Source organism: Grus americana, chromosome 9, assembly GCF_028858705.1.
Source record: "Grus americana isolate bGruAme1 chromosome 9, bGruAme1.mat, whole genome shotgun sequence".
NCBI classification, from domain to species: Eukaryota; Metazoa; Chordata; class Aves; order Gruiformes; family Gruidae; genus Grus; species Grus americana.
The window spans coordinates 12,158,754-12,262,944 of NC_072860.1; the positions used below are offsets into that span (position 1 = coordinate 12,158,754).

The 104,191-nt window shown below is 40.7% G+C and overlaps 3 protein-coding genes across 8 annotated transcripts; 2 read left to right on the plus strand and 1 right to left on the minus strand.

The window, feature by feature from the left end:
• Positions 1-412: 412 nt before the first annotated feature.
• Positions 413-8,147, minus strand: PAQR9 (progestin and adipoQ receptor family member 9). The gene has a single exon (XM_054836072.1). It carries the CDS (start codon positions 8,004-8,006, stop codon positions 6,765-6,767), a length of 1,242 nt encoding a protein of 413 aa, XP_054692047.1. The 5' UTR covers positions 8,007-8,147; the 3' UTR covers positions 413-6,764.
• A 9,562-nt stretch (positions 8,148-17,709) lies between these two features.
• U2SURP (U2 snRNP associated SURP domain containing) lies at positions 17,710-71,164 on the plus strand. 6 transcript variants are annotated; one of them, XM_054834798.1, is made up of 28 exons: positions 17,710-17,824; positions 25,420-25,464; positions 28,828-28,926; positions 30,038-30,152; positions 30,566-30,699; positions 31,827-31,868; positions 32,646-32,713; positions 34,675-34,769; positions 34,851-34,886; positions 34,990-35,072; positions 35,552-35,717; positions 36,800-37,011; positions 37,953-37,996; positions 41,262-41,366; positions 42,591-42,661; positions 42,749-42,908; positions 43,961-44,123; positions 44,627-44,706; positions 45,775-45,862; positions 47,100-47,222; positions 48,612-48,768; positions 49,140-49,235; positions 49,977-50,043; positions 51,030-51,192; positions 60,720-60,830; positions 63,335-63,453; positions 64,280-64,456; positions 65,727-71,164. In XM_054834798.1, exons 1-28 carry the CDS (start codon positions 17,780-17,782, stop codon positions 65,863-65,865), a joined length of 3,003 nt encoding a protein of 1,000 aa, XP_054690773.1. In that variant the 5' UTR covers positions 17,710-17,779; the 3' UTR covers positions 65,866-71,164. The 6 variants fall into 6 exon arrangements, with proteins under 6 accessions (XP_054690773.1, XP_054690774.1, XP_054690777.1 ...); XM_054834799.1 differs by having other exon boundaries at positions 17,720-17,824; positions 34,851-34,883; XM_054834802.1 differs by lacking the exon at positions 60,720-60,830 and having other exon boundaries at positions 17,720-17,824.
• Positions 71,165-79,988: 8,824 nt separating this feature from the next.
• CHST2 (carbohydrate sulfotransferase 2) lies at positions 79,989-83,649 on the plus strand. Its single transcript, XM_054835902.1, has one exon. It carries the CDS (start codon positions 80,443-80,445, stop codon positions 81,736-81,738), a length of 1,296 nt encoding a protein of 431 aa, XP_054691877.1. The 5' UTR covers positions 79,989-80,442; the 3' UTR covers positions 81,739-83,649.
• The last annotated feature ends 20,542 nt before the right edge of the window (positions 83,650-104,191 follow it).

Sequence of the window (104,191 nt, forward strand, 5' to 3'; positions counted from 1 at the left end):
ATATTTTGCTGTGATTCTTGACATAGCTGTTGCTACCAATTTCATGATTTTTCAGTGAGTACTTTAGGCGGAACACTGATCTCCTTATACATATTAAAAAATTTTAATATAACAGGGATCCTATCATTAATTAGTTAGCATAGATATTGGAGAACTAAAAAAGGCAATGATGCCATTTTATTGCTTTAAAATATGAAAGGCAATAAAATAGCAACAATACTTTTGCTGTGGTATAGTGTTTTCAGAAATACCAACACCACTGTACAAGAATTGGAAGTCTTTATGTGCTTATACTAACCACATCTGTGTTTGGAGATAACTACATTCAACACATTTCTTATCCTACAGGTCTCACAGTAATTTATATTAAGACATGAAAAAACTTTATAAATGCATTTCTGCAAAAATGTACCCAGAATCAACTTTATTTATAGCTCACACCTTTTTTTGCTAAAAATGCATAGTCATTACATATACAGTAGTCAGCATCCAAAAGTGTACAAAGAGTAAATTTTCAAACCCTCCCAACAGAACCAAACAATATTCACACTTTTTGTTCATTGCATGCACAGACCCTTAAATGTGATACCTCTTACTAAAGCGTGCTTGAATCTCTAGCAGACAGAATTGATTTGCTATAAACTGTTTCTCCATACTATTAACTCTCAGCTACAAACACAAATCCTAAGGAGTTCACATGAAATAGCAAAGCCCTACTTCAGAATCCTCCATGTTCTGAGTATGGCCCAGGAAGCAACTGCCCTGCAAGCAGAAGTCTGCTGGTGGTGTTTCCTTACAGGGAACTTTGAGCAAAAGCCTGCTTCCTTCATCTTGGTCATTAATTTATTACTGAAGTCAGTGGAATGAAGCAGCATCCATCTTAACAAGATGTGAAAATAATTTAACTTCATTCCACACCCAGCTACAAGACACTAAATGTCTTGAATGGAGGTCTGTGTCTTTCAGTGCATGTGACGTCTCCTCAGCATCTTGTATCTCATCTGAGGAGAAGAGGGTAAAGTCTCAGCTGTAACTTAGGTGTTGGTTGTGTTGCCCCGACTTACAGGTGTCTAACAGAAGCTAGGAATATACTTGGATAGGGCGAATTTCTAATGGTAGAGGCTTTGACTTAATGAACCACTCAAACCCTTTGATGCCTCTGTTGCCTTTTTTTTTTTTTTTTTGTCTCCACTGCTGCTGCCAGTTAGAAAAGCCCTTAAAAACATTGTCCTCTACTCAGTGGTGCTGTTTGTATCAGTCCTTCAGGAGAGGGGCAGAGTGGGTTAGCAGGATGATTGGTCCAGGGCTCCACAGCAAAGGAAGAGTACACGCATGTGATAAGAAGATCCAAGTTTGGTTTTTGCTCAAGAATAGGATCGGCTCCATGTTGTTGGTTTTGGGGAATGGGAGGGGAAAAGAGAAGGTTGTTTGTCCGATCAATATAATTTTATGTTCCCAAATGATTACACATGTTTATTTAAAAGCTTCATTTATTTAAGTTCTTTTTACTCTGATAAGAAGTAGCTTGAAGGAGGTTGAAATTCCCAGTGGCAATTGAGAGATAGTCTTACAGACACTGATGGGAAATCTTGCTCCATTGTTTCACAGTAACTGGACTACAATCCATGGCTAAATGAACAGCGAGGCCTCATGTCAGCATTACAATGCCCCTTGGTACAAGTCACCAGTGAGAATTTCTGAAGAAAATACTTAACTCATGTATGTTTTCTCCTTACTCCTGACCCTTGAAGCATTTAGGCAGCCTGTTTACTACTGCTTAGGTCTTGATTGCCCCTCACCTGAAGCCAGTGGAAATTTTGCCATCAGCTCCAAAGGACACAGGATGTGAACCTCCTAGGAGTGTGGCAATGACGAGGGTTTGTCCCAAGAGTCCATGCTCTAGAAATGTTCATGTTTCTCTCCCTGCGAGATGAAGAGCTATGGAAAAATATAACATTCTCTCTGCCGGAGTTCAGTATATTTCTTCTTAGCACCTAGGAGGGTCTTTGCATTTTTAAGCGCTTTACAAACATTAGCTAGTCTTCAGAGCAACCCTGCGAGGTAGGTAAGGTATTTTGTCCCCATCTTACAGATGTGGAAACTGAGACACAGAGGGTCAAATTCAACCCTGGTACAATTCCAGTGTTTTACATGAATTCATTCAAAGTGAACACAGTTTAAACAATTTGCCCTAGATTACAGAACAGATAGTGGCAAAGCAGGGACAAAAACCCAGGAGTGCCTGACTCCTCAGCTCGTTACTGGCCACTTGGTCTTTTTTTACTCTCATAGGCAATGAAAACCAGTATAATCTGGGCAATTACTACAGGTATGATTTGCTTCTGTAAGGCATGTGGATGGTAATCAACTGAGTTAAGTGCACTAATACTTTATGAATGTGCTGCCTCAGAGAGTTTACTTAAACATGAAGTAAAACTTTCATACTGTCATTTTCTGCAGGGGCACTGTTGACAAAAGCCAACATAGTAGCTGGATTCAGCAAATAAATAATAAGCACAACACTTGAACAACTAAGCAAAACTATCATTTTAGCAAAAAACAATGTGTTTCTACTTTTAACTGCTAAATTTCTACAAGTGCAGCATGCAGATGAAACCTTTCCCTTTGTTTCCAGACTGCAGACTCCAGTCTTGCTAACAAAGCAGCTCAGAGCTGCACAGATATCCTGGATAGGGACATTCAAATGAATGCACTGCAGAAGAAGATGTAGTGTATCGACGCAGAATACGGGACAATTTCTACAGACCAGGTATATCAGTCTCACACGAAGATGAGCTCGAAGCTTACAGGTTACTGGAAGTGCTCAGAAGCTAGGCTTATTGAATAAGTGCCAATGTGTAGACTGCAGTTCTAGGCACATGCTGATTGCAAGGGGGAGCCCAAGCCACCAACACTCTGGGAACTGGTCCCGTCAACAGTCAGTTCACATTGGCACAGGTACGTCAGCCTGAAACTCAGTCTTGGCCAAAGACGGAAAGACTCGTAGGTATTTTCAGGCCATCCCCTTGTGCTCCAGCCCTCACCCTGTCCCCCATCCCCACACAGATTCTACTACAAAAGGCCTGAAAAGCCTTTGTGGTTTTAAAGATGAGCTGTGGAGTCCACAGTGTAGACCTTATGGCAGGTACACAGGCAATAAAAACATTATGAAAAGTACTTATGCAAAAAAGTTTGTTTTCTAGGATGTCCTTATGCATCTAGTCTGCAGGTTAGACCTCCTGTCTAAGCTCTGGACAAGCTTATGGATGTTCAGCCATGTGTGCTTTCACACCAAAAAGAGATTCCACTCCCTTACAAGCCACACAAATGCTGACATTCACTTCTACATGAGCAAATTCAAGCACTTGTTCCACTTTTAACCTCTTTAACTCAGTTTTGTTCTGTCCATATTTACAGAGACTGGCTATCGGACATGGCAAACGGAGCAATTATCTACGTACATGTCCTTCACTGAAGAACCACAGTCAGGTAGCATTTCCCTAGATAGTCTCCACACTTATTGTAACTTTTTAATTTGTAGCCACATTTTAAACAAATAGACAAACAAATATAAATTAATTAGAACTCTCAAAATCTAATCACATCTCCCTGTACCCATTCACTCACGATTCATACAGCGTTCTTAGAGTGTCTCAGAGAGCAGTACTTGCAACCAGCATTTACAAATAATTCCACGAAGTGCTCTGGCCCCTACATGTGCCTCAACATTTTGCCAACAGAAACTTTTAAATGAAGTGATATTCTTAATATCAGAGCCAGGTTCAAGATCTGCAGTGTGATTTGGGCTCACATGCAACTCTCATAACTGCAGTAAGATTCCAGTAAAATTGCAGTTGGTTGCAATCCAACCTTTATACTGTTATCTGTCGTTGAGATATATATAGACGACCCTGTGTGGCCTAACTGCAAATATCAAATGTATTTTTACAAGTTAGCAACAGCCTTTTTTGACATTGCCTCTTGCGATGTCCTCTACATTGTGACTGACAAGCACAAATATAATTCATTATACAGTATGCTTTAAAAGCCTTTTTTTTACATTTGGCTTTTACCGTTGCTTGTTTCTGAGCTGTCTTCTAGTGCTGAGATTTGCTGTCCCTGGCTTTTTTGATTTCTTTCTTAGTTCTTAATTGCTGGTTGGACATGCTAGTGGCATCTCCCAGGCAAATCCTTTCTACATAATTAGTTTTGAAACTTGGATGAGTCATTGGGCTCTAACTACTATGCCTCTATTATTTTAAGTTGAATACTGCACATCTCAAAGATTTTGGCCTCTTTTTACAGTTGTGGAAATTCATAGGATGACACGGTTGCAGGTCTTGATCCATTTGCTTTCTATGGTGAGTTTCCAGTGTTTTTTTCACAATACAAACCACATTTTAAAGCATGAAAGTGTTGTGAACCAGCCTCTCCTCTCAGTGGAGCAGATAATTTTCTGCTTTATTGGCAGCCAAATATACCAAAGCTGTATTTATGACAAAAGTTAATGAAAATATGTAAAATTAAAAATACTTCATGTAGTTTTCATTTTCTTTTAATGCAGGTTGGCAAATGAAAACAGAACACAGCCAGCCACACAGGGCCATGCTCTTTTTTATGGCCCATGAGCGATAACTCAAGAGGCCACAGTTTGCGAATTGCTGTTTCAGAAAATTCTAGCCAATCTCTTTAAGAGACCACATGTGACCCTGCCACAAATTATATATTAGCAGAATTGTGGCTGGCAAAGAATACATATTTTTGCTAGGCCATTCTCATCATTCACTGAGAATCTAAAAGATCCAAAAATTATAGTTAAAATGGGTTGAGATAAAGATAAAATGAAGTGGGCGTAATTTTCTTTTAGCTTATATACTTTCATAGTGAAATTTTCACAAAGCTGACATTGGTGCAGGACATATCAATTATTGGCTTCTGTGATATTTCTGACCCATATTAAGGATTTGACTTCATAATCCCTAGCTATAGTCCTTCCTGTATTCCCCATTTTAAACAAAGGGGGCTTTGTCTTACAGAAGGCTATGGGACTTGACTCAAAACATCTTCTTGAGGTTTGGATGCCATGTCTGTGACAATGGGAAAGGTCCAAGCAGAAATGTATTTCCACAATAGGGGCAAAGAGGCTGAGTTAAAGAGCTACTACGCTATTGTGCGGTATGACACCAGCGTTTCCTAAGGAAGTACCACTCTTCTTTTTGAAAATGGGGCATACAAGCAGTTTCTCACCTGAACTTCGAGTTGTAATCCCCTTGTGTAATATTATTGCATATTTGTTACTTGTTCTGTTAGTCAAAATCAAAATGCATCTGTTTAAAATCTGCACATAGTTTACAAAAATGTCTCTTTATATAGGAAGTGAGTCCAATCTCTAATTAGCTATTTGTTGTGTGAGAAGCATAGTACCTGGGTTGCTGTGAAAAGATACTGCTTTGGAAAATATCTCATAATTCTTGTCTTTGAACCCCCCCTCAAAGCTTCTGAAAGAGGACTTCATAACACCCAGCTGCAGCCACAACTAATCAAAATAGGAAAAGGTGGGGAATGATGAGAAAGTGCCAATATCCATTACTTGTAGAGCCAGATTTTAGGTCCTGAACTCAGATTCAGCAGTACCTTATTCTGCAACTAATTTTAGGATGGTAAATCTGACAGAGTGCTCTAATTAAAGAGCAAAAGAAACCAGTTCCATGTAATTCTTTAAAAGATCCAGAATGAGATCTCATGCATCAGTTACTCTCTTTACATCCACAGAACTCCCACCAAGCTTGGCAAGGGCTTATAGAAAGTCTGGCATCTGACTTTGACTCTACAGAGCTGATTTGGGGGTGATTTACCAGGGAAGAAAAAGGGGCCCCTTAGCAACCCCTGTAAAGCGACAGATGTTCCTGATGCGCTGGGGGAAGAGCCATACCATTATGCAGTGCCCTTCTTCTCCCCCTGCCCCCACTCCAAATGAGTTTGACCCCTTTCTGGTTCAGTTATTTTACATATCCCTCTATTTTATTTTAGTATCTGAGTGGCTACACCAACCACTCACTGCCTGTCTAATTAAAGCCTCTCCATCAACTGATAATTCTGTAATAATTCACAGCTGTTTTTCCTCTTTCTGGTAAATCTATTGTTCCCTGGCTGAAAAGGCTGCAAGACCTTAAAAACTATAGATAGCTATCGATTTGTTTGCATTTAAAATCCCGTATGTGGCTGCAAAGGCCTGTTACAGTATCACAGAGGATGATAAATGTCAGTGCATAATCTGCTAGGAAATTTCACACAAGAGTTGATTAAAAGTCTATGAGTAATCATTGCACAAGTGTCTTCAGGTGTATACATATATATACACATATATATGTAGCTAATAAATATATAGCTAGATATATAAATATATATACATGTATATACAGAGCTAGTTTAAACCTAATTGTTATGAAATTAGTAAGTGGCATTCACAGTTCATGCATTCTTCCTAGCAGCAGAGCTAAATTATTTCAGCTTTATACTCTAAGCAGCAACATACCAGTAAGCGTTTGCTTGCTTCCCCTGGTAACCTAGTAGTTTAAAGAGCACGAGCAGTTCCGCCATGGTCATTTTCTCTGGCAACCCTCTGCAAAAGGGATCTGGCTCTTCCACAGGTGCATTTTCCCCAGGTTTCACAGCATCTTCAGGACACGGTGGGGCCAATGTGAGGGTTGCCAGTCTGAAGGTCATCGGCCTGAGGGTCACTGGTATGGTGGTCACTGTCCCGGCTAGTCCTGCTTGCAGAGGTCTGCGACATTGAGGAACCTCCTGACGACCATGGCCAGGCAGAGCATCAGGAGCAGCATATACCCCACGGTGCCCAGGTAGGTGGGGGCAGCCAGGGGTGCCTTAAGGAATTCGGCCAGCCCATCCTCCACGTAGTGCACCTGGTCGTAGATGCTGAGGAAGGTGAAGATGTGGAAAAGCTGGTGGCTGTGCCCCACGATGTCGAAGAGCCCTGGCTGGATTCGCTCGGGGATTTTGCTGACGTTGAAGAAAGCGGCCACCAGCAGCCAGCAGTAGCGCCGGTAGAAGTAGACAAAGAGCGTGGGGTTGCGGGTGCGGAGGTCAAAGAGGAGGCTCTCCAGCATGATGGGGCAGGCCATGCTCAGCGGCATGGCAAAGACGAAGGTGCGCACAGCAAAGGGGTAGGCGCAGCAGGCGGCGCGGCTGCGGCAGCAGGCGGCTGTGCAGCCCACGGCCAGCGCCAGGGCCACAGGCAGCACCAGGGCACGGTAGGCCGCGATGGGCAGACTGCAGTCCAGCTGCCAGCCCAGCCGCTGCTGCACGTAGTGGCTCATGGCGCCAGCATCCAGCAGACTCAGCCCTGGCAGCAGGTAGTAGGAGTAGGCCACGGTGCTGGCAAAGCCGTAGTAGCTGATGGAAGCATAGTCCAGGTAGAAGAAGGCGGCGCGGAGGCGCGGGGAGAGGCAGCTGAAGAGGTGGGCCGTGCAGCTCATGGCGAAGGTGAGCAGCACCCCGGAGGCGTAGCACCAGAGGGGCAGCAGGGCCGGGTGATGGAAGGGCACGTCCCCAGCACCCCGCAGCAGCAGCAGCTGCCCGAAGCGGCTGAGGAAGAGCAGCAGTGGGATGAAGTGGGTCCAGAAGTTGAGGGTCTCGTTGGTGGGCTGCAGCACCGAGGCCAGGCACTCCTGCGCCGAGCAGTGCAGCCGCCGGTAGCCCGAGAGGATGAAGCACTCCACGAAGTCCTCGGGCACCTCGTCCCACCGCAGCAGGGCGGCGGAGCGAGGAGGCGACGTCGCCTCCTCCTTGTCCCCCTCACCCGCCGGCATGCTGCTGTCCCCGCCGGCCCCGGGCCCCCCGGCCGCCCCCGGCCCGCCGCCCGCCGCCGCGCCCCGCCGCCGCCCGGGCGAGGTAGAGCCGCTGCTCCCGCGGCCGCCGGCGGAGGAGCCGCGGTGGCTCTGCGCTTCGCCGCCGCCGCCGCCGCCGCCCCCGGCAGCATCACTCATTGCAGCAGGGGCAGTGGCGGCACCGCCGCGGCTCCTCCCGCCCCGCCGCCCGGCATCGCGGTAACTGGAAACCGGCGGCGCATCCAGCGCGGCCAGTGCTCCCGGGGAGCGGGGAGAGACGCCCCCGCCGCCCCGGGTAGGGTTTCCCGGGGAGGGAGGCGCTGGATACCCGAGCCGCCGTTAATGATTGATGCGGCCGCAGCGGGGGAGGGGGGCCGGGCCCGGGAGAGCTCCGCGGCCGCCCTGGCCGAGCCTCGGTCGTAGCGAGGTGTGGGGCTGGGTCCGGGTAGCGCAGACCCCTCAGGGCCCCGCTCCCTCGGCAGTTCTCCCCGAGTCCCGGGCGTAGAGACCGCTGGTACGGGGACAGGCGAGCAGACCCGCCCGCTTTGTACGGGGCCCTTCCCACGGGGGCGTTTTGGTAGAAAAAGCACAAAGGGGGCATCGGCACCGGCTGTCCGCGGGGCTGCTCCCAGCCCTGCGCCGCGGCTGCGCCAGCGCGGGTGGCGAAAGCCGGGCCGAAGCCCCGAGGAAGGGGAGGGTGACCTCGCGGGGTCGGGAGATCCCCAGCAGGCGGGACAGAGCTGGGAAATACCCCCAGACAGGGGACATCTGGCAGCTGGGTGGATTCCTGCCGTGTGTGCTTCAGCGAGGCCGCCTGAGACCCGGTTTCTTTGGTGACATTATCTCATGCAATGAATGCAAACGTTATTTTAGACTAAACGTTCCCGGCCAGGCTGGAAAGGGCGTACGTCGCACTGACACATATGGCACCCACCTTATCTCTGCGCTCCAAGCGGGGCGGCTGGGAGGGAGACTCGGTAACGGGCTGACAGTAGCTGCTCTGTGTTGATCCTTTGACAAATCCTACATTTACCGGCGGTGCAGTTATGCAAGCAGCACGGTTATATAATCGGAATATAAAAATACAGAGAAAAGCGCTGTATGCGTGTTACTGCACCTTAACGCATCTGAAGTAAATACAAGGCGGTGCGGAAAGGTAAGTAACTGTTGCAGGCGCAGGTAGGAGCCAGAGTAAGGAATTGTTCTCTGCTGTTTCCACGTGTTTCCTTTTTGTCTGTTTTCAGATGGTCTTAAACATCTGATAGCTCTAGGTTTTCAAATGTCCATATTACATGGTGATATTCAGGTGTATATGTATGGTCATACAGTATAAACCGAGGTCCAGTGGAATTAGGACATTCTGCCCAAAGATTTTTATAAACATGTTCTGTTCAGTAGTGAATCATGACAACATGCAAAATCTTCTGAACAAAGATGTAATCAGAAATATGGTTTTAAAAATTGGCACAAAAAAAGTAGTAGAAATGTGTTGCTGAAAGTGATGGTTAATGCATTTTTCATTGCAGTAAAAATATTGATTTTATGCAACTGTCAAAAGTAGGACAGACTGGTGACTCTGCTTGTAATCTTCATAAAAATTACACAGGGGTCCTGCTAGGAAAACAAACACAACTGAACAGTTCGGAAAAGTCATGGGGATGAGTAAAATATTAAACTAAGAGACTTATTTTTTAGATAACGGGCCTAATGTGCTCTGATGTCCATGTGTTTTAGAGGGGGTGCCTGGCACGTGCAGGGACATAACCCCCGGACACGGACACTCCTCGAGGAGTGACTGAGAGGGCTCTGCGTAACCTGCCTGTGCTGAGCCTCAGCTGCACCAGAAGCCCACAGGGCCCCACTTGCCGTGAGCTCTGCCGTTTGTGATTTAGGAAGAGGAAAGGCTCTTTGGGACTAGATGAAAACTGCTCAGCCTCTGGTAGAGGTCAGGCTTCTCATGGAGCTGCTCTGCACTAGAGAAGAGGCAGGCCAGATGCTGGACCATTTGCCGCATCACTGCAGATGCACCTGGTGGTGAGGGGGCTGTTAGCTAGAAGACCCCTCCTCCCCTGCCCTGCTCGCACCATGCCTCACATGCAGGTGCTCCCAGTAGGGCTCTGGTGATCGTTTCTCCCAGTCCCTAAGTGATACTTTCATTTATGGTGGTGAGCACCACTGCAGGCCCTAGAGGAGAGGACGGAAGTGACCGTCATCTTCAGCCTCCCTTGTCAAGGTTAGATAAGGAGAGGTGGTTGACTGGGAGCAATCTGGTTTTAGACCTGTGCCAAAGAGCCTGTTGGAAAGCAACCAGCAGCTGTTGCAACAGATGGTGTCTAGAGAACAACAGCGTCCGCCGCTGATTGGGAACTGCTGGCCTTGCCGCGGCAGCAGGGCTCGTTTGACACGTTCTGACTTTCCTGCAACCTCCAGACTTGCAGGGAGGATGTGGGAGGCGTTCAGCCCTCTCGCCTCAGGGAGTACTGGGGTATCGCCTGGCTTCCTGGGGGGAACACCCGCTGGGTTCGTGTTGTTATGGGGGCAGCCCAGGATGGGAGGAGCAGGTGGGGTTTGCTTGTGGATCAAGACTGACTCAATGCCAGCGGCCACTGGACCGTCGGGGTATTGGTGGAGACACGCACTAATGCCGCAGAGAAGAGAAATGTCTGGAAATTTCTCCCCGCTATTGAGGTCTTCTGTAGTATTTTAAAATGTCTTAAAATAATATTTAGGGGCATGGGGGCTTTCTGTTTTGCAGAGCCAAGAACTGCTTGGGAGACTTGCACATACTGGCTCCTGTGGAGGAAGTACAGGCCCATGGTAGCTGTCTGGTTTTGTTTGCTTTGTTCCTGGTGGGTTTACCTGTTAACACTGTGCTACAAATAAATACAAGCAGTGTAAAATGAATATAAACTTTCTTTTCTCTGCCTCCATGCAGGGATCCAGCTTTGGCCTGTCCCAAGTGCTCTGCTGATGTCGCACACACATAACCTGGGTCTCCTTGTCTGGCCAGAAAGCACCATGGAGATCTCAGAGCTTCTAAAGAGCACAGTTCACATCATTGCCGAGTGACAGCAATGTAGCTTTAGCAGCCACAGTAATGAAACTCATTACTAACGATCTGGTTCTTTTGCTTTTTTTCCAAGGCTGCCTCCTCACAGGGGGACACGTTCTCTGAGGACAGATTGGGCTTTCATAGAGACAACTGCATACATCTTACATTAATTATTCTGTTCCCAAGCCAGCTGTGGAGTGGTGTACTGGGAACCTTACAATTTAAAGCACTTACAACCTCAAAATAGCCTCTTATTCATATGTAGTCCATCAAGGTTAGTATTACATGACTATTATGTGGTAGGCCAGGGAAAATCAGGGCATTTAGAGGTCACAGAGAGGAGTCCACGTAATGTAGTGCATGAAGAGGCCTCTGCAGTTCTCTAACCAGAGTTTATATTTAGAAGGGCATGGTCAGCATATACCAGGGTTTCTTCTCGCATGTGTAGAATTTTCGGCAGGCTTTCTCTCCAAATAACCTTTGAGAAGACTCTCAAAACACTGATGAAGGCACTGCCTAATGAGGTACGTAATGGAAGATAATGTTAATTAGTGCTGGCTGAAGACTCTAAGAAAAAGATGTGCTAAAATACCAAATGTGACTTTGTTTCTATATTATACTTTGTTTTATACATTGTTGAAGTCCTTTCACAAGGTATCATTTTGTCTGAAATTTCAAAAGCCCTAGAAGTTATTCTGAATTCAACCCTCCCCAATCAAATTATGCCTTTTGGTTAGGAAAAAAAACCAAACTAATTTCATCTTTTGCACTCTAACATACTCAGCACACTAGAGAAGAGGTCGTACTTAGCCTTCCTATTATCCATTGCCTTTCTGAGTGAGCAAAGAAATTAACTTAAATCTACCACTAGAAAGTCCTTCCAAACACCACCATTGCTTGTTTACAAGAGATTTAAGATGCTTTTGAAGCTATACTTTCAGCCTCACCCGATTCAACCCACTCACACTGGCAAATACCAGTCTTAAGAGCTCTTGCTTGACATAATCCTTTACCATACAACGCTGCCTCTCTAATTTGTTTTTCTTTCTCTATTTTCACCTTCAAGACAGATTTTACAGATTTCTTTCTTAAAAATAAGTTTTATCTGAGTAAAGACATCTAACCTCTTCATTTGCTCTGGATTTTTATCCTTCTTCACTAAAATCTCTTTAGTAAATTTGATTCTGTTCTGACATCTTCCATCAGAAGATGTCTACCCCACTGACCATGAGGGTAGAATTTAGCAATATGTATTTAAAAAGAGTAGGTGTTAAAGAAAGAGAGGCTTTACGCTCATCTAACTTTGTCTAATGTAGCTCACGCTTGCAGTTTCTCTGGGAGAACATCTTAAGAGATACACAGACATACAAACATGGTGCTTTTGTTCTATGTGATTTTTTTTTAATCCTTTCTCAAGTGCGTATCAATCTCATGAAAATAATGCCTTGATGGGTAACTTTCTACTGCAGCAATTATGATCTTTTGTAAGAATTGAGTAGGCACAGTGCTTTGATTTAATATTGAAGAGATTAACTTGTCTTTAGAGATTCTCCCCCACTATCTTTTTCAGACTGGATAAACAGGAATCCTTGCATCATTTTCTCCTTCTTGAGTAACTAATTAGAGACAATTATACTTTATAAACATAATTCCTTAATAGATAAACAAAAGTGAAAGTGATACTTGTATTTTAAAGCCTCACTTAGAGATGAGAAAAGCTAGATATGGTAAAGAGAATGACAATAACTGACACCATCATGGTTGCATAGCAATGTTCATTTTAATCTCTCTTTCACCAGGAGCTTCTAATTTTCTGCCCTCTTTACCTTCAAGTTGAGTATTTTCACATTTGTGCTCTTTATGTTTTAAAACCCAGCAATAATACCAATCTAAAATAAGCTGAAAAAAACTATACACAGCAAACTGGGAAAACACTTCACATTTTAAGAAAATTTCTCTGAATGTTTGGTGGTTGTCTTTTTTAAGTTCTTGTTTTTGATAGATTAGGGGTAGAATGTGTGTTTTTCTGGAAGCAGGAAATCTGAATGCAAGTATTGCAGTGAAATTAGTTTCACCATGATGAAGAATAACATATTGGGTGTATACATATTCCATATATGTTTTCCATGGTCAGAATCCACCACTGTCCCATCTACCAGGAGCTCACAGCAAGAGCAAAGTACAACTTGTCCTTTGCAAGGATTGCAGGACTGAACCTTCACCTACAAAGTGCATGGCTAAGAAATTGTTTTGTTTGTATGTGCTGAGTGAAAGTGTTTTCCAGAGCACAAAATTTCTACTCACTGTTAGTAAACTGAAAGGAAGGACTCTTGGTATGGACAAAAGAAAGATTGGTGTTGCACTCATCTTGAACTTCCATGCTTTTAAACAGCTGAATAAATTTGTACATCTGGATTCCAGCCACGTAGGATAATTCTCTTTGACACGAAGCTGCAGGAGAACTTTTGGAATTAAGCCTTCATTTGATACTCACACTAATGCCTGGAAAATACACCACAAATTGCTGACGTTTCTCAGCCAGACAGTGCAAGTCAGATGTTGCACCTGTGACTGGTTTGCGCAATGGGCCTCACTGCTTGAGGAGTCCCAGGGGGAGAAAGGACCCAGGTTCCCCAATAAGACACGTGTCCCAGGAGAGCAGCAGGGTCCTGGAAGGGAAAGCTGCTGCTGAATGGTGGGACTAGCACAGGACTGGCATCTGAGAGAAGGTAGGGCACCAGCACCAAGCGATGGAGCAACACAGATGGCTCCAGCCAGATGCCAGAGAGCAGACAGAGCAGTAGCAACAAGTCCAGGCTGCTGGGAACCTCGGAGCCCTCTCCAGCTCTTTTTTGTTATGCTGGGGGTCCCTGCTAAAGCATCTCAGTTCACCTCAGGCTATCTGTGCCCCAAGCTGTGTGTGCTGCCTGCTTCTCATGCTGGAAGACTTCTGCATAAGCAATGGGGAAACAGCGCACACAGCCTGTGACTTCAGGGATCCCCGAGCCACTACCGAGAGCGTGAAATGACTCTCATAGTTACAAACCTGTACACCCAGCAGCTCAACTTCTGCCGTACTCCTGATCTGCCCACCTCCTGCCCTCAAATGCGCTTCCTTTGCTACAGGGTAGGGAACTTCCACAGCACTCTAAATCCTTCCTGTCCCCTTCCCTCACACTCACCTTTGCAAAAGGATTGCAGCAGTTCAGTGGTGCTCTGGCCTGGGTTGAGAGCAAGGGAGAGATCTCCTCTGAAAATGGGAAAAAAACAGCCAGAAAGACAAGGGTAATGCACCACAGCATGTGGTTTACTTAATGTAGCTTAGTGTTAATTATTTATGATAATTCATGATTTTCCCTAGTATATTGCCTAATGATATCTGTGATTGTAACAACAGTTAATAAACAACTCCCAGGTCTGCATGCAACCAGACCTACTGTATTATAATGAAAAATGTCTAATAGTTCCTTTTTAATATTATTATTATTAGCCTACCTTTCCAGCACTAATTCTCCATAGATTTCTGCATCTCACTGCTTCCTTTCCTTCTCTGTCCTCCCTCCCCTTCCTCTCCATTAAGCCCAAGACACTGACGTGTTGTCATTCACTATCTGCACACGAGTGCTACTGTACTATTGCAATGTGTTATAAATAGCACAGATTCAGGAGTACAGTTCATTCTGAAAAATTATCTTTAGAGATGACCTTTGAAACTCTAACTATATCTTTCCTGTTTCTCACAGCATGCTCTGGATCATGATGCTCTTAATTTGGTGCAGTTTATTAATTACAACAGAGTGTAGAGGCTGAGCAGTAAGCAGAGGATTTAAACAATGAGGTGGATAATTAAAAAGGATTAATGAGGTGGATTAAATAAAGGGATTGAGGCCAAATGGAGCACAATTTTTCTACACAATAGTGACCCCAAAACTCTAGCATCCAAGGGCATGTTCATCTTTCCAATTAGATATTTGCTTTTTATCCAGAGGCGTCAGTCTTTCTTTCATACCAGGTTTATTAACGCAGTCCCAGGAGAGCTGAGCAGCATCTTGCGTCTCCTCCTGTAGCCCTAAGTGCCCCTTCTGTCCAGTACAATTTCCCCAGCTGGTTTGATTCCGACTCATTGCTGCACCTGTTTCCACTACCATGTTACAAAAATCCAAAAGCAGGTCATGGATGACTCTAATCCTGTGCTTCTGCAAGCTGGTGAAGTGGTTCTAAAAAAAACAGTGAAAAAGATGGGGGAAGAGGGCTTGACTTGGATTCTGAAGCAATAAGACCCTGCCTAATCCATCTCTAAAGCTCTTTGGCCAACACCGTTTCTCCCTGTGGAAGGGCTCCTGTATAGGCAAGTTTGGAGCTCAACAAATCTAAAAAGACTGATGGAATTATCCTCAAATCCTGCTGTCAAGGGGTGGGTTTCATTCCTCACTCTTTCCCTCCAAGCCAGCAGTGATTCCACTTCAAATCTGTGCAGCGCCTTGGGGTGCCCACAGAAAGCTGCACAGGTGGTTGCAGAAATGGAGGGACTTCCTCCAGAGTGGAAGGTGAGATCCTAGGTGGTAAGGTACTGTGTCAGCTGTAGGTATAGCAAATGCTTGTTGTTGTAATTGCTTATTGCTGAAGGGAGCTCAATAAACATCTGATACTTCTTGATCCTTAGCTGCCAATCCATTACCAGAACATTTTTTGCACGGTTATTTTGCAAACAGTGGAAGGAGGCTTGAAAGGCCTGGAGAAAGGCATATTTCTGCCACGTGACCCTTCTCTACCTCACCTTTTTCTTAGTTGCAGCAGTACTGCCTGGTCAACCACTTATTTGATTGCAGCGTAAAGCAATTTGCATCTACAGAATGATGATGATGATTATTTATTATTTTGCTATATTTTTTGTGTGACTTAGGAAGTAGCAGTCATAGCAATGTAATAAATTTCCCCTCCGGCGTGCCAGGGGTGCAGCTGGGGAGCAGCCGGCCGAGCGGGCGGTGCCCGGTGCCCGGTGCCCGGTGCGGGCCGGCCCTGCCCTCTGCCGGAGCGCGCACACATGGCGGTGGAGGGCGGCTTTTCCCCGGCTCCCCGCTGTCCCTGTAACGCTGCTCTTCACAGGAGGAACAAGAAACAGTCCTGGTTTTTACTTCAGTCCGCGCTGCCGGTCTTGCGTATTGATCCACGTTTTCGGGCTTTGAGGGAGGCTTTTCTCCTTTTCCCCAGCTCCCGAGTGAGCGTTCGTTTTCACAACGCTGTAGTGTCACTTCCAGTAACCAGCCTACCCGGTCCCGTTACAATCTACGTGACAGCCAGCATCAGGACCTGTACTATGACGGTAGTCACAAAAAGATTTGCAGCTAAACCCTCGCCCTAAAGACAGCTAGTGGCAGAGCAACACGCTCTTGTCAGACCATCTCCCCGCGCAGCTGGATGCATGCCTGCAGCAGGCAAGGTTTCCTTGGGGTTTTGCCTTCCTCTCTAAACTTCCAGTCCTCTGCAGTTGCCCCTGCCCTCCTCATCCTCTCCTTTTGCTTTCTTTTTGCCTCTTCTGGAAGCTCCCACCTGACCCTCTGCTGACAAACGTGGTTACTAGCGTAGGCCCTGCTCCCTCCTGTCGCTCACGGGGCAGTAGGTGTCAGGAGTTGGTGGATTTAAAGCTTTCAGTTATTTCTGTGTATCTACTGTCTTTTCCTTAATATTATCTCAAGCCCAGCATCTTTCACATTATGCTGAAAATCCATAAAAGCATGGGAATGCAAGACTCATGATAAATGTAATGTGACCTCTGGTCATAACCTCTAGTTAAGAAATATTCAATAAAGAAAGTTGCTGTGGTCATATGCTATCAAACCCTGTAACGGAGGATTTGCTATGCTATCCTTTTCAGTTTTTATTCCTGGACTTCTCTCAATTTGATCTAGCATTTTACTGATGTTCTAAACAGTTCTCTGTATTTCACTTTGCTAGATGTGTAAGGGCAAGCCCTGCCTCCAGACTGCATGACCACGCACCGCTCGGTCTCCGTGGACACGGACCAGCGGGCGAGGAGAGCTGCGCAGAACGGCCGAAGCACGGGGCTCTGCAGCTGCACGCCACGCCGTCCGTCCTGCCCAGCCTGACCCTGGCTGAGGCCCTCCCATCTAAAACACATTTTGGGCCCTCCCTGTGCACCAAGCGCAGGCCGGGCATCCCACCGTGTGTGCCCCGCAGGACACGCACACCACCCACCCTGCGGGCCATCCTGCTACTGCTCTACTCATCCACCCGCGCTGTTCCCAGCTGTCGCCTGCTAAAGCCTCGCAGGAGGACACCTGGTGATCAGAAAGGCTCTGTGCGATCTGCACGGCCCTTCCCCTCCGAGGGGCTCGGGGTTTCTGTCTGAATGCCGACCCCTCGCGTTAGGGTTTCTCCCGCGGGACCGTGCGTCCTTCACACGGCTGGAAGTGCTGGTGCCTCCGCGCAGCGCAGCGCCCGGCAGCACGGCCCGTGCCTGCGCTGTGTCCCCGGCCGATCGCCGAGGGACTGGGGGCGTCGGGCGGGCGCGGGCTCCCGCCGCGGGCTGCCTGTCACTGCCTGCCTTACCGCAGCTGGTTGCTAGGCAGATTTGGGTCGCCTAGCGACTTCATTTGGGTTTTCTTCTCCTAACGTGAGAGCAAGAGGCTCTGGAGGACACGGACACCGCCTGAGGGAGTGGACCGCGGGGTGCCGCTGCACGGCCGGGACCGCCCCCGCTTCTCGGTGAGCGGGGTAAAGCGGCGACAGGCCCCGCCCCGCCCGGGCGGAGGTCGCCCCATCGGTGGCTCGGCCATCGACTTCCCGTCCTCCGCTCGCGGGCTCGGTGGGATCGGTGCTCGCTTCTTCGCCGCCAGGGCTGAGCGAGGGGAGAGGCAAGATGGCGGATAAGGCGCCCAGCGGCTCGCAGAAAGCCAGTGGGAAGGTGAGGCCGTTCCGTGGGGTGGCCCGCAGCCCGCCGGCCCGCTCCGCCGCCGGGGGGCACGGCCGCCGCCTACCGGCGTGGCGGCGGGGCTCGGGAGTGGCGGGGCGCCGAGGTGCGGGCGGCGCGGCCTGCTTCGTCCCTGCTCTCTGCCCGGGGTGACTGCGGGCCTCGGGAGGGGGTGGGGAGGCGGGAAGGGGGCGGTGCGGCGGGGCCGGGGGGGGCCCGGGCCTCTCGCGGGGCATCCCCGCTCCCCGCGACCGCCCTGGGCACGTTTCTACCCCGGGCTGGCGGCAGTGGCCTTCTCGCGTCCCTGTGCCCCCGGCGGAGGGATGCGTGGGCGGGCGGGCAGGGGGAGCGGGGTCCCGGCGGAGCGCGCTGTAACTGCAGGCGCGGGCCGGCCTGTTCGAACCGGCGCATCCCCGGGTTCGGATGGGGACGGTTAGCTATGCTCGAGTCTTACCCGTGCCCATGTGCGTGTTTAATTTCACTCCTGCTGGGACTCCCGATCCCCCCGTGGGCTGAAGCCCGCGTGGGGTTAGTTTCTAACTTGCGACCGTGAAGGAAAATAGTAATTTGAGATCGAGTCCCTTTGGATTTGCGATGAAAGGACAGATTTCATAAAATCACCGTGGCGTTCCCCGCTCTTTTTGCTGTACCCGCTCTACTTCCTGTAATTATTGTTTGTTGGATTTGCAGACCAGAAGTCCAGGTAGCGCAGGAGTTCTGGCAGACTTGTCCAGAGCTCTGCACTGAAACCAGCACCTGGCTGGCTGCGGGTAAAAACAGCACAGAGCTGCCTGCTCTCTTAGCACCCCTCTCCAGCCGAGACAGTAGAGGGTAAGATATGTTTTGGGGGATGCACTGGTAGCTGACGGTTGGAGGATTAGCAATTAGTGGCACTCCCTTTCACTGAGCCTTGCTGCAGGTTTTAGGCTGGAGGTATATACATCTTCCAGGTTTTTTTGTGTGTGTAAATCAGTAAAAAAGGGAGAAGCCACATTTTGGCTCAGGAATTTCCAGTGCTATATAGATTAATAATTTTTACCCATTTTTGTATTCAACTAAAACAGGATATTTTTTTTTTTCTTTGCTGCTAGGAAACTAGCTGAAATGTAGTTACGGAGAGCCTTTTGCATGTTTACCCAGTTGGTGTTATTAGAGTAGGAGAGTTTTATTTTTGTTTCCCTTTTATGATCTAGTGCAAGTATTGCCAGGAAACATTTTTTTGGATCTTGCCTTTGGCTTAGAACTGCAAGTAAGAGCTGGACAGAAAACTTTAGTAGTAAAGTAGGTCTTAATTTATGGAGAATGGCTTCAAGGGAATAAGACTTTTTGGGATTTTGAGTATAATTAGAATAATAATTTAATTATTGATTACTGCAACTGATAACATGGTACACAAAACCAACCCAGATGTGATCTGTTTCTTTTCACAGTTACATCATAGACTTTTCTGTTTTGTCATTTACTATTTCTGTACCGATGACATTCTTTTTTTAATATGCAATAATAATTAATTTATAAGAATTTTTTTCTGTCCTAGATCTCAGTTCTGCAGAGGTATGTGCAGACACTTAACTCTTCCTACTAAGTCATCCATCCCATTAAGTCAGTGGGACTACTAGAGAATGTAAAGCCAAACATCCGCGTTAGTCTGTTGAGGCCTGTTGAGGAGGGTCCTGTATCTTGCCATCTTTGTGCAGTTCCCCTTCACACCTCAATTTCCCATTACTCTAGAGGCATATGCTGTGTTCCCGGTAGTCTTTTTTTCTATGCTTTACATTCTAGATCTTACTTGTTTTGTTTTGTCAATATTATTTTATGTGCCAAAGAAAATAGCGATAGTACATACCTGGATCCATGAGAATGTTTTTGTTGACAAGTGAAATAAAATAAGACATGCCTAGCTCTTGGGATTTATTTCCTTCAACCTCAGCTTTCTTGAGGGGGCAGGGTGTATATGGTGTCTCTTTTTTTTTTGTCATTTCATGAATGCTTGCAATATATATATATATATATCCATGGAGATACTTTTCGGATTTCTGCAGAGTATGACATAATGGTACTGAAATTGGTAATATTCTTTTTTTTTTAATTAGTGTAATCATGAAAGGATAAATGTGTGTATTTTTAATTGAGCCTGTATGAAAATGTTTATGGTTTAACAATCTAAGCAAATAACAATTTTGCTCAATTTCTTAAAGTAATTATCAATAATTTTGATTTTTTTAAATAATTTAAGATTTGTTTCCTTACATACAAAAATTGAAGTTTTAGGCTTCATTTCTTCTGATGCATTGTATTTGCAAGTTATAAGAATACTTGTACTTGCAAAACAAATATGTCTCGTAGACTCCGTAGGATATGTTTCAGTGGCAATCCCAAGATGTACCTTTGCTGGCTTCTAGCCTACCTCCTGGGAAGACACAGTGACATTCTATTTTCTGTGTTCTGTGAAGAGCTGTGGCCTAGCGGTTGAAGGCTTTAACACTTAACAGTAAGATACGGTTTCTCACCTTCAGAACGGGTGGTGTTTGTTCTTTAGTCTTAGTGTCCAAGTATTGATTTCGAACATCTAGCCAGTTATTTTGTTCTATAGTGTAAAAGCAAGCTTACTTCAGTCAGACATTATTTGTTTGATTCACTGTTTGAAAACCATTGCCGGAGATGGTACAGGTCCAGGAGCACCCATTGCCTGTGGTGGTGTGGTGGTAGCTGCTTTTTATAATACTGTCAGCTTCTAAATAAATTTGAAAGTCTCCAATGTGAAATGTGTTGCAAAAGCATCCATCTATTCCTCTGTCACTTTGAGATTAAGGTAGCAAGGTATGTGCTTGAGATTTCCAGAAATCTAAATAGGAAAGAAGGACAAAATTAAGGAAGAGAAAATAGAGATTACCCAAGACTGCAGAGGAGGTCAGTGTAGGATATGATTCTAAAATGGCAGACAGTGATTATATTAAATTATTATCTTGATGTAATGAAATATTAGCTGCTCAATGATTCTACCATTTTCTTATTTTATCTTCTGAGAATAGTAACTATACCGCATGTCCACTGCTCTTACATATAATACTCTACAAAGTGGATACCATGTGGCAGAAGAGATTATCCACTTGGACAAGCTGTAGGTTTCCCATTTTTCATTCTAAAAGATGTTTTAACAATGTTCCTTAATCTTAAGTGCATTTCTCAGGCTTTTGAGTCAGTTACGTGTTAATTAAATGTTGAAGAACAGTGATTACTTGCTTGTGAATGGACAGCTTTCCTTGGTAAGTTGAAGTATATGAAGAGTGGCAATGCAAAATCTGGTGAATTCCAGTTAGATGTAGCATTCTGCAGGATGGTGAAACTCCTGGTCTTTAACTTTCCCTGTCTTGTTGTTCAACTGGTGACCAGGAGCAGGAGAGGCATAAATGCATTCCTCTGTTGGTGGAAATGTAAAAGGAGGTGTCCTTCTCATTTCCTCTCTAAGAAGCAGAAAGTTAAATGCTGGCAGCTCCTGTTCATCTGAATTTAAGGTTCTTATGGAATAGCATTCCTTGCAAGTACTTCAGAGAAAACTATTTTCTATTTACTTTTGTGTCTGCACGTGATGCCTATTTAAGTAGTGAATAATATTAATATGCACTATTCCAGTAAATGTAAAAAGTAAATAGATTAGCTATAAAATAATTTGCAGTGTTTACAAGCATTTGTTTTCTAGAGAGTTTGATAGAGAAAGGAAGAATAAAAAAGACAGTTTGGGCTGGAAACCCCCTGCCTTTGCTGGATTTTAACGTCTTAATTTAAGCTGTGATTCCATTTGCTTTTCCTTGGTATCAGTGCTGACACAAACCAGTCCTAGTCTTAGCTACTTTTTCCCTCCTAAACATTGTCTTCTTTAGTTGATTTGGCATGATTTTGAGGGGGTAAGGGGAGCCTGCTATGAATTGGAAACTGGTTTGGCTGAACCCCCCAACTCTTTCTTTCCTAGGCGATCAGTTAGATCAGGAAGAGTGGTGTAGTTCAGTGTGAGCAGCCACCCAGTATAGGGGCAGAATCAACGGAAGGTGTTGAAACAGGGCAAGAGTGTCTTACGGTGGCATTTCTCATAAACACTTTACCCTGAAGCTATTCATTTTTGCAAGGGTAGGGCTTTTATTTATGATTAAGTTGGAGCCATTACAGTTGTAAAAATAACATTCAGCATTTGGAAGGCCACAGGATTGTCTTCTGAGTTTTATTGGCAGCTTTTGTTGCTCTTTGTTGTTTTACTAAATGGCATCAGTATTAATTAAAGATGTTTGCTTATGTTATACAGTGTATTTTAAATAATTGAGAGATAACATGATTGTACCAGTTTTACCCAGAGATAGTTAAACTTGGAGAAACTATGGAGAGCTGGATTTGTGGGCACTTGCACTGCTGACAGGAAGGAAGACTTGGGAGAGCAGTTGTCTCTTCTGTTTTCTTTGGAAGCTGCCATGAAGCTGGAAGAAAAATTAAACATCAGAATCTGAGAAAGAGCTCTCTGCTTTGGCTTTCTGATAGGAATTTGTAATCAATTTTATTTGTATGAAAATGAATCTCCTGTGAAGATTTTTTTTTTTCTATCGAAGGTTGAGTAAACTTAGCTAGACTCAATAATGGAGTTTTGAGCGACCTGACCTCCAAGACTGTGGTTTGACAGGGCTATATTTTACTGGAATGCCATTTCAGCAGCCTGCACTGATACTTCAGTTATGCTAGTACAATTCTTTGAGGGACCTGTGCAGTGAAAGAGATTGAGAAAGTGAGTAAGAGGACGTTTGTTTATGCTGGTTATGACTGAAAGATGGATTTACTGCATTTTTTTCTGTCGGTGTTTTGAACATGAGGGAGCTATCCTCACGTCTTGAACATCAAGTGCAGGACAGAGCATTGGATATGTTTCTTTCAACAGTTAGTTCAGTTGCGCTACTTAACGTGATGAGAAGAGGAAAAAACTATCCTGTTCCAGGTTTTAACACAGGTGGGCAACATCTTCTGAAACGCTCCTCTCTGTTAATGTTAGAAAGACTTTGTGATTCTGTTGAGTCAATTCGGCTGGTGTAACTCTTACAGAAACAAAATTGCACCTTTTGTCAAGGCAGTGCAGATGGATACAAAGTGTGAGAATTAGGTTTTTTTAGTAACTACTGTGTAGAAACTGGCAGATCGCAATGTGTAATTTTGTCAAGAATCATTTCACCTTGTGCTTTGTGGGTACGGTTGCTTGGATGGTCAGGAGCAGTACCAAACGTATGAACCAAATTTATAGATGGGAAGAGAAGACCTTAAAAATAAGAACTGTTTAAGGAGGAGAAAAATGTGGCTCTGCAAAGCTGCTAGTTGCTGTGGGATAAAGTTTGTCTGAAAGCTAAAACTGCTTTGAGAAGTTTTCAGAATGCACCTTAGTAGAAATTCTGTTGCTTGGCTACTACTTGGGGTGGCTTGCTCCACAGTGCTGTGGTCCCTGTTGGTGGGTTGGGGAGTGCTGCTGTACTTGTAGCTCAGCGACTTCCAGACTTCTGTGATCCTTGGCCTGCTTTCCTGCTAACGCCTGCAGAATGTCTGCATGCTACCTTGCATTGACAGCCTTTCCGAGCAGTATCATCTGCTCTGTTGCTGGAGAAACAGATTTAGTGCCTGTTACTTTTTTTTATGGTCTTCCTTAGGATATTGTGTCTTAAGTGTCATTGTACTGAGCATTGGTACCCTTTGTTACTGTGTGTGATGCCTTGTTTGCTGTCCTCCCTGTAAGCAGCTTCAGCATCCATTCCCATTGGAAGGTGTCGCTTTCCAAAACTTCTGTAAATGAAACAGATGTGGAGAATTGTGAAATGGTCATTTCATTATGCTGTTGCCAAACAACCTCCTTCCCCCAAGCAGTGCTAGGTCTTGACTCTGTCAGTACACAAAGGCAGTATCCATCCACCTTTGAGATTTATCTTTTTAACTGCAGGTCTGAAATTTGAAATGACTTTTTTTTTAAAGGATGAAATTGTAACTGATGTGTTGGTTGCCACAGGGTGGCAGCTGGCAGCAGGAGGAATGCTGTTTTCAAGCTCTGAAATTCTTCTGCACAGTGTCTTTCTTTTATCTGTGTGATGTTGTGCTATACATTCATAAACTCTCTGGGGGAGGACAGGTTTCCTTAAGCTACATTTTTGCAGTATGTAGAACTGTGGATAACAGATTACTGATTTGAGTGCCATAGACAGTTGTGAATAACAAAAAAATCCAGCACCAAATACAGAGGGAAGGTTTGCAGGAAGCGGTATTAGTAAAAGATGCTTGTGATACTTGCTTCCACGTGTATTTTAATGAACTGTTACTGGTACACGTGAACTAAACTTCTTATTAACTTCTGTGCAAAGATGTGACTTGTGAGTAATGTATAGTGTTGCAGGTAAGTGGATTTGGGAGGTCTTTGAGAGTAAGACATAGGGGTTTTCATTTGGGGTTTTTTCCCCCCTTTCTGTTTCTTAAAAAACCCACCCAAACGTATTCCTAGGAGCCTTTTGCTTTTCCCTTTTAAGGGTTGTAGCTTTGTGTCTCTCTCTACCTTTGTGGACTTAGTTCTGGCTCTTGAAGTGCTGTCTACCATGTTTTCTAAATTAACTGTAAAACATAAGAATATACTTGCCTAAAGATAAAGTATCTTAGTTGATGAAAAAGCAGGATGCAAAATGAAAATGAGGTCTAGTAAATTATCTTCTAGAGTAGCATTTAGTGCTTGTACGTTTTGGAAGGCTGGAGATGAGCACTGTACTATTTCTGGTAGAAACTATAAATTCCTGGTAATAAGGAGAAGTGCTAATGTTCTGTAACTAATGAACAGATTTTGCCTAATGGAAATGTTTTATTTTGACTTAGATTTCAGTTTAGATATGAATTGTGTATCAGGCAGTTATGCCTTAATAGTAGATGTTATGTCAGTGAGGTTTTCTGGAATTTGGGCATTACATAATTTAAAAATGTGTTCAGTCCTGTTTGTTGCAGTGTTCTCGATCACTTAAAGTCATTTAAAACTTGATTTTAAAAAAAGCCTATGCAAATTTTGTATGTATGCTAGTTTATGTGTTAAAATTCAGTTACAGTTTAAAGTAATAATGTTACTTAGTACGTACTCACAAATTGGACTTAAATTAGTGTTCTTGAGCTGGCCAACTTCCATCTATGAACAACATACTAAGAGCAGTTTTGGAAATGATTTTATAGTAAGGTGAATATAATCAAGCACTTTATGTAATGTTTAACTGCTTTTAATGACAACTCTTGCAGATTCAGTGTAACCAACCTTTTTTTCCTTGCAGTGGTGTTAGTGGCATGTTTATAAAGTCCAGCTATGAAACTGTAAATTATTTTAATGGTAGCAAAACCAGTCTATCTTTAATCTCTTGTTTGCCTTATATTGACATTGTTTATGCTGTGACCCTGGTCAGATATATCCTTAAAATACATTACATGTATCTTTGTTCTTGTCTATTTGGATGTTGAAGTTGAAATGAAAATCACATTTGAAGAACTGAATAAAAAACCAGAGGTCGTTTCTTTTTCTGTGCCTCACCTCCTCTTCATTCTCTCCTCAGGTCAGAGTGCCAGATGCACACACCACTGGATCTGCGGATACGCATGTAAGTCCAAAATATATTAAAAAAAATCCCGCAAAACCAAAAACCCCAACAAAAAAACCCAACTAAACCCACAAAATCAAAATAGACCTGTTTTCCAAAGAAAACTATTTGCTGCAGGCAGACTCTGGTGCATTGGGTATGTAATCTGTAGGTGTTTGTAAATGAACCATTGATTTTCACGTTTAAAAATATTCCTTGAAACTTTCGAACAACCTCTAGTGTAGGAAGCTCTGCTGCATGATATTGCATTCATGATAGATACTTGAACAGGAAGAAGCTATAAGGATTGTTATATGTTTATCTCTCATACTGAGGAATAGTTCAAAATACAAGGTGATTAATTGTAAGAGTCACTGTATATCAAGTGTCTTTTGTGTACAGTTGGCTTCTCAAAAGTGAGATAGTATGACCCGAATTTCATCCTTTATGAAGGTAAGAATAATTACCTAGTCTTTTTTTTTTTCCCCACTGAAGAGACCTTCATCTGGTCATGTGGTTAGTACCTTGCTTGAAGGCCTACCTATTTCTGAGCTAAAATGAAAACAGGCAGCAAGAGCCAAACAGAGTGTTAATCCCAGACACTTCATTCTGTGGTTTGGATTTTCAAGATTTCAATTTGATTTTGTGTATGAAAAAGGTCAGTTACCAGCTGTTAAATTGCTTGTAAGGTAACAGTATTCAAGTTGTCATAGCAGAAACTTTTCATAAAGAAGTAGATCCTTTTATTGATTTGCTTTACTTGCTACAATTTGGAAAATGACTCTTAAATCTCTTTTCTATGTTTTGTATGTTTTGTGTTGTGTGTGGAACTGGGACTTCAGTACTTGTGCCTTTTTATAGTCAATGCAGTGTTATGTTTAATGGGAGTTTGCTTTCATGATTTGATTACTCAGCTAGAAGCTTTCTCTTTGTTTCTATCATTTGCTTTACTCTTTTCACTGTATTCCATTTTTTGAAGGAGGAAGGTCTTCAAGTTTTGTATAGCTCTGTTAGGAATTATTTGAAGCTACATATGGTTAATAATGATGTTATAATTGCCTACTGGAATGTTAACTAGCTGGCATAAATTAGTTCATTCCTATTAACTTTATAATGCTCCAACCACTTTGAAGGTATTTGGGTTTTATGTTTGGGGTGGTTTTTTTTTTTTTTTTTTTTTTTCTTCCAAGACCCTTTCTAAACTGAGGGGATCTCAGTCCCAGAACTCTTGTTACCAAGCAGCTGCTTCCCTTATGTCACTAGAGCATATATTCATGTGGCTGATCTCAGGTATCCTGTAATGTTGCTGTGAGAGATTATTTCCTGATGACAGGATAAGCCTTGGGTAGGAGTGTGGCATTTGTTTTGTCTGCATTGCTGTGCCATAGCAATATGTCCACGTTTTGCCACGGTTGTGTATTGTTTGTCATACTGAAATGGAAGCCATCTTTCAGACAACAGGAAAACTGGATTTTATTAACTTTAAACCACACAGATGCATGAAAAGTTTCTGATCTGATTTCACAGCAGGTCATGTTGACAAACATAGTATCATAAACCAGATGACTCCACAGACAGCACTGCATTAATTTTGTAACTGATAATTTTCCTTTTAATGATGAAATAGGGAACATTTTTCAAAGAAATATGAGCTATTTTGGTCCTACACTTGGCACAGATCTAAGAGGTGTTTGTGGTACTAAACAAGAATTATAAACTGAAGGTATTTCAAACAGTTGTTTTTCACAGTGCTTTTTGGTATGTAAAAAATACTGACTAGGAAGCTGACACTAGAAATAAAACCCTTTACAAAGAAAATGATTCCTAGAGGAAATGATGATCAAAGGACTGGGAAGCTTGCCATATGAGGGAAGGCAGAAAGAACTGGGTTTGTTCAGCCTTGAGAAACGAAGGCTTAGAGGAGACCTTGTCACTATGTTCTAGTATTTAAAGGGTGGTTACAAAGAAGATGAAGGCTCCCTTTTTACCAGGAGTCACATGGAAAAGACGAGTGGTAATGGGTACCTGGGGACATTCCGATTGGACACAAGAGGAAAATTTTTCACAATGGAACAATCAGCCATTAGAACAATCTCCCCAGGGAAGTGATAGATTCCCCAACATTGGACACTTACGATTCAGCTGGACAGGGTGCTGGGCTATCTTGCCTAGTCTGTGCTTTTGCCAGGAAAGGTTGGACCAGATAATCCTTGAGGTCCCTTCCAACCTGGTATTCCATGATTCTGTGTTTCTATGAAACTGTTTTTGCAATTGGCATCTGAATTTCTTTAATAATTTGAGTTTGTTCACCTTATTTGTCTTCATGTTCTATTAAATTGAGCTGATTTTTAGTTTATTTTTTTTTTAAAGCAACTGTCATTGCAAAAATGGTAGTTTAAAGCATCACTGTGTGCTGTGTAAGTGCGTCAAAATATTTTGAAGATAAAGGCTAATAGCTTGTGTTTTGCTCTGTTGGGGCTTTTTCTCTTGTTCTTGTGTTGCTTCTTTTTGAGTTACTGTGTTAAGCTAGGAGTTTCCAGAGAAGTTTCTTACCTTTTCTCTCCTTTCCTTCCCATTGCCCATGTCTTTTGAACGTGGTCTTCATCCTGCTGTCTTTCCTCTCTCAACATTTTACCGTCTGTTAACTACCTAAATAGAACCATAAGAATTCTCATGCCATACTCTCCAGAAGTGACTGTTACGTGGAGGTCTTCCTTCATCAGGGTTTCAAGAAGGGAGGAATGGAGGCTAAATTACGTGAAATAGAAAGAATCTAGGAGCTAAATGTGAGATCTTTTGTTTTATTTAACTGTTTTATTTAGCTGAAAAGCACAAGAATGTATTTTCTTCTTCAAGCAAAAATATTACATTTAACCTTGAAGTCCAACTCAAATTTAGCATCCATTTTGTTCTTAAGTTCGCCTGTTCAATCTTGCACAAACATTCTTCTGGCCAAAATAGTGAGAAAAGCTTTTAGAATTTTTGTTTGGTTTTTTTTTTTTTTTTTTTCCTGGAAATTGCAATGATCAAAAAGGAACTGTAGTGCAAAGCATATATTTCCAAAGATTTAGAAACTGTGTGTTGCGTAAGATCTCCAGGCTCTTAGAGCGAGTACCTTTCAGATTTCAGTGGTGTTTGAATTGTGTATTAAAAGCTTTCTCATTAAATCAAGGATGATTTGTTTTTAAAAACCCACAGATTTAAATTTTTTGGTTGTATTAGATAATGGCAAGTTCAGAGAGAAGTACAGGAAGCCTTTTCTTTGTTTTGTTTAGGTTAAATCACTTCAGGTAGAAAGTTTCTGGTTTAGACCAAGGTAAAGAGTAACATTATTTTAATTGTTTTGTAAACAATTTAATGTTTGTTTTCTTACTCCTTTTGCAGCCTCTAATGGAAAGCAAACTTAAAGCATTCAGTATTGGCAAAATGAGTGCTGCCAAACGGACTCTGAGCAAGAAGGAGCAAGAAGAATTAAAAAAGAAGGTAATGGTATACAATTAAAATGTTATTTTGTACACAGAACTGAGAAGTTTGCTTTTAGATTACAACCAGCTTTATTACCAAATTTTTTTATTTTGATAATTGTAGCTTTCTAAGAATGAAAGTGAATTGTGTTTTACATGTTTCATTTGTTCCTGGCATCCATGGCGTTAAGGTAGAGAGGCTTGCTTCTCTCTCCTCCTGTGTGAGAAATAAGTTCTCTGGCTTCCTGAAATACTGAATTACAACAATCCATTGATTGTTGTATTGCTCAAAATGAAGACAGCCATCACCTTTGGTTATTTTCTGTTCTTCGTTTGCTCTCTGTCATTGGATGTCGGTAATCGGAAAGAGTACCTGTCCTGTCTGAAATGGTTTCAATACACATCCTTGTTATTCTGTAAAACATATTTTTGTTTAATCACTTCTTTTGGAATGAATAAAAACATTAAAATTTGGTAGAGAATTTTAGCATACTCAGGAGCATCCACATTTTAGGAAATATGTAGCTTATAGTTGGTAAGTGGAAGTTTTAGAAATTCTGGGCTTTGAATTTTACACACACAACTCTTACTGCATTTCAATGGGCTATCTCCTGCTAGGTTGTTGGAAGTACTAGCCTAAAGAAACACAGTAGTGCTAAGTTTAGTGTCTCACTCAACTTTATTAAGTCATTGAATTAACTTCTCTGGGAAGTACATAAAGTTGATCCTGTTGCTAATCCCCATCAGTCACACGAGTTGATCATAATGGTAAGATGGAATGTGCGCTGTTCACTGATGCTTCGGTCAACAAAGTTCCAGTCTCGTAATGCTGGTGTTTCATATGATCTTTTCTATTTGGCATCCTTTGAATATTAAATAGCCATGTAAACTCTTGTAAATGAGCAGTCATATTTGAGCATACAGGCCTTACTTGCTTTATGTATTACGTGCTGTGTTCTTCCCACATTTCTCAGAAATTTGAATTCAATCTAAAAATGAAACTCATTTGATGCAGTTTGTAGCATGAACTCTAGAAAATAAGAAGGAGTGTCACGTAGCTAATTTAAGAATAGCTGTCTAGTGAAGGTTGTTCTGTGATGATAGTAAATTGATTAACATTTGTTATGTAGGAGGATGAGAAGGCTGCAGCAGAAATTTATGAAGAATTCCTTGCTGCCTTTGAAGGAAGTGATGGGAATAAAGTGAAAACATTTGTAAGAGGAGGAATTGTTAATGCATCTAAAGGTATAACTAATCTTTTTTTGGGGGTAGTGGTGGTGGATCATTTGGCTTTGAGCAAAGATGAAGGTTGACTTTGAATTGCACTTTAAAATTAATATGTTACATTAGAAGCAGCAAAGGAAGCCTGATGCTAAAATATATATGCTTTGACTCACTGGGTAGGTAGTGGCATGATTTGTGTTTTTAAACTTCAGAGGAAAAAATACTTTTTTAAAAAAATACCTAATCTTTGTTCTTTTTCTTCATAATAAAAGATGTTAAATTACGAAAGTTTGTATTATCACTTTTTTCTTATATGAACTAATATATTGAATGGAATGAATAAGACCAAAGAACAACAGCGTTCTTTCTAATGAACAGTATTGTACAGCATTAGTTAACACAATTTGGTTTTAATTATTTGCCTTTAATTTCAGAGGAGCATGAAACAGATGAAAAACGGGGTAAAATCTATAAGCCTTCATCACGATTTTCAGATCAAAAAAATCAACCAAGCCAGCCATCTAATGAGAAGCCTCCATCCCTCTTAATGATAGAAACCAAAAAGCCTGTAAGTTTCTTATTTGAATATTAACCCCATACTTAGGAAGTATTTAGAAGTGCTTAGAAAAAGGTCTGTGTGATCTTCCAGAGTAGTTTTATCTGCATTTATTGCATATTAAAAGAAGGTGGAGATTTTTATTTGCTTAATCCCATAGCAAATAACAAGATGATGAAATGCAGAGGTCCAGCAGCCCTGTATCCAGTGTGATATATCTAGTACTGCACTTTGGTTTGGCTGCTGTATGGTTTTACTGTGTTCCTGCTAACTGAGACAGACTTCTCATGAGCACAGATTTAGTGACTATTACAAAGTAACAGTTTCTCCAATCCTGAGAATTTGTGAAGTTTTAGAAGCAATTCTTGCTGATATCTGTTTTTAGGTTTTTATAACTTGAAAAAAAAATGACCTTTGCATTGATCCAAGTTTTTCTTGGTAAATTTTTTGAATTTTTTTTTTGTCTGGTGATGTTTGGGAAGTCCTTTTAGCTCTTTGAGTTGTACCAAATCAGTTGTAGAACTCATCCATTTTTGAAGTTGAACACCTTGTTTTTATTTAATTAATTTTGACTTCTGCATGGTTTGTTACTTTTTTTTTTTACCTTAAACTGAGATTTCATCATAAAAAGTAATGGAAATATGAACAAACTTAGTCTTCAAGTCAAGTGGTAGTTACATATGATTACTGTTACTACTGTGTATTTGTGATGTGTAATTAATGTCTTGGATGTCTTTAAAAAGTCTTTTAGTAGAGCTTACTACAATTTTTAAGCTTAAAGTGAAGCATATATGATACTGCCTGTTAGGGTGGGAAACAAGATGTAATGTGATAATTGTGGGTAATCCCATCCTAGCTTCCCTCCAGCTTTAAACAAAACTCAAATTTAGACTAGTGGGGTAATACTGGATGGCAGTTTTGGTTTTCATTGTATGTAAAGCTCTACAGTTACAGAAATGAATTGTAGCATTTTTTTATTATGCTGAGCTCTGTTCTGTCATATACGAGTATTTGTACTGTATTACTGCTTTTCAAATTTGTCATAAATACTTATCAAATAATGCAATCAATTTACTCACTTGCCCTGTCCAATGGTGATTGAAGATAATGAGGTAAAAATGATTTTATTTATTTGGCAGACACTCCCCAAAAACAAAAACAAACAAACAACTTTGCCTGGGGTGAGTAGGAAGTCCAGTTTTTCCAAAGCTGTAGTGTGTAACACAATAAATATTTTGTATGTCTGCCTATTGGAAACGTTTTAATTTAAATTTGGTTATATAAAAGCAATGTTGTTGAAGATAAGAGTTCACATGAGTTAGTTAAGGTGCATATGTTGCAGTAAAAAAAAAAAAAATATTCCAGTGTCCATATTCTTTGTCATTCAAGCGTGTTTTTTCTGAAGATCTTGAACTATTTAGAGTAACTGTTTCTTCAGACCTATATTTATATCTGAAAGGAAGCAAGAGAAGGAAATTCTTTTCACATAGAATGTTTGTCTGTGGATAAAATAATTGAATATATATGTAAATTATTTTACATATATATGTACACAAATATATCAATTAGAGCATGACAGTTTGATGGGGTGTAGTCAGCTTCTAAGTTTCTAAGTGGAAGCAAACTGACAAAATATATCAGATATTTTAAATTTTTATGTTGTAGAGAGAGTGTTTGATCACACCTGCTGCATTGTAATAATGAGAAGTAACAAAGTTTAGTTTAAGCTGTCCTTAATTTTATATTTTATAGCTCTGTGTTTGATAGTGCTCAGTCTGTTTCAAGTCTGTCTGTTTTTTGTTGTTTTTCTTTTTTTTTTCCTCCTGTAGTTTGCTTGGTTTGAAAGTTGTGGGTAAAATATGCATGGAAATTTTCTAAAATTTTGTTATATACATATAATTTTTATTTTTGTTTCATTTTATCTGCTGAAATGTTGGCTGATATATCTTTATTTTTAGCCATTGAAGAAAGGAGAGAAGGAAAAGAAAAAGAGTAATTTGGAACTTTTTAAAGAAGAATTAAAGCAGTAAGTTTGACTAGTTTTTACTGTAAATAAAGAAGATACAAGATTTCAACCTTGTTTTTACAGGCAGTATTTAGGATCATTCTTGCTAAGGTGTTTCCCAAAGTAGTGTTTTGTTTTTTCCCCAAATGCTTGTGGAGTGGTGTGACTTAATTAACATGGCAATGATAATAAAATGGAGTACGAACCTATGTAGGTAGATGCTTCTTACAGGTATGTGTGATTTGTCTGGATAATCAGTTGCCATCTAATTAGTTCTCTGGTATTCCTTGACACTTCTGCCCTTTCTTATGCTGATTGGTTTAGGAAATGTTTACCACTATTGCTGAAAACTTCTGTTTTGAAATCCAGCATTGACCAGAGGCTATAAAATGATCAAAAAACAAACCAAAAAAGCCAGGTATGCTGGCTTAAATCTTTGTTTGTTAAAATGAATGGAATTGTTTGAGACATTTGTCAGAGATGTTCGATTCTGACTTTTGAAACAGTTTCGTACTGTCTTCATAAGCAGAATATCCAGAGCAATTAAAAAAAAAAATTAAAAAGAAATGCATAAAGTATTTCAGAGAGTCCAGTAAGTGAATGATTGGCTATGTTTCCAAAGCTACTTAGAATGATTTTTTGGTCAGTTATGTGTGAATAGAAGCTTTGATGGTTGAAGCAACCAGCCATCTATCAGGATAAAAAATGGAAACCTAGGTTTGTTTCTTTGACGTCTGCTGTTAGTATATTACTTACAAATGCAACTTGGAACGCAATTCCATTATAAATTAGGAAGTGTGAGTCTGTAAATGAGAATACTTGTTAACATGGTCTCATGCATTGTTAAAGTTAATGAAGATGCAGCAAGACGAGTAGGTACTGTAATGGATGAGGATGTTCAGGTTTTTAGTGTTGACTTTTTTTTCTTTCTGGGGATGTAGCAAAGGGATTGGTAGCAAATTGACATGTGTATCAGACTCAGGAAGAAGTATTGTCAGTGTCCCTAAAACTATATTCGGAGAAATTGTAGTATGAGGTTGAGCTTTTGTATTAGTGCAGAAATAAGACTTGTAAGTAAAGTTTAGATATCTACTTAATTTTGCATAATTTTAAAAACAAGCTGAATAATGCTTCAGAAAGCAGATTCTTTCACTTCTGAATGTGTAATACAACAGAAAGAGCCACACATGTATTGAGCGTAACTGAGTGCCATCTATTTGCCCTGATGTTAGAGATGGAAAACAAAATAATCTGTATGCATTAGAAAACAAGTACTGCATTATAAATCCACAAATGGCGTTTGTGACAAGTGTTTGAACTTCACTGCTGTCTGTTCATTAGTTGATGTGAATGAATTGAATTGACAGCCTCATATTCCTGATAAGCAATATCTTTGTACCAGGATTTAAGGCCAAACTATGAAGAACCAAATAGTTACTTGTATGAGTACTATCCTCAGAGGTGTAAACTGTGACGAGGTCCTGTATGTTCTGGAAATGGTCATATGGGGGTGTCTGTCACCCTACAAGGTGACAGCTCATGTGAATAAGACTTAGAAAAGGTAGGAGGAGAAATAGACGCTGAGAAGTTGTGCGCACCTTGAAGAGTCATCTGAACAGTCAGTGGATCTCTGGCAGTTGGATGTGGAATTCGGGTCAGTCTTTTAGAGCGCAATTCTTATTTCTGGTCTTGTAATCTGCTTCTTAAACCAAGTCATTTCTGTTTGAGTTTGAGACGCCCTGACAGTATGAATGAGGAAGCATGTAGCTGTTAGAATTCCTGTAGATATATTCCAGTTGATTAAACAGAAATTAAAACATACTGGCAATTTGGATTTTTTAACAAGCAATTTTAATTTCTTAATTTATTTTTTAACAAGTTTAATATTAAAAATCCTTGTGTTTCTAAAGTTAATTCAAAATTTTAGGATAAAAACTTCAAAATGGTATGAAGTTGTTGCTTACGTTAAACTTGTTTTGTAGAATACAAGAGGAGCGTGATGAAAGACATAAAACAAAAGGTAGACTGAGTCGTTTTGAACCACCTCAATCGGATTCAGATGGCCAGCGTCGTTCAAGTAAGTAGATGTTATTTTTATGTTTGTTTAGGCTACAAAATTGTAGACTAAATTATATGTATTTTTCTTCTATTTATTCAGTGGATGCTCCTTCAAGAAGAAACAGATCATCTGGTGGTAATATAGATTCTTTTCTCATTCAGTATAGTGTTGTTACTCAAATGCATAGCAAGGATTATGACTTTCTTTTTTCCCCTGTTTTTTTCCTCCATCGTTGTAGTACTGGATGATTATGCACCAGGGTCACATGATGTTGGAGATCCAAGCACAACAAATTTGTATCTTGGAAACATTAATCCTCAAGTAAGTTTGGAGTCAAGGAGTGAAGTGCAGTGTTGGCATGTTTGGGTCCAGCGAAATTTTTTTTCAGCGGCAACTGTCCCCCCTTTTTATTTTAAAACATAAACATATGTTTAAAGCCACATACTAGGTACAGTTGGTGACTGTAGAGGCAGTATTTATTTGAATAAAGGCTCTGTACATGATGCTGCAGAAGTTAAGGTTTAGACTGTCATTTACTAGATGCAAAAATGCTCAGTTAAAATTATTTTTCCATGGATATCTCCATGCAAGGTGGATCATATCTCAAAAATTTAAGTGTGCTCAGTTTAAAATGCAGTTTTTGTAATTATTATTTTTGCAGTAGATTGCATTGAGAGATATCAGTTAAGTGTTGTTTTTTAAGAAACTGAAAAAATTTAAAATCTCAACATTTGGACAATAATATGAACGAATGTCTTAATGCAGTAGCAAGATGGTAATTTTTACCTTTTTTCATGTAGATGAATGAAGAGATGTTATGTCAAGAATTTGGACGCTTTGGACCATTAGCGAGTGTTAAAATTATGTGGCCGAGAACTGATGAAGAAAGAGCAAGAGAAAGAAATTGTGGCTTTGTTGCCTTCATGAACAGGAGAGATGCTGAAAGAGCATTAAAGAATTTAAATGGTAAACAGATTTCTCAGTTTTAATTATTTTTATAGGAATATTGAGAAGTAACTAAGGATATCTTCAAGTTATCAGACTAATACCACACTGGCAGTGATTTTAGTTTATGCTGACTGTTTTACTGGCAGCTGAATGTCATCAAACTATAGCATACCTAAGGGCTGGGAATACTGGTGGCTTATGGTGTGGGCAAAGATGGGAAATTTCTGATTGATTTGAAGATGTGAGCAGGAGGTAATGTTTGATAATCTCTCCTCTGTAGACAGACTATTTTAAGAAGGAATGTATTACATGTAGTTGTTTATCCACAAAAAAAAAAAATTACTGTTGGTAAATTTAACTAGTGCACAGGATATAATCAATAATTGGTTATAAATATCTTCTTTTGAATAATGGCTAAATTTCTAATACTGAAGAGGTAACTTTACTACACCAGACGTGTAATTTTGCATATGGACTATTTTATCTGTCTTCTATTTGAAAAAAAAAAAAAAGGAAAAAATATCTTACGTGATGAAGAAAGCTATGTCCTTATAGTTCAGGAAGAGTCTGAAAATCAAAAATCAGCATCTTTGACAAAAAGAATAGAAAATGAAAGGTTGCCCTTGCATAGCTTACTCAGAACGGTCCTTTACTAGGACCATCAGTAAGTAGGCTTACAATATGTAGGAGGTCTAAATGGTTATTACATTTGGTTTTGAATAACATAATTAGAATTTGTTATTAGAAAGAAAACATTTTGACAAATTGAAGTGCAGAAATAATATAATTTAAAAATTACTCCGTTCGGATGTGCTGAACGTCAGAAGTTTTAAATTTGTTTTCCCCCAGCAATTCCAGTAACTGTGTAGTCTCCTAAAACATACATTGGTGGGCGAAGATTAATAAAATATTTCATGTAATAGGCTTTCATTTGCACATGATGTAGTCTGATAGATATGATGCACTAATCAACAATGTAAGCCAAAAGTAAACCATGGCAGGCAAACCTGGATGCTGCACTTGCATGGAGAAATCTTGAGTAACACAGAACCAATTTATAACAGAATGATGGGGTTTTTTTGTTACTTTCACTTTTTCAGGCAAGATGATTATGTCGTTTGAGATGAAGCTAGGCTGGGGCAAAGCTGTACCTATACCACCACATCCAATATACATTCCGCCTTCTATGATGGAGCATACCCTCCCGCCTCCTCCGTCAGGACTGCCTTTTAATGCCCAGCCTAGGGAGAGATTGAAGAATCCTAATGCTCCAATGCTACCGCCACCAAAAAACAAGGAAGATTTTGAGAAGGTAACTTACAGTACCCTGGGCCATATCTCATTGTTAAATACTACATCTGTGACAGTATTTCAGTGGCTTCATAGATTTGCATTGTTCAAGCTGACTTTGGCGGCCCTTAGTGTACAAACTCTCTGGTTCCCTGCTGTAGCCCAAGGGAACCTACTTAATTCCTGAAGCTCTGTTTCATGTCTGTGTTAGGGTACAGTATATTGGGTCTTGATTTATTGTAGTGCTGCTTTAAATCTGGCTATCATTTTCCCCCTCCAGGCTCCCTGGATTTTTTTCTCCTACGTCCCCCCCTTTTGTTGGCTGCCAAATTGCAGTATCTAAATTGTTTTCTTTAGAGAAAATACTACATTTTAATTTGGGTAGCATTGTTTTTACACTAGAGGAGTTGATATATTTTGTGTAGAAGGTAATTAATCTGGACATTGAGTAAGTATTTTATGCTACTTATGGAGTCAGTTTTCAATTTTTTTTTCTGGAATATTAGCTGATAAAAGGGTAAGTATCTTGTAATCACAAACCAACTTGATTTACATTTGTAAGAATTTGTTGATTCTTTGAATAACACTTAAATGTTAGGGCTGGTTTTTGTAAGACTTGGGAATAAAGTAATACCAACGTGATCCAAGTCAAATAGTTTAGAATCTCTTCTTAAATTTAAGAACTCCTTTCTTAATTATATTCAGCATAGTACCTATTCAGTGCATCAATGTACATTCTGACAGGAATGTTCTGATACTTTGCAATTAGTGAACCTTTATGGTTCACTGACACAACCATTTGCATTTTGTGTAATTGCTTAGTTATAACTTCACAGCAGTGATTGCCTGCAAAACTTGTGATAGATGTGTAGTATTTTCATTGCATATGTATATTTTTGCTTGTTACTTGTTAACAATACTCACATATTCTATGTTTATTATCTGATGTGACTTCATATACAGACTCTGTCGCAAGCCATAGTCAAAGTGGTTATCCCAACAGAAAGGTACATGTTTTTCTTTATTATTACTGATCTAAATATAGAAAATTTCCCCTTCGGAATTTTAAAGAAAAATGGTGATGTTGAGGAAAAGGTAATGGCTTGACTGAGCAATGGTTCATTTCATGACACTTGAGAGAAATGTGTGTGTTTTACAGTCTCATTATCCTTATCTTAATAATCTATTTTTTTAGTGAGGATAGATTTAAGTAATTGTCTTTTGCATTGAATTTGAGCACTAGAAATAGTTGCAGGGTAATGAAGTTACCTGGGGAAGACTAGGGTGAAATACCTTATCTTAGAGACACTGTATAATTCCTGATATAAACCTCTGAATACTTCATAGGTAGGATGCAGTGTGGTACTGTAGGTTTTTTTCTTTCCTTTTTTTTTTCTTTCTTTCTTTTTGACTTGTACAGCTTGTAACCAATTCAGTTAAAAATCTGTTTTGAGTTCTTAATTCTTTTTTATTATTTTTTTTTTAAATGTGCAACAGTTAATAATTTTGGTCACTGAAAAAGTTAGTTCTGTATTGCAAGGGTATTTTTACATCTTGGTCCCTATCAGTGCTCCTACCTTCACTCTAGTCTAGGTATGCTCTTGCTCAGTTAAGCTAAAACCTTTTCCCAAACATAGGAACACAACACTGTTTTAAAAGTAAATAAGCACAAAAGATTACCAAATTCTCTTTGACATTGGCCTTGGTGAGCAACACCAGCTGAACTGTCTGCGGCAGCGGGGGACCAGGAAAACATCATGGGATGGATTGGGAAAGTATACAGTTTTTGACCAGACATTGGTACGATCGGCTCCAATAAATGTGGTTTTTATTATAACTGAAAAAAAAATTTTTTTGTTGGCCAACTTAAGCTAAATGACACTTTAAAATAATGCACTTAAAAGTATCATCTTTTTTTACTACACTGTTTTAATTGTCACAAAGTCCCTTTTTTCTTTTTTTTACGTGTGTGTGGGGGGGAAGAAAGAGATTTGTGAACCTAGTTATAGTAGTATATCAACATATTTGTCAAGAGATGCTCAGATGCATTAGTATTTTTGATGATATTTTAGGACAGGACAATTTTTGTTGAGTAGAGACATGAATAATTAGGGTGACCAGGAGGAGTCTTCATTGGAGAAACATATTGAGTAGTAGAACAAGTACTTGTAAAACTGTACAGTTCTTACAGAGTAACCAACTTGCAGGAAAAAAATGTTTCCATTTTATTTACTGTAGCATTTTGAAAGCTCATATGATAGGAAAAGCTTATGTTAATTGAATTGTATTTGAAAATACTTTAAAAAAAAAAAATTCCTGATGACTTTCAAAGGTGCTAATGACAGCTGCTAAGACTATTACACAGTGCGTCATGTAGTGAGAAAACTTTGACTGCCTTCAGTGGGATATTACATTTAATTATTCTCCTTTCTTTGAAAAATTTTCAATATTGGTTTTTAACATCTCTTCTTAACATTTACTAAACAGAAAACCTGGAGTATAAGATTTTTTCCTGAGAAATTCACTTTTGGGTAGTCATGTCTTATGTAACACCCTTTTTCAGATATGGGATGTACTGGATCTTTTTTCATACATTGAGGTCTTTCCAAAGCAGATATTCTTGTTCAAGCATAAGCTGCTCTTATGCAACTTTATTGTACTCAATGAAAGAAAAATTGGGTGAAAACCAATGGCATGGTTCTGCAGGAAGCAGGAAGTGATCACATTGAACTTGTCTTAAGATAAATGAATGGTGCAATAGCTCAGAGGCTTGAAAGCTAATTGTAAATTTGTTTCTTACTGATGTTTTCAAATACAGTTCATATAACAAGAACAGTCTTGCTATTTAGACTTTCAGAACACTGCTTTAAATAAAATGGCTACAGAATTATTGAGACAATGTCCTCTTTGCAATGTTTCTGGGATTATAAAAAGCAGACAGGAAAATTGAGCTGTAGGTAGCTGTTCGGTTTTTTTTGTGTAATATTTGAGGCAAATGTAGATGTAATGCTAGCTGGTATAAAATAGAACATTTGCTAAGGTTGCAGATGGCAGGTTTTTATTACTATGTTTTTAAGTTGAATTTTTTTTATCTAGTGCATTATTATCTGTGGCAGAACATTGATTATTCATGGTAGAAAATAATCACCTCATTACTAAAAAGTAATAGAAAATTATGCAGCTTTTCAATGTAACAATTTTTGAATTTTAATTATTAAAAAATTGCTAAAAGGAAATCTAATGAAATACATGTAAAGAACCAATATCTGTTTGTTACATCTAAGAAAATAAATTAAAAAATGTAAAAATCTGTATTTTTTTTGTTTGCATCACATTCAAAGGACATGTGCTGTGAAGCTTTTGATATGTGTAGGTAATCTATATTTGAAAATTCAAGGTCCTGTTTCCAAAAAAGCCCAGAAGGTTGGAAACTGAAGATCACTGTTCATTATACAGTTTTTATGACTGTTTCCTGGTAATGTGCTTATAAGTGGCTCTGCGTTTTCAGATGTGGCTTGAAAAATGTGCACTTCACATCTGCTTCTTGCCTGTCTCAGGATGTAGTGCTGAATGAAACTAATACAGATTTTTTTTTTTAATTGTGATTTGGTTCACTTGAGTGTATGAGAGAGGAAACATTGAGTGGTATGACACAAAACGATGGAGTTTTGGTTTATGCCAACAGTTGAGTCTTGACCAAAACCAGATTATCTAAATTTAATAAAACCATTGCCTGGTTTGGCATCAGGAGGGCTTTTTGCTTTTCCTTTCATACTTGAATAGTTTGAAAGCTGAATGCAGTTTCTGTTGAATATTCAAACATATGTGTGTTTAATTTTGAGCATAATATTCAGCCACTTGTTCCTCTGTAGAACTTGTTAGCTAACACTTTGGTATTAGTTCCAGACAATTTAGATGAGGCTTAGTTATTGATAGTTAATTGTACTCTGGTGTTCAGTTGCCCATTTTTATGCACAAAGACTATTAGGCTTCTACGAAGTGAGAGATGGTTGTAGGCTAAGCTGTGAAAATTCAGGAATGAGATCTCCTCTTTAAATTCTTACTCCACCACTCCTAGGCATGTTTTTATTTTAGAATGCCCGTGTCTATGATGTAAGGCTATAATATGTTCCATGTTACCTTATCTCTTATACAGTTTTCTTAACAATACAGCAAAATAATCTCCTGCACAGTTGTAGTATCTTAGGTGGAGTGTAGTTTATATAGTGTTAGGTCTGAATCAACTTTTCTTTAACTGTGTTGTTGTTGTAGGAATTTGCTCGCTTTGATACATCGAATGATAGAGTTTGTGGTACGGGAAGGGCCTATGTTTGAAGCCATGATCATGAACCGAGAAATCAACAATCCAATGTTCAGGTGCTTATTATTTTGCTTCAGTTTGAAATAGTACTAACTGTTTTCACTGTTGCTAATGTTTTGCATTTCTGAAATATTTATAAGAGTTGTTTTTACTGTGTCTATCTTTAGGTGCGGATTTAAATTTTACAAATGGTACAAATGCTTATGCTATCTTTTTATGAGGAAGTCTGCACTTTTATTGCAGTTGTCACTAACGTGTACATATAAAAATACTACATACACACTATAAAATACATTTGTACGTATATATATAAAAAATAAAATTACAGTTAATGTCTACAAAGTCATCAGTGGAAGCAGTAGCATACATTTTTAAAAAAAGAAAAATAGGAATTTCCCCCTTCCCCCCCCCCCCCCCCCAACAGACAGACTAACTCAATGTAAAGTCTGGTCTTCCTAGAGCTTAATTTCTAACCTTTAGCAAGAGCTAGGAGTCATTTTTCTTTGTTGTCAATGCAAAAAGGATTCAACTTTAGCTGACATAGTAAAGGTGTCAGAATTTCTAGCTCTTGTCATTAATAGAATAAAGGGTCAATTTCCAAATTTCTTGGGAAATGCAGTCTCTGAAAAACATTTTCAGGGAAATACTTGATGACATTTTAAAAATGTCTTATTTGCAGTAAGGTTGAAATGCTTCATTTTGATTTTTTTTATTTGTATATAAAAATTGAGAAAATATGCAGGTCAAAATATCCTGGCCGTTAAAAGTGGGCTGCTCTTCCCACCCCCCCCCCCCCCCCCCCCGTCTTGTCAGAGTGTTCTGATGAACAATTTACTGGTGGAAAACTTCAAGTCATTGAGCATTTGATCTGAGCAACCTAACTGTATAACTACGAGTTCCTGCACCACTTGTGCTGAGGTTGCAGTGGCTCCCGTAGTGACTTCACACTGACGATTCTTCTGTTTTTCTGTGGGACTGCACAGTCGTTCTTTCTGACCCTGTTTGTTCTGCTTTTAACTTCTGAGAAATGCTGTGCCTTTGTGGAATTCTGCACTGTGCTTTGGAGATTGCATGTGTATGTGTGTGGAGCAGTTGTACTTGTTCTGCACAGCTCTGCTGTAGGTGTACATGATTTTAGCTATCTTGAGTTTGCTCAGTGGCTGAGGTGGGATTCTGAACAGGGTTTGGTTTTTTTTATTTTTTTTATTGCTTCCTTTGAATTTGCTTCAGTTAAATAATTTGTAATATGTTTTGTGTCTTGTCTTTGCTGTTTGGTTTAGGTTTTTATTTGAAAACCAGACTCCAGCCCATGTATATTATAGATGGAAGCTTTATTCAATTCTTCAGGCAAGTAGAATTTTAGTGACAATTCATAACTTCAAGCATAATAAAGTAAAAGAACACCAAAATAAAAATACTTTGGTTTTTTTGTAGGGAGATGCTCCAACCAAGTGGAGGACAGAAGATTTCCGTATGTTCAAAAATGGATCATTCTGGAGGCCACCACCATTGAATCCATACTTGCATGGGATGTCAGAAGAGCAAGAAACGGAAGCGTTTGTGGAGGAACCAAACAAGAAGGGTGCACTTAAGGAAGAGTATGAACTTCCATCAATTTATAATGCTGTTTTAACTGCTAATCTGCTTGGTTTTTTTCCCTGTTGTGTTTCTGTAGTTACATGTCATCTCTAAAATGTTATCATGCTTGTGATAATATTACTTAGAAACTCTCTTAGCCTCAGTGCTTTTCAGTTAGTCTTTTTGTGATGATCCTTGTTGCTAAATATGTTCTGTATTTGGTTAGATTTGTCATCAATGAACAATGAGTCATTTTAATCCAATTGTTATTAACACTTTATTTGAAGTGGATTGGGAAGATGAGAGAGCTTTTCCCCATTTTCTGTTCCTATCTGTTGGTTGAGTACCTTTCTCAACATTGTTACAATCTCATGAACTAAACAGTTATAATCTTAAATTTAAGCAGGAAGAGACAGATCATCAGAGTTCTTTGCTGTGAATTCTAAGTGTGGTGGGGATGGCTGTGGTAGTTGAAATACATACATGATTCTCTTAATTTGGTTATTGTTGTTCCAACTGTGTTCTTAGCATGTAGAATTTTTTCTTGTTTTATTGTTTTCATCATAGTTACGATACCAGTCATGGTTCTGGAGATTTTAATACATAATTTACTTCTTACATCTTCTTTTTGAAAGGCTCAAAAAGATATTCTTTTGAGAATGTTCTCTATATCTGGAGGTCAGGGAAAACCTGAAATAATTGCTTCTTCCTAGCTTTTTGAATATAATATTTCTTATTCTGCAGCAGAAATTACTTGCATAGTTTAGAATTATCCATTTTGATTTAGGCTTAAACTAAATCCCAAAAGATAATTACTTTATTAGAGATAGTGATCTGCTGCATTAGGATTTCTGTATGTAGTCAAGACTTGAGTGGAAATTTTTTGCACTGTGTTTATGTAATGTGGATGCATATGTTCATGAGTCACTGAAAAAACTCAGGCAATAGAATATAAAAATATTTAAAATTGTTTTTGTCCTGAAGATGGAAAAATCAAAAACATCATTACATGGAAATTCCCCAAAGTGCTGTTAATTTTATATTGAAAGTATTAAAATTCCTGATATTTCAGACAGAGGGACAAATTGGAGGAAATTCTGCGTGGATTAACACCTCGGAAGAATGATATTGGTGATGCAATGGTTTTCTGTCTAAATAATGCGGAAGCTGCTGAAGAAATTGTAGACTGCATTACAGAATCACTGTCCATTCTGAAGACTCCTCTTCCTAAGAAGGTATTTTGTATTATCTTGTATTTTGGGGGAAGAGCTCACTTAACAGCACATGCATATAATTTACAAGCAATTTTTCATAACTTTCAGATAGCATTGAGGTTTTGTATTAAAACTTGGGCTTGAATTTAAGTATGCTTTTTTCCTGTGAGATTTTGTTGTTATATACTTTTATTCCTTCTGAACCTGCTTGCAAATAATGTTCTGCTTACTGTGAAGCTGAAAAAGGCAGAATAGTCTGTTCAAACAAGGAAATAAAAATTGGAATGCTATGATCTGCCCTTTGTAATACAACGTAATATCATGTTACAGTGGCTAGTACACTGCAGCCTAACAGGGGGCTAGTTACCTCTTAGTTTATTAACAATCTGGCTGTGTTACACTTAATTCTAATTTGATACTTCTAGATAGTTTAAACTATCTTGTATTCTTTTTGGAAAAATGCATATATTTTCAGGATAATTTAAACTCCAGAGTTATCTTAATTTGAACATTCTTTATTGTAGATTGCAAGATTATATCTAGTGTCAGATGTGCTATACAACTCTTCAGCTAAAGTTGCCAATGCTTCCTACTATAGAAAATTGTAAGTATAGTATTGTAGGTGATTGATTTAAAAAAAAAAAAAAAGAATATCCTTATATTCAGTTTTGTACATCTCTGGATAAATGTTGTTTTAGAGAAATTCACACTTTTCTATGAGGATACTGTTACAATACTGATGATGTTTATATCTCTTTGCATGAAAACATGTAAGATGTAGCATGTTAGGGCATAGAATTGCTTTGTAATGCAGGAAGATGTGTATATGCCCTGTGCAAGGGACCACTTGCATGGAACCTCCTAGAGGTGAGAGTAACTTGTGCCCCTTTACAGAAGGAGAGCCTGTAGATAATCTTCAAGGTAAGGTATAGCAAATAATCCATGCAAAGAAGTCAATTTTTGAAATAGATTTTTTTTTTATTAAAACATGTTTTTTAATTCTCTATGAAGTTTGGAGAACTTATAAGAGGATTATGTACTTTGTTTCTAAGGTGCTGAGCAGAATTTAGGAAAAATGTCTAAGGGAGAGTACCTTTGTCCTACTTAGATATTTGATTGTGTCTGCTTCCTGGAGTTTCTCTAATGTTATGGTAGCATGATGAGGAATATTCAGCATGTTACAAAACTCTGGCAATTGCCAATGATGTTCCTTGTTGCAGTGTGTCTTTGCTGTGCCAGTTTATTTTTTGCACATTGAGAGAAGCTCAAGGGAAGCTAGGCAGCTGTTATTGCGCTTTCATTGAGGGCCTCATTGAGTAAATTAGAATAAAAACATAACTAAGAGTTTTTTTTAAAAAATACAAATTTAATTTTGAGACAATTCTTTCATTGTATATAAGGTTGTAAAACTCCTTTTATCCTCCTCCAATCTTTCCAGGCTGTATAAAGAGACTGCAGCAGATGTGAAGATCTCCCTTCACAGTTCTGTTGTTGTCCAAGGTGATTTAATATATAGTAATCATATTTGCTTTGTAGTTCAGTTCATGGCTACTATAGGGATCAGAACCTTGTGCTTTTGAGTCCTGTGTCCCAGGTATTTTCATTAATTATGTATGGCTGGAAAACACTTATTACAAAGTTTAACTAAAGAAATGTGTATGTTTAATTCTAGTTTTGAAACAAAATTATGTCAAATATTCTCTGATCTCAATGCTACTTACCGTACAATACAAGGCCATTTACAGTCTGAAAATTTCAAGGTATGTATTTCATTGTTATTTACATGACATAGAACTCCAATAAATAGATGTTCCTGCACAAAAGATTGCATACAATGATAGGTGGCTTAGACCTCAAGCTTCCTAATTAAGCTTTTTTTTTAAATTAATTTTTCTCTCTTGCAAAGATAGCCTTGAAAATAAGGAAGAAAACTAGCATCTTAACAACTGAAGCGTACCAGTGGATATGTAGTTGTGGAGTTGAGAGGATATCCAGTACTTAAACTGCAAACAAGGCCTTCTAGCCTTCTGATTATTTTTAGACCACCTACGTTTAAGTTTGAAAAATAAATTTGGGCTGCTCAGTGTGGAAAGAAACTGCTGGACATAACAGTATAAAGTTACTTTTTAACATTTTTGTGATAGTTAGGCTTTATTTCTTGAGGTCTGATAAGCAGTCTGACCATGGGTAGTTGAGAGTGATTTTTGAGATAAAGTGCTCTGCTTCTTACCATTCTCATGCTCAGCCTAGTTTTCCTTCTGATTTGTTTTAATGATGCCTCTACAGTTCTTTTTTTCTTTTTCTTTTTTTTTTTTTAAATCTGAAGCTTTAAATGCAAAGCTTACAGTGTAAAGACCTTAATACAAAAAAACCTATCCTGGTTGCCCTACCTTCTTTGCTCCCATTTGCTCTAGATTGGGAATCAATTTTGGTTATCTGCTATTTTAAAACTGTTTATTAAATTATATGGTAAAGACAGGTTGTAGATTTTTTTTTTAATATCTACATCTCCAGCTACATTTAAAGTGTCAAGCTTGAGCTGAAGCCCATAATTTCAAATATACTTCACTTCTAAAAAAGAAAAAAAGTAGGAACATAATTTTACTTCAGCAATTTGAATAAGCCAGTGTTAACTTTGGTTATTTTATTTTACAAAGGGAAAGTTATTTTCTGTTGCATTTAGTAAAGGCACCTGCTTGGAACATCTGGGCAGAATGAAATTTACTATTGGGATAGGATCTCTGTACAGCTGAAACTGGTAATGTAACAGGAATTTAAAGGAAAAATGAAATCCAAATGAGATTTTTAAGAGAGTAGTTCCTATATACGTATTTTTGTAAAATTAGTATTCTTGCCCAGCATGGTATCCTTGTAATATACTCCACTATGGAACTACTTAGGAGTAGCTGTCTACAGTAGTAGTTCTGTGGTGTATTTCCCATCACTTAAAATTTCTTAGTACAAATTTATTAGCTTTTTTTTTCCTATTGCTTCTAGCAACGGGTAATGACATGCTTCCGAGCATGGGAAGACTGGGCGATCTATCCAGAACCATTTCTGATTAAACTACAGAATATTTTCTTGGGGCTTGTAAATATCATGGAAGATAAAGAAACGGAGGTAAGTGACCTTGGTAGTGATGCTAGCAGATGGTGAGGAAAAATGTGTAAATATAAAATAGGGCTGGCAAGGATTATTTTGATATCTCTGTTAGGGTGAATAAGCCTTTTTTCCTCTGAGTCCTCGCTCCGAAATACAGGTGTAACAGATTTTCAGATGCAAATACTGTTTAATCTGTTTATACGTTTGTTGCTTGTAGATTAGATGCTGTAGTGGAGTTACATTGTGAAACCATTTCAGAGCAAAGGCTAGTGCAGAACGACAGATATTTCCTTTGTAGTGGAAATACTCTGTAGTATCTGTCTGAATTTTGAGTTAGAATTTCAGGCATTAGTTTTAATTTCTGAGAGTTCTAAATATCTAGGCATCTGGCTACCTGAATCATCGACTTTCTTTTTGAGTGAGTGTCACACTTGGATGTAATAGAGCCACCTGAGCTTTCTTAGTTTAAGAGGAAGGTTGTGATAGATCACTGACACTGGTGATTTTCTACTTTGTTTGCGGTGTTGTATTAGAGCAGTAGGTTGCTAACTTTCTAGTTATGCTACAGCAATTATCTCTTTTAATAGAGGTTATTTTAAACAGGATATGCAGCTAGTTTTAGTTATTGCATAGTGACATGTATAAATTATTATTCAATATTTTGAAGCTCTATGCTTAAAATTTCTAGAGTACCATTAGCACTGAGTGAATGTGTGCTGATCTGTTTACAGTTACGTATAAATATTATTTAAGAGAATCAAGAGTGGACACTAATAAATGGATGTATGTTTAGGATAAGTACTTTTTTGTAACTGTTGGAAACATGCCTTTCAGAACAGCAGGAGGGAGACCTACAGTATAATTGGAAGGTTAGCTTATTTCCCTTAGCAGTAGAGCAGGGTGAATGTGCATGTGTGAAGGACAGTATCTGTACCTAACACGTTAGAATATGTAGAGGCGTATTTATCACTTATGTCGGTTCCTTAAATTTGTGTTCTGCTAAATGGTTGATTCTGTCAGTTGTTCAGATTACTGGTTCTCAGGGAATCTTTCCTATGTAGTAAGTATAATTTATCTGACTGTAATTGGCTCATTTCGAGTGAAAGCTCAGCTTAATATCTTGTCTTTTGAATATAGGTATTGCAAAGCTTCCAGTACGTTGTGGACAAATTCCAAATTCTTGCTTATAATTTTTTATAGGAGGATATTGTCGTATTTTTCCTCTTGCAATAAGCAACTGTACTTGGTAGCAAAAATTGTTAAAGTTGAGGTTTTTTGGGTTTGGGTATTTTTAAAGCTACTCCTTTAAAAAGAAATGAATCAATAATTGGAGAAGTAAAGAAAAAGTAGTGGGGATTTTTTTTTTCTTTTCTTTCCTTGAAATAATTAATTTTTACTTGCTTTCAGGAAGTACCAGATGATCTTGATGGTGCTCCCATTGAGGAAGAGCTTGATGGTGCTCCACTAGAAGATGTGGATGGAATTCCTATTGATGCTGCTCCTATTGATGATCTGGATGGAGTGCCAATTAAATCGCTGGATGATGATCTTGATGGAGTTCCTTGTAAGAAATGTTTGAACTTTACTTGAATCCTCAATTTTTTTATGATCTTTTTTTTCGCCAAGTAGTTTTTACAAGTACAGCCAAGAAGTAACACGGCATGTAGCTTCATAAAATGTCGAATTGATTAATTTCAATTTGTTCCACGAAGAATTAGTTTAAAAACTGCTTTTAGATTATAATTACTTCAGAGACACAGTAGGTCTCTTCTGATGTTATGCACATCAGGTTCCAAATTGTAATTTCTTTTCTTTGCAAATAATAAAGTGGTATAATATGTGTCAGTACTTAAATTTGATAGTAATATTAGGTTATTTTTCCGTTTGAACTTTTGAAGAGCTTTGGAAATTTTTCTGTGTCTCTTTCTCCAACAGTGGATACAGCTGAAGACTCAAAAAAGAATGAGCCTATATTTAAAGTTGCCCCTTCGAAGTGGGAAGCAGTGGATGAATCGGAACTGGAAGCTCAAGGTTAGCTTTCAAAGTATATATTAAACTAAAACACTTCCCTAAGTAAACGGAAAGCTTAATGTCACTCACCTATTTCATCAAAGCTGGAGAGGGACTGTTTATCAGGGAGTGTAGTGATATGACAAGGGGTAATGGCTTTAAACTGTAGGAGGGTCGATTTAGATTAGATATTAGGAAGAAATACTTCCCTGTGAGGGTGGTGAGGCACTGGAACAGGTTGCCCAGGGAGGTTGTGGATGCCCCCTCCCTGGAAGTGTCCAAGGCCAGGTTGGATGAGGCTTTGGGCAACGTGGTCTAGTGGAGGGTGTCCCTGCCCATGGCAGGGGGTTGGAACTAGGTGGTCTTTAAGGTCCCTTCCAACCCAAACCATTCTATGATTCTGTGAAAAATAATTTCTAGTTCATTAAGAATAAATATTGGAAAAAATAAATCTGGGTATGTGATTGGCAGTCTTTCTAAATACTTGTTTGGAAGATAAGATTTTTACAAGCTGACAAATACTTGGCTGCCTTTGAAGGATTTACTGAAACATGATATGCAATGTAAGTCAGTAGCTGTGTAAATAGTAATTATTCTGATAACATGTAGTTTTGAGTATTTCTATGAAATAGAAAGTCTGTATTAAGTGCTAGATGCTGGTAAACTTATTACATTATAATTTTTATTATATCTACAAATGTTAATTTTCAGATTAAGTGATAGCTTTTTTCTGTGTTAAAATTATCTTACTGTCTCTTCTAGCTGTTACTACTTCTAAGTGGGAGCTTTTTGACCAACATGAAGAATCTGAGGAGGAAGAAATTCAGAAGTACATACTTTTTAATTCTCATGAAAATGTATTTGTTTTCTGCCTTTAAGGTTGAGTGTCTTTAGAACCCCCTATAAGATACATATGTATTGTAAGAGCAGAACAAAAATGAAATTTTGAAAGTAAAAAAATGGAGAAAAATCAGGATTTTTAGTGCCGCATGCTTTCAGCCCCCATTATTGTTTTCTAACACGATAAATTACACCTTTTGATGGAGTAGTTAACCATAATCTTTAAATTGATGCTGATTTCATAACTTAATGTCAAATAGTAAGAACAAAGGTAATAGTATTTTACAGTTTGCAAATCTTGATGTCAGATATGTGTGAATGTATCTAAACCTCTCCCTTTTGCTTTCGAGACAAACACAGTGAACAATGTTCTGATATAGGTTTCTTTAGATGCTAATGGACTACATGCCATCTGTTGTTTTTGAGCAGTCTTATACTTTGTTCTTTAGGCAATTGAGAACATCTATTAATAATGCTTTAAATATCTTAGTGCATTGCATGTAGTCCTGCAGCACTCTAGTGGCCAGTCTGGGAATATAACTTTGAATATCTGCCATGTCTCAGGTTTGTCTCCAAAAAGCAAAAGTGTAGTAAATTTTGTTCTTTTATGAAACTTACTGTATCTGAAAAGCAGGATTACAGCACTTAAGGAGATTTTATTGAGGCAGTGGACTTGTTTTGTAGCTGCGTTACATGTGGATTTGGTGACTGTAAATTTCAAGAACTCTTCTGCGCTCTGTTTATAGGTAAATTGTCTGAGTGATAAAACCTAACTAGTTAAATGAAAATATTAAGATATCTGTCTCACAGTTGGAGACTGTTTTTTTTAGCTGCAGACTTTTACATAACATCATCTTACTTAACAGATTTCAAAACGAGGAACTAATCATAGAAACTAAGTAGAAGAGATGGTAAATTTTGTAACAGATAATTGTCTTTATATATATCACTTAATTCTGTATGTTTTCTGTAAAGTCAAGAAGAAGAAAGTGAAGATGAGGAAGACACTCAGAGCTCTAAGTCAGAAGAGCAACACATGTATTCCAATCCTATTAAAGAAGAAATGCCTGAATCCAAGTCATCAGTCAAATATTCAGAAATGAGTGAAGAAAAGCGTGCCAAACTCCGAGAGATAGAGGTCAGCATGTGGTTTTGTACCACCCTTCTGTACCTTTCCAATCCTTCCCCCCGCCCCCGAGTTCTCTACATACAATAGGGAGTTATTTTTACTGAAATTTTTATAGTCCTATTATGTAGTGTGGGATTTTTTTTTTTGAGTCCAGTATATTTTTATAAAGGTATGTTTGTTTGCAGCCTTACCTTGTTTTGGCTTTCAAAATAATGCAGGAAAAATTGAGTCAGGGGTTATTGCATGTTGAGAATTACTCTTCTGTTTCAGTGTCCTGGTTCAGTACCTCTGGTAGCCATAGATTGCTTGGGTTCCTCTACACTTTCCTCCTCTTGACAAATGGGAGTGACTTTTGGATGTGGCCTTAGTCCTATGCCTTTCTTGTTCTCTCTGTCTCTTGCCTTGAAGTGTCTGTATTTGATTGTGTTTAAAAATTGCGCTTTTCACTGTGTCAGCCATCAAACAAAGAAGTAGATGCAGCTATGTCAGGTGATTCTGGAAATGAGGCATTTTAATTGAAGACTTAAATGCAGTTTATAGGGCTCACTCATTCTTTTATCCTTTCTCCAAGCATAGGTGTTAGTATAGCTGTTAAGGTTGATAAGCACAGAATCTTATGTCTTCATGCTGGCTTCTGAGCTCATGGTTGACTGAGAGGTAACTAGAACTTGAATTTAGCGTGAGTTTTGTCTAGCAGTGAAGCCTTTCTGTCATACAGTGCCACGCAAAACCATGTTTAAAGTTGCATGCGTCTTTCCTGCTTGTATTTGGTATTAAAACCCATGATACATTGAATACTGAAATTCTTGTACATTCTATTCAGTGCATTAAAATGATATTAAGAAGCTGCTAAACTACTTGTTGCAGTTGTAGCATCTCCAAGTGACAGATTATTGTTTGGGTAATATTTTGAAGGTGGAATTGTGGCTGCCTACCTATTTATGCTATTATGTACTACTTAGCTAAAATCAGACATTAACAAAGCCCCATAATATTCTTTTAAGATGTACAAGCAATAATATTTTAAAATGTCACAACTGTTGTTTCTCCCAAATATGGTTCTGTTTAATAATTCAGATTATTAAAATTAATGAACTATAACTAAGCACTTGGAAACCTCTTGCTTTACATAGTAGTTTGAAAGTTCATGATGCATAGCCATTTGAGTAAATTCTGAATTTGAGAAAAGCTAAATGGGATTTGTCTGACTTGACTCATGGTGGCAGTAGTTCTGTAGAAAATATATGATATTAGACTAACGAAAGTACAAGTGAAACTAGTTTTTATTTTGTTGTAATAATGATTGCAGAGGTTATGGAAAGGGCTTCTTTGAGTATCTTTTATAGATGTTATCCAGGCAGTTGGGGAGGCAGATTAGGAAGTGATTTACTTTAACCATTGTCAATTTTACGCTGCACGAGTGTCGTAAGTTCTTTCATCTGTGTATCCTATCTGTAACGGTTTTAGGTGGTAAGTATTGGAGGTTTTCAGTGCCATCTTTATTCTTTGTGGTAAGTAAATTACCATCTCTGTTTCAGACTTTTGGAATTGCCAGAAAAGGATTGTGATTTTTTTTTTCATTGTCTGAACATTTCAGACACTAGGGAGAAGTACTTAAAATTTAGTATTTCTCTTCAAGTTTGTCATTGACAGGGAAGTACTGCCTGTATTACTTTGAAGCATTCACGCCCAAAGTTTCTTCTTAGTATGTACCCAGTCCCTGCCACAGAACACATCCATTATTATATTTGAGGGGAAGAATTGAGGGAAAAAACCCCAAACCAACAATTATCAGCTTTAACAGTTATGCCATCTAATATACACTGTTAAAAATGTTGTGTAAAGTCTTTGGCAGAAAGATGTCAAAGTCTGATTTTTTCTAGCAATTTACACAGTGACTACTAGGGAAGCTGAAACACATTTTTTTCTTGGTTTTTTGGAAATTCATGAATACAAACAATAACTCTTGGCACAGTTAGTAAATTAAGTTTGTCAGCTGGGAGGGCAAAGTGCTTTAAGAAACATACTTTGGCCACAGCCATCAGAGGATGCCATCAGAGGAGGCAAGTTATTAACCCTTTGTTTGCCTTCCCCTGTATCCCTGTTAACCTTGCTGAAGTGCGAATTCTTTCCAGAACTTAGCAAGAGCAGAGGCTTTGTTGTAACATCAAAGAACAGTGATTTCTTTACAGGTTTTTTTAAGCGTGGAAAGATTGGTATTTTGCTCTACATTATGACTCAAATTTCAGAATGGTCTTTACAGTACTGTGTGCGTGTGTCTCTTTCCCTACCCCAGGAACATATGAAAGAAAGGCATATTCCTCTTTGTAGAGAGACCTCAGTGCTGTGAAGTGTTAGCAAAATGGGAATTTTACATTGCTTAAATTGTTCATTAAGTTTATCATAGAATGGTTTGGGTTGGAAGGGACCTTAAAGATCATCCAGTTCCAACCCCCCTGCTACGGGCAGGGACACCCTCCACTAGACCACGTTGCCCAAAGCCCCATCCAACCTGGCCTTGAACACTTCTACTTTTATTTCCTCAGAGCATACAAAAACTCATAGACAAAACAAAGCAGCATTGTCCTCCTTGGACCTTTCTCTAAGGTACTTTACTTCTGTAATCTTACCCCAAAAAAGCACAGCACAAGCTTCATCTGCAACAAGAGGCAAGCTCTTCACAAATCCAGATGTGTCAGTGTTTCCAAAAGGGTGGAACAGGAGATTTTGTCCTCTTTAGTAGCTGCCTTTACTCACCTTTGTGTTAGCCACCTGAGACCTCAAAGTAGTGTTTGATTGCTTAATCAGAAGTAGAAGACTAATGGTCTTCAGTCTTCCTGTTCAGCCTTTCTGTTACCTACCACTGAGCTCCAGGAGATGCAGGGCTGGATTCTGTTACACCGTCCTGTGCCTGTGCTCTGTCAGTACGCCCCTGCTCAGTGCGTAAGCAGAGATTTCCACGCTCCCCCCCCTCCCCAGTCATGGTATTTGAGGTGCAATTTATTTTTCTGCCAAGAGCCAAAGAAGTTTTTCCTGCATGTCACAAGGGAAAGGAGATTATTCTCCTTGCTTTCTTGATATTAATTGCTGTACCAGACAAGATTGAAATTCCTTTACTGTAGTATTCAGTCTCCAACAGAGAACGACTAGAGCACAAGATAAGAATACATTAAGCATAGTCCACAAGAGCAGATTGTATCCGAGGTCTGTTCTGGATTTCAAGGCCCTGTATACCTTTGTCAAGACACTGAAGTTCCATACAGTTTCCATTATTTCTTTCTCTGTATTATGGTGTTTAGTATGCAGAATACTCACTTCTGTGCATTTGTTCAAGTCGTAGGAGCTATCTGAAGCTTGTAGGCATCACTAGAACGATATAACTCTTTGGTCTTTACAGTCTGTGGAGGTTTCTGTGGCTGGCTCATTTGAGGCCACTGCAAAATGGCAAAAAGATATCCGGTTAAATATCTTACTCATTGCGGCTAAATAATAACAGATAAGACAAATTGGCTCTTGCTTGACCAATAGTTTTGCTGTTTATATCAGTTGTTATTTAGAAGATAATGACTATCTTAATTCAGCAGATTCTGGTCTATTTTAAATCTTTGAATCAACTTCCATTTTACACAAAGACAAAAGTGAGGAATTGCTTAGCTCCAAGACACATGGCATCTCGTGAGTGTGACTGAGCATGCCAGAGACTTGTTACAGCTGAAGGGCTACTTCGTGTATGTACATCGGTAGCGCTGTCATCTGTTGTTGATAATATCGTAGCTGCAGGAATTCCACCGCTCATAGACTTGCTGGAAAACTAAGCTTTCAAAGAAGTATTTTGCTCCGCTTCTGGCAAAGTCTAGGACTTGTTGCAGATATCATTGAGGTGAGTCTGTTTTAAGGAAAAACAAATCACTTTGGTCTACTTGGATGTCTGTCCTGTCTGTAGTCAGTCTAGATTTGAGTGCAACTATATATCAAGCGGAAATTTGTATCTTTCATGAAGCATCTGGTGATCAACTTTCTAGTTAATCCTGGTATGTAGTATGCAACTAACCTCAAATAAGTTGTGTTTGACCCTGGCCACTTAAGTTCTGAGGCTGTGCAACTGTGGAACAACCTCTTGTGACAAAGCCTTTTTCCCCCTGAAGACTGCTGTGTATGGACTCAGACAGTATCAGCAGAAGATTAGAAAACCAAGAACAGTTTTTGAAAATAGATTCATTTTAAGCAAGGGAGGCTACCCACAGCACACCTGTTTGTGTCAAAATGCAAAAAGCTACAGCCAGGGCTTCAGTTTGTGACAGTCTGTGGTTTACCTGAACTGTGGTAGCAAGATGTTACCCTTTTCTGTAACTTGCTAGCTTACTGGTTAGTCTGCAATCAAGGCCTCAACTTCTAGGAAAGGCTGAATCTTTTAAACTCTCCTCAAATGAGTTTGAGGAGAGAGGGGGAAAATTTTAAGAGGAGAACCACTAGACAAGAGGCATGTTGTGGAGCTGTTTATCTTGAACTTACGAGAGATACCTCCTCATGGTTAGTGAGAAATATGATCCCTGCACAGGAGCTTTTAGTAGAGATTGCTCACAGGAACTCCAATGATATTTGACACTTCTGCATTGCACTCTCTGAAAACCTCTAGTCTCTGCTATGGGAGACTGCTGTGTCTAAGAAATTAGTATTATAAAGTTTTGGCACGGGGTTTTGAAAAATTTTCTCCTTCTGTATTAGTGACTCCAGAGATAGTCTAGATAAAGTCAATGTATCTACTCCTAAGGATGAACAGGCTTAATGGTTTTTCTGTTGGACAAGAATATTTAAAGAATAACCAATTCAATGAGAATGTATTAGTTCTTTCTAAATGCAGGTTTACGAAATGGAATGCGTACAGAATTAATTGATTAGATGCTTGGGCAGATTTAAGCCTAAGTTTTAAGGATCTCTCCCTCCTGGGAGGGTATCTGGAACTCTATGATAGGAATATAAGCATCATATACTCTACATGAAAAGAAAGAGCGTTCGCTATGGCTAATATGCTATGAATAGCGAAATAGTGAAAGGAGATAACCAACTGTATACGTTTATATAGTAACTCTGAGCTGTAGAATTCTTTAGAGAATTCTTTTCTGGACTTTGGGACCTAAGTAATTCCTTTTCTTTTGAAACATAGTTATGGTGGTGATGTTTTAGAGCAAGTAGCAAAAGCTGCTATACATGAGGGTGTAGGATGAGCTGATCGGATCTAACTGCTCACCTCTGCTGAAAGGCAGCATCCTGATTCTACCTGTGAGCTTTGTCACTTGCTCTTTCTTCCCCTGAGCCAATACATCTCACTAATGCAGGGGAAAAAAAATTGAAGGTGTGGGGTGGGATTCTGCTGGATTAGTGAATTGATCTGGCTTACGGAAGGCTCAGCCAAGCACCGCAGCTGCTGAAAGGGCAGGGTGGAGGAGCAACCCGTTGCTTTGAGTGCGGGAGGGGAGAAGGAAGGTGGAAGAGAATGATCTTTCTGTAGTGAGCTGTTGATACCATCTCAGCATTTTGTAACAGTCACTTTTTTTCAGAGGATGTCCTAGAGCTGATTTCCTCTATCCACAGCATCTTTCTAAAAGGAGTCAGTTTACATGGGTTCACAGGGAGATACAGCAAACATGCAGAAGAGAGATCCATTGATGATTGGTCTGTAAAAGACCACAGCTGTCTCAAGAAACCATGCAATCTTAACATAGGTGGAGTTTGGGGACGTGTTGAGTCAGTGGTTATTGTATAGGCTTTTCCTGTTTTTCCTGTCTTCCTCTAGGCACCTGCTAATGACCACTCTTTTCCTTTTTTGTTTTTTTTTTTTCTTCCCTCCTCTGCCCACAGTTATTGGAAAAGTTATGTGCAAGTAGTTCCTCTTGGCATTTTAAATTTCATGCCAGCAGTGGGTTGTGTGACGTGTGTAAGACAGGCTGCTAGAAGTTCAGCATTTCTTTGCATCCAGATTAGCTTATTAAATCAAGTAAAGCCTGTTGATTGGATTTCTATTTTTTTCTTCATTTCAGGTTATTTTGGGCTGTAGACTTATGCTTCCTTGCTTTCAAAATATGGTTAAACAGAGGTAGTGTCACAGCTTTGGCTAAAAACGTAAAGAAATCAAATCTTGTAAGGATGGAGTTTTGGTTGTGGGCAGTGTGATTTGTGGTTTGTTTTGGGGTGGTTTTTTTTTTTGTTTGTGTATTGTTTGGGTTATTTTTTTTAATTATGTGGGTGATCTGGGTGACCTTGTTCTCACCAACAAGGAGGGGCTGGTGGGGAATACTAAGCTCAAGGATAGCCTTGGCTGCAGTGACCATGAAATGGTGGAGGTCAAGATCCTTAGGGCAGCAAGGAGGGCACACAGCAAGCTCACTACCCTGGACTTCAGGAGAGCAGACCTTAGCCTCTTCAGGGATCTGCTTGGTAGAGTACCATGGGACAAAGCCCTGGAGGGAAGAGGGGCCCAAGACAGCTGGTTAGTATTCAAGGCTCACCTCCTCCAAGTGCAGGAGCAATGCATCCCAACAAAGAGGAAGTCAGGCAAAAATGCCAGGAGGCCTGTGTGGATGAACAAGGAGCTCCTGGACAAACTCAAACAGAAAAAGGAAGCCTACAGAGGGTGGAAGTAAGGGTGGGTAGCCTGGGAGGAATACAGAGAACCTGTCCGAGCAGCCAGGGATCGGGTTAGGAAAGCTAAAGCCTTGATAGAATTAAATCTGACCAGGGATGTTGAGGGCAACAAGAAAAGCTTCTATAGGTATGTTAGTGATAAAAGGAAGACTAGGGAAACTGTGGGCCCTCTCTGGAAGGAGATGGGAGACCTGGTTACCCAGGATATGGAGAAGGCTGAGTTACTCCATGACTTTTTTGCCTCAGTCTTCACCAGCAAGTGCTCTAGCCACACCATCCAAGTCACAGAAGGCAAAGGCAGGGACTGGGAGAATGAAGAACTGCCCACTGTAGAAGATCAGGTTCAAGACTACCTAGAAGATGTACAAGTCCATGGGACCTGATGAGATGCATCCACAGGTCCTGAGCCACTATCCATCATATTTGAGAAGTTGTGGCAGTCTGTTGAAGTGCCCACTGACTGGAAAAGGGGAAGCATAACCCCCCCATTTTTAAAAAGGGGGAGAAAGGAAGACCTGGGGAACTACAGGCTGGTCAATCTCACCCCTGTGCCCAGCAAGATCATGGAGCAGATCCTCCTGGAAACTATGCTCAGACACATGGAAAATAAGGAGGTGATCAGTGACAGCCAACGTGGCTTCACCAAGGGCAAATCACGCCTGGCAAATTTGGTGGCCTTCTACAATGGGGTTACAGCATTGGTGGATAAGGGAACAGCAACTGATGTCATCTGCCTGGACTTGTGCAAAGCGTTTGTCACTGTCCCACATGACATCCTTGTCTCTAAATTGGAGAGAGATGCATTTGACTGATGGATTGCTTGGTGGATAAGACCTTGGCTGGATGGCCACACTCAAAGAGCTGTGATCAACAGCTCAATGTCCAAGTGGAGACCAGTGACAAGTAGCAACCTGGTCTTGGGGAGGGTGTCCCTGCCCGTGGTGGGGGGTTGGAACTAGATGATCTTTAAGGTCCCTTCCAACCCAAACCATTCTATGATTTAGTTGGAAAAACAAAGTAGAAGTCTTATGGGCATGGTCATACCATGACAGCCCAAGAGGCCTTCTGGATCAGCTAGGCCTCCTCTGTACTCCGGTACTGAATATGCTAAGCAACTAATGGCCTTGGAGTTTACATGATGGTAGAGAGTGCAATCCTGATTTCTTATCAGAACACATGGTGCAAGGTGACACTGAATATATGGTTCCAAGAGATATTCCAGCTTTTGAAACTTCTACCTTGGAGGGGCGGGAGAAGAAAAAATGCATTTATGGAAGGTGGAGTGGTATGCAACAAATGGCAATGTCACTTTTCCATTGGTTGCTGACTATAATTCGCTGAATTGCAAGCAAAAAATGGAAAAAAAAGTTCAACCATAGGTAGAGCATGCTCTTTATAAGAGGGAGGTAAGCAGAACATTTGTCAGAAATTTAGCATGGTACAAGATAGCAATGCACTTTCCTCCCCCCACAAACAAGTTGCTCCATTGTGTTTGAGACTAAAATGAAAAATGTGGTGTTGGCATAAGCTCTGTAACTGAAGAGGATCCTGTTCAAGGTAGTGCTATCCTTGTCTGGGCTTTATGTTTCTTAACATAGTTGTTCTTGTGATTAGTTTGTTTTTGTGAACCCCTCCTTTCTTCTGCTCAGTCAGGAATTGGAAGGGCTCATTAGAGTATATGGTGTCTTCATATCCAGTCTGGTCTGCTGCTTTTGAGAGGGAAGAAAAAACCTTTAGGGTTTGATTTTTTTTTTTTTTTTTTTTGGTGTCTGTTTCATATTAGGGAATTGAGGACCTGGAGAATAAGAATCCTTTCAGATAATCAAAATGGACACAGTTGCAAAGTCTTTTCCTTTTTGTGTTTTCAGTGTGGAAGAGTTAAATATTTCTAAAGAAAAAATATTTTGTGTGTTTGCTAAAAATGAAACCTCAAGCACTGGAAAAATCTACTCATATATATATATGACTGTGCAGGTCGGTATTGAAACAGGAAACACAGGAGGGTCAGAGCATAAACATTTGGAAGAGGGCTGACAAATATAACATGACTTATTACCAAGCTCCTCCCCACCCTCCCCCCAAAAAGAGACACGTCCTCATCCAAAAACATTGAAGGATTGTTTGTAAAAAGGCCATGTCGGTAAGAATAAAGAATTGACAAATGATAAGAGATGTGAGTGAAGTTTTATGATGTACATCAACTTGGAGGAAGGTTTTAGTGTATCTAGACCAAAAAAAAAAAACCAAACCAAAAAAAAAACCCACATGGAAAAATTCTGACATTTGCTTAACTTTGTGACTCAGTGGGGGATATTATTGCGGTAAATTTAGTATTATGTTTCGCAGGCTAGCGAACTGAATTTTGTTGCTAAACTTGATAGCACGTGAAAGAGTATTATGTTAGTAAAAATCACTTCTTTCAAATCAGTTGCTCTGTGCAAACAGCCCTGAAGATTTTAATATTTAGGTTTAAATGGAAAAATGGCAATTTCTGAAGGGAAACTTGGAGTAGACAAAAGAAGTTGAATCAATATATTAAGACACGCACTGGGCAGTAAATGATCTCATTTTGAAAGAAAAAATAGATAATGATCTAAGAAATATAAAGATGCAGTGTTCTAATGATGGGAACAGAATTTAGTAGAATAACAGAAAAAAAATCCCTTTATTTTTAGTTCTTAACATGTCTGTAAACAGCTGCAGGTGCCTGCAGACGAGTATGCGGTTTTGTTGCTTTGGTCCAGTTTAAATAAAGTTAGTATCTTTTTGTGCACAAACTTGTATAGAAGGAATGAAGAACGCAGATTATAAATCACAGAAATTTCATTTTCAGCCACCTGCCTAACTGGATAATAATAAGCCCAATAACCTAATGGTCAGTATTATTTTCACAGCTTAAGGTGATGAAGTTTCAGGATGAGTTAGAGTCTGGGAAAAGACCCAAGAAACCAGGCCAGAGTTTTCAGGAACAGGTTGAACACTATAGAGACAAGCTGCTCCAGAGGGTAAGAAATGTTCTTTATGTTTGGCTCTGATTCTGTGATAGGCTTTTATTGAGTTTATCAAATGTAAGGTGGCATTAAGTATAACACCACATGGTTCTCGGTAAAATTCTACTGTAATGTCAAACTGCATGTCTAAGTTGAAGTGCTTTCTGCAGAGTAGATATAATCTCTCTTTTAAATCAAAATAATGTAGTATTTCACACTGTACAGATGGGTATCATTAGAATATTTTGAAACCTTAAAGAGGTTGCTTCTGGATCTGCTACATACAGCAAACTGTTAGGTATGGGAAAGGAAAGGGAGAGCAGTCAATTCAAGATGTTCATCAGACTTTTCATTTTGCTTTTAGTAATTGATCCATTGTGCTAAAGGCTTCCAAAGGAAGAGAAAGAATAGTATTAAGCAGCATGTGTGCTTCTGATTCTCCAGTGTCTAAGATTTCCTGGATAATTCCAGCTCATACTGTCACCCAGAAGTGAATAATTCTGTACCATTACCATTTTTAGTAGTCTTCTCTGGACTATGAAGTCAGAGCAGCTTTAAAAATTAGCATCATATACGTGATGTCATGTGATCTTGTATCTTTGAAACATAATGAAAGAACACGTAACCTGTTTGGACAATGCCTTTAGTGAGAGAGAGAAAGTGGCAGTTGCTTCTCTGTTACGAGTTCACAGCCTGACAGATCAATGATGCAATTAAGTACCCATGCAGTTTCTTGGAAACTAAATACAAATAGGCAATTTTCACCAGGGGTTGTCTGTCACTTGTTCTTGCATTATTTAGTGCTCGATATCTGACTAATTCACTAAAGTAATTTTACATAGTACCTTGAAGAAAGAGACTTGTAAAAAATGAAGAAAGCTGATCCCTGAAGGAGTTCTACACATTTGGAGGTTGATGTTGGCAGTTAAGACTTTATTTTTTATAAGTAACTTTCATTTTAAATGTAGCTGTATGCTAAAACTTCCCAACTCCTCAGTGTTTTCTGTCATTGGAGAAAGAAGTGATTTGTAGAGTAAGCACAGACTGTTTAGTGAGACATAGCTTAAAAAACCCCAGAAATAGTAATCCTGCTAACTTTGTTAAATGTCTTGTGTTGAATTAGTTTAGCCAGCTTGCAATGTTGGATTTTTTTAATAATTATCTCATTTTCAGTGATGAAGGTAACATTTAGTTAAGTAATATTTAATGATAATTATAACAGGTGGTATTTAAAACAATAATAACCCTGTTGTTAAGGGAATGACTTTATATTTTACTTTAATGCCATAATAAAGTTAGTTTGTATATAATAATGTAGTACTGGTTCTGATTGCATTTCCTATGAACTTGGTGGTTAGTCATTGTTTTTTCTCTAATTGTAGAATAAGCTTTCCAAGAGTAAATTTCCTGGTAGTATTGTACATTGTTAAGAGAATAGGATCTTATAGCTGTTTAAAATACTGATTATTCCTATTCATCAAGCTAAAATAATTAGTTATCCTATCAAATAAGTAGGCACATCTTAAGAGCCTATTAATTTTAGTGGAATCTAACAGTAGTTTGTAATAGTAGGTATAATGATAAGGGGCACTTTAAAATTTACTGGTAAGTCTTCCATGTAAAGAAAATGTCAGACTAGATTAGTATAGCTGTCCTGGTATTTCCTGCACTTGTGGTGTTATCTCCCCTCCCTCATTTTTTTCTTTTTTTTTTTTCTTTCCTCCCTCCCCTCCTCTCTGCCCCTTTCTTTCATTTAGCTAAATCAGCCCTTCTTTGTTGTCTCTCTGGGGTGTGCAGGGAATATCTGTTTACTTTTTGCCATGGAAGGAAATTTTTTTTTTTTATGCTAGTACTGAAAGAAGCACATCTCTTGATCTCTATGCTCAGACTTGCTGATGGTTCAGGTTTATTTTTGTATAATTAACATTCTAACTATTTGACAGATGAATGAGGTGTGTTCAGGGTATATATTTTCTTTCAAAATGGTCCTGTTGGTACATAGAAATGGACCATATTTCTGTTTGTTTGGTTTTTTTACAGAGTAGATGTTATTGCAGAATCTTGTTTGTATTTTTGTTTTGTCTTTAAATGTCTTGTAGTTATGAGATTATCTCAATTTTCAGTCTGGATTAATGAAGATGAATGTGTATGTTTTAAGTAGAGGTTCCTTGTATTCTTTAATGTTTAATTTAGCTTAGAAAATCTATTGCAGCTGTAATGCTTCCCTGAAATTTGTAAAATTGAAGACTCTTCATTTCCAATTAGATACTCAGACTTTTTCACAAGGGTGACATCTTTGATGTTTTTGTCAGTGTTTGTGTTACAATAAATATTTCTGCTGTGTATAAAGCAGTAGTGAAGATTTGGAGAGCGGGTATGGTGTGACCATTAGTTCCTTCCCAGATTATGGGCTGTGTTCCTTCAGTGCTCAGTGCTTTTATGCTGTTCGTGATTAGCTCGATTGTCTTTAATAATTAGTCACGCCTCATCTGAAATCATAAATGCTTCTAATAATTTAGGAAAAAGAAAAAGAGTTGGAAAGAGAACGGGACAGAGACAAAAAGGACAAGGAGAAATCCGATTCCAGGTCCAAAGATAAGAAGGAAAAGGAGGAATGTACACCAACAAGAAAAGAGAGGTATGGCTTTCCTTGGAGTAAAGTGGATGGGAGGAAAAAACCTCACAGTTAGTGTCTTTGTGTGCAATGGCAGCCTTGAAATTACATTGTATCATGCATCTTATTTTAACAGAAAAACACAAAACCACCCAAACCAAAACCCAACCACCTAGTAACAAAAAAGTGCGCTTTGGATATTAAAACATGGTTCAAAATTTTAAAGGAGTTGTCATTTTTTATCCTGCCCCAAGCGACATACCATTTTGAACAGAATCTCCTTTTGGCTCCTTTAGGCCCTGAGGAAACTTGGTACAATAGTGGTGGACCAGTTGAAAGCAGGGTATATTTGACTCTCTTTTAGCAGTGTATTAGTTAGAAAACTGTACTGAAGCCATACCACAAATTATTTGTGGTGGTTTAAATGTTATTCATCTCACAGTGAAAATTCTTCAAAACAGCTAGTTTTACAGTAGTTGATTGTACACTCTGATCTTCTAATACTTGTAAAGCCAAACTCTTCCATGGTATTAAGTGTAGATACGGTAAAATGTCTTGCTTTTCAGGAAACTATGACAGAATGTTTTTACACTGCAATAAACAAAGATGAGTCACAGGCCTTGATTTTCTTTTAACCAGAGAAAATCTGGTCCATATGTTGAACTTGAGTTGTTTTTTTTTAAAAGTAATAAAAAAACCTACTACTACTTAAATACTTAAAAGGATCTAATGTCACGTTGGCAAAAGAAAATACCTACAGAAAGGAATCAATTTTCTTAATGTGCATTTTCACTTCTCTGTGTGTCTCTGCGAGTGAACATACATAACTGTATTTGCTTTCTTTACAAAGGAAAAGACGACACAGTACTTCACCTAGCCCATCTCGCAGCAGTGGCAGTAGACGAGCAAAATCTCCATCACCAAAATCAGAACGCTCAGAGCGCTCTGAACGGTCCCACAAAGAGAGTTCACGTTCTCGATCATCACATAAAGATTCTCCCAGAGATGTCAGCAAAAAAGCCAAAAGGTAAGCTGGTATCTTCTCTGTTTCAGGTTGCAGGAAAGTTATGTACATCGGTGTGTTTTGGTTGGGGGGTTTTTTGTGCGTTTTTTTGTAGAGCACATGTCATACACAAGTATTTTCTCTCATAATGTTCCTGGTTAATGTCTTTGGACACTTGGTGTCTGAAATGTATGCAGCTTCCTGCCTTGAGAGCTCAAGACTCTTTACTTCTGTGTTCTCATTTACCTGTTTAGTGATAGTTTTGAGAAATACTCCTTTAAACCAAAGCACCTTGCTGCTCTATTAGCTTTTTATTTTCAAAGGACAAATCCGTAGCCCATAGAACTTCTAGAATTATAGTGAGCATGCAATCTTTCACTGATGTTTGCTTACATGAAGGTCCTCTCCCATGGTTTTTGAGGTTTTTTGGGTTTTTTTAAATGAAAAAGAGACTAGATTAGATACTGCTTATGGGTTTTTGTTTCCAAAGTAGGTATTTCCTAATCTTCAGACTGACACAAATATTTGTTTCTAGTTAATGCTAAGTTTGGGGTGAGATTTTATTATTGTAGTGATGCTTTTGTAGCTCAAAACTTGAAAGTTCAGCTTTCACTTCTAGAGGTGTGAAATATGTTACTGATATAAGATTCCTCAGACATGTTGAAGAAAATTCCTTTGCTGTCAAGAAATTTATAGTACATATTTACAGTAATCAGATTCTTGTGCTCTAAGTTAGGAATTCAAATAGAAGTAGAAAAGTATGAGGGTTTTTTTTAGTGTTAATATGGTCATTCAATTTAGATTATATCAGATTAATGTATTAGGTGTGGGTTAGATGACAACAAGTTTATTAAGTGTCCATTCTTTTTCTGTGGGATTACATCACAAGCTGAAGATGTTTGAGAAACAAAAGTATTTCAGCATAACACAATTCAACATAACTTTTCATTTCTGTTCTCTTCTATATGGATATAGGCTGCTATTAATACAAGAGCCAAGGTGGTTGAGGCATATGTGGAAGGTTGTGAATTCCTCATGTTGGTTTAAGAAGGACATGAGTTGGGGGTGTTTTTCTTATGGGTTCTAAGCACTGAAGTTAAGCCCAAAGTACATTAAAAACTTTATAATGCAAAAATTGCCTTTTTCTCAAAAGCAAGATATCACTTTGTTACTTCCCTTTACTAGAGAAAAATACTTTCTACCTTGTTTAGCTTAATAAATGAATGCCAAATAACTGCAGAAAAAGTTGGTATTATCAATTAGTATTTGACATAAAACTCAATTCATTTTGCAGGTCGCCATCTGGCTCCAGGACACCCAAAAGATCAAGAAGATCACGATCCAGATCCCCTAAAAAGTCAGGAAAAAAATCCAGGTCTCAGTCCCGTTCTCCTCACAGATCTCACAAGAAGTCAAAGAAAAGCAAACACTGACAATGTTAATATTTTTTATGATGCTGTCACTTACTGGAAATGCGGTTTTGTTTTTGTGCCTGAACAGTCTGTTAAAAAAAAAAAAAAACAAACAAAAAAGCATTCCTGATTATTTTTTTTTGTGAATGCACGTGTATACTCATGAGTATCAGCATCTGTAGACCTGTCATTGTTTTATATTGTACAAAATATCTTCATTGTGACTATTTCCCAAAAGAAACATTTTTGTGTTTAGAAGTTTCATCAGAAATGTGTGTAACTGATCTGCTGGCAGTAGTGATATTTTGTTTTAGAATGTTGTGACATAGCAGAAATAACTCAAATGTTCCCCCTTTTTGTAGCTTTGACAATTTGAATTAGATTTCAAATAAAATCTGAACAGAAAATTAAGATGTTGTTTTCTTGCCCCACTGGTGACAGAGATTTCTAAAGGAATTCATAGTTTGTTTGGAAGTACTGTGTATTTCAGACACACTATGGTGCTTAGATCTTTCAGTAAAGTGGTAGCTCTGTTCCTGTTTTCGCTAGTTTGACTATCCAGATAAAAGCACCTTCTGAATCCAGTGGATGGGTTTTCTTTCCTACGTGACATTTTACTGTAAGAACAGTTGAACAGTCTGGTACCTACCATGATAAGTTTTATAAGTAAATCTTGGCTTCGTATTTCTCCATTTTATGAATTGCAGGGAATATTTGTGACACCAGAGTAATGGTTTTGTTTTTTAAAAAGGGCCTCTGCAGAGATGCATCACATGTATGTGTATCATATATATGATGTATCAATAACAAGCCATATTTATGGCATGCATGGGGAACAATAAAAGGACAGCAAGCCTGAGGCTCTGAAACTTCTTCCTTAAGTAAAGGCACAATAATTGCAACCTACAGTACACTGTTTTCTAAAACTGATTTTTACTCCAAAAGGACAACTTTTACATTATTTTACTGAATTTATTCCTCTGTTGTGGAAATTCTTCAAAATGGGAAAAAAAACTGAAATTTTTTTATGTGTTTTATTTATTGATATTTTGGAATCAAGAGGCTGATAAACTTTTTTTTTAATGTTAGGCTTTCTCTTCTCCAAACGTGTTCTGTGTTAGGCATTGATGTGGCTTTAAATTGCTTCACCTCGGTCTCTCATCATGCAACCTTTCTGTGGGGGGGAAGGGATGAGAAATGGGGAGGGTTCAATGTTTATACTTGGAGGTGTGGGCAGTTTGTAATAAAAACATAAAATTAAAAGGGATCTGGCCTCCTGTGAACTGTTTCTAAAAGCAAAAGCTGTACTTAACTACAGGCACAGAGTGCTAGATGATGGCCGGCTAATATACTTGTGTATCTACAGGCTTTACATTGTTAGAATTTTGTAAATGTGCCGGGGAAAATCTTGTGTTGTATGTGTATATAGCTTAAGAGGCAACGCTTCCAGAAGCAGGATCTAAAAGGTCTTTTGAAAAACGTGCATACTTAATTTCTTTTAAAAAAAAAAAAAAATTCTCCCTTTTTTTCCTGATAGGAGACTTTGTTATTATATAAATTGTTGCACAAGTGAGAACTAAGTGGAGAATTCTCTTTGCTAACGAGAACTGAGAGATGATCTGGAATACTGAAAATACGGAGAATGCATGTGTACTGTAAAGATATTCTAAGAAAGAGTATTGAATAGATGCATTAATAATGAGAAAAAATACACCTTATATCTGTTTATATTACATTATAAAGAATCTGTTTTAGAAGTGTGCAGAGTTTATTTTTATATTTTTCTTTCTCCCTGTAACATAAGGTGTTTCAGATGTACAGGTTTTGGTAGCTAAACTATTAGAAACTAAAGTGTTTGTTTTTAAATGCTGTGTATTCACACCTGGCACAGACTAGATAAGGTTTTCTAGAAAAAGTAGGTACTAAAATCAGTTTGAACAGGGAGAATCCTAACTTTAGAATAGGAAGAATATCACTTTAGATCCGATTAACTACTTTAAAACTATTACTTTTATCTTGTAGCTGTTCATAAATGGAGCGATAAATGGCAATGTTCTAGGTGAAGTGAGACTAAAGATAGTTTGCTACAGGAATAGTCTATCTGCAGAATCAATTGTGTATTTCATTTAATAGCTAAAAATCCTCAGGGTAGAATATCACTTGGTGTTATAGGTTAGCCACATTTTTCAATAATTAATTTTGATTTCAGCTTTTATAAAACTTATCAGTGATTATAAAAGGCTGGAGCCAAGTAGCTAGAGAGCTAAAGGAGCACACCCATTAGACTTTATTTTGTAGTGGCTTTATTACGCAATACCTTTCTTTGAGTGTCTTTAGTCTCTAAATACCATTCTCGTACCTCTTGTTCTTTGCTTCATATCCTGGGCTTTAGAAAAGCTGTTTTGTACCTCATAGTCTTTTAAGAGCAATTAAGAATCTGTATACTTAACTGGATGCCTGTGTTTTTTCTCCTGTTGAAAGGAGCATCTTTTGATCCTACTTACTCTTTCCATTTTCTTCCCTTCTTTTAGAAATAGTTTTGTTTATAGCTTGGCTTTTCTGCAAAGAAAAGGGTGGGGGAGACAGCATCTGTTAACAGATCTTTACAAAAGATGCAAATTAATATTGAAGATTGAAAATTAGACTGCCTGTGAAACTTATTTTTCCTCAGGTCATGTTGCAGTGGCAAGGTATAGTTGCAGTGTGCCATTACTGTGTAACTTGTGTTTCTGCAGCTTTTTGGGGTGAAATGGTGAAAAATCACCTAGTTGATGTAGGGTGGGGGCAATTTAAATACTGATCCTGGGATTCAGAAAGTAGCATTGAGATGAATCCCTGTGGAAAAAAGCTTTGGCCTGAGGAGGTGTGGTGCCGTGCTTCCAAGTGGTTTTTGTGGTTGTAGAGGAAGAGGAGAGCCCACAACATGCCCTGATGCCCCCGGCCAGTGAGTGTCTGACCCTTTGCTTTGGGAGGGAGAGGAGGCCTGAGGGGGTAAGGGGCTCCCCTGTCCTCTCCTGCCCTGCCGTACAGGTGGTATCTGAGGTAAATATTCATGCTGTAGCGTTTAGGTTTATCCAAAGCAGAGAAACTGAGTGTGGCTTGCTGCAGCCGAGTCCTGCAGCCTGAGACAGCAGCTGGTGAGGCCAGTCTGTGTGGGGTGGCATTAGAGATGGAACGGATGTGGTGTGTTCCCAGGTAGGTACTGGAGACGGCCATGCTGGCACGTTTTGGTGAAGCCTGCCCAGTGCTCTGTAGGTGACTCAGATATTTACACAAAGGCCTTCCAGGTACGGAGTGGGGAGTTTGACTCTGGCTTTTCTGAACCAGTCCTGACCCCTGTGAGTTCTGTCAGACATGGACTCCAGCTCTGAGCGTGTGGGCCCTGTCGGAGTGGAGAAAAGCTACTTGGTTGCATAGTCTCCTTCCGATAATTAAAATCTTTCCTTACCAGTATTACAGAAGTGTTTATATTTGAACTGACTTTTTTAAACTCTGACTTCCTTTGACTTCTCTGCACACCAGCTGCATATACCTTTTGTAATACTATTTGAGGAAGAGTTGGTTTCTGAAAGTTGGTGTCAGGTTATTACTTTGGCACTGGGCACCGTGCATGTGTTCTCCCCCTCACCTCCCCCTTGGAGGTTTTGAAGTGTAAGAATAAACCACTTATGAACAAGGGTAACAAAATATGTTTTCCAAAGCATATATTTAGAATCGCAACTATCGCTGATGTGAGTTCATCTGTCCCAGTGACACTGAATATGCTCCTGCTTTCTGCATTTACAAATCACCTTATGTACTGATATAGCAGCTCCACTTAAGCACATGTGAACCCTTTAAAGTTGCTGGATGATTGTATTAACTCTGTTTTTCTGTTTGTAAAACTACTCCCATGCTTTTTCAGTGATGATCTTAGGATTATCCCCACCGTTGGGATACCTTTCAAACTTGTATTGGTTTTATTTAATAAATTTTGAGGCAGATTTTATAGCTGAAACTGTGTAAAATATTGTATCAAACTTCCAATCTGGCATGAGTACTGCCTGAGACATCTCAGTTACTAAATGGGAAATCCAGTTTTATACTTGGGAGGTTCTTGGGGATCAACTGGTGTTTGAGGTGTGTTCTTGGCATGTTGAAAAGAAAATGGTGCTGTCTCTGAACTGTGTCTGGAAGAGGAAGGTATCTTGAAGGAGCTCATGTAACATGACTTAAAAACTAGAATCTTGTGATGAGAAAAGCAGGATTGGCCAAAAATGGCACATCTGTTTGAGCCTCTTTGATGACTTTAGGCAGCTTGCTTGTGGGTTTTTCCTCCGCGTGCATTTACAGTCTGTTGGCAGAGTTAATGTTTTTAATAAATAAAAAATAGAAGCATTGTATTTCTGCAGATGGATTAAGGTCTGAGCTTTGTATCTAGTTTTAGACTGCTGGCTTGCTGTACTTTCATACGGCCGCTTGAGAAATTTGGAGCAAAACGTTTCTCAGCTGTTGGGGGTCTACACTGAATACTTATGTAAGGACACACGTATTTGGCTGCATTAAGGTAAAGGTAGTTTTGAAGGATATTTGAATTGCTGCCTTTTTAGTAGAGATTGGCCTACTTTCTATACATTTTCTTTGTTGGAAAATCTAGATTTTGGGGCAACAAGAGAAATTATCTACAGCTGAAGACTGTAGCAGTGGAATAATCTAGATGAGAATTTTACAGTTTTTTAAAATCAACTGTTCAGTATTATGAGATTTATCAAATTACAGACTTGTTATTAGTAGTCAAACCGTGCAAATTATCTCAGAGTTTACTTTTCTGAATAAGGCTGTTGAGTTCATAAACTCAAATTTTATTAAAACTGCTCATAGTAGTATTTAAAACTTTTTTCTTGTTCTCATTGCTGTGTGAGCTATTGCGAGACTTTCAGGTGTGCGTGCCACTGCTATAACTGCTGCTCCTCAGTGTGCAAGCTGCTCTTCTAAGAGTCATAACTAACATGCTAATTTAATTTTGTCCACATGTATTTTTCCCATGTAGGATTTAGAAGTCTTAAGCAGTTGCATACTATTTTTTCTCCACCTGCTTCTGTCAGCACAGTCAGTTTTCATGGGTAAGCCTGTGCCATTTGTCACTTCTGATGTCTAATCTTGTGCAGGGATGTTTTAACTGTGTAACTCTGTCATAAACTGGAAAGTTTTCTGTTTGTGGTTCTTTGAAGAGGAAATGATAGTTTCACATGAACTTTTTTGTCTTACTTGCTTTTGGTTTTGTATTTTATACAGAAAATTTTCCAAATGAGATGGCGACAATAAAATTGTCAGTTTGCCGATATCCAGAAATGGTTTTATTTTCAACCTGGAAAAGAGCAACGTTCATGCGTGTTATGCTAAGGGCAGTTTCTTGGCCTCACCAGCTCTTCTGCTGGTGCCGCTGATTCTGCCTGTGTTGTCAAACTGTAATTGCTGCTGCTGTTCTGCTGTCAGCAGTGACCTCTCTGCTTCTCAGCAGCTCATTAACGGGGCATGGGCTGCTCACTGTGTAGTTGCTTGTATAAGCCTCTCTTGAACAAAGAGAACCTCCCACTTGGAACTGCTGCTCAGATATTTAGATGATGAGCAGCTTTTCAATAGCTAAAACTGTGGAATGTTGGGCAAAGGAAACGGAGCCTGTGTCGTGCCATAGCGTGAGGTTTTGTGTTATTGCTGGGCCAGTGTCACAGCTTGTTGCTGCTGTGGGGTGCAGGTCCTGTTCCTGCCTTCCCTGTGCCTCCTGTTCTCTTACTTTTCTGTCCTCTCTGACGCCTTTTGTGCCCTGTGACCAGCCAGTTCAATTCATTAAGGGAAAACACTTTTTTTGTGTGCTTGTTATCACTTGGTTGACTTTCTGCTGGCTTAGTGAGCTGAATTGGCTCAGTGCAGGGTACAGGGGCAGACAGCAGGATGGTCCTCATTTTTGGTAACAGTTCACTTGTAGCGTGCAACTTCATCGACAGAATTTTCATGTGGAGCCTGTGTTTTGATAAGATGAGCTGACTCAGTATCCCACTTGGTTCTGCTCTGATCATGTACTCCTGTCGCTTTCCCACCACCAGCTCTAGCACTTGTTTAACCACTTTCCTTGTGGAACGGTAGGACAAGCGTGGGGTAGGCAGGTTTATGTGATGAGGTGCACGGAGGAAGGAAATGCAGAACTAACTGGGGCCATCTCTCTTAGCAGCAGTGAGCTGTTACACTGTCTGTGCCTCTCTCCATCTCCTCTTTTCTGCAATGACACTTTAACCCATCAGTGAAATCTGAGAGGAGCAAATGCCTCCAAGATAATGTAGTTTCTGCATGATCTGTGAAAGACCGAAAAGAGGAAAGAGACCTCAGATGCCCCCACAAGGTGGGAAAGGCTGGAATATGAACTCTGGATGTTAGAGCCCAGAGCATTCATTTGGGAGAGATTACAAGTCCCGATTACTAACAATCTTCACTTGGAGCTCACAGTCAAGAAACACGGTATGTTGTGATATCCCTGGACCTATTTGCTCTATGTTAATTTTTACTCTTGTGTGGACTGGAAAACTTCCTGTAGCTGCTTAAATACAGACCATCAGTTTTAATCTTCAAGACCTTGTTAGGACATTGCTTGCAAGCAACTGCAGAATCTGCTTCCTGATTCTGGTTCTTGGGTTTCTGAGGGTGGACGTAGGTCTGAGACTTCGGTCATTAGGACTTGTGTATGGTAAGTGTGCCTGTAGAAAGGTGAGTGTGGAGAAGGGGTAGGTGTAAGATCTATGTAATAGGTCTCAGAAATCTTTAACATGAAAAGATTTAACCTAGCAGAATAGGTTAATTCTGTATAACAGACTGTTCTGGGTATAAAATTTAGCTGGCGTGGGAAGAGAGGGTGGAATTCACGCATGCAATTTGGATTTGCGGAAGATGGATCAGGGAATTAACCTGTGCTCAGGATTCAACTTCCAAGATCATTACCAGCAATCAAGATCATCATCAAAGTCATCACTGGAGGTGAAAACCAGTTTTCATCTTTTTAGCCATGCTTAAAAGGTACACCTTTGATGTTTTGGGAATGATTTAGCCAGTTGTTTTCACCTGCTAGACACTGTAAGAAGTAACACCACGTTGTTGCAAACAGAGAAGCTCAGAAATGGGAGATGAACCTTTTGAACTTATTATGGTATAGAGATTTTTATTACAGATGATACTGGTCATTTTCATCATAAAATCCGCATCTCTTGGGTTGCTGGGGACTTATTTTTTTCCTAGCATTTTAGTTTATCTTCCCTGCGCTATGGGAAAAGAACTGTCTGCTGATTAACTGAATGGAGAATGTTGCCTTGGGCAAACTCTGGAAAAGAACTGTCTATATAATTTAAGACATGAGACTGGGACTGAATTGTGGCCATTTTTTGAACTGAGAGGCTGTGGATTCTTGTCCTCTGTTTTTACATAGGGTAACACTAGTAGATAATTAAAAGTTTACTGTAAAGTCTGATTTCTAGGCAGTTAAGTTTCACGAGGGGTGCTCATCTTTCATGCCAGCCTGCAGGAAGTCCTCACTGTGATCTGGGGTAGAAATTTGATAATGTTACAGATAGAGTCCCTTTTTCTCAAATCCTGAAGATTTTCAAGAGTTAATAGTGAATGGTTTATGCTACTCACTGAGTTTTCAAGAGGTGCAATGGATTAATTTCAAGATCTTTCCTAGACAGTGACTTACAGCATGTTGCATGTTAGTTATGTGAGAAACATGGAATTCTCACTCTCCCTTGTCCTGAGCTCTGTATTTGAATTTTAAGACAAGGACTGGGGACTCCTTTCCCTGGGATTTAAATTTGTCCAATCTGTAGTCAAATGAGGAACAGCTATTTTGCTCCATCATCTGAATGCTTAGATCCGAGGGAACGTTGTTGCGTGGCTTCTGCTGCCTGCTGGCCTCAGGGATGCAAGACGCAAGCGAGGCCCCCGGCACCCTGCAGCGCAGCAGGAGGTGTGGGGTGACGCCTGCATGGCACTGGTGCCTGGGCAGAGCCCCCCAGTACAGGGACGCTAACAAGGGCGAGAGGTGCACAGATCAGCTGAAGAGATTTAGGGGTTGCTGGGCACTGCAAACCGTGGGAGTGGAGGATTGAAGACGTTAATTAACCCAGGCTCATGGTTTTGGTTGTAGGGAGTTTAGAGGTATCCTTGTGTGTGGCTGAGGTAGCTCTTATGTGTGACCTGCTGAAGGTTTTGGAAGTTCTTGATGTGAAACAGTACATTGCCCATTGGTTTAAGGTACACAGTTATAAAAGTAGAATCTCTTAATTTCCTTTAGAGCATAAAACAGTTACACAACAGCTGCGAAAAGATTTCTAATTTTAGTAAAAGTCAAACAGAGACTTAACTACACCGCAGTGTCCTCAGGACATTCATAAAGTTCTGGAATTCCTTCAGCTGCACAAACAGGAATTTATAAATATTTATTGAAATTAACGTATTGAAAATGTCACCTGTGCAACTGGAGGTGAATATAAAGGAGCAACGGGGGGGGGGGGGGTGGTAGAGGAACAGCTTGCTACAACTAGGTTGTCCACTTCGCTATCTATTTCTGGTTTATGACTAGCTGGTTTAATTTTGGTCCATGCTGGCTGCTGCAGCACAGCTGCATGCAGCCTTCAGAAGGAGCGTCCAAGAGAAAATGGGTACTTTAGAAGGCAGATTGCTGCACCCATCACTTAATCGAATGTCTGCTGAAGACTTCAGCATTATTGCAATTAAGTGTGTTTCAAGGGAAATCAGCTGCTACTACTGCATGAGACTTTGAACAAGCTGTTAGAAGTTATGCATAGTATTAAAAGGAAAGGTGCAAAATACAAACATATCTAAAGGCTATTGTGCAGGTTTTTCTCACCCGTTTCTAGTGCTGATGCCAAAATATAGTCTTAAATGCATTCATAGATCTCCAAGTTTGGGCAGCTACTGAATTATATATAAATTTTGTTTACATTTTGTGATCTGTAACTTGTGCTTTAGTTTTAAGAATCTCACTTTTGAGCCGTGTTTGAGGAATTTGGCATATATATTTATCCTGAATGGATTAGGCTAGATACAGGAGCTTTTAATCAACACCCAGAACTTATCACATGCTAGATGTATAACACCATAAACCTCCATCTTGCATCCAAAAATAATTTGTTTTAAAAGATAAAGTCTTGTTGAAGCTTGGCTTCAGGAAAAACTTTTGCAATGTGCCCACTCCATCCTTGTGAACATGAGAAAGGCAAGTCTTAAAAATCATAAGTCATAAAAAATCAAGTCGGTAAGCGTTCCAGACCTTTCATAGCCCCATCACTTAAATGAAGGGATGTTAGTGGGCAAACCTCTGAATTCTGGCTGGGGTGGTATCACTAGCTAGTCAGGATTTGGGCTAAATATTATGTGTAAAAATCATAAATTTAATTACTAAATACAAAATATTAAACTGTAACATAAAATAATTAAGCATTACATGCAAGAAATGAGTTGGGGGGGGGTGTTCCTAGTTTAAATCGGGGAGTTTTGATCACAGTTACTTACCTCTCATTTTATACATTGCTCACTGCAGAGTTTGAAATCTACAGCTGCCTTATTTATATCTGAGGGATGACAGGGTGTAGTGTGTAACTACCTGCACAGGAAAAGATACATTTTGTTTCTGCTCCATCAAAGCAAACAAGATGTAATGGTTAAAAAGTGAAGCTGGCCTAGAAATAAGTGTTGGGCTCTTTAAATTTTATTTTGTTTTATTTTAAAATCTTATTTTTTAATGGTGAATTTTCCTTACTGAGGAAAGGAAAGTTTTATTGTTTGACATGAGTAATCTAGAATACTGAAACTAAAGAGCCTAAATTAGACTGGCATGAAGTAACATAGAGGGTGGAAAATGTACACTGAAGCATTTGAACACATTTGTGAAGGGCTGTATCTGTTCAACTGCAGAATGTTCCTCTTTCACAGACTTACTGTGGCTCTTATCACTTAAGTTTTTACTCTATTGGTTTTGCACATAGGCAAGACCATAAGATCATGCAGACCCTGAACCGCCTGCTGAGATACCCCCTACCCACTTTCCGAACAAGGTTTGAGAGACTGAGCAAAACACTTTACCCTAGAAATTACTGGAAAAGACATAAAATAACTCTTTCACTACAGTGCTGATTTTAATTCAGTAGTATTTAAGTCTGTGATTAAAATCAAACAAATACTGAAGTATTTCACTGACTTGAGACTCTATTTCTTGGTAGTTTTTTTAAGTCTTGGGGCAGCTGTAAAAATCAAGGAAGTAGCTCTGCAAGTGGGATAAGTTATCAGGGTCCTCTTCAGTGAGGGTGTTGTCCCCGGGCTCATTGTTACAAAACCCTGTCCCATCACTTTTTTTCTATTTTTTTATCTATGGTAGTCTACGTATGTTTACTTCAGTGCAAAAACCGAGAGAATCATCACCTGATGATGATTTCTCGTTAGCACTTGGAAATAGACGACTAATTTATTGGTACAATCTCTGTACACTTCTACAAATCTGCTTTTTAAACTTATGTGTGTGTGTGAGCTTTTCAGCTACTTGTGGGAATTAAAATAACTGTTACAGTCCATTGCTCCGGTTGCGCACACGGCCGTGCCTTACCAAATAACTGATTCCTGCCAGCCCTCAGCACAGCCAAGAACTTGCCCTTACAGCTCTTGGTAACTTCTGTCCGCTTGCCGGCCTGCACTCTTACTCAAAGAGCAGCAAATATTTAAATCCCAGACTGCAGAAGAAAAAAGAAAAATTGGGAATCCCTTTAAGGAGAGTTTTTGTATACAATGACCATGGCCTGAAACAGTGTACCTCGGCTGCCTCAACAGATTTGCGGAGTGAGTGACCTGGTTTTTGCTGTCTATGTTTGTAATACTTTGCCTCAGATGTGTATACGATTTGAAAAAGAAAAACCAAACAAACTTGATGTGAATTGAAAGTTGGCTGAATAAATCTTTACCATATAAACTCATTAAATATTCATTGATATTGAGTTGCTTAAAGTGATAACTTGACTACCGGGTCTGAAACTTGTACTGGGAGGATCGAATATTGCAGCTGTACTGAACCTGATTGATTTCAGTTGGGTTCTGCATGGGTGCTTGAGTCCACCTGCACAGAATAAATACAAATATAACTCCAGTTTTGAAAAATAAAATTCCATTCTGCAATGCGTAGGTCGAATTAAAGAGCTGCTCGGACCCATGTTTTTCTAGGTAGAGGGGCAGTGTAAGGAAGGCAGCATTACTGTCAGTACTTGTATGCTCCCCGATTGAGAGAGACGTAGCTGCTGTGTAACAGCAGGGAAGGTGCAGAATCCAATTACAGCTTTTAATGTTTGGGTTTACTGATTAGGTTTGCCATTTCAAATGTTACACTTGCAGTTCATGTTTGCTTATCTTTATTTGTTACTTGCTAAATTTTAAATTGTATAAGAACTGGAGATGGCTTTGTAGGTTTTTTACAAAATTTCATACTTGTCTTCAACCAAGTGAAATGGAAAAAAGGGATTAGTTTGAACTTAACGGTATTTTAATGATTTTTGCACTGCTGTGAATTGGTTTTTCTCCTATAGTCTCTGTTCTTTATTGCATTAGTGCTGCAGCACAATATTGGGGGGATACTGTTTTATGAACTACGGTGTCTCAGTACTGCTGTTATTCATCATTTAGTACAGCCTAATTGGTGCTGTTACAGATCATTCCAAAATTAAAAATAAACATTTCTGCTTTAGCTGGATGAAGGTCACTTCATCTTTAGTGAGCACGGAAAGCCAAATATTTGATCTGTACCTTTATAAACAGGATATAAGCACAAGTCCTTTTGTATGTGAAGAACTCAAGGATTAGGACTAAAGAATAAAATAACTGCAAGACTTTTATGCTGCAAGGTGCTTCAGAAGTATATCCTTTTTCATTGTATACTGTGTTTCAAAAGTTATAACTCAATTGTTTTAAGCTCATTGGGTTTAAACTTTGCATTTATTTTGGCAACTACATACAAATTATTTCTGCAGAATGTGGCTTCAAATGCTTCCTCTGGAGCGCTGTAGGTAAAAAATGGCTTCCCCTTTCCCCTCACTGTTTGATGAAATACTGACTTTTCTGAAATATTTAGTGGTTGTTTTAATTCTGCTATTAACAAGTCACTTCTATAGGAAAAGCCACAGTAACATTTTAATATTGCTACCAGAGTTCCTGGCAGCTTGTGAAATGATTCCCCTGAGCTGTCCCGCGCGGTTTGAATGCTGCATCTCACGCAGGACAGTGGGGTATGGGCGGCAGTAGTGTCTCAGACCAGGGTTTGCTCCCTGCTCCCCTTGTGCTGCTGCCCAGCCCTGCGAAGCCTTGTGGCTCGGAGGAGCGCACAGGGAAGAGTGGAGTCCTCCTGCCATGGTTGTTACCCTTCACTTTGAGGCTGGAAGGGGCTTATAAGCTTTTCCGTAGAGGCAGCCTGGATGTTAATATCGCTGCAGAAAATTGGGGACGAGCATAGAAATCCTTTTGGTAAGGGATACAGATTGCTTACACGTTTAGCTCTTTCACCCTATTGTACTTTTTTAGAGTGCTACCAGATAAAATGCACAGCAGATGAACTTGTGTTTTATCCACTCTGTGAGCATAAAAGTGTGTGCTATAGTGTTGGATCGATGACATTCAGAAAATAAATGTTCCAGCAAAACCTTCTGTGAGTGTCATCCATTGAGGAGGGATGGGTCTGTGAGCCAGGTGCAGCCATCCAGCAGCTAAAACCTTCCACCTGCCCTATAGAGGTGGGCTGAATATATCCTATGGATGGTGGGAAAGGCTACAAGGGTGTGAGAACTGCTGGCTAAAGAAAGCAATGGAAAGAGGAGAGCCACCACATTCTTCTGTAACTCATAGCTGCACCTCTGCCTGCTCTGATCTCCCTGGGGGGAAGGGGAAACCTCTGAGAAAATGCCTTGACATGACAGAGTCACTGGGCATTGCGCAAAGCGCAGCGGCATTGGGAAGCCTGTGGTCCTGCTGGTGTGCCCTCCACACTCCGTGCCCTTCTCCGGCACGTTCTGGGGTGATGTGTCTTTAAAGCACCCATGCTGCCTGGAGCCGCACCACTGCTTACATTACACTTCATACAACACTGTGGCTATAAAGTGTAGAAGTTATGAAAAAGTCCTTGGTGGGTAACAGGCGTGTGTCTGTTGCAGGAATGCAGCTGGGGCAGAGGCACCTCTTGGTTCTCACCCAGCAAACGCAGGGCTGGGAGGATGAGCCGTGGCCATGGGGCTGGGATCAATCCTCCCCTTGATTTTTCTGAGCAGAAAACGCACCTTCCTGCCGAATGAACCAGCTGCTCGGGCTTACTGCTGGCGAACAGTGGCCTTGGCGCTGGAGCTCTACCCCAGGCAGCACCATGCACTTCACATGCTGCTGCTTCAACCAAGTGGTGTCAGCTGAGGGACTAACGGGCAACGAGAAATTGCAGTGACTGGTTATTTTGAGTGGTTATAAAAGTATTTTTAAGACCTGATGGAAGATAATGTTTCTGCCTGAGCTGTATCAGGAAGATCCGGTTTGGGGATTTTTATGTTTTTTGGAGAAGTTATTAGAGGACCTGTGAAAAATCCGAGTTTCTTCACATACCAAGTTAACGATGCTGAGGTCCGGAGCTGGGACTGTACCTGCGTCAGGCCTTTCATGGGCTTCCCCCCTCCTTCTTTTTCCCTTTTCCTGTTACCAGAGCAGCTTCGCTGTCCGAGGCGCAACTGGTGGCGGAGCTGCTTTCCCCGGGACAGGACTGGCGGACCCCCAACTTTTAACAGCGCCCATCGCACACCGGCGTTTCAGACCCAGGTGGGCCGGGGCCGGGCGCCTAACCCGGCCGTTACCGAGCGGCCCGGGCTCTCCCGAGAGGCGGGAGAGGGCAGGGGAGCGCTGCAGACCGATGCTGCAGCGGGGTCAAGCACACACACATCCCCCGCCCCTCCGCCGCCACGGGGCGCACCGGGCCCAGCGGAGCACTGCGGCGGGCGCGGGACGGCGGCGGGAATGACGGCGGCGGCGGCCAATGGGGAGCGCGGGGCGGGGCGCCGCCATTTCGGGCCGCACCTCCGCGCCGGTTCCTGAGCGGCGGCCGGGGCTCTCCCCGCTGCGGCGCGGGGTGGGGGGGGGGGGGGCGCCATGCGCGCTGGAGGCACGGCACGGCGCAGCACAGGGGCCTGCCCGCCCTTCCCGCCCGCCGCTCCTTGCTGCCCGCCGCCCCTTGCTCCCGCCCCCGCGGCCGCGCCGCGGGGCGGAGCGCGGCGCCGCCTCGCCTCGGCGGCCGCCGTGAGCTGGGCTGCGGCGGCGCCCGCGGCCGCTCGGCGATGGCGGCGCGGAGGAAGCGCGGGTGGCCGCGCGGCTGCTAAGTAGGGCAGCGGAGGGGCGGGGGCGGCGGCGGGGGCCGTCGCGGCGGCTGCGCCATGCGGACCGGGAGCGGGGGGCCGGCCGGGAGACGGCGCCGGGGGCGGCGCGCCCTGCTGCCCGCCGCGGGCCCCGGGGCGCCGGGGCGCTGAGCAACAGTTGGCCCCGCTGCCGCCCAGCATGAAAGTGTGCCGGCGGAAGGCGCTGGCGCTGTGCCTGGGCTACGCGCTCCTGCTGCTCCTCGCCGCCCTCAACCTGCTGGAGTACAAGTGGCGGCGGGAGCCGCGGCGCTGCGGAGAGCCCCCGGCCGCCCCCCGCCACCGCCCCCCGCCGCCGCCGCCGCCGCCACCGGCCGGGAGCCGCGGTCCGGCGGGCGCCCGGCGGCAGCTGGTCTATGTCTTCACCACCTGGCGCTCGGGGTCATCATTCTTCGGGGAGCTCTTCAACCAGAACCCCGAGGTCTTCTTCCTCTACGAGCCGGTGTGGCACGTCTGGCAGAAGCTGTACCCCGGGGATGCCGTCTCGCTGCAAGGGGCGGCCCGCGACATGCTGAGCTCCCTGTACCGCTGTGACCTCTCCGTCTTCCAGCTCTACAGCACGGCGGGCGCCGGCAAGAACCTCACCACGCTGGGCATCTTCGGGGCAGCCACTAACAAGGTCATTTGCTCCTCGCCCCTCTGCCCGGCCTACCGCAAGGAGGTGGTGGGCATGGTGGACGACCGGGTGTGCAAGAAGTGCCCCCCGCAGCGCCTCAGCCGCTTCCAGGAGGAGTGCCACAAGTATCGCACGCTGGTCATCAAGGGTGTCCGCGTTTTCGACCTGGCCGTCCTCGCCCCGCTCATGCGGGACCCGACCCTAGACCTCAAAGTCATCCACCTGGTGCGGGACCCCCGGGCTGTTGCCAGCTCCCGCATCAAGTCCCGGCATGGCCTCATCCGGGAGAGCCTGCAGGTGGTGAGGAGCAGGGACCCCCGCATCCATCGCATGCCCTTCCTTGATGCCGGCCACAAGCTGGGTGGAAAGAAGGAGGGGGGGGGTGGCTCGGACTACCATGCCCTGGGTGCCATGGAGGTCATCTGCAGCAGCATGGCCAAGACCCTGCAGACTGCCCTGCATCCCCCTGACTGGCTGCAGGGCAACTACATGGCTGTGCGCTACGAGGACCTGGTGGTCGAGCCCATCAAGACCCTGCGGCAGGTATACGGCTTTGTCAACCTGGCGGTCAGCCCAGAGATGGAGAAGTTCGCCCTCAACATGACCAGCGGCCCCGGCTACTCCTCCAAGCCCTTCGTGGTGTCAGCCAGGAACGCCACCCAGGCGCTGAGCGCCTGGAGGACTGCGCTCAGCTACCAGCAGATCAAGCAGGTGGAGGAGTATTGCCATCAGCCCATGGCCCTGCTGGGCTATGAGAGGGTTGGCAGCCCCGAAGATGTGAAGGACCTCAGCAGAACGTTGCTCAGGAAGCCGCGGCTGTGATGGGGCAGCGGGCGCTCGCCGGCTGCCCTCGGCGGTGGCTGAGCCCTGCCGGGGAGAGGAGCCGCTCCAGTTGGCTTGAGTGAGGGAGGGAGCTGGGAAAAGCAACCTGGTTTCCGATTTCCTCCAAAGACTGCTGAAGGGTAACATACAGTAATGTGATGATTTCTTTGTTTTTCTTATTTTCATTTTTCCCTCCTTGCATTGGGTTAGATGCGATTTAAAAAAAAAATAAAATGGAACTGAAAATATGTGTAAAGCTCCTTCCCCCTTCTCTAAAATGCCAGGCAGTGATTCTGTACCAAAATCTTGTTTATGGAGTTCTTGTGGGTTTGAAGATGGTAACAAAAACTCTTGCACAATTCCTAACACATCTTTATCTCCCTTGGTGCGGAGGGGATGCCCTTGGAAAGCATAATGCTGAAAATCAGACTTTTGTATGAAAGCAAATGTTCAGACATGACAGTAATAAAAAAAAAAATAAATGATATTCATTTTTATAATTACCTCAGTTGTTTGGGAATTACAGTGTTGCTTATGTACAGCTGGAGGGGATGCTTGCTTAAAATAGTAATGTGGACTTTTTTAAGGGTATGGGTGGAGGGCTGGAGTGCAACGTTTCACATGTTCAGAGATTAGGAGCTGCTTTTGCAGAAACAAGTACAGATCTCACAAATGTAGTGCAGGTTTTACAGCTTTGTCAAAACAGGTTTCTATTTAACTATTGTCTTTTTTGTTGTATTTAAAAAGTCTTTCAAGTGCCGCTGTATTAGTGTCCTAAGAGTTTTAAAACGTTTGCCATCACAGCAGTATTTATTTTTGTCTTGACATATATGTCCAGGACTCACTGTCAAATAGAAGTGGATCTACAGTGTGACAAAAAGTGCAGGATTTAAAAAGACATTTATCATACTGGAAACATTAGCATGTGTGAAAACAAAAATAAAATTATATATATTCTGTATATTCTATAGTGCTAACAATGCATTAGATATTTAAGATATTTCTTGACGTTAATTGGTAACAGGCGTAACAGGGAAGCATAGAAAAATGCCTAAAATGATTTATTTTTCCCCTTTGTCTAAGTGTCCGAGGGTATATTTATGTAGAAGGAGGGAGGAAACGTACAGCTGTGTGTTCATAGCTATAATGGAGCTTTTACGGAGTCAACCTGGCGTTTGATTTTAGAGCGCTGGTTAGATACGCTTTTGTTGCGAATTGTCATTGCTCTGTGATGGAGCCAGATGGTGGTCTGGCTCTTTCTGGGAGCTTTGCCTAGAGACTCAGTCCCATCATTAAAACTTGATTTAAAAAAAAAAAAAAAGAAGATTTTACTACTTCTGCTTTTATAATTTCCTGAAAAAGTCCTGGTTTATTAAAGGTTAAGTGGTGTGTTGCATATGAGAAGTGCAGACACCTCAGTTTTTAATCTTGGCTGTGTTCTCTGATACACTTTGAAGGCTCAATTTTGGAACTTGAGTTTTTAAACAAAAGTGATTTTGCCAAACTCTTCTCTTGGGAGACTATTATAGACTTTTCTACAGGAAGTACATTTTACATTGCCTATCTGGGTGTTGTGCCTTCAGCAAATGTGAAGAGTATGAGTAGGAAAAAGGAAATTGATTTGTGAAAATAAATTGATATAAACAGGATGCTGATACGTGTGTGTGCGCGTGTATGTGTGAAAATTTTAGTGATGTGTAATATGTCTATTTCTTGTATCAGTACTTTAAGTTAAACAGGTGGTAACTGGCTACTAAACTTTGAGTTCTTGATGAAATTTTGGCATTAGATGTTGAATTTACTCTGAAAAGGAAACACATTTAATAAACTAGTTAAAAGATTATTGCATAAGTTTGCCTATACAGTTGCTGAATAACTGCATTACACATGTCCATTCCCTCAGTTCATCTTCACCATCAGTACAAACAACATAAATATCTATTAATGGGAGATCTTACAATTGGCCTGTTAGGATGTATTCCCAAATTCCAGGTAGCAGTGCTAAAACTGGGAGGGATTGTTAGTCTGGTATTTAAAATACAGATTAAGGTACTTGTGGAGTCGTGGAATGAAGTATTTTGTGTTATTGTACATACTCTGATGTGGTGCTGAGTGGGTTTTGGATGTCTGGGTCAGGGCTGTACCCTGTGGGGTTGGGGTTTTTTTTCAGTTGGCGTGTCCTGGGGCAGTGCTTGAAAATCTGATCTGCTTGTAGAGCATGTTGCCTGCTTTTTATCCATGCACTGCTTTATGAAGCACCCCTGCTACCCACCGCACAGTCTTGCCTGCCTTGTAGCAGCCGTGCGTGGTTTTGCAGCGCTGCTATCGGCAGGGTGAGCGATGCCTGGGGAGCTGCGGAGCCTGGCTGCAGAGCAGTGTGCTGCCCACGGGGAAGCAAGCGCAGCTTCCCCTCTAGGCTGGGACCCTGTGCCGCAATTTTGGCTCCTGCTGTCTTACGAAACTTTGCTGTGGCTTCTAAATGGGGCTTTCTCATGATGGTGTGTTGCAGCATAAGCTCTTTTGATTTGGGGGGCTGAAGCAAGGTCATTTATGTGTGGAGAATTCCTTGGTCTCTTCTGGGAAAGTTTTCTGGGTAAAGTGAACAGGAATTAATTGTCTCTGGGCACGTGAAGATGAGCCCGATTGACTTAGCTTCCAAAAATCTCCTTTGGATTCTAATTACATTAAAAAGCTCATCCTGTCATTCTGAGAGAGCACTCACTGCTCTTCTAATAATGGTGCATTGCAAGCATCTGCTTCACTTTGCTGATATGAACGGTGTGCGAGTAGAGTTACAGCATCTGAATCTGGTCCATAATTTGAGCTCCACCTACTACATTGCAGCAAGGAATTACCCAACATACCGTACAATTGTACCTGGGCATGTTTTGGTGAACAGAAGTAATGCCAAGCTCATTTTGTGAAAATACAGGACTGCAATTTTGTTCAGATAAAGCTTCAGGAGAAGTGAATGGGACTCTGCTTGTGTAAAATGCTGGTGGGCTAAGCCCTATGTTTAATGCTGCTCCATTAAAAAAATAAGTATGTGAACAACTGGCAGTTAAGAGAGGTTATTTTTAGTCCTTTTTTATACTAAGAAAAGAGGATTAGAGGAATTTGAAAAAGCCAAACATAGTTGGAAAAAATAAAAGTTTAAATGTGGAAAATTAGAAAAAAAGCGTATCAGATTATGAACATGGTTACAAAAGACTTCTGCCTGTTGTGAGGAGAGACATCTAGCTGAGGTTGGAATACTTAAATAATACTTGACTCTTATGCTTAAAAATAGTGCCTGGGTTTGCTTTCTGTCTGATTTAATAATTACAGTGTGCTGCTTCAACTGAAGCTAATGCTTGTTTTAGTGAAGAATCAATAGCATACACAAGGTACAGGGTGCACTAAGTTGCACTGAACTGGGAGGGGGACTTTTCTGAAGACTTGGCACGTTGTTTTGATGGAACAGAAAGGCCAACTACGCAACTACATGTTGTGTTCTGCTGTGAACGAACCCAGAAAATTCTACAAGTATTGTAAATGGTAATGATCACTCAATGCATGAAAACACAGGAAAACCCTGTGTCCTCCACTGAATCAACCTGAAACACTAGATGTCTAAAAGTGTGCAAGTTGCTGCAGCTGACCTAAATGCTGATAATGAAAAAATGGTTAGATAAAGTCTCTTTCGGTCTTTCTAACAAAAGGAGGAAGTTCTTCATTTTTCCGATCACTTCATAAGTTGTCAGGTGTTAAGCTTCATGCCCTGACTGGGAAGAGGAACACGACTTAATTTAAAACCACAAACCTTGTTTTTCAGTTATGATTTGAACTCAGGTCTCTAGAGATGAAATACTGGTGGTTATAATCAATTCTGAAACAAGTGGTTTTCATCCTGTAGGCCATGAGAAGAAGAGTGGGATTACTCTTTATTTCCCCCTTCATTTCTAATTGCTGTGGTGTTTTAAGTGTCCTTGGAAGTGAAGTGTGTTTAACGTGAGCTTTTGCACATCGCAAGGGGTGGCCTGTGTTGCAGTTTTGCTCCTGTGCATCCCTTTAGGTGCAAGCATGGGTCTCTTTGGAACCGTGAATGCCAACTGTGTCACATTGCATGGGGCAGCTTTATGTGAACAGACTGTACGTCGGGCCAATGCTGCCTGTGTTACTTAATCAAATGGATCAAAAACGTTCTTATTCTAGTGCCATTTCAATTGAGGGTGTTGTACCAGGATAAATATTACTCTGCTGGAATTATGCATATGAATAAGGCAAGCAGATTTAATTTGGAGGCTCTAAGTGAGCGTGAGACTGCTTGCCATTGATGTATCCAACTTTGATGGTCAGTGCTTTCTGCTAGTTATCCTGTCAGTCGTTGGATGCGGTTTACGTTTTGTATCAGAGCTCCTGAGCAAGATCTTATGAAAATGTGCGCATGTTCTAAAATAAAAAATACATGGAATAACATTTCAGCAATATTTGTTATATTGCACACATTTAAAGTAAAAAAAATAAGGTTTATCTGGTGTATTTGGATTCACTGGTATCAAATGAGTTATGTTAATGTGTTTAAATAAGAGCTCTTGGCTGTCATGACATCCATGATTCTTCCCATAAGTTATCAATTCTGCAAAGAAAATGCAGAGATTCTGTACAAAACAGACTGTTTTAATTTTGCAAGTTGGAAAATTTCCTTGTATTTATTTTTCTTTGAGGCATGGGGTTCCCTGCATCATGAGGTCATGAAAGGATCACAAGAATGGGCCTGCATTATTGAGTGTTTAGTGTTTGGGTCAATGCAAATCCAGTGAGCATCAGTGTGAAACATAAGGTGTCCTGTCTTCCCTTGATGCATGAAGAGCCAAAGTTCCTCAGACACATCAATACCATGAAAGCTATGAAAAGAAATAATTCATAATATAAATGACATTTCAAATGGGAGAACTAGGATTAAAGAATCTGCTTCTGCAGTGAAACCCAAAGCTGTAAAATGCATGTAAAAATATGTGGCATATTCCTTCACAGAAGATAATTCTGTATGTGAGGGACCCATCTACACCCACTGATGTGGGTGAGATCCCTGATGTCCACTTCAGTGTCTGATATAGGAATATACTTGTTATAAACAGAGTGGTGGTAAGGGACTTGAGGTCGAGCAGTAGGTTACCATCTCTTCGTTCCTGTTGGAGAAGTTGGTGAGTGACAGCCTGCAGGTCTTTTAGTATGAGGTACCACAAACTTGTGTCGAATACAATGGCATTATTCTGATAGGGCTTGAATGAAAATAGGACTTTCCTGCTGAAAACCAAGATGAAAATCAGATTGGTGGAACTCCCCAAATGAAAAATTATTAACAAAGCAATCTGAGCAAGGAAGGCTTATAGGAGCTCCTGAGCAACCTGTTTCTAATGGCATTAGTGGAAGTCGAAGTTGCTAACCAGAAGGGGCCCTGCAGCTACAATTTTAAGGACTCTGAAGTTGCTAGTAAGCTTTAAGGATTTTCAAGAATGCCTTCACATGTCATTTTCATTGGAATGGGAATATTATGCAGGAGTCAGTGGGAGTTATATTTCAGGGTGCCTTCAAAAATCATGGCCTCCTAAATTCATGTTGGAAGGGGCCTCAGGAGGTTTCTGGCCCAAGCTCCTGCTCAAAGCAGAGTCAGCTTATGAGATCAAACTAGGTTGCTCCAGACTTTTTCCCAGTGGGTCTTGGAACCCTCCTAGGACAGAGACTGCACAATCTCCCTGAGCAACCTGTTGCAGTGCTTGACTGTCCTTGTGGTGAACCATGATGCTTCAGCAAAACTGGCCCCAAATCACTAATTATGTTACATGCATTTCTTGTCCCTTATTTTTGTGGTTTGCGCATGACTACTGATGTGGGTCATGTCCTCACTTCCCTTTAACTGCAATAGATGTTGGCTGCAGCTCAACTGTTGCGAAGGGTCAGCAGCAAAATGGTTAATTAGTAGTGATCTCAGTGGAAAAAATGTGGATTCACAATTAGCATGCTGCATCCAGCAATGTCCTTTGTTTTACCCAGGAGTGATAAGGAGGAAAGCAGAGGCAGAAGAAATTGTTAGAAGAAAGGAAAGGAATACAAAGTGGAGTCTATTGGAAGTTGCTCTTTCTCTGCTATAAGAAGAAAGAAATACTGTTAAGGAAAATGGAAAGAAGCACATGCTGCCACACAGCAAGGTCAGGAGAGGATGAATAAAGGCATTTGCATGTTAAAAGCAGAGAGGATAGAAACCTGAAGGATATAAGATAAAATGTGCTGATGCTGTGTGCTGTAACCATTTGTGATTAATCATGATATGCAGAAAGAATTCCTCACTTCTAACACAGTTTTAGATTCATGGGTTTTGTTCATAATTTCAAGATGAATTTCAAACAGGAATAATTTTCATACTTATTTGGATACTTCTGGTGTTCCAATTTGTTTTGGGTATAGATAGAAACAGAATAGCTGACCTTTTGTCTAAATATTCCTTTCTTCAGACCTCTATGCATAAATTCTCGAGAAGCCCCCTAGTCTGCTAAATTCTTGGCACCTTCTTTTTTCCATCTGCCAGATGGTTCCTTCTCCCACCAGTCAGGATTATCAGTAATTATCTGTTTCAAGCCATGTGCATGTGTCATAACAGTTTATCATGGGAGACGTAAAATGGAAAAGGGACAAATTTAGTGTTTATATAACTTCACAATTACTTCTGGCAGCTTTCAGAGTTTGCTTATTTGCCACTGGTGGTTCCTGTGGATGCTTGCTGTACTAACCTGGGATCAACCCTTCAGATCTCACATTATGTGGCCCATTTACTAAAATCAGACACCTTACAGCGAGCAGGTGTTTTTAGGTGTACTGACTTAGTCAGTTGAGTGGTGACCTGTTTTGTTCTTCAGGACCCCCTTGTATCTGCTTGCCCTCTCCTTCACGTACGATGTGATGGCTACATCAGATCCCACCAATGCCATACTGGGGTGGTTGGAGGCATCTGGGGTCTTTCCACCCATAAGGCAGTGAAAAAGGTCTGACTGCCAGAGCAGAGCCCAGGGCGGAAGCATGCTGACCTCCATGGTGTTATGTGGTTTTCACCTGCTTTGCTGGCTATAACTCCAGCTCAAAGCATCAGAGCTGGCAGTGGTAAAGGATATCCAATTCAAAGAGGTTTTGGTACAACGGCAAACAGTAAGTGGTGGGAAGCAGTTATTTGTGCTTCTCTGCCTTGCTATGGGAATAAGCGTGAAGCAGACAGTGCTGACCATAATGCTTTGATTTTGTAAGAGTTTAATATCTGGTCCCTAATTGCACATTCTCTTGTGCTGAGCAGAGGTAAAAATATACAGTATAAAAGTGTAATGTTGTGTCTGCTGCCCAGAGGATACCTGCTGTGTTGTTTTAACCTAGGAGACCTCACCACAGGGCACAGCTCATGCATCTGTGAGCCTCCTCCATTTTATTTTGTTTTAAACAGAAAATGTCGTATCTGATGCCACACCAGAGACGTAACCACTGGCCTTTGGAGGCAGTGCCTCACAGGTGCTAATTAGGAATGCTGACACCTGACAGAGAAAAGGGACACCTGGAAGTGGTTGAGGGGATGTGCTGCTAAACCCTTTCACCTCCCAGACAGGTAATGGTTTCTCAGGGAAAATGGGATAAAAGCAGAAGTCTTCCCTGCCCTCCCAGGTTGCATGAGGCCAAGCTTCCCCCCACCCTTTATTTCTATCTGTATTTGTACCTGCGTTCTGCCGGGTGCAGCGGATGCCTGCCTGGCCCAGCCAGCTCTCAGGTGCCAGTTGTTTCAGGGCCGGCCATGTGCAATCACCCTCATGGGCAGCAGCTGGATGGGGTTGGGGTGGCCGGCAGGTGCTGAGGGGAAGGAGCATTCCCAAGGGTGGGCTTCAGGGAGGATAAATGCAGGATGGGTGCCCCCCTCCTCTTGGCAGGAGGGGAGTTGCTCTGTGGATTGGTGTGGTGTGTGTTTGTCTAGAGGCACCTCTGAGGGGAAGGACTGCTGCAGACTCTAGGTGCTTGTGATTGTTTTGCTGTAGCCTCAGGACTGCTGAAAGTCTGCAGGAAGGAGACTGAGCAAAAGCACTTTTCAGTCCTGTGGCCTGGCTGTGCCCTGACTAACAGGGAGAGGTGGTGGGGTCACCATGCTCAGGCACCACAGAAAAGGTGTGCTTCAGGTTAAAGAGTCAGCGAAACACATTGAAGAGTGTTGGTTGGGACCGAGGAGGCTCCTGAGTGGAGTGAAGCAAGAAATGAGATCCAAGAGCAATGCAAATGGCCGTGTACTGTGCAGGAGAAATAGCTGCACAAGGAGCAGTTCGTGAGGCGCCTTGGGGCTGTTGGAGGTGAGGCATTGCGGAGCGGCTGTGCTGTTGTGATAGGGAGGGTGGCTGCAGTGTTGGAACATGGTCTCTGTGAGGTTTGTGGGCAAAGGTGGAGTGCATTTGGGAGTGCTGTCTGATAAACTGTGCTGAGGAGATGGGCACCAGTGATCTGCTTGGCCTGGTGGCAACAGGGCTCTGGGAATGTTGTTTTGGGCTGATCACTGGAGGGACTGAAGCTTGAAGAAAACTTGTCTGTGGAGGTGTTAAAAATGAGTTAATATGGCACAAACCCCATGCTGTAATCAAGTGGGCTCTGAATGGGAAATGAGATGTGTAGGGAAGGACTCCAGGGCAGGTGAGCAGTGCTGGCTCAGGCTGTTGGCAATGCTGTGGGGGGTGAGCTGGCAGTGGGAGGCTGCCAGCAGGCTGCTGAGGGGTTGCTGCTGCTGGGGAGCCCCAGGTGTATTTTGGGGAATGGCTTGGACCCTGTGGTGGAGTGGTAGTGCCCATGAGCTGTTGGCTACAGCCAAATGGTGGGAGGGTGTTTGGGGTGTCGCCATGTGGGGTTTGGGCCCTGTGGATGCTCTGCTGCTGTGAGGGCATTTGGCTCCTGCCTGCGCCATGGCACGCTGGCACACTGCTGTGGGCTGTGCGGTACCACCATGTCCTGTCTGGTACCATGGGTGTGCTCTCCTGCTGGGCTCTGGCTGCCTGAGCACTCCTGCTTACATCCACCTCTTCAGGGACATGCAACAGCTCAGGTAAGGAGAGGCTTCAAAGTTGATTGTTCTTCACATACCTATGTACTGTCTGACAGGAAAAAGTAATAATCTGTGTTTCCTTGCTATTTAAGTCTTGTTTAGGCTTAATGTGGAGTCACTTAGAGTATCTAGTGGCAGTCCCATCCCATACCTGGAGTCACAGATGAATTAAAGAAAGTAGCTGTGTTTCTTCTCCTTTCTCTTCTCCCTGAAATGGCCATGGCTGCCCTGACCTCTTATCCCTCTTGCACAGGTGAGCTCTTGTCTCCTCACTTCTGTCTCATTTAGAACCTGTAGGTGATCAGGCTCCCTGTTGCTTAATTAGTCCTTTCATATTGAATAATTTGGATAAGTGCTTTGCTCTGAGTGGTAACCAGCCATTTATCTTTGTCATGTCTCTCTGAATAAAGAATTATATTAAAGTTTAACACTTCACAATTGCTGGCTTTCACAGTGGCAGAACCTATAAACTGTACTTACACAGATTCCTTAAATCATATCAAAAAATCGATGGACTTTTTCCTCACTGCAGGCTTCAGACCTTGGTACGGTGTCTTGTAATGGCTTCTCATTTTCTCTTATGAGTCTCTACACAAAGATGCTGAGAAAATGCATGTATGTGGGCTCACAGCTGAAGTTGTATTGACTGCTCTGACCACCATGAATGTGTGTCCCTGTAATCTATAACTCCTGGCTGAAACAATAAATTAGCCATAGATTATTCTCACTTGCAAACCTTGGATTTTCTGGGCTTAAGTGTACAGGCAACATGTAACTACGTTGTGGGTAGCTGCTGAATTTATCCCTGTGGGAAGGTGAAATGAAAAATCTAAACATAATTTTAGAGAAAGAGGAGCTAACTGCATAGGCAGATGATGCATTTAAAATGGTTTGTGTTTAAAAAAAAAAAACAACCCTCATAACTATTTAGTTAGTACTTCTGTTCTATAATTAAGACAGTTATCTCAAGTGTTCCCAGCAGTTCTTCTGCGTTAGGCTACTGAAGCTAAATCAAGATGCCCACTCTCTTATTTCTTCTCTGACTCATCTGCAAAGGGCTCAAAGGAAAGCAAAGGGTTCCCTAATGCTCTTTGGAGGCTGTTAGTGCCTGGGCATTCTGTTTTCCATGTCATGCAGGTGGGCTTGGAGGAAGAAGGGGAGTATCCTGTGGTATCCAGATGGTGAATAATCTCTCTGTATCCATACTGGCTATGAGAGAGTGCACCAGCATCCTGCAGCACAAGGCTGTGCTGGGTGCTCTGGGAATTGATAAACAAGTGGGGCAGTGAGGAGATGATAGCATGTCTGACAGAATAGACCATGTTGTTGTCTAAAGAGTTAGTTTGACACATGGTTATTATAACATGAATAGTAAATACCTCATTATACAAAGCTATTACTGTTTCTAACTTGGCTCTCTGGTACTTCAGTGAAAGCAATGTATCTTTTGCCTTTATCGGACTGTAATAGTGACAAAAATGCAGCATGCTGGCATCCTTATGGATGTGCAGAACACTTTATTTTTCTAGGCCACTGGATACATCACCGATACAGATCAGCTTCTCTCCATTGTCCTTGTACATAGCCACAAAGTCTTGTTAACTCTTCTAGTGGTGGTGTGACCTGGGAGAGGCACCTCAGGTCATGTGTGTGATGTCTCTTCCTAACTTGAGTGAATTTTTTCTGCAGAGGGGTTGTGATGAGGGTGGAAGAGGTCATTGTGTTGCTCTTAGACAACCCTGGGTTTTTTTGACAACCCCAGGTGGTAGCAGGTAGGACCTAGAGCAGCCTACAGGGCATTGTGCATGGTAGGGGGCCTGTGTCTGAGAGCTCTTGATTTCTGTCCCACTGCCCTGAGAATAACCAAGGGTTTTGAGCCAACAGCTGTGAAACAGAAGCCATAAAAATACAATGAGTCACTTAACATATTTTCAGAAGGTCTTTAAAAATGGTGCAGCAATGTTGTCAAGTGCGTATACATTCATATTCCAACCATCCAGGCCTGGCCTATGTGATAAACATACACAGGGGCAGGTGCTGTGGTACAAGAGATTGTTCAGTGGCTGGAGGAGCAGGAGATGGTTAGGCACAAGGGGGCAATTTAGCCCATTGATTTAACATACTCTTAATTTAAAATCTATGTGTAGTAAAAAATATTATTGTGTTAAGATTAGAATATAGTCTTAACTCATAGACATTTAATTATCATATAGCCCCTTTGTAAGTAAAAAGAGTAACTGTATTTAAGGTAATTTAGAAAGGGAGGAAGCCTTTTCTATGCTGATGTAAGGCATTAGGGAACAGGCGGTGCGTAAGCAGGCCACACAAAAGACATGGTGTCTGAGGAACAGAAATGAACATCACTAACTTATATATGTAATGGCAAGAGTTTATCAGGCAGCAGAATCAAAATAAATTTCTGAAGGCTAGGAATGGGAGTTGAGATATGGGCAGGACTGAGTTTGGATTTACAATAGAGGCTGGGTAAGGAGGTGACAAATACATTTTTTTTTTTGTATGGAAGTTCCTTCTTGGTTTAATGAAACATTGCATAGTAACCGCACTTTGTCCCCTCTGTTAAGTTGAGCAGTCTTTAAAGTATACATTCCCACTCTCTAAAGTGGAATTGAAATCCCTAATAATTGGTTTCAAATGTATTTGAATTCTAATTTAGCCTTCTTGGATTCGTCTTTCTTCAGAGTCATGGGCACTTCATCTTGCCCTAGGTGTCCCTGTAAGCTGCACGCTTTGCTCTGCAGCCTAGTATAGAGCAGTACGTGCCCCAGCACTTGCACTAGTCTGGAACTATGCCACATCCTAGCAACATCTCTGGTGGGCAATTGTTTCACAATCTCATGTAGAGTTTCACAGCAATCTGTGCCCATGCAGTATGGGTAGTGTTTACAAACTTCCTCATAATGGAGCTTCTGCAGCTAGAGGAACACTTCTGGTCCTAGCAGGAATTTAATATGATCTCATGCACTGAAACTAGGCTGCTTTACAGAAAAATAAAGGGAGATCTTGCCCTGTTTTTCCAGTAATATTTTATTTTTTCTCTTTATAAAAGCAGATAGTTTCCTGAGCACTCCTATTATTTCTAAGGTGTTGTAGGAATTGGTGTTGCTGATCTGGCACTCTTGCTTTCTTATCTGCTGCTTCATCATGATTTCACTGTAGTGACATCTGTGTCAGAAAGTCAATACAGTGAATTTGGGAAGAGCTACAACTGCTTGGGAAGTGGATGCATCAAGCTAAACAGTTGATTTATCAAGTTCACTTGCAATATTTGTTTCAGTAATGGATTGTGGTCTGTGATCCAGCTAAGTGATGGCCTCAGCAGTCACATCAGTACTAGCTCTGGCTGGCTCTGGTAGTTGGTGCTAGAAGAAATCTCTTCAGACAACAGGGAACATACTTGTGCTGGAGTCCCTTAGGAAAACCAGAAAGCCAAGCTTCAGGCGGGGCAGATGCAGCCTGGTCTTTGTACCCTCCATACTGTTAGACTGTTTATATTCCTGATACGTGGATAGGGTTGGTTTTTGGTGTAAGAATATGCTTACTGAAGTGCTATCCTGAGGGGCCATGCCTCTTCACCCTGGTTTTTTTTTTTTATTTCACTGTTAAAAACTTGAAAAGAGCCTTTAATATGCAGATTGAGTGAAATGACTAAAAAGGATACTTCCATTATCGCCATGAATCAGGATTCAGATTTGATTGTGTATTATATTCTTAAATATATTCAGCACAAAATGCCTTGTGTTTCAGTATGTAAAATGACAGGCAGGGCATCAGCTGTAACAGGCCATGAACTGACTCATTAGACAATGCATCTGATTTTTACTGAGTGCATCTATTTCAATGGCAAGTTTAGTTCTTCTGATGGGAAGTAGAAATGTTCAGTAGGTGACATAACAAAATCGGTTATTTGATGGGGCTGAGAAATGAATGGCTGCCTTAGTTCAGTGAAGGAAGAGTATTTCTGAATGAAGCTCATCAGATTCATAACCGTGCCAAACCCAAGCCTAGCTAGCTGGGAATTTTTCTCTGAAAAGCATTACTGGAGTTTTCTAGAAAACTCCCAATGTGCTGGCTCTGAACCTCAGATGGTGGTACCTTGTTTTAGTACAAAGGTGATGATCAAATGTGTTAGTGGAGTGCATTTAAAAACCAAATTATTTAAAACCCTAATTTATAAAGCTCTTGGGATTAACAAATTTCCAGAGGAAAAGCTCTGCTCTCTGGGATCACAGTTTATCACAGATACTGTCCCAAAGGTAAAGTTCTTCAACAAGAAGATTCTTGAAGCTATAACTCTAGAATAATGAGTGTTTAATTAGATACCTATTAATAGTTTATATTCATATATCTTGATTGGTTTATTCTCCTTTTAAAATCATGTAACTTGCATTTGGTTATGTGCAAATCTTTAAATCAAGAATTTTCCTATAGATAATGAAGTTCAAATATTGCCTAATTGTTTCCCCTCTGAGATAAGCACTGGCTTATGGCTTCTGTGACTTAGCTTTTGAGCATGAACACTTTCCGAAAAGGGCAGTACTTCTTCCAAATTGATTTGAATTTGCAGGGTTCGAAGTAGCCATGTGACATGCTCTACACCCCCCAGGTCCAGTGTTATGGATAGATAAGGTTGTTTGGATTGTTTTGGAAGAGAATAAGGGAAAGGAAAAGCGAGATTATGGAACACAACTGTAGGCTAAAGCTGTTTCTGGCTGACGGAAGTACTAAACATCTATGGCAGCCTAATGAACAATGCAAGACCAAATTTCTGTGAAATCAAAAGATCTTTAATACATCTTAAGTGCCAGCTACAGGAACACATGTTGTCTTCTAAGAATCGGCAACCATCTGCTCAGTTCATGCTCTTTGTTTGTGTGACACACCGCCCCCTCTGAAAACATTTGATGATGGAGAGCAAATGAGTTTCACAGTCAAATATGCAGATTGGTTTCAAGAGAGGGAAGCCCAGTATAGTGTTATGCCAGTGCTTTGCAGACAACCGTGTCTGCACATAATGTACCCTCATCAGTATGTGGGGCATATGCTGTGTTTCTGGATGCTGAACCAGCAACATAGTTGTTTGTCCATCTCTTTAAATCTTCCATGATTATAACTGTCATTATAATCACTCATTGGTGTAAGTGAGAGGGAGGGTGTAATAAACTTGTATAATTTGTTTTCTACTTATCGTCAAGCTCTCCCAATTGTAAATAACATGAATTAAACTATGTCAGTAATCTAGTCAATATGCACTAAATCAAATCTAACATATGTTTCAGAATTAGGCTACAGATCAAATCAGAACTCATTATTTAGATAGTTATAACACATACTGAACATCATGATTCTTTTGCATACTGAAAAACATGAAAAGCAATGTTAATTTTAAGTTCAATATATAATTTTAAACTTAGTATGTTTTTCTTTTCTAAATCTAGTAGTAAGGATAGCAGTATTTTGGGTGACCCAATTTTTATTTTTGTCTTTATCTGCTTTGAGATTTGATTCTGCTGCTTTTTGTACCACAAGATTTTGGGGTGAAGTCTCACATGAACTTCAGTAACTTTTAGTCATTCATAAAACTCAATGACATAAGACTTCTTTTTATGCTCCTGGGATTGTTGAATAAAGGAATCTGTACATATTTTGTAAATACAGTCACTCTTAGTCATGCCATCTGTATTTCTTGGTAAAAAGCGATGTGAATAATTATAATTTCAATAATACCTGTCATTTCAAGAGTATATGAAAATATCAAGGTATTGCAGTGGGGCAACACCAGTCTTTTTGCAGAACTTAAACTGTTAATAACTTCCTTGTCTAGAAAGATTTTGAACAACACCTGGATAAACATCTGCTGATGTACCAAATATGAGTATCTTCAGGCAAGGTTTTAATATTGACTTGCAATGGACTAGGTACTCTGTCAACTACTGTCGCAACCTGACTTTTGTAATAGATCTATGAGATACTTATTATCTGTTCAGAGCAGATATATAATTCTCTCTTGCTGAAATACTCTGTTAAATCTGGAGGAGGAAAAGAATTTCTGGGTTGAACTCATGTCTCCAGAAGACCCAAATATTTTTAGTTATTGAAATAATTTGGTCATCTCCATTTTTATTGCAAAAGAACAACATATGCCTAAGTGTTGAATAGGACTTGTACTACTGAATTCTGCTCTTAAAGCTATTGAGTAATAACTATGCAGCTGGCTTGAATTTTGGAAGTGCCCTTTACAACAATTCATCCTGCAAAAGTAGTGTGCAATGTATAAACTATACATTATATAGGAGTAGCTTATTAAATACTGCTTAATCTACATGTACCTGGCCAAGTTTAAGTCTCTTAGCTGTAATACCAAAAAAAGAGGTCTGAAGTCAGCAAATATGGGCTTTGACTTTAGACATTTGAAAGTTAGAAGAATTTTGTTTTTAGGAAGGAAACACAAATGAGTGTTAGAGTACAGCTAGAGCAGAAAGCTTTCATGGTGCCTGACATGGGTGCTCTGGCTATCCTACAGGAAATAAATCTGTAATATCCTTCAGAACAACCCTTCAGCCCTTTTGTGATGGACCTTATGCAGAGATCTGTTTCTGATTGCGCAGAGCTACTTGGAAGTGGTGGGGGGAGGAGGAGGAGGAAAGGCTTGAGTTTTGGGTTCCATCCTTGTAATAAGGAATAAATTGGATGCAAGGAGCATTTGTGTTGGGCCTTATGACTTGGTGCTGTCAGATAATGCTGTGTTGTGACTAATGCCTTTTCCCACTTTATTGTTATTGAAATCAATGGCAAAACTCCATTTATGTTTAAGAGCACAAGACAAGATTCAGAGTAAGTGACAGAAGCAGATGACTAACAGTAATGAAAGCAATTGGGAAAGAATAGCCCTATCAAAGTGTATATTCAGAGTTGATTTAAAGCAGAAAGTAAAGATATTGAGTATCTGACTCAAAACAAGATAAAGGTAACAGCATTTGAAGGCATATCCACTGTGTACTGAGCCAAAGGAGTCTCAATATACTTTAATTGAGGGGGGGAAAAAAGTACTTTAATTCCAGATGGTCATTATGCAAATGATCTTTTAATTGGTAAGCAGGAATATTTCCCTTTGTCCATATTTATTTTTTGAAATTAAACTTTTGCTTGTGCAAACAGTGTCCACAGGCTTGTACACAGCAATAGACAGCTGTGCTTTTTCAAATCATTAGCACTAGATTAGTAATTTTGGCTGAAATTTTGAGTACTGAGTACTAGCTTCCAATACCTGATTTCAGTTGATCAATATTAGGGTTGGGTACTATCCCTTCCCTGGCTAATTTTCCTTTACCAATTTTGAGTCTGTCTTCCCCTACAGCAGCCTTTCCTTTCATGGGAAAGCTCTGCCAGATGTGCTGCCTTCTGGGGTCCCTTGTCCCTGGCAAGGGGCTGCCTGAGAGCTGCAGAGCAGCAAAGCAACCTGTGCTCCTGGCTCATGTACTGTGTGGAGAGATTGCCTCTTAGGTTAGAGATGAGCTAGTTAAGGAGTTGCTCTGAACTTGGCCTCACATTAACGTAATACCAAACACTGCTCTGACCGTATACGGTGGCTGCGGCCTTTTTTCCTTCTGAAAATGTGTGCATGTGGACAAGTGATTGGTGTAGCCATGAAACTGGGCTGCAAGTATGGAGGAGAATAAAGCTGGTATGTGAGCAAATTAGCCCTGTACCATCAGCCTTTGGTTGTGGCTCATTTAGCATCTAAGGCAAGCAGGAAGTTCAAGCCACTGCCTTCCTTGCTGTGATGCTGCTATGTTCGAGGAGTATAGGAAGATGCTGTAAGTGTGGGACTACTGGGTAACCTGATTAGTGTCTCTAGCTAGCATGGACATTCATGTCTCCTGCTTGATTTATAGGCATGAATGGCCAAAATCCAAATTGCTCTTGTGTGACAGTGTTGTGCAAGGGGAGTTAAAATTCTCTGAATCACTATTTCTAACTTGGTTGGCCAAATGTATCAAATGGATAAATTAGAAGTGATGCCAGGATCCCTGATATGATCCCCAGTCTTTATATCCATCCAGTTTGTGACCTGCCTGGGCACTGTTCCCTGCAGCACTGAATAAGCAAGGAAGTTAGGTTAAGAGTTGTATGAAGAAAATGAAGTTGTAGGGTGGACAGTTAAGAGGAAACTTCTGTTTAAATGTCTAAGCAGTAAAGAGACTGACATTAGAAAGCTAGAGATATTGGCAGATGTTGAGGTAAATCTGCAACCCAGCTTACCACTAGTGCAGATCTTGGATTTGTTTTCTTGATAAACAGTGGTTTTAATCTGTTTGTGGATCCCTAAACACTTTTCAGTGGAGATATGCGCCTCTGACCAGTAAATTTATTGCTACTATGTCTAAAATGCAGGGCCTTGGTTTCTTCTGTTGGAGTCCTTAGAAGTAGTCTCTGGACCTTGAAGGTTCACTCCTTAGTATTAGTGGATTACTTTTAAATTAGGAGAATTGCTGACTTGCAAGAAAATTTGGTAGAAAAAAGCAGAGATATGTAAATTTAACTTCTGGCTGCTGGTTCATGAGAATAAACTATCCTGTATGTTGGGGAGAAAAAGGATGAAGCAGGTAAATTACACTGTGGTGCAGAGACCAGCACTGGTATTACTAAGGTGCTTGGATCTTTGTGGGTTAAAGGTATTGCAGCAGAGTTTCTTGCACATGTATTTCCAGAAATCCAATTGTCCTCTTCCAGCACTTCTCTCTGTAGCAGAAAAATGGTGTGTGAAATCCTTCCTCAGTGGGAGACAGGAACAGGAATCCTGCAGTGAAGACTGCAGTGGTGTCAGGATCTTGCTCTGTGAGGCTCTCTCCTTTGTCATCTGAAAAACAGTGATGTTATTAAGCTGATGGGGTTGTTGTAACTCCTGGGTCGGGCTGGTGTTATTTCAATGAGCTCAGCAGTGCTGCATTTTGAAAGAAATGGACTATATGGGCATGTTGCAGGGACGTGAGGCTTTCAGCAGCCTGGTTGACATGCAGTCTCATCATGACACTTCTGATATCATGTAGTATTTTAACACTCACGTCATAGCGCCTTCCTAGGGAATGTGGGGACATATTAGGGATGCAGTGGGGAATTACATGACATGGCACTATGTCACCTCTGAAGCCACAGTTCATGGCCTCTGCAGTAACCCTGCATTTCCCACAGCTCCAGCTGTTCTTCCTCCCTGCTTGTGCCTGGCTGCTCCATTAGCTGTTGATATGACTCTTGTGATGCACTACAAACTAGTGAGCAGGGGGCTGGGTTAAAAATAATCTGCTTTTAACCCAGATTATATCACAAATCTTGTGAGCATCAATCACATGGCCAGCAGACAGGGACATGCACCTCGGCGATGTGGGTGTAGGGAGGAAGGGCCTGAGTGCCTGTAAGGCAGAGGTGGGGTGACAACTTGTCAAGCAGGCTTGATGCTGAAACCCTGTACTGTGAAATGAGATGTTAAGGTGCTGCGCGTGTTCAAATGTGGGCTGCTACAGTACTGCATTCAGATCCCCTGTATCAGGCATGCAGTGTAGGTGGTGTAGCGCTTAAGATGATGATGGCTGGCCCTGAAATGGGGCTATGCAGTGCCCAGGTTAAGCGTAAAGGTATACAGGTACTCCACAGTGGGCATGAAGGGCTGCGTGAGACATGCTGCTACAACATGCTGGGTAGGGTGGTGCCACCACTACCCCCTGGAAATGGTAGGGCTGAGCTATGCCTTGCTTCCCTGCTCCTCTTGGGAGCCATGTCAGGTATGCACATTGGGCAGATGCAATTTTTATTTGCAGGGATACTGAGAAGTGCTTACAGTCTGTATTTTGTGAGATAGCCAAGATGTTGGAGTGCCCATGGAAGTAGTAAGGAGATGCAGGTTGACTCCTTTATTGTAGATTTTCCTAGCCATCAGTCTAAAGTAGACTTTGGAGGGGTACTGTCCTGGCCTTCTGCATCTCAAATGTAGTTCTTAGAACTGCAACAAGACTCAGAAAAGAATGCATTAATCCTGACACCAGGGGGAGGGTGGGCAAGGAGGACCTTGGCTTTGTAGCCTACTAATTAGAGCATTCAGATTGAAGTGGTCATTGGCTCCTGCTTCAAGGACTGTGTTAGGCACTCAGTAAAATGTAATCCTTCTCCCAGGAGTGAAGCAGCTGTGTCTTCCAGATTGCTTTTCCCAAAGGTGTTCTTGCCCCAGCATCTGTAACATGGCTCTGAGTTTGCCAGTGCTCTGCAGCTTGTAAGTGGCTAATGGATTATGGGGAGGCTGGCAAGGCAGGCTAATAAAGGCTTTTCTGTGTTAATAGTTGAGATTTGGAAGTCATCTGCAACAGGGCTTCAGACTGAGCCAAAGGTGAGAACAATTAAGGTACCAATCTGTTATTTGGAACATAGAGTGCTGGGATTTGTGGGCATAATCACATAGCTGAAACTAATGACATGTACAGCTCTGCAGAGTGTCATAGGATGAAGTAGTTGTAAAACACTTCTATAAGAACCACATTTAAAAGATGGAATATTTAATATTTGGCAAATAATGTGTGGTGGTAATCTAATTACTGTGTAAATGCAGTACAGACAATATTGAAAACTGAGAGAAACCAATCTAGAGATGTTGTGTCTGGAAATACCTTGAATTGCGCTTTACTACTGCATAAATTAGTGGGCTTTCAGTCTTTCTGACTTTTGACCTCTTGTGAGTTATATTTGGTTAGTTTTATTTGTTCAGTTTTTAAAAGTGCAATGTTAAAATCAAATGCAAAAGTTCAGCTCTATTCAGAGACACATGTAAGAGGAATAGGGGCTGTTATCCAGCATAATTTAGCATGTGTCTACACAGTGCAGTGCTTAACGAGGTAGGTCCCAGAAACAGCACAACTGCATTAACACTGTGCTCTGCCTCTGCAAACATACCCTCCTTCTCAGCAGAGCTAATTAGCCTAAATAGAAGGCTGGAATGGTGTGTTTATACTGTTTCTAGAGTTGGGGAGGTCTGACTACATTTTTGTAGTATAAACCTAGCCATCTTTTCCTTGTCTCTCAAGTTAATTTTCCCATCTGCAGTGCCACATACTTTATATTACTGATATTTTCCTCACTTTCTCCAGTTGACAAGTCTTAATACAAGCAGGAGAGGATGTTTGTGGGTAATGTCAGTAGGAGCAATGCTGGTCTTTAAACAGTCTAGAGACACTTTCAGCTATTGGAATAAACTAATGTATTATGTATCAATACAGATTTTTTAAGAGTATTTTGTAAATGTGATTACTCAGCCTTGTTTTTATAGCTCAGGAGTTTCTGTACTACTAAAATAACCACACTTAAGCTTAGTTTCACATAGCTGTTCTGGTAAGATTGCAAGATGCTGCAGTTCATTTTTTTTTTTTTTAAATGCTTCTGAAGACACTGGCATGACATTACATCTAAGTCCTGCCATAGCTGATTTGAGCCTTACCTGTAAAAAAATTTTCCTTTGAACTCTTCTGTATTTTTGTAGAGAAGAAAACCATGCAAATGTTATATGAATAGGATGAGGTATTTCCTTATGGTGAAATAGCTTGATGGAATCTGTGGACTAATTTATGCACAATTTTTATCCCTGTTGTCTGTGATGGCACTTGTTCTTCTCATGCTGCCTGTAACTAGGAATACTCACCTGTAAAATCAGGTTTTTCCCATATAGAATATTGCAGCTTACCCAGGTTTTGTATTTTAAGGAAGTGATTAAGGTTCCTTGTCAAGATAGGTCTGTTGCTGTTGGCTTTTTATGGAAGCTTGTTTCATTCCTGAATCCAGTTCTGTATATTCAGTTTTTCTTCTTTGGCTTATTTCTCTCTGGATGCAGATCCCATAATGCAGCTCAGGTGCAGTTGCTGCACCTGTGCTTCGAATAAGACAGCCTTGATGGGAGAGTGTTTTGTGAACAGCACTGCTCCTTTCTTGTCAAATCTACCAAAAGGCACAAAACTGAGGATCTGTCGTGGGACTCAGACACAGTATATCCCAGAGCAGTAAGCAGAGTGGCTTCTTGGAGTCTGCCAAGTATGAGGTGCTATATTGTGGTGATGTCGATTCATCTCAGGCTTGTGTTTGTTGAGAGTAACTGCAGGCTGAGACTATTCACTGGTCTCTTTCAAGTAAGATGCTGATGACTGCAGATGCTGATTCTGGCAAGAATCTATCCTTACAGTTGATGTCCTTGTTTTCAGTGTCAAACAGAAATCATATGGCAGTGTCTGCAAAGATTGTCCCACTTCAGTGTTCCCTATTTCATATTGCTGAGCCACTTAAGTATTCAGGGCTGTGAACCTGTCACTTCTCTGGAGTCCTAAATTAACTATAAAAGGATTTGAATATATCTGCTGTTGAAATCTAGCAGAGACTATTGTTACTGGAGACTTCTCTAGTTGTCCATGTTTCATTGTCCTTGCTTTCCCATGTCATGCCTTGTTATTGAATACGTAGCAGTGATCTTTAGTTGCTTACTCTGGTTTCATGCATGTTGACTAATTTTTTTCTTTTCTTTCTCTGCCTTAGGAGAGGTAACTTACATTACTATTTCTGTTGCCACTGGATTTAAGAAAACACCTGACTGAATTAGTCTATACCACCGGTATATCTACCTGGTTTATGGCTGTCCCTCTAATCTATAGACTTGGCTGACAAGTTGTTTCCTGATAAGACAGAACTGTTACTGATGGTCATTTGCTGGCTGTTTTTCACTGACAACAATTTCCTTTCTTTCCTCCAAAACTCATTACTGTTTTTTACTTTGAATGTTCTTGTGAGGCTGATATTTATTTGATTTATTCTTTCAATTTACATGAAGCTGTGGTAGCTTCAATTAACTGGCCTCCATCTGTGCTCTCAGCACCCTGATGGTAATTAAAATTAAGCATCTCTGCATTGTCCAAAGCAATATATAGAACCAATTTTTTTCAAAACATTTCTGGAAATGTCTAGGTGTAGGGGTTCCCTCTCCTGCTGGCTTCCCTTAGTTTGTGGTGTTGGAGCACAATCATTCCTGTGAATTAAGCATGTATTTTAACAGCTTTGCCTGCTGCTTCTCTTCAAAGTTTAGTAGTTTTTTTACAATAGCAATACTTCACAATACATACTGGAGTTCACACCCCCTGCCCAAGGCTGAGAAGTCCACAAGCTCCTGCGAAATGGCAAGCTGTTGGGAAAGCAAAATACAGAGTAACAACGTAAATGCAAAAGTTTTGTGCTAGCTTGTCCAACAGGCTGTCAAGTTAAAGATTGTGCTGATAGCTTGCTGGAGGCCTACCAAAGGAGGTTTCTGGAGCTCATGGTTTC

Coding starts and splice junctions, on each gene's coding strand:
- PAQR9 (XM_054836072.1), bottom strand. CDS start 8,006: ATGAGTGATGCTGCCGGGGGCGGCGGCGGCGGCGGCGGCGAAGCGCAG.
- U2SURP (XM_054834798.1), top strand. CDS start 17,780: ATGGCGGATAAGGCGCCCAGCGGCTCGCAGAAAGCCAGTGGGAAG. Junction 42,909..43,960: donor AAGGGTGCACTTAAGGAAGA/GTATGAACTTCC, acceptor CTGATATTTCAG/ACAGAGGGACAAATTGGAGG. Junction 49,236..49,976: donor ATCGGAACTGGAAGCTCAAG/GTTAGCTTTCAA, acceptor TGTCTCTTCTAG/CTGTTACTACTTCTAAGTGG.
- CHST2 (XM_054835902.1), top strand. CDS start 80,443: ATGAAAGTGTGCCGGCGGAAGGCGCTGGCGCTGTGCCTGGGCTACGCG.